The 112,418-nt window shown below is 42.9% G+C and overlaps 1 protein-coding gene across 1 annotated transcript; it reads left to right on the top strand.

Annotated features, from left to right (window-relative positions):
* Positions 1 to 3,004: 3,004 nt before the first annotated feature.
* On the top strand, positions 3,005 to 108,085 carry LOC130476260 (E3 ubiquitin-protein ligase UHRF2-like). The gene is made up of 16 exons (XM_056848170.1): positions 3,005 to 3,199; positions 26,338 to 26,580; positions 33,293 to 33,555; positions 51,009 to 51,227; positions 76,702 to 76,811; positions 78,627 to 78,813; positions 79,711 to 79,834; positions 88,347 to 88,454; positions 89,040 to 89,144; positions 94,746 to 94,852; positions 96,058 to 96,220; positions 100,376 to 100,513; positions 101,018 to 101,141; positions 101,522 to 101,685; positions 102,950 to 103,048; positions 107,018 to 108,085. Exons 1-16 carry the CDS (start codon positions 3,047 to 3,049, stop codon positions 107,162 to 107,164), a joined length of 2,454 nt encoding a protein of 817 aa, XP_056704148.1. The 5' UTR covers positions 3,005 to 3,046; the 3' UTR covers positions 107,165 to 108,085.
* The last annotated feature ends 4,333 nt before the right edge of the window (positions 108,086 to 112,418 follow it).

The raw sequence follows: 112,418 nt of genomic DNA, 5'->3' as shown, positions 1-112,418 counted from the left end.
AGATCCAGATTGTCTTCCCATTCCAGTGTAAAAGAATGAACCACGACCTGAGCATAGAGCACACCTCTCTTCTTACCTGGGATAATGATAGGATGCTGGCCTTCTGAGGCAGAGTGCAATGCCTGCTAGGAACTTTGGGGTAAGATTGCAAACTCAGGACATGCCTCCATCCTGAGCAATAATTATGCAGTTATACTTCTTGGCATGACATGTTAATAAAAAATGACTAATAAAAGTTAATAATTAGGGATTTGCTAGGAATACAGTACTTGGATGTTGGTTGTCTGTTAGTGATTCCTTCTATTTAAAAGGATAACTGAACTTCCTGTTCCTACCCCATCCTAACATAGCAACATGGGTAACTATGTAGCATGATATTTTAACTTAGCCACTTCCTCTCAGGCTCAAGTGCACTTTCTCCTTCTCTCCTGTTGATGGTATATGATGGGGAAGAACACCTCTCTTGGAAGATGCTCATATTCCTAATTCCCTAATGGGCCTGATCAGCAAATACACCTAGTGCACATATGCAAGAGACCCAAAATATCCAGGATTATAGGAAATAAACATGCATAAGATAGGGCTGCACAGCAATTAAAGAGCCTTGTGATGGTTCCCAGGATTAAGGAAAGTTTTCAGGTCTCTAGGTATCCATACCTGGAGTGTTGTCAAGAAAGCTGTGGAGGCACAGTACATTTATACTCATGGAGCAATTCTAATTTCTAAGAAAAAGTGGAGACATTTAGAAATGTATTAGTAGAGTCACTGATAAGAATGGATGAGGTTTCTGTGTGTGTTCAGGGTGTCTCCCCATTAACGAACTTATTGATAGCCAGTGTGAAGTAGTGGCTAGGATCTCGGAAACCCACTAAGGAATTCCCACTCAGCTCTGGAAGCATACTGGGTGACCTCGAGCCCTTCAAAGAGTTGTTGTGAGGATAATAATAATAATAATATTTATTACGGTCAATTGACCAGTCTCACATAAAATTCCAAGGTCTAAAATAGTCACACTACCATCAACCAAGAAGTACAAACCCGGGAACGCGTACTAATAGTTAAAATTCAATCATATACATGAATAGACAAATACAAGTAATATAATTATTACCCTATTTAGTAAAATCATGAGTCCCCATTGAAAGCTGGAATAACAGTATGAATCGGTTCGGCCTTCCTTACATTGCACACCAGTCTACAGAACCTGGCCACCTGTTATGTTGTGAGGATAAAATGGAGAAGAACAATGTAAGTTGCTTTGGGTCCCCACTGGGCAGAAAGAATACAAATAAAGTAAATAAATAAATTAGGACTATGGCAAGGATGGGAGAAGCATGTAGGGTCCTTGTGGCAGGTTCCTTGAGGATATTTATTCAACTATATTGCTGTTTAGTTTATGATCACAAGAAGGGGCATGGCCATTTCACCCACTCCTGTGTTCACAAGCTTTGGAGTCAATAGGGTTTGAGACTAGCTAGGACTGAAAACTGATACCGGAGATAAGTGCTGTCAGGCCCAGGCCAAATGCCAGGCCTGCACAATTTTTGACTTTCCAGTCGACTACAAGCACTGTATGGTGATAGCAAGGAACTTGTAAACCTGATTTTGTTGCTTGCCTGGAAAGGCCAAAGCAGGGGTTTTGATAAGCATCTGGTAGGCCACACTACATGACTGGTGGGCTACATTCTGTTTGGCAGGTCACAATTTGGATGACTTACCAGAGACTCACTGTTCCTATATTTAAGTTTCTGAAAGGAGCCTGAAGTGACATAACAGGGAAGGTTAAAGTATGGGAGTTTTTAGCTGCTGCCATTCATAAACCTTTTTGCTGTAAAAAATAGTTCCCCTCCCCAACTCCCACTTTATACCTAAACAGTACATATAAATTAATAAGCAAGCATGACCGGCTTTATGAAGTCTAATGTGGTCGCTGTGATATTTCCTGCATTTTACAGGGGGTTGGACTAGATGACCCTGTTGGTTCCTTCCAACTGTATGCTTCTGTATGCAACCCAGCCATATGTACTGTTCCCGGTAAGTCAAATCCACTGAATGGGACTGTCTCTCAAGTAATGGATCACATCTTTAGCCCACGATTAGGATGAAAGGGAATCCTCCTGTTATCAGGTATAGTCTTATGTTTATTTGGAAATTAGTTCCACTCTGGCACATCGTCCCAGATAAACGTTAACCGAACCGCAGCATAGAACTGCAATCGCCTATAAACCTCATTGAATCCCATGGAATCGGCTTCCGAGAAAAGATGCAAGAATCGCACTGTTGCTGGAATGTAGGCTCCCCTGAAGCCAGTGGGGCTTTGTAAGCACGGCCTACAAAATCAGCATCCCGGGCCCACGAAGACATTTGAACACGCGCAGATCAAAGGGCCGAAGGGTTTCATTCTGTCCGCACCACCCTCCAGAGACGCGCTGCCTGCGGCGGCGGCGACGTAAGAGGGCGTAGCCACGGCTCCCAAAAAGCCGGAGAGAAGCGCCTGCGAGCCGATCTGCTTGAAGCCCCGCCTTCGTCTTTCGGCTCTCCGTTGTCTCTTTAAGGCCGGGGCGGGGGCGCGCGGGGCGGCCCGCCTGTCTCGCGAGAACAGCATTGGCGCCGTGACCTCCATGTGAGAGCAGCGGCGCCTGGTAAACAGTCCTGGGGGTGAGGACATGGCTCCCGCAGCCGCCCGTTAGCTTAGCCCGACCCGGTTCTCCGGCAGAGGCTCGCGGCGATTCGGAACGGCTTCCCTGGAGCCGTTCGCCACGGGCGTGAGGAGGAAGGGGAAGGGCAGGACGGGAGGGACCGAGGTTTCCTGGCGGGGCACCGAAGGAGAGAGGGGGGAAGGAAGGAAGGAAGGAAGGCCGGCCGGGGGACGGGGGGGGGTTAAGGAGCCTCGCGGAGGTCCCTGGGCTGAAGTGAAGCCTTTCTCGCTCTCTCTCCCCATCGCCCGCGTTTCTCTGCCTTGTTGCCCGCGAAACAAAGAAGCGGGAAAGGCCTTTCCCTCGCCTGGGGCCCGGGCGCCTTTTCCCATCCCAAGCGGGAGCCCGCCATGTGGATCCAGGTCCGCACCATCGACGGCGCCCAGACTCAGACCATCGAAGACCTGAGCCGCCTCACCAAGATCGAGAGTCTCCGCGAGAAGATCCGGGAAAGCTTTCGCGTGAGCCCCGACCGACAGCGCCTTTTCTACCGGGGCAAGCAGGTGAGGCGGCCGCACGGCCCCCCTAACCCCCCCCCTTGAGCTTTGCCTCTCAGCTCCTGCTGCACTTTTTTTCCTCCACCCCCCGTCCCGCTTTTGTGTACCTTATACCTGAGCGGGGAAGGTGGCAGCCCCAGAAGGCCTTTGTGTTAAGGGACTGACGAGGAGGGGGGAGTTTCACTGTCCTGTCCTCCCCTCCCATTTCCAGTGTTGTTGCTCGCGAGGCTCGGCCTCGACGTGGGCTTTCCGCCTCTCTGCTCCGGGGACGGCCTTCGCCCTGGAGGCGAGGCGGGATGGCCGGGCACCGCGGCTTGATTTGGAAAAAGGCGCGGGGAGGGCAGGAGGGCAGGTCAGGCGGGCCGCCCAGCCTGTGCCTCGCGGCACTTCCGGCGGTTCAACGGTCTCCAGAAACTGTTGATACGCTCCGCCTCCAATCCGAGGAAAGTTCTATTCGGGGTCGTCTGCGCTCTCTCCTCCCCCCGCCCCCAAGTATCTACCTTGCAGGAACCGGCTATATCTCGCTTAGTATTGCACCACGCGCAGAATCATGGCTTTGTATTGTCTGGGTGTGATCTCAGCTAACTCTGGGCGAAAAGGCACGGTCGCTTTATCCTCCTTTAATCCTTGTTTTAGCCAGCATCGAGCGCACATTAGGCGAAACGCATGCGTTCGATCCTGGCTGAAACAGGGATTAAAGGAGGATAAAGCGACCGTGCGTTTTCGCCCTCTGTCTCACAGACTGGCCCCCAATCTGATATTATGAATGCATTCTGACCCTTCTTTGGTGCCCGTAAACATTGTGAATCTTCGATCAAGACAGAATTCACTGCATTGTTTTATATTGTAGCTGCTGTAGGATTTGGCATTACAGCTGTTTGAAATGCAGATAGGGATGTAAGCATGTTGTGGATCTGCATGGGGCGAACCTAGTGTTCTGCCATCTCTACCAAACTAACAGAGAGGTAGATGGTGTTCTGGATACTTAAGCCACACAAAGGGATGGCTCTTATATCATGTAGTGGCTTTCGTCTTGATGACTGCTTGCTGTGCCCACATGTAGCCTTTTGTGTGTTGTACTTTTGACACATGGTTTAGTCACCGTGCTTTTCCAGTCACACACCACTTCTGTCATTGAGATGTGTTATGGGTATTGTCTTAGATTGTGTATGTAGCCACTTGAATCTGGTACATCAAAGGTTGTACAGAATGGGCAGACTATACCCTGATGGCCCAGGAACTTGAAATGGCCAGATTACTTGCATGAGGGTCTAAGGATGAGACCAGGGATACAATCTATGCTTCATCAGAGGAATGGTCAGAATGTATACCTTCCATGGTAAATATGAAATTGACTATAATAATCCTATGTATCTCTGGTCTTGGTGGCAAAAGGAATTAAGGGAGTGGTAGAGTGTTGTAGATGGTTAAAGTGTTCCTGGGATCTGGGAAACCCAGGTTTGAATCCCCACTCTGCTGTGGCAAGTTTGCTGGGTGACCTTGGGCCAGTCACACACTGTCAGCTACAATCTTGGGTATTATTTGGATGGGAGACCTCCAAGGAATACCAGGGGCGTGATGTGGAGAGAGGCAATGGCAAACCACCTCCCAATGTCTCTTGCCTTGAAAACCTTATGGGATTGCTGAGAGTCAGCTGTGACTTGACAGCAAAAAAAGAATGTTGTTGATACTTGAGCAAGACAGGAAATACCTCAAGAGGCTGGTCACTCAAGAGTCTCCTGTCCTTACAGACACAACCATAATGTTTTTTTAAAAGACTCTTGGATATCTTCAATTAATGTATCAGAGCCAGTAGCCACTGCAGATAATACCTACAAGACATGATACAGTAGGGCATGGGCTAGAGTAAGGTATTTATTTAGCACATCTTTATGTTTCCATCTTCTCCTTCCATTTTATCCTCACAACCTTGTGAGGTAGGTTAGGATGAGAGAGATTGGCCCAAGATCACAGAACAAGCTTCATGGGATGGAGATCTGAATATGTGTCTCACAGGTCTCCCCATAGCATACACCTTGTGAGGTAGGTGAGGCTGAGAGAGCTCTAAGAGAACTGTGACTACCCCAAGGTCACTCAGCTGGCTTCATGTGTAGGAGTGGGAAACCAACCTGGTTCACCAGATTAAAATCCGCTGCTCATGTGGAGGAGTGGGGAATCAAGCTTGGTGCTTTCACTGCCCGGCTCCATCTTGAGAGGTGGGTTTCTGGACTGGGGCTGGATAGAACCAGCCCTATCTCTTCTACCTCCCTTGGTCTCTTTGCTGGCTGTGACGAGGCTGGTGGTTTGGCCCCCAGTGAAAGTTGGGTGCCACCTCTGGGAATTCAATCCCTCACAAATGTGCCCTATGGGTGGCAGCCGACTGGATGCTTTTGCCTGGCTGGCTGCAGGTTGGAAGAGAATGGCTGTCAACGGGCTCAGCGGCTCTGAAGGACTTGGTGGCAGAACAAGCCTGGACCGACATGGTTTCTGAAATGGTTCTTGGCCCTGAATGTGACTGAGTCTGGATATAAGCCAGCGGGCCTGGCTTGACTGCCCTGGCGGCTCTCCTCCAGGCTGGTTGAATGCAGACTGCCATCACCGCCATTACACCATCACTGCCTGCTGCAAAGGGGCTCAGGAAGGCGCTGGAGTCGCTTCTGATTCTGTCGGAGGACCCAGGGAACCCCACAGATGGCTCGATGACCTTTGGACAGTTCCAGAGAACTTCAGGTTGGGCGAATCTGTGGGAGCTGTGGAAACTTTCAATCTGGGCACTGTCTGTGGACTCTTGAGGCTGTCACTTGTAGGCAGCACTCGAATGCCAGGAAGATCTCACCGGCTGAGATGTTTGGTTCCTTTTACCAGAGTTCATCTTTTCTTGAACTGGGCTTTATTGTTAACATCTTGTTTTTGAGACTTTGGGTGTCTGTGCCTGCCACCCGGACTCATAGGGGGTTGGTACTGTTATCCCAATTGGAGTTTGGGCTTATAGCTCGTTTAAAGGATCATTGTTTGGCTCAATATCCCTAAAGGGTTTTATAGTTTTAATAGGGGTAGTTGGGGGTTGGGATTGACTTGAGAAATTGTTATGGTAGTTTACTGCTTGTAGATTATAATTGTAATTGTCAAATAGGTTGTGGGTTTAGGTTTACAGTTAGGAGCCACTAACTGGATTATGTATATGATTCAGCCAGAAAGAGTTTGATCTGGGGAGGCCAGCCATGGGCTGGGGATTCCAGTTATTGGGGGGCATGGAAGATATGGCAATGGGAGCAGGCATTATAAGGGAAGGAGCCGGAGATATGGGTATGCTTGGACTCCTTCCAACCTGCTTCCCATCCTAAAATATGATGGTAAGGGGTCGAGGAATAACCTGTTTCTGACAATGCTGTTGTGTAATGCCAGGTCAATTAATAATAAGACTGCCATCCTGCAGAATTATTTTATATTGTAAGGTGTGGACCTGGCTTGCATGACTGAGACCTGGGTGCAAGAGGGCACAGTTGTCGCCCTGAAAGACCTGCCTCCCTCAGGTTTCTTGGTCCTTCACCAGTCTCGGAAGTCGGGCTGGGGTGGGTGGCGAGGGCCCTACCCAATCCGGAGATACCAGGCACTGAATGTGTGGGCCTGGTGTGGGAAGCCAAGGAGAGCCTGGCTATCTGGCTTGTGTACCGGCTGCCTAACACTCCAGGAGGTACCCTGTCAAGCTTGCTAGAGGTGGCGGCAGACTGGGCCTTGGAGTTCCCTAGATGATAGTTCTGGGGGACTTCAGTGTCCATGCTACCGTGTTTCCCCGAAAATAAGACACTGTCTTGTATTTATTTTTCCTCAACAAGACACACTATGCCTTATTTTCGGGGGATGTCTTATTTTTTATTACCATAAGTACGGTATGTGTCTCGAGTCCGCGACCTGGGGCGGACCCTCGGGACTGCGCCTCACCCCCACCGCCACACCGGGGGACCCTCCAGGAGAACCCCAATGCCTGGGGAGGCAACCCCACTTACCAGGCCGGGGGGAAGAGGAGGCGAGGGCGGCTGAGCCCGCCGGTGGCGCGGGTGGATGCAGAGCTGGAGGGGGAAACGGGGGAGGCCGAGCGCTGACCTTGCACCTCGGGGGGAAGTGGGCCGGCCCGAGGCAGACGGCACGGGTCCTGGGAGTGGGGGGACAACCCGGGGGACCCGACAGGCCAAAGCTCGGCCCCGCGTTCCAGCGGGGGAGCGGGAGTCCACCGCGAGTGGCGGCAGATCGCGGGGGGAGCCGTTGGTGGGAGAGGGGAGTGGGGAGAAGACGGGGAACGGGAGTGATCGGCCCTGGGAGGTCGGGGCCCGAGCGCGGGAACAGGGGAAGATTGAGCCCAACGGCCCACGGAGGCCGGGGCTCAGGGGAGTTTAGTCTCTAACTAGCCACGCCTATCACTATGTCTTATTTTCGGGGTATGGCTTATATTGTGCAAATGCTTGGAAATCCTGCTACGGCTTATTTTATGGGTATGTCTTTTCGGGGAAACACGGTAATGCCATGTCTTTTTTGCCTATCTCGGACCTTGTGTCATCCATGGTGGTACTGGGGGACTCCTAAGATGTTTCAGGACCCACACATCAAGCTGGATTTGATCTTCGGGTCAGAAATAAGTTTGGCTCTGATGCCTAGTTAGGAAGTTCCATGGTCAGATCACTTTGTTCTGAAGGCCCAGTTTGAATTTCTGCCTCCCTGTTTGGGTCCCTGGTTTATGCTCGCCCATGGAGGCTTATGGATCCTATTGGCTTCCAGAGGGCCCTGAAGGATCCTATGCCCCCTGGCGATTTCCTCAATGTGCTTGTGCAGGACTCACATGGCCAACTTTCTGCAGCCATCAATGAAATAATTCCCCAAGACCCTCTTCGCCCCCGCCGAAACTGGGCCCCTTGGTGTACTGAGGGGCTCTATAATAGGAAGTGGGAGCTTGGACGGCTAGAGCGAGTTTGGCAGAGGGCTCGTGACAAAGCTACAAGAGGATCTTATAGAACGTTTATGAAAGTCTATGAGATGGCAGTGAAGGCTGCTAAGAAGGAATATTATGGAGCCTCCATTGCATCTACTAGCTTTTGCCCAGCACAATTGTTTAGGATAATTCGGTCTCTTACGTCATTAGAAGGACAGTCAAACGTAGGTGCAAATTCAACCCATAGCTGTGAGGCATTTGCAAGCTTTTTTGTGGATAAAGTGTTTTTGCTCTGCTGTGACCTCCCTGACAACTTTGATACAGTAAGGGAACTAGAGTCCCCTTGCCCGTCTTCTGGTCCATTTTTGGACTGGTTCAGTCAGCTTTCGGAAACCGATGTTGAAAGGATCCTGCTAGCTGTGAGGCCTACCACTTGCCTCTTGGACCCATGCCTGTCCTGGTGGTTAAAGCCAGTCTGGATGTAGTGCGGGCTTCCCTGGGGGAGATTGTCAATCTATCCCTTAGTACAGGAGTCTTCCCAGGGAGTTTGAAAGAGGCAGTGGTATGACTGCTCTTAAAGAAACCATCTTTGGATCTGAGAGATCTTTCCAACTACCACTCAGTGTCAAATCTTTCATACCTGAGTAAGGTAGTTAAGAGAGCAGTCGTCGAGCAGCTGCAGGGTTTCCTGGATGAAACATAGGCTTTTGACCAGTTTCAGTCGGGCTTCTTCTCTGGCCATGGGATGGACACAGCTCTGGTCGCCTTCACAGACAATCTCCATCGCCAGGAGGGTCAGGGCTGTTTGTTTATTTATTTACTTATACCCCACCCTCTCCAGTAAAACTGGGCTCAGGGTGGCTTACACAATAAAATCAATAAAACATGATTAAAATCTGCCCCCCAAAATCAATAAATAGAAAACCCATATAAAGTATTAGATGGTGTGGAAAATTTGTGACATACTTGCCTCAGTAAGGCCTGCTATGTTGCAACCTCCACTAGGTAGTAAGTTTAGCAGAGGTCAGGCAGGGTAGGGAGTCCAGCAATTGATGGGAAAAGAATCGTAGCTGGCCTCAACCATAGGCCTGGTGAAATAGTGCTGACTTGCAAGCCCTGCAGAAAGCCATAAGGTCCCGCAGGGCCCTGGTCTCATTAGAGAGACTATTCCACCAGGCAGGGGCCAGGGCAGAAAAAGCCCTGGCCCTGGTTGAGGACAGCCGGACACTCTTTGGTCTGGGGACCACCAGTAAGTTAGCACTAGATGATCACAGAGTTCTCTAGGGAGCATACCAGGAGAGGTGGTCCCGAAGATACAAAGGTCCAAGACCGTGTAAGACTTTAAAGGTAATCACCAGCACCTTAAATCTGATCCTATACTCCAGCTGGAGCCAGTGCAGATAGTAGAGCACTAGCTTGATATGTTCCTGCAGCGGGGTCCCAATAAGGAGCCTTGCTGTGGCTTTCTGCACCAGCCAGAGCTTCCGGATCACTTTCAAGGGCAGCCCTATGTAGGGCGAGTTGCAGTAATCTAGTCTGGAAGTGACCGTCGCATGGATCACCGTTGCCACGTTGGGGCGGGAGAGGTAGGTCGCCAACTGCCGGGCCCGGTGAAGATGATAAAAAGCTGTCCAGGCCACGGCTATGACCTGAGCCTCTATTGATAAGGAGGCATCAAGGGTCACATCCAGGCTCCTCACTGCAGACATAGGTGTTAACCGCACCCATCCCAGAGCCTCCCCGGCTGACCCACAGGACCTTTGTCTTCGGTGGATTTAATTTCTGCTGGCTTTGCCTTAACCATTTAGTCACCAAGTCCAAGCACCTGGCCAGTATGTCCAGGGCGGAGTCCGGATGACCATCCATCAACAGATACTCCTGGGTGTTATCGGCATACTGATTACATCCCAGCCTGAAATTCCAGAGAAGCTGGGCGAGAGGGGCATATAGATGTTAAACAACATAGGAGAGAGGATTGCCCTTTGTGGAACACCACACACCGAAGGGCAGCACTGTGACATTTCCTTCCCCTGCGCCACTCTCTGTCCCTGACCCTGGAGAAAGGAGTGCAGCCACTGAAGGGCTGAACCCTGAATTCCAGTATCGGCGAGGTGGTGATCTAAAAGATCATGATCATGTTGAAAACTGCTAACAGATCTAAAAGTACCAGCGGCCCCGACCCAACTTGATCTAGCTGTAGTTTTAGATCTGTCATCAGTCTTTGAGATGGTCGACCATGATCTTTTAGACCACCGCCTCACCGACTTGCAACTATGGGGCATAGCCCTTCCATGGCTGTGCTCTTTTCTTCAAGGTCGGGGACAGAGGGTGGTGCTTGGGGAGATGATATTGTAGCAGCACGTTTTGGTGTATGGGGTGCTACAAAGTGTGATCCTCTCCCCTATGTTGTTTAACAACTTTATGCACCCCCTCGCTCATCTGGTTAAGAATTTCGGGCTGTGTTGTCATGAGTATGCTGATGGCACCCAGCTTTGTCTGTTGATGGCCACACACCTTCTTCATTGTAGCCCCCACAAACCATGCAAAACTGAATTATTCAAGAGGGTTTTTCTGCAGGGTAGCACTGTACAGAATCATTCACAAAGTTACTTGGATAATTTATTAGGGACTGTGGTCTGTACTACTGTGTAAGTAGGATTCTACTGTGTAATTTTGCATCAATTAATGTGTCATGTTAACAATTTGCTTCAGTTCTTTTTTTTAATTCTAGTTGGTTCTACAACTTAAACCCTATTTTATTGTTTGTTGAATGTCCCATCCTATTGATTGAATTGACTTACTCTGTGTAATCCATTTATACCTGGCATGAGAGCTTGGGACTTGCTCCATTTTACTCTGGAGTCTGATAGAAAGTTGAGCCTTTATCATGTAATAAAGATACTCCCTTCTAGCACTGATTAAAAAGTGGTTGTTGATAGAAAGCTAAGAATTTCTATCCCTCCTCTAGTGCAGTTGAAGCAAATGGAAATCCAACATTTAGTATCTGGTATTTGTCTGGTCTGGATATTCTCAAAGACAACTCCACCTCATTTCTAAGCTGCTCCTGATCTGTCTTAGTTCTCATTGCTGTAAGGCTGTATGCTTTTCTCTCTTTATGTTTTATCCCTTTCCTCACTACTCTGGAAGGTGAGGATACCCTGAAGAAAAAGACACTGCCCCTTATTTCCCTGGCCATTCAGTCCTTATATAAAAGAATTCCTACTCTACCCTTCGTTCTCTAGGCATCTTTGAACGTTGCTTGTACTTTCTGGGGGCTTTCATCTGTACACACATACTTCTCATGGATGGATGGGAAAGGATTTGCTCCTTATCCCTCCGTTGAACCTGCAGGATATATTTCTGGGGTTGGTGGTATAGCTGTATATAAGGGCTTGGTTTTGTTGCCTTTTGTTGCCGTGAGCTTTATGGTTGCCTTGAGCTTTATAAAGCTAGTAGGCTTTATGTACCTGTCAACGTCTGGGTAACTTTTCTGTGTGCAGATATAAAGGGCGAGGGTTGTACTTTGGTACAGTGTTTTATAGGGTCAACAGAAGCATTATTGGGAAACCAGTGTTGCACTATATTTTTGTTATTTTATACTGGAATCAGTCTTGATGTTTTGTAGCATGATTTAACAAAAGACTGGTTCTGCCCCAAGAAGTCTGCATTCTAATTTTAGTCTTAGAAAATGGTTTGGGGAGGGGGACCACAAGGGATGAATATGAGCAAATATAGTTTGATGCAATTTGTCTTCAGTTGGTGATTAAGACTTGGCATTTTGACAGTGTATATTACTTAAGAGCCAAGCTCTTTTCATGCATTACCTGTTCTTATTTTTGTGTTACCTGAGTAGTGTGGCTGGTGCAGATATTTTGGATTGTATGGGAAGCTGTTTAGTGCTGCTTCATATGTACATGTGCATGCCTGAGAATTAGAGTACAAGAAGCATGCTTGTCATACTTCCACACAGCAAAGGAGTCCAGATTTCCTGGCAGCCTGGTTTGATTGTATGTGGTGGTATATGCATGTTTTGTGCTGCATATTGCATGATACAGTTCTGACTTGAAGCAGCTGCATGTAGGTCTGGGTGGCTTTGTTTTTAGTGGAATTATGTGCTTTTGGGCTCTTTGAAAGAAATATTTCAATGTAGGTTATCTGTTAAACCCCACTCAAATGTGTGAAGACATGTTAGTGCTCCCCTTAGGGTGCAGCATGTTTTTCTATATTATTTTTGGCTTACAGATTGTAAGTATAAGCAAGATCTCGCTGGGCTGGGTTCATTGTATGGTCATTCAGCCTCTTTGCAGAACATTAGTATTTACATGCTTTTGGGTTTCTTGCTCAATTATTCTGGGCTCCCTGGGTATAAAAGTTAGACAAGGAAGTACCTTGAGGCAGGATCCAGGAGAATGTGGCTACCCAAGGCAAATCCTATTTCTGCCTAGCATATCACGTCTTTGCTGGAATGAGTTCTTATTGTTGCAGCAGGTTTGCTTTTCAAGCAGTTAGATAATGGCGGAAGCAGTAAAATGATTACACCAATCTGGAACTTTTCTTCTTGCATTTTAGGGTTGAATGTTTGGTTGTTTTAGAATTGTATGAAATATATGAAAAATGAATTAAAACAATAATACTAGAGCAAATTAATGAAACTAAATCATAAGCTGTTGTAATTATATTGTGTAAATATAAATGCTTTTGAATAACTGAACAATTATTTGGTTTGGAATTGAAGATATCACTATTTCTTCTTCCTTGCTGTCAACAAAGGTAGTTATGGCGTGATGGAAACAAAGACAGTAGTAGACTTTTGGTACATCAAGAGGGTAAGGGAAAATAAGGGCTTTCATGGATCTCTAATTCTCTCCAAATAATAAAAGGTGCTCCTCTTTTCCCACTCTAGAACATGGGGTATGGACATGATAGAGATTTATAAAATCAGGCAAAGTGGTTTGAAAGCTTTTTCTCCTTCTCCCATAATAGTAGAACTTGGGGGCACCCAGTGACATTGATGGGCAATAAATTCAGGACAGATAGAAGGCAATACTTCTCTACTTAATGGGTAACACTCTACAGTGATTTGTGAACACTCAATTGTGAAACACTCTACAGTGGACATAGCTTGGATGACTTTAGGAGGGAATTAGATTAATGGAGGATAGATCCATCAATGGCTACTAGCTATAGTGACTAAAAGAAACCTCCATATACAGAGGCAGCAAACCTTTATATAAATACCAAATGATGGGCTACCTTGACCTCTGTGTGCTATTTGTTGGCACTCTAGGATACCTGATTGGCTGTTGTGTGAAACAGGTTGGTGGACTAAATGTACCATTGATCTGATCCAGCAAGACTTTTTTAGCTTTCTCTAATAGGGAAGAAAAAGTTGGTTTTTATATGCCAACTTTCTCTCCCACTTAATGCAGAATCAAGCCAGCTTACAATCACCTTCCCTTACCCTCCCCACAACAGACACCCTGTGAGGTAGGTGAGGCTGAGAGAGCATGACTTGCCCAAGGTCACCCAGCTGGTTTTGTGTGTAGGAGTGGGGAAATGAATCCAGTTCACCAGATTAGCCTCCACCGCTCATGTGGAGGAGTCAAACCCGGTTCTCCAGATCATACTCCACCGCTCCAAACCACTGCTCTTAACCACTACACCATGATGGATATATGCAGTATCTTTCATCTAATATGAAAGCCAGTAGACCTGTTATAGTATTGGGGCTGACTTCCCCACCCTTGATCAACCTTGGGTAACTAGCATTGAACACTACTACCCAGTGGTGAATACTACTGCACGCTCACTGTCAGGGTGGATAAAAATCAATGATATTTTTAAACATTAAAAAAAAAAAAACATTGGATTTTAAAATTTAAATTGTATTTTTAAAATTTTAATCGCATTTTTAAAAATAAAATGCTTTTTGAGGAAAAATCCATCTAAAGATTGTTTTCTATTTAAGATACATTATAGTCCAAAGGTTATTCATAATGAAATAAGAATTAGTTTTTAGTTATGTAGCATGAGGTTGTATATTCATGCAATGTTAAAATTTTTTGGTAAGTGAATGCCATTAATCCATTCACGATGTCAGACACTTCCAGAGGTTTCTGTAAGGCTATTTTGGGTAATTTTTTAAATCTAGAAGATATTATCACAGATGTTTGGTTTTGCAGTTCTCAGAACTGAATTTGTGTCTGCAGAGATAACATACCTGTTCTTCACAGCAAAAAATATTGTAAAATAAACAAAATGTTAGGTCTGGGGTGTGGTGAGACAACGATAAAACATTTCTATAGATGGTTTATTTGGTTAGTGCGGTAACCACCAGGGAACGCTTTTGCAACATGGCAGAAGAAGCAGCAGAGAATGAGCAAACAATGTGTTCAGGATGCTGCAACTATCTTGAAAAGAAGTAGTACTTTCTCAGAATGTGTTTAGATTGGGGGCTTACCTGGTGCCTGTGTTGCTTTCTTTTAGGCACCTTTTTATTTGCCCAGGTTTTTAATCAAGAAGGTTGATCTTTTAATAACTGTGCATTCCTGAGAATTGGCGTAGGGGAACGGCGGGGAGAAGGCGCAGTCAAGTCGCCTCCTAAAACCGTTCCACCTATGCCGAGAAACAAAATAAGCCTTTTCATGGCTTTTTTTTTGTTAAATGGGGCCTTTTCGCCCCATAGAGAACAGCAAGGCTGCGCACGCTAAAAAGCAGGCGCAGCAACGCTGTTCTCAGCGCTGGCATTACAGGGTGAAAGGGGACAGGAAGCCACCTACCGGCGGCTCCTCTCCCCGCCCCGGGTACGCCCCCCATGCCGGCGCCACAAGTCTCCGCCGTGATCTGCGCCACAGGGAAGCTGCTCCGGCGGAGGAGTGGCTCACAGCTCCATGGTACTCAGGCACCGACAGAACTGCCCTCGCTGCCAGCGTAAGTGCTTCTAATCACGGCACAAGACACACGCTGGTGGCAGGTCACGCCTCCTCCTAAGGAGAATTGGCCCCCAGGCTCAGGAATGCACAGTAACTATTTTAGTCTAGAAACTTATTTTAAGCTGTATTTATGGCCTATATTTATGGTCTCTTTAAATACTGCACTGAGTTTTTGATGCTGGAGTTTAGTTGATAACTTTTAACATTTTGTTTTTGTTTTTAATTTGAAAGCTGCCTTGGGCAGGTTCCTGGAGAGGAAGCATAAACTTCTTCTAAATAAATAGTAAGTAAGTAGATATTTATTACGGTCCTAGACCAGAATGTTGTTATATACATAGAATTAAAAGTATAACATAGGTTATAAGTATAAATATCATATCATCAATCAGACTCCATATGATAATCATTCATCACCACTAAAATATAAGATAAAATATTTTTTTAATTAAAATGGGTAAAGGAAGATATAATAACTGCTTATGATCCTTTCTGTACCAGTGTAGCCCATGATTTCCTGATCTTTAAGACCAGCTAGCCAAATTTTGCTACCTTAAAAGTAAACTCCTGATCCCTGTCTAATAACATAGTATAAAGATAAAACATATTCTTCTCTGGCAAGCCCTTCATTATAGGAACAATCAAAGCCTCCCGAATATGTTTGTAGATTTTACAGTCAAAAACAACATGTTCTAAAGATTCAGCATGCCCCTCTTTACATAAACATTCACAATCCTGAAGAAGAATCCTTTTGTACCTACCCTCCAGAATAGCTAAGGGGAGATTCTAAATAAATATTCCCTACATTAAAAAGTCATCTAGTCACTATTTTTGTACAGTGAGGCCACAATCAGCCACTGTGTATATTTTGTGTCCAATCTGGAAAACTAGTCTTAGACTTGCATATTCCTTCTGTGCAGAGTTGGTCTCTTTCACTCTGCGGGGGGCGGGGGGGTGAAGATCTTCAGCTAAGGCAGTGGTCGGCGAACTCATTGGTCAACAGAGCCAAATATCAACAGTACAATGATTGAGATTTCTTTTGAGAGCCAAATTTCTTAAACTATATAGGTAGGTACACTGTTTAAGCGCCTCCTACAGAAGGTTTAATGGGTATTTTCAAGTGGGCACGCATACATACCCACACACGCTGGCTTGGATAATTCATCCCCCCCCCTTTCCTCAGCGCCTTTTAACAACCATTCATGCACGAGAGGTTTTGTCTTGGATTTGCTGCTCTCTAGGTGTACATTTTCCCCATCTGCATTCTCAAAACTCTGCAGGGGGGCTTATTGTTGAGTTTTGAGAATCTCTATGGGGAAAATGTGCATCTTGAGTGGCAAATCCAAGGCAAAACCTCCCATTCATAAATGGCCAATAACCCCCCATGCAGAGTTTTGAGAATCTGGATGGGGAAAATGTGCATGAAGAGAGTACAAATCCCAGGCAAAACCTCCCATGCATAAATGGCCGAGATCCAGAAGCCAAGTTTTGAAATCCATCCCTCTGCTCCGACTCCCCCTGTTGCACGCATTTAGGAAAGGCGGGGATTCATCAAGCATGTAAAGCGATGCTTTATAAATACATTTTAAAAAAAAGGATTTAAAAGGAATTAAAGTAGCATTTTTGGTCCTTGTGAACGGCTGCAACGTTTTAGCCCAGAGGGAGGCAGAAGGGGGGGGGGTTTGCCTTCCTATTATGAGAACCAACCGCCGGGGTCGAGTCCTAAGGTGAGGATGAGGGCCGGCTGCCTCTCCCCCCCCCCCTTCACGGGCACGGTGTGCACATGAGACGATGCCGGGCCGCGGTTTCTTCCTGCACCCCTTTTTTTGCAGGAAAACGGGGGCTCCCCCCCAATTTTGCAGGACCAGAAAGCAGCATAAATAAATAAATAAAAGCATCCTCCCCACCGGAGCTGGCGGAGAATGAATCAAACATGGCTTCCCCCCGGCCCCGTGGCCTCCCCCGACCTCCTCCTCGCTGCTGCCTGGGCTCCTTTCTTCCTTCCCTCCCCGGCCATCCTGTCGTCCGCCCCTCCTCAATGCCTCGGCCTTCTCCGCCAGCCAAAACCAGCGTGAAAAATCCCGCCCGCTGATTGGCTGCTGCCGCCCGCCTTGGTGCCGCCGGCCCTCGAGCGCCGCGTTCAAAACCCGGCCGCACTTTGAGGGGAGGGAAAGGAAGGAGGAGGAGAGCGCTTTACCTCACACACTGCTCCTCTCGTGGGGGGGGGGGGAAATAAACCCGAAATGGGGCGGTGAGGAGAGGTTTTGTGGTCAACTTTTGGTGTGGGGGGGCATGCGCCTCTTCCTCCTCCTCAGAAACGTTTGGGTTTCCAGAGCTGCACTCAAGGGGCCAAAGAGCCTCATGCAGCCCGCGAGCCGCGGTTTGCCGACCCCTGAGCTAAGGAAAAGAAAAGCAAGCCAGTGCTGGGATTTGCTTTGGGTGGAGGGAGCAGGAGAAACAGAATTGAGGCTTGATTAGTACTAAAAGCAAATTTAACTGTCTTGGTCTGTACAAGGTTTTGCTTAATTGAATAAGTGCTTCTTGCACCTACCTCTTCCTAGAAAAGTGTGGGAATTTGTAGAATTAGACCATGTGTTCTATAAAAGAGTTATTTCCATTGTTCTTACTGTGCCCAAGTGGCCTCCAAAGCAGTAGCCCTCTGGGAATGTTCTTGCTAATTAAGGGACAAGCATGCCCCTGACTCCTGCTGTACCCAGCTCAGAAGGACATGGAAAAAAGAAACTGGAAGGGAAGGCAGGCAGCTCAGTATGTACATCTATGTAAAGCCCTTAATTCTGGATGGTCTGGAGCATGCTGACACTTCATCCTATGTACAGTGGAGAATCAAGTCAAAACGTCTGCCTATCATGCTAAGTAAGAGTGTGGGAGGGAGATTAGCTTGGAATGCTGGTTTGAGAAACATGCTTTGTACTTAATTTGTGTCTCTCCTGCCACCACCACCCCAGCTATTTGTGTGTATAGTGCCATCAAGTCGCAGATGATTTTTGGCGACCCCAGCAAGGGGCTTTCAAGGAAAGTGTGAAGCAGAGGAGGTTTGCCATTGCCTTCCTCTGCAGAGTTTTCCTTGGAGGTCTCCCAAGTACTAACTCTGCTTAGCTTCTGAGATCTGATGAGACTTGGCGAGACTGAGCTATACCATGCTGCCTTCCCTCCCTCAAGCTGTTCTGGTAATTGGGGATTCCCTACTGAGAGGGGTAGAGTCTAAAGTGTGCTGACCAGACTTGTCATCTCGAGAGGTATACTGTCTACCAGGTGCACGCCTCCAGGATGTGACAGAAAGGGTAGGAAGACTGATCAAGCCCACAGATTATTACCCTTTCTTGCTCATTCATGTGGGAACAAATGATATTGCCCTACGCAGCCCAGAACGTATTAAAAGAGACTATGCGGCTCTGGGTAAGAACATGAAGGACCTGAGAGCACAAGTTGTATTTTCGTCAGTTCTTCCTGTCGAAGGTCGTGGCTTACGAAGGGAAAGAAGAAAGCTACAAAGTAATGACTGGATTGGTTCTCGTAGGTTATCTGGGCTGTGTAACCGTGGTCTTGGTATTTTCTTTCCTGACGTTTCGCCAGCAGCTGTGGCCGGCATCTTCAGAGGAGTAACACTGAAGGACAGTGTCTCTCAGTGTCAAGTGTGTAGGAAGAGTACTATATAGTCAGAAAGGGGTTGGGTTTGAGCTGAATCATTGTCCTGCAAAAAGTAACAAAGGTAATGTGCTAACCATTGTCCTGTAAGTATCAAGCTAATGTGCTAATGAGGATGTGGTATGCTGATATGGAACCATTGTATCCTGAAGTGATCTGTTAATGTGTGAAATCCAAAGCTAATCTGCATGGCTATTGTGGACTGTGGTCTTGGTTAGTCTGGAGGTTTTCAAGACAGGAAGCCAAGCCTTATTCATTCTTAAACTCTCTTCTTTACTGTTAAAGTTGTGCTGACAATGTTTTTGCAGGACAATGATTCAGCTCAAACCCAACCCCTTTCTGACTATATATTACTCTTCCTACACATTTGACACTGAGAGACACTGTCCTTCAGTGTTACTCCTCTGAAGATGCCGGCCACAGCTGCTGGCGAAACATCAGGAAAGAAAATACCAAGACCACGGTTACACAGCCCGGATAACCTACAAGAACCAATGAACTCTGACCGTGAAAGCCTTCGACAATATAATGACTGGATGCGTAGATGGTGTCGTCAAAAAAGGACCATGGCTTACTCTTTCGAGATGAAGCTCTTCTATCAGGAGATGGTTTGCACCTCACGATGGTAGGGAAAAATGTGTTTGGTGAGAGCCTTGCCAACCTGATAAGGAGAGCTTTAAACTAAATCCTATGGGGAAGCGAGACAAAAACGTAAAGCCTAGTATGTTGACAATAACTGGAGATGAGAACAATACAGATTTGGGGGGAGTGGCATGCATGTGAGTAAACATAAACTCGTGGGTAAGTACAGAAATGAAAACCTCGGGGCACATAAATCATGGATTCCGATGTCTGTACACTAATGCATAGAGTATGGGAAACAAGCAGGAAGAACTCAAAGCCATAATACAGGAAGGGGATTTTGACCTAATAGGCATTACTGAAACTTGGTGGGATACCACTTACGATTGGAATATTAAGATTGAGTAGTACAACTTGTTTAAATGGGATAAGGAAAGAAGGAGGAATAGCATTATATGTCAAAGATGTGTATACGTGAAGAAATACATTTATCTGAGAATGGAAGTTCAGTTGAGTTTGGGTAAAAATAAAAGGAGTAAGAAATAATAATAATAATATGGTGGGGGTCTGCTATTGACCACCAAATCAGGTAGAGGACTTGGATGAGATACTCCTAGACCAGATTACAAAGTTCTCAAAGAGACAGGACAATGAGACTGCCATCCTAGGGAGGCACAGGACCAGATGCTGTGTGTCCCGATGTGGCGGATGGGGAATGGCCTGGTTGTCCCGTCATCTCGCTGCGGCAAGCACTTGCCACTCCTGCAAGACCAGCCAACACATAGGTTGTGAAGATGGCCAGGGGGGCTGAGAGGCCCAGCAGAGGCCTCCACCCCCACTCAGGCCCCGGCCCCACCTTCCCAGTTGTCGTCCTCCTCCCCACAGCCCAGGGGCTCGTTTTCCTGGACTGACCAGGTGGTGCGGGATCTGGGCGAGGATGACTCGTTGTCAGTTGGGGCACTGAACACCGGATGGTCTGGCGAAAGAAAAAGCCATGGCGCTGGAGACTTTGGGGATATGGCTGCCCTGGGCGAGTTGCATGAGACCCAAGGCCATGCGAGTCTTCACCCTACGAAGATGAACATATCACTAAGCCCCCTCCCTCATCTGCTTCTCTGCCTGTGCAGCCCCTTCTCCACTGGCCTCCACCTGACGAGGTGGCTGCCGTGTGGCGCTGACACGGGCAACAGAAGAACTCACCATAGCCACCTCACCCTCTGCGGCCACTGGTGAGCCAGTGGTGACCTCCCAGAGGCTGTGGGTCAGACCCCTCTCCAACGAGGATGGGGGGCCCTCCCTCACCATCCACCACGGCCCATTGGCCCCTCCTGTCACCCGCTGCTCCTTCTCCACCACCACCGCTCTCTGGCCTTCCGCCTGCCACCTCATCCTGGCCGCTGTCTACCAGTGCTGGCCTGTTGTCCTGGCTGAGGGGCTGCTTCAGAGGGGCAGGGTGCCCAAATGACCACAGACCCTTTTGGGGAATGGCGGGGCTGAGTACCCGCCTCAACCATTGTCTTCTTTCACCTGTGAGTTTGCCAGGCCCATGACCTCCCCTAAGCATCAACAGGTGAGAGTGGGATGCTGTATTGATGAGAGATCCAGCAAAGGCTGCCGTTAATGTCATGGCCAACACCTGTGGCCTGCTGGGCCAAGATGGCACACCCTGCTTGGAGAGAGGCCAGGTGCTTCAATGTGTTTGACAAGGCAGTGGGAGTCCTCCCCGGGCACAGCGCTGTCCAGTGGCAGAGGAGCAGGGAGCAGCCGTGGCAGCACTTGCCGCAGCCACGCTACTGCTCGTGGCTGCAGGTTGACAAGCGTTCAGGAGGGGAGAGGCGCTTCACATCGGCTGGGCCTGGGAGAGAGGACGGGAGTGGCACCCCAGGTCTCCTTCCCTTGGGCCTGGAAGGGCCCCCCGCCATGTTGGCCGCCCAGAGAGCCAGCTAAACTGGCATGCAAATGAAGGGGTGGCTCCTGGCGGCTGGGCTTTGTGGGGGTTGATGAGCACAGCACCAGGGTCTCATTGGCGACCTTCCTCGGCCCTGCTATCCACCCTGCGATCCCATAAGAAGCACCCCCACCCAGGCCATACTCAGAGCTCCCCTGCAGCCCCAAGAGATGCCGCCTGAGTCCAGAGGGGGATCAGGGTGCCCCCTGCCCGAGGGTTGGCTCTGAGCCCTCCCTCGTCCAGGCCACTTGTAGAAAACCCATCCGTTCCCTTCCCAGGGGAAGAAGCAGGCTCCCTGTGTAAAAGTGAAATCTTTATTACAATATGCCATGGTGATCGGGAGGTGAGAGGGCATGGGCGGGGCGGGAGGTCTGAGCACAAAGGTTGTGGCCAGTGCCCTGGTGTGTGTGTGTTTTTTTTGGGGGGGAGAAGTTGCCACTGAGAATGTAGGCCGCGGGAGCTGCCCCTCGCAGATAGGCTCCTGTCGACTCCTGGGCAGCATCGTGACGGCTTGGGGGCAGCGTGGGTTATGGATGTGTGGCGGAGTGAGCCTGGCTTGGTGGGGGCATCCACTCTGAGCCGGGAGCAGGGCGCAGAAGCACGCGGTAACAGGCTCCACACACAGCTGCCATCCAGTGATGGGTGCAGTCGGGAGTCTTGATTCTGTGGGTGCCTCCCCAAGACATCAAGCTCTTTGACAGTGGTGGGGGGGGGGGGTCACACGGCACACCGGTCCTCAGAGATATCTGAAACGAAAGAAGTGTCAGGGAGAATGGCTGGAAGACCCCTGGCTGGCATGTGGGCTGGCCAGGGGTCTGCCAGCTGTGGCATGTTGGTGCTCCTGGGCCTTAGCTGGTCTCTGAAGGCGGCTGGGTCATCTTCAGGCTGTCTGTGGAGGCTGAAGAGGCCTGACGGCCACCACTGCATGAGTGGTGGCAGAACACCCCGAGGGCGGCTGTTGTTATGGACGGGCAGTGAGACGGCGGCAAGCCCCTGTCCTGGCCAGGTTAGGCTCCGCATCTGGAAAAAAGCAAAGAAAGGGATCAGAGGCGGCCTACCCGAGGGATTTAGTGGAGGCTCTTGCTAGAGCGAGGGCAGGTGTGCACTTCTACTGTTCCAGTGGAGAGGGTGGAGGCGGCAGGCTCCTGCCAGGCTGGAGAGCTTGCCTGCCCACAGTCAAAGTCCGCTGGGGAGATTCCAGCCCGAGAGCCAGCCGACCCTCTGTTTTGAGGGGTGGCCCAGGCAGAGTCCACTGACAGTGGGAACTGGAGGCGAGAATGCACAAAGTCCCCCAAGAGCTGGGAGTTGGAGGGGTAAATGTGCAAAGTCCCCTGAGAGTTGGGAGCTGGAGGGGGGAAATCACAAAGTCCCGACCCCCTGGCACTGACTGGTAGCATGCCGGCCCATGCGAGGCTTACCTATCAAGTGAGCACCGGCTTCGAAGTACAGCTTATGAGGGAAATTTCTGCCTTCGAGGGCCCTCCCCCAGTGGGCTGCTGCCACTTCCTGGGATGGCCCCATTAGTCGGCCTCCTAGTTGGGTTCCAGAGGTGCCAAGCCGAGATTTGGGGTCCTTTCAGGCAGCGCAGAGACGAGGGTCTGGAGCACTTGCATGGAGTTCAATGGGCTATGCCAGGTAAATACCTGGTGTAACTTTTCGGTGGCAAAAGTGAGTGTTCCTAGCATGAAAGGGCCTTAGGAGGCCTCCTAGTCAGTGGAACGCCCCTGGGAACATCCCTGCAGCCGCTTCTGTGCCTCTCTGGCGCTGGTGCGGCCCTTGCTGCAGCACTCCCCTGCCTTCCCCTGCCATCACCGGCCTAACTCTATTTACGCCTGCGTCCAGGCCTCTTGCGCCGGCATAAGTGTCTTTTGTGCCAGCAGAAGGCCCTGCGGGCCTCCTAAGCACTTTTAGCCCCAAACCTCAGGAATGCGCTGTTAATCCTAACTGTTGTTAGGATCTTAAAAAATAGATTTTAGATCATTAACCGATCATGTGGTAGTCGGATTTTTATTGTTGGTTTTAATGGGTTTTGCAGTGAAGGGGAGAAGAACCGAATTCATAGCAATGTACAAATATTTGTTTTTTTGCCATGAACCTCAGTGGTAAAAACTTTAAAAACATTAAAATGTTCTAGATCATAATAGACCTCTGTGTTCATTTAGTCGGTTTATACATCAATTCTGCTGTAATCAGATGTGTTATAGAGACTGATTTATAGAGGGCTAGATCCTATAACCATGAGCAGAAGGTGCTTGTGAGAGTGGTTCTTTCCCTTTCCCTTAGCAGGTTTATAAGACCCCTGAAAAGCCAAATCTGTGGTTACAAGGGTCTCATGGGTAGAATGGTATGAGACATGTAGGACAATAATCGTTCTTGCACCAACACAAAGCTTGCTCTGCTGTGCCTTCCTTGCCCAAAGAAGGTAAGGTTGATTTTGCAGTAAGAAAGAGGAATTGGGAAGCTCCCATCCAATGAGGTATTTTGTTCATGACTAGAGAGATAAAATTTCTGGAAGTTTTGAAGCCTTGGGAGAAAAAATTCAGGGTAGAAAAATGGGAATTTGGGGAAAACATGAAATATATATAGTATTTACTTTCTTATCAAGCCTAAGTGCATTTTATTGCTTAACATAAAATGCACCAGTTAACAGTAAAAATGGTGCTAAGTTATTTATTTATTGAATCTTTGACCCTCTTTTCCTCATTACTCAAAGTAGTTTACAATAAAAATGTTCAGTGCAATCCTCCTTTCCTGGGAGTTAGCCCCAGTTGAATAAAAAAGACCTCCTTAGGATTAATCCCTGAATGCCTTAAAGTGACATCCTCAGCAGAGTGGCACCCTTCAAAGCCCATTGATGTCATTGTAAGGCTGTAAGTTTTGTTTATAAAAGCATAGTTAGTTTTCTACAAACAAAATGGTAAAAACACCCAATACTAAAGGAGGGGGATGGGAGTGAGAGAGCACGGGAGTATGCATTGAGAACTGATGCACCCTAAGAAACCTTGGTATATGTATCTTACTTTGGCCATCTGAGAGGCAGGAGAAATAAAAATTGAAAACAAATTTTGTAATAAAATGTTATTCAGATAGAAGCAGTGTAATCTGTACTTTGGACTCAATGAACAGTTGCCCTTGAACAAGATGTATATCCTGTTGATATGTGACATATTGAAATAGTGTAGTTTAGAGGGACCAACCTGTATTTGTTAAATATATTGGCCCCTGTAAGTTATACTGTCCTGCCCCCCCCCCCCCCGGTCTAGGTTGAATACTCTTGTGTGTGTAAAGTGCCGTCAAGTCGCAGCTGACTTATGACGACCCCTTTTGGGGTTTTCATGGCAAGAGACTTAACAGAGGTGGTTTGCCAGTGCCTTCCTCTGCACAGCAACCCTGGTATTCCTTGGTGGTCTCCCATCCAAATACTAACCAGGGCTGACCCTGCTTATCCTTGCTTAATCCGAAGCAAGTCTCAGTGAGTTCAATGGGATTTCTTCTTTAGTAGTGTGCATGGGATTACAGCATTATTGCTGGAGTCTGTATGTGCGTGTCCACATGCTCGCCATCAAGTCACAGCTGATTTATGATGACCCTGTAAGGATTTCAAGGCAAGAGATGTTTGGAGGTTGTTTGCCAGTGCCTGCCCCCGTGTGGGCTGAGAGAGTTCTGAGAGAACTGTGTATGACCCAAGGTCACCCAGCAGGCTTCATATGGAGGAATGGAGAATCGAACTTGGTTCTCCAGATTAGAGTCTGCCGCTCTTAACCACTACGCCATGCTGGCTCTCCTGTAGTGTAAACGGTAAAGGCAAACACCAGGTCATTTCTGTCCCATTGAGTGACATCACATCATAACATTTTACTAGTCAGACTATGTTTACGGGGTGGTTTGCCATTGCTTTCCCCAGTTGTCTACACCTCCAGCAAGGTGGGTACTCATTTTACTGACCTTGGAAGGATGGAAGGTTGAGTCAGGGGCGGATCTAGGGGGGCAACGGGGGCAGTTGCCCCAGATAGCAGGCAGTGGGGGGTGCCGCTGTGGCAGCTAGAGGCTGTGGGCACGGCTGCCCAGCTGCTTCACGTGCCACCCTTCCTCATCAGGGAAGTCCCACTCCACAAAGTCCTTGTGTAGTTGGATTAACCCCAGGATTTTTTACACCAAAAAGGTTTTGACTTTTTTGTAGAAAACAACAAATCAACTTGGTATTTTAAAATCAAATGAATAAATTTGTAGTTGTGATTTGAAGCTAGTGTGATGTAAATGGTATGGTTTGCTTAGTTACATTTTTCTATATAGATTAATTTACCTTTGTATCCAAAGGTAAATTGTACTCTTGAGCACAAGGCATCTTATGTTAATGAAAGGATTGTTTTACACCTCACACTAGAACAGGGGTCCCCAACCTTTTTGAGCCTCAAGGCACCTTGGGAGCTATGATACGTAGTGGGTGCAACCACAAAATGGCCACTGTGGGAGGTGGAATCAACCACAAAAAGGCCACTGCAGGAGATAGAGAGACATACACACAAGAAACCCAGATGCACAGGACAAGAAGAAGAATTTTTAAAAATGCTCTGGAAAAAATGGGAGAGAGAATAAAACAAACACTATGGTGGCAGCTTGTGGTGAAACAGTGTTATTTTAATCTGAACAGCTAATCAGAAGCCCTGCTGGGCAGTAGCCCCACCTGGCCACACCCACTTTCTAAAAACACTTGGCGTGTGCCAAAAAAGGTGTTGGCAGGTACCATGGTACCCATACGTGCCATGTTGGGGACCCCTGATCTAGAACATTGTGCAAGAAAAGTGGAACTAAATCCAAAGACATATATTTCTGCTTGTGTAATGATGTACTCAAACTCTTGTACAAGTAACATAAGAGCTGCTATAGAACCTATCTGTTATTTATAGCACTGCATTAATTCTTTCACATGTGCTTCCAGAATAGCAGTAGTAACTGTTTTTCTTGTGCTCATGTTTCTTTTCCACTTTTGTGTGGAATTTTTTTTTTTAGTGGAATGCAGTGGTATAGTGATGCACTTCTTTCGGTTTGTAAGACAACGATTTTTGAAGTAACTTTTATTTTTATTTTTTGACAGCTTGAAGATGGACATACATTATTTGATTATAATGTTGGACTGAATGATATAGTTCAGCTTTTGATACGTTCAGAGTCTGATGCTCTTACTACTCCATTAACTAATAAAGATAGAAAGGCTGTTCCCTGTGCAGTTGCCAACTGTAAGAACAAAGTCAAGCAAAGAACAAACAGTGGATCATCCAATGAGCCTTCTACATCAGCCCGCTCATTTCTTATTGATCCTGGCATTGGACGATATAAGGTAAATGTATTTTCTTTTAATCTTGGACTGTGTGTGCAGGCTTATCACTGCTCAGGTACAGTTTATTCATGTGACCAATGTGAGGAAGGTGACTCTTCTTTACAAAAAAATGAGATTTATACTTTGAGTGAATGTCTAAAGTAAAAGCTCTGGGCCATAGAGAAAATATACTGTAGAGGCTTTAGGCTTTATTTGCAAGTTTAACTGGTTAGGTGAAACCAGTAAGTGGTCAGCTCTTCTCTCCCTGCATTCTCTGATGTGATCTAAGAGCTGGTACAGACAAACAGTTCTGATTGCTTAGCTTTGGCTATGCAATCAAAAGCAGAGTGTGGGATGGTGACATACCTCCCCCTATTCCAGGAGTGGGGAACCTTTTTTCTGCCAAGGGCCATTTGGATATTTATAACATCATTCACGGGCCATACACAATTATCAACTTAGAACTCACCCCATGCATTCTGGCCTTCCCCCTTTAACCCCTCCATTATTGCCACTTCCACCCCCAGCCCTCTTGTAGTACAGAAGGAATATGTTTCTCCATGGCCCGGGTGGGAAAGGGTTAACACAGTTTCTTGGGCGGTCCTAGCAGCTCCATAACTAATGAGTCTTCTGCAAGGGGGAAAGAAGGTTCCTTTTCTTGGCAAAACAAATTCACATCCACCTTGAATAGAGGCTATTCCTGTCTGTGGGAGGGGGCAGATCGCCAGTCTTAGATCCTTCTAAGCTTGAGATCTGCCATGACCCACAAAGGGCCAGACCAAATGATTTCGCGGGCCTTATATGGCCCCCGGGCTTGACGTTCCCCACCCCTGCCCTATTCCTTCAGTAGCATGAGATTCTTCTCTGGGTCCACCTGCAGATAAATATTATGCTGGGACAACATTGTTATCTGCATTAAGGACTGATCAGGGTTTCCACTTAAGCCAGAATTTGAAGCCATATTATGAATTCATATTCTGGGTTAAGATGAAGCACTGGTGATTTACCCCTAACATTGGTTAAGATTGCTTCCAACACAGGGGAAGAATTTCATTTTTGAACAGGGAACACACAAATTTTGGCCCACTCCCGATTCCAGTGCCATGGTGTTAATATAGCTGCACTTGTCCCAGCACCAAAGATATCAGTAAGTAAGAAATAATACTGACACCAGAAGTGTTGGGTATTTGTGGGAAGATCATAGTTGAGAGGATAGCTGTAGATTCAGAAAGACAAACACGGATTCTTAGTTTCAGAAGTTAATTATAGCGTAGTAGTTCTGTTTCTCAAAAAAAAGTCCAGACATCCATTGATATTGACACCAATTATTAGAGGGCATTAGGTTCCAGGAAATAGTAAAGGTGTATCAGCCCTTGGGTTTTCCTGTTCTATAGAAATGAAGGGTTGCTCCACCCTGCCTCTTTTTTAGAAGGCATAATAAAATCTATGGGTGACATAGATGTACCTATGATGCTTAAAATTCCAAACTTTATTCAGTTATGGAAGGTGATTAGGAGTGCCTTTATTTCTAGCTGGTGGTTATTTATCAACTTAGAGTAAAAATTGAGTAAGAACTTCCCTTGTGCTTGTGATGTTATCTTTTGTAAATTTGATATTGCTGTATTACTAGTCATTTTTATTAATTGGCTCATTTATTATAAAAACACAGAACTTTACTGGGCAGATCATTATCTGTTATGAAAAATGGATACCTAGTCATTGGGAACTACATGCTTGGTTTGTGTACATATTTTGTCAATTGTTAATGTTTTCCTGTTAAATGAATACTGTTACAGTAGAGAGCACGACACTGCTTTAGACTTGAAAGACATGGTCTGTAACATTTACAGTTTGTTTCCTTCTTTTGGTACTGTGTTACTAGAAAAAACAAGAAGTACTGTAGCAGCTGCTTTATAAAAGAATATATTTTCTTCTGTATTATGAGGCCAAATTATTTTTCATAATAGGTTATATTTTCTTTCACGTCAAGAGGCATACTAATCCAGATTTCTTGCATTATTTTATAGACTGTACTCCAAATTTGGCTGAAAATGTAGAAGCCTTTTCACATGCCTCATTTAATATTCAGTTACCATAGAAATTTGCTGATACTGAAGTACCTACTGCTGCAGCTGGAATTCAGGCATTGTTAATGGTTCAGTTCTTAGAAGCCTATTACCAGGGCTCAGGAGTTCAATGTGATAACTGAAGTGAAGTCATAACTCTCAGCTTACTTATGCCAGAACAGTCCCATTTACTTCTTTAAGGTTTTCAGTGTAATTATTTGTGATCTAGTGAGTAGGTTATGGGCTAGACCTAGCTGTTGGGAACCTTCTCTCTTGCTTACTCTTCTACCCATTCCTCTCTTCTCCTTAGAGTAGGGGCATTCACACAGAAATAGTTGCAACCAGGAGACAAACTGCAGTAGCATATAGCGTGGTGCTTGTAGTATTCTAGTAGGGATTTGAAGACACATTGATATAAATATAGTGTAACTGTATGCAGACAAATATTTGTCAGGGAAGTTCAAATTAATGTGAGCAGCCCCCATCCCTTTATGGTCTTCAAAAAGCTCTTACTAACACTTATTGCAAGATCTACTGTAGTTGACAGGCTCAGAATAAGACATATCTTATTGACTTGCAAAAGGATGGAAACTAAAAAAAGTTTCCAAATGATCAATACTGCAAAAACCATCAAACCCAATTTACAGCAGAAACATCCAGTCAACTTCCAACCTTTTCCTCCCCACTGTCCCCACTCCACAATAGACCAGACTAGGTTGCAAGTGCCAGTAGCAGGGAGATGCATGGGAGAAAAATGTTTTTAGGTCTAATGACCTATGCAAACCAGCAAATAACTTTCTGCAAGATAACAAATATCTAAGAATCTCAAACCAATGAGATCTGAGATAATTCACCCCCCAACAAATATAGTGATTGGTTTAATTCTCAGTATAGTCCTGCAGAGACATCTACAAATTTACTGGTTCACGAAACCTAGCTTGTCTATCTGTGCACATCTGTGGAAGATACTTGTGGCCCAAAAGAGGGAGAAACCCACCTTTTTGTTATACTGCTTCTTGGTTGCCTTGTAGAGATTCTTATTCATTACAAATGATTAGACAGGTGGCAATTTTTGTCTCTTCCTGAGGAGCAAACTGTACACTACATACAGAAAGATTTTTGTGAAGTTCCGTATTTTTCGCTCTATGAGACGCACTTTTTTCCTCCTCAAAAGTGAGGGGAAATGTCTGTGCGTCTTATGGAGCGAATGTGCGCACAGAGCCGGCTGGGTGCGCTGGAATGACGCGAGCCGGCTCTGTGCTCCCCGTTCCAGGGCGCCCAGCCGGCTCTGAGCTCCCTGCCCGCCTCCCAGCTGACCGTTGGGGCGGGGAAAGCCGGCTCGCATCGTTCCAGCGCGACGCGCACGTGCCCAGCCAGCATTCGCTCCATAAGACAAGTTTTTAGAGGAGGAAAACAAGATTTTTTCTTGTTTTCCTCCTCTAAAAACTAGGTGCGTCTTATGGAGCGGTGCGTCCTATGAAGCAAAAAATACGGTATTTCAGCTAAATACAGAACTACAAAATGCCAGCTTGAACAGTACCTGCTGTGGCAGGCTACCTTCTTTTTTTTGTAGATTTTGCAGAGTATGATCTTCCTGCTTCCATCTTCCACTGCAGCCCCCTCCCCAGTTTTGTTCCTGAGCCCTGAAATTGTTCTCGGTGGAATGGCACAGGGAGAAAAGTGGGTTTGACCTCTTACTTTCACAAACAGAAATGCCATTTGCTGGAGGAACTGTTTGGTTAGATACAGGCTCATGGTGGAAGTGTTCATGGAACAAATGTCTCCCCTTTCTCCCTTCCTTTTCCAGGCTTCTGTAAAGCTGCACTTGTGGGTTTGAGGACCACTGAGAACAGATGGGTGCAGCATCAGTAAGTGCTGCATCCTGAAGAGAAATCTGCAGAAATCATTTCCTCCCCTCTTGAGCTACTGCCAATGGAATAATTGCTTGTGCACAGGAAGGGGATGATTTCTGCTGATTTTTTCCCTTCTAACCTCAGTCCCGGCACCACATCCAACTCTGTTCCTGTGGCTCCTGAACCCATGGAGCAGTTTCTGGGAGCTGCATAGGCATTGGAAAGATCTATTCATTGATTTCTTTCCATTCATGGTTCAAAGAATCCAATCTTGTGTAATTAATTGATATGAATCCACTGTGTTCAGTATTCTGTATTTTAATGTTCAGAACAGAAGGAATAAGCATATTGTGTTTTTATTAGGATGGTTTTTGTTAGGAGACCTGTGTTGAATCAGATTTCAAAGAGGATGTTATTGTTTATAGTTAGAAGATATCAAGTAAAGCCACAAGAGCCGGCGTGGTGTAAAGGTTAAGGTGCCAGAATAGGACCTGGGAAAACTGGTTCATATACCCATTCGCGCCATGGAAGTTTACTTGGTGATCTTAGGCCAGTCACACACTCTCAGCCCTGACCCTGGCTTGTATTTGGATGGGAGACCTCCAAGGAATACCAGAATCATGACGCGGAGGCAGGCAATGGCAAACCACCTCCCAACATCTCTTGCCTTGAAAGCTCAACCCTACAGGGTCGCTATAAGTCAGCTGTGACTTGATGGGGAGGGGGGGAAGTAAAGCTGCATATGTGATCAGTTTTGAGCAGTTTTGTTTCTTAATGCTGCAGTCTTAAACACGTGAATGCTGTTGAAATGAGTAAAAATTTACTTCCAGGTAGTTCAGTTAGGGTAATTCTTATTTAGAATGTGAGTGTTATCTCTTAATAGAAATATTGAATTGTAACAATAACATAGCTGCAGTCAGCTATATGATTTTGGAATATCTAATATCTAATTTGTATTAGAAATCTAGTATCTAATTTGTATGAAGTTAAGATAGCTATAGAATAACATAAAAACTGTAATAGGGTTATTAATTAGCTTGGCCTGTAAAATGCAAAGATTCATGAAACAATGTTCAGCTTTGTTCTGTTTTCAAACCACTAACTAGGAATTGGCTCATTGCCTTGAATAAATATACAATTTAATTAAGACAACCTGATAAATTTTTCCAGCAACATTACATTCCATCTTATTCTCAGGGCTATGCCGGTGCTAATCCTATGCTGGTAGTCCCAATGTAGTCTTTCATGTGTTTTTTTTTAAGTTTTTACAGCTCTCAAAGAAGTAATTTTTGCTCAGTAGTAAAAAAAGGATTCATAAAGTCATGGAGTATTTGCAGCCATCCTGAGAAGTAGAGGAAACTGCTACAATTTGCCACTGTTTTTAAAGAGGCTTTATAAATGCTTCTGAGGTATAGTGTGAGAATACTCAGCCCCTAAAGAAACATATCTGCATATACATATATGCACAGTTTTTTTAAAAATCACATAGCAGCATGAGCATGGTAGAAGGGAATTGTTTTACTCATAGCCAGTTCTATCTGGCATTGGCCAGAAAACTATTTTTGGCCCTGTGACTTGTTGTCAACCAACCTGCCCCACCTGTCATTTTAGGTGTGTAGGGAGGGCAGTAAATCACACTTTCAAATTCCAAAGTGTAGTATGGTGTTTTGAGTGCTAGGAAGATGTAATTTCTGTTCTCTGGAAGTGCATCATTGTGGGAAACTTCTGAATTCATTCAAGAAATGTATAACAACCACTTTTTACACAATAAATGTAGTTACCTAGAAAGATATTATGTATTTTGTTAGGGATAGGAGATGCAAGAACGTTATTGGTTACTGCTAGCAATGCTAAGTTCTTTTCTTGGAAGATGTGTATATGGAAGGAAGGGGGAAGCGAACAGGTTTTTTCCCCCCATCTAGGGCTAGCAGTGTCAGGTGGATAAGGAAACATCTGTGGAGAGAATGTAATTATGGAGAAAACTAGTGAAATATTGGAAACCTCAAGGCTAAAATCTGGAGAACTCAAATGTACTTAGACAGTTTGTTTGTGTGAACAGCGTCATGGAGATGTGAAGAGTAAAGCAAAATAACACTTGGTTTTATTAAATCTGTAGATTCTTTTTGTTTAAAAAAATATCTGACACATTTTGTTAAGTCAAATCAGAGTGGTATTCTAATAATGCGATCCTAAGCAGAATCCTAGCTGATTCTACTGTCAAACAACTCTTACTTAAAAAATTTCCCCCTAATATCCAGCTGGTACCTTTCTGCCTGCAATTTAAACCCATTATTGTGAGTCCTTTCCTTTGCTGCCAACAGGAACAGTTCCCTGCCCCTCCTCTAAGTGACAGCCCTTCAGATACTTAAAGAGAGCAATCATGTCCCCCCTCAACCTCCTCTTCTCCAGACTAAACATCCTCAACTCCCCAGCCTTTATTCATAGGGCTTGGTCTCCAGACCATCCTCGTTGTGCTCTTCTGCACCCGCTCAATTCTGTCCACATCCTTTTTGAAGTGAGGCCTCCAGAACTGCACACAATACTCCAGGTGTGGCCTGACCAAAGCAGTGTACAGCGGAACTATAACATCTTGTGATTTGGATGTTATGCCTCTGTTGATGCACGTCAAATTCTGCTTCGGATTGCATTGTACATATGCAGGATTCTATTTAGAATGTGTAGGTAGAGAATTCCTACCTCCAGTTAAAGTGATGCATTGTATTATAACTGAGAACACAACTAGCTTGAAGTGTCCACATTGTTAAATTCATTTTTTTCAATATAGCAATCACTAATTGTCAAATTTAATTTTAGATAAATGAATTGGTGGATGCCCGAGATGACACTATTGGATCCTGGTTTGAAGCTCATATAGAAAATGTTACTCGAGCAACAAAAGGACATAAAAATGGAAAAGCTCAAGGAAAGAGTGGCAGTAATTACAAAAGGACTAATGGAAATTTAAGTCAAGATCACTCTAGAGAAAAGACAAATAATTTGGACAGTACACCTTCCACATCTTATTCAGATTATATGGACAATGATGAAGATATTATTTATCATATCAAGTATGATGAGTAAGTGCTGCTGATATTATTATGAGGACACATGTGAGTTTATATGGTTTGTATAAACAGAATTTTCCAAGAAGCTGGCATCCTTAAGAAAACAAGCTCAAATTTTAAGTTTCTAAGGAAGCAGAATTTTAAAGGACATAAAACATTTTGTTGATTATCCTGTTGATTGACTGCTATTTGGAAATCTGCTTAAGTATTCAGGAATGTTTGATGCTGGAATTTGAGAATTATCTTTTGGAGCCATGAGAGAAACCCTTAGATTGGGTTTCATAATTTCTCATGGGGTGCCTGTTTGCCTCACATTGGGCTGGTGTTTTATTCCATTTTTTCTTGTGGGAGACAGTTTAGGGTTCCTCCTGGTTGTATGAAAGATGGAGTCTCTCTTATGCCCATCAGGTACTTCTGCATCTGAGCTGATGTAGTATGCTTTCTCCTGTATCCTTTTTACATCACATGTCCCTTGGAGTCCTAGATGTTTTGGGGTATCAAACTGTTCCTGAGGGTCACATTTGGCCTTGGAGCTTTTAAGTTGCTGGTTCCTTTTAACTGATTTATGATATCTGCTTTGGGCCCCTGTTATGCTTCTGTCAATGTTCTAGGCAAAGCTTCAGAGGAGAATGATTCTCTTAATTTAATACTGATGTGATATAGTCCCCCCCCCCCAAATGCTAAGCAAACTTCATAGTCATGGGATAAGAGGACAAGTCCTCTTATGGATTGAGAGCTGGCTAAAAAATAGGAAGCAGAGAGTAGGAATCAATGGTCAGTTCTCACAATGGAGGGATGTGAGCAGTGGGGTCCCTCAGGGATCTGTGTTGGAACCGGTGCTTTTCAACCTGTTTATCAGTGACCTGGAGCTGGGGATGAACACCGAGGTGGCCAAGTTTGCAAATGACACCAAATTATTTAGGGTGGTTAAAACAAAATCAGATTGTGAAGAGCTCCAAAAGATCTCTCCAAACTGGAGGGAATGGGCATTAAAATGGCAAATGAGATTCAATGTGAGCAAGTGTAAAGTGATGCATATTGGAGCAAAAAACAAAACAAAACCCAGCTTCACATATACACTGATGGGATCTGTGATGGCAGCGAAAGCCCAAGAAAGGGATCTTGGGGTGTAAATGTTTATTGATATGGCACCAGCCAGACAATGGGATCTTGGGGTGGTAGTGGATAGCGTGATGAAAATGTCAACCCAATGTGCGGCTGCAGTGAAAACGCAAAATCCATGCTGGCTATAATTAGTCAAGGAACAGAGAAAACTGCCGCTATCATATCACCCTTGTACAAATCTATAGTGAGACCCCACTTGGAATACTGTGTACAGTTCTGGTCCCCACACCTAAAAAAGGATATTGCAGAGCTTGAAAAGGTGCAGAAAAGAGCAACCAAAATGGTCAGGTGGCTAGAGCAACTGTCCTATGAGGAGTGGTCAAAACTCTTAGGGCTGTTTAGCTGAGAAAAAAGGCAGGTAAGGGGAGACATAATAGAGGTCTATAAAATTATGCATGGTGTGGAGAGAATGAACAGGGAGAAGCTTTTCTCCCTCTCTCACAATACTAGAATGCGGGGTCATGTGCTGAAGCAGAGTTTGAGAGACTCAGAACAGACAAACAGAAGTATTTCTTCACATAGCTCATAGTTAAATTGTGGAACTCCTTGCGCCAGGATGTGATGATGGCTGCCAACTTGGAAGGTTTTAAGAGGGGAGTGGACATGTTCATGGAGGATAGAGCTATCCATGGCTACTAATCAAAATGGATACTAGTCATGATACATACCTGTTCTCTCCAGTATCAAAGGAGCATGCATATTATATTTGGTGCTTTGGGTGACGATTCCGGGCCCCAAAGGTAATTTAGTACTGGGGACGTTATATCGGCCCCCTGACCAAAAGGCCCAGGATGCTCTTGAGATGGAGAATGAAATCTGGGAAGCATGTAAAGGTGATGAAGTAGTAATAATGGGAGACTTTAACTACCTTATTATAGACTGGATAAATGTATGCTCCAGTCAAGCCAAGGAGACTGTGAAGAGCTCCAAAAGGATCGCTACAAATTGGAAGAATGGGCATTAAAATGGCAAATGAGATTCAATGTGAGCAAGTGGAAACAGGGAGAAGCTTTTCTCCTTCTCATAATACTGGAAAGCGGGGTCATCTGCTGAAGCTGGAGGGTGAGAGATTCAAAACTGATAAAATGAAATATTTCTTTACATAATGTATAGTTACATTTTGGAACTCCCTGCCCCAGGATGTGGTGATGGCTGCCAACTTGGAAGGCTTTCAGAGGGGAGCGGACATGTTCATGTAAGAGAGGAGTATTCATGGCTATTAGTAAAAATGGATACTAGTCATGATGCGTACCTATTCTCTGCAGGATCAGAGGAGCATGCGAAATATATTAGGTGCTGTGAAACACAGGCAGGATGGTGCTGCTGCAATTGTCTTGTTTGTGGGCTTCCTAGAGGCACCTGGTTGGCCACTGTGTGAATAGACTGCTGGACTTGATGGACATTGGTCTGATCCAGCATGGCTTCTCTTATGTTCTAACACAGGCAGGATAATGCTGCTGCAATTGTCTTGCTTGTGGGCTTTCTAGAGGCACTTGGTTGGCCACTGTGTAAACAGACTGCTGGACTTGATGGACCCTGGTCTGATCCAGCATGGCTTTTCTTATGTTCTTAAGTAAAATATTTAATGTCAATATGTGACTCTGCTAATATTGTAAAGCCACAACCACAGAACAGACTCTAGTTCTTGCAGTAGATAGGGAGTGTCCAGTGTTGACATCTGAGGGTGTAGGGGTCTGTTCTTGTTGATCTACTTACCGGAACAATGATCTGGTCTTTAAAAGTTTAACTACATAAATGTGAGATGTTAATACAGTGTTATTATTTAGGGAACCCTGACAAATCACAAATTTAGATGTCCATGATTGACAGTAATATATATACCGTATATACTTGGGTATAAGCCGACCCGAGTATAAGCCGACCCCCCCCAAATTTGAGGCCAGAAAAGGGAATTTCTTATTGACCCACGTATAAGCCAAGGGTCAATAAGAAATTCCCTTTACCGGTAATGCTGCGCTCTAAAATGGCAGCCGCCATTTTAGAGCGCAGGGATGATCTCGTCCCCGCCGGCCTCCCGGGCCCTCCTGACCCACCCTGACCCCAGTGCCATCCAAGGGGGGGAGGGGGAAGAGCCCCTGAACCCCCTACTCACCGGGAGAGGCGGCGAATCGGCGGCGGTGCGGCCTTCTTGCGCCTGCAGGAGGTTCCCCCAGGCCGCTGCTGGCCGGAGGAAGCCGCGCGGGCCAGGCGGCGGCGCGGCCTTCCTGCGCCTGCAGGAGGCCCCCCCAAGCCGCTGCCGGCCGGGGAAAGGTGCGCGGGCCTGGTGGCGATGGCAACGGTGACAGCGGTAAGTTCCCCCCTCCCTCCTTTCTCCCTCCTCTACCGTATTGACCCGCGTATAAGCCGAGTTCGGCTTTTTCAGCCCTTTTTTTGGGCTGAAAAACTCGGCTTATACGCGAGTATATACGGTAATAGGCCTCTTTCAAAAGGTCTATTAATAGAGTAAAGCAGTAGTGCAATTACACTGTTCTGGAACAGTATTTCTTTTTAAAAAATATGTAATTATTTGGCAATAAACAAGCCATCTCTCTCATTACAAGGAAGAGTGAGAATCATGACTAGGTAGAAATTTAAACCCAGATCTGACATATCTTCAAAAACGCTCCTGGAATATTGTACAGGAATGGTTGCATTGTAACAGTCATTCTGTTTAAATTGCACCATAGTTTTATCCTGAACCAATTTTTTGGAAAGTTTTATTTGTGGCTATAATGTGGGACTAGGAGAGGAGGGATTTACAAACATCTAAAGGGTAGTTCACCAATATAATCTGGAGAGAAGGGGGCGTTCCATTTCACTCAAACACAGTTTCTGGTTCAAATACAATATACAGTGTGGTGATAGATTTTAACAGGTTTAAAATAAAACGTATTTTGTTTGTTGGCTTTTTATTTTTGAAGGAGTGAACTGTTCTCGATTGGTACATAAATACAAGACAATATCCTGTGGATACAGGACAAAAAGCTGCGTGAGTCAGGAGGCTGAAACAGAAAATCCTTGGTGTGAAATCAGCCTGTCTGATTCTCTTTTAAAGCTATCAATGCCAGTGGTCATCACAACATCCACAGGCAGTTAGTCCCACACTTTAATTCCTCATTGAGGAAAGAAATACTTTCTCTCTTCATCCTGAATCTATTGCCCATCAACTTAATTGGATGCCCAGTTAAGTTCTAGTGTTGTGGGAGAGGGATAAATAGTTCTCTCTGTCTACTTTCTCTACAGTATGCATAATTTAATAAACCTCTATCATGTCTACTTCTAGCTGCCTTTTTTCTAAACTGAAAAGGCCTTTCCTCATAAGAAAGGTGGTCCAACCAAGTAATCATTTTGGTTGTCCTCTTCTGTACTTTTTCCAGCTCAACAATATCTTTTTAAAGATATGGTTACCTGCTACATACAGCTATTCAGGGACAGTGCAACATTGGCTGTTTGATTTGCAGCACCTTTCCTAATAATCTGCAACATGAATTTGGCCTTTTTTTGCTGCTGCTGCACATTGAGGTAACAAATCAGCCATTTTTCTTTGGGAGATGCTCTCTACTAGTGCAAGGCATTGTTCTTTGACCTACTTGCCACCCTAAATGTCTTCACCAAATCCCTGAAAGTGGTTTGCATTATGTATTTGATCACGGATAACCATCTTTTCATGCATAGATAATAGGCTTTGTCTCATTTCCCCTTTGTCCAAAATGTCTAAACTGTTGGTTGCCTTCTGTGTTCCTTGGATCTGCATGTCAACTAGAAGTGCCATTCTTACCTAGTAAAAACAGGATGCCAGTTTCTATTCCTCTCATCCCCAAAGTCATCCGGGAGGTAGGGAATTTATGAATTACATCCTGATAATTTCTTGCTGGTGTAGGAAACCTTGGTTTACCATAACTGTCCAAATGCAGATTCTGTACTCATGATTCTGGATCTCCTGTCCCACAACACAGCAGGATCCTTCACCCAAACTCTGATGGACCAGACTTAATGGCCTGGATGATACTTCCGGACCATTTCATTCGATGCCCTGAGGGGAGATACTTCTGAATGCTAGGAGACAATTTGCTAGTTTGGTTCTGTTAGAGGCAGTGCTTTCAAATCCATGCTTCAACACCAAGATGGGATCCATATCACTCCCAACTGTAGATTACATTCTTTAAGCTTGGCACACTCAACAGTCCATCTAGCTTGCCAGTTCAGCTTGCCAGTTCAGTTTACCACCCTTTCATCCAGAGACACTTGCTGTTGACCCAATCTTTTGGGAAGCAGTTCTTCAAAGACCTCATTAGGCTCCATCCCTCAGTGACAAGCAGATTAATTGGTCAGCATTTCCCTCCCTGCCCTGGGTAAACTGGTCTTGGACATGGCATCCTATGATGCCCTCTTTATCAGAGTGAGAAAGGAACATTGGAGTTACTGTGCTAGTGCATTCTATTCTGAGTTGATGAGGTCATTTTACTCCACCCAGACTTAAAGTCGGAATGAAATTATCTTTTTTCTCACTGTTGGTCCTATTCATTCTGTGTGTATTTGCACTTAAAATTTCAGTGTAGTCAGGCTGGGCTTTAGAAAAGGCAATTTTAACAAACTTAAACTTATCAAAAGTTCTAGCCCGGGGGAGGGCGGAGTAGAAGTACGAAAAAATAAATAAATATGCTGGGTAGAATCCCATGGTCAGAAATGCTTGAGAAGGGAGTTCAAGAAGGGTGGGAGTTTCTTAAAAGCAAGATATTGAAGGCGCAATCACAAACGATTCCAATGAAAAGGGAAAATGGGAGGAGCCTAAAGAGGCCAAGGTGGCTCCATGTATAGCTGTTTAAATATTTGAGAAATAAAAAAGATTAATTTAGGAAGCGGAAAAAGGGCCTTATAACCAAGGATGAATAACCTACAAATAACCAGTGCTTGTAGGGAGAGTGCTAGAAAAGCTAAAGATGCTAAACACAACAAGTTTAAATTTGTTTAAACAAGTTTAAATTTAACAAAATTTAAATTTAAACAAGTTTAAATTTAACAAAAGCTAAAGCTAAAGATGCTAAACACTTCTTTGTTCTTTTTCTTTAAACACAAGTAAGAAAAAGAACAAGGAAGTGGGAGGCCCATTGCGGGGAGAGGAAAGTGGATTTTTAACAAGTGATGAAGAGAGGGCAGATCTCAATTCCTATTTTTCCTCAGTCTTCTCTTGGAAGGAAAATGGTGCTGAACCTGGCAAAATGAGAACACATGATGAGGGAAGGGAGTTGCAGCCTAGGATAGGCAAAGGGGTGGTACATAAGCACCTAATTTCTTTAAATTAAATTAAGTCCTCATTTGCAGATGAATTGCATCCAAGGATACTAAAGGAACTTGCTGATGTAATTTCAGAGCCTCTGTCCATTATTTTTGAGAATTCTTGTAGAACAGGTGAGGTGCAAGAAGATGGGAGTCAGACAAATGTCCCCATCTTTAAAAAGAGGGAAAGGGAGGATTCTGGTAACTACTGATGCATCAGCTTTATATTTATACCTGGAAAGGTTTTTGAACAAATAATCAACAGTCAGTCCTTGAGCATTGAGAAAGGATGGCTGTGATTACTAAGAGCCAGCAGGGTTTCTCAAGAGCAAGTCATGTCAGAATGACCTTATCTCCTTTTTTGAGAGAGTTACTACCTTGGTGGATCAGGGAAATGCTGTGGACCTAGTTTATCATGACTTTAGTAAGGCTTCTGATAAGGTTTTACATGATATTCTTGTACATGATGGGAAAATATAGTATGGATTCTCTTACTGTTCGGTGGATCTGTAACTGGTTGACAGATCACACTCAAAGTGTGCTTGTTAATGGTTCCTCATCCTCTTGGAAAGGAGTGATAAGAAGTGCCTCAGGGATCCGTGCTGGGCCCTGTATTGTTCAACATCTTTATAAGTGATTAGGATGAAGGAATAGAGGGGATGCTTATTAAATTTGCAGATGATACTAAATTGAGTGGGGTAGCAAATACAGTAGAAGACAGAGTCAAGATGCAGGATGATCTTGACAGGCTGGAAAACGGCTAAAACTAATAAAATGCACTTCAGCAAAGATAAATGTAAAGTTCTACATTTAGGTAGGAAAAATCAAATGCTTAAATATAGGATGGGGAAGACTTGTCTCAGCAGTAATATGTGCGAAAAGGAACTTGGGGTCTTAGTAGACCAAACATGGACCATGTGTCAGCAGTGTGATGCTGTAGCTAAAAAGGCAAATGCGATTTTGGGCTGTATCAACAGAAGTATAGTGTCCAGATCATGCGAAGTGATGGTATCACTTTACTCTGCTCTAGTTAGACCTCACCTAGAGTATTGTGTTCAGTTTTGGGCACTGCAATTTAAGCAAGATGTAGACAAGCTGGAGTGTTTCCAGAGGAGGGCAACAAAGATGGTGAGGGATCTGGAGACCAAGTCCTATGAGGAAAGGTTGAAGGAGCTGGGTATGTTTAGCCTAAAGAGGAAAAGACTGAGCGGGGATATGATAACCATCTTCAAGTACTTGAAGGGCTGTCATATAGAGGATGGTGCTGAATTGTTTTCTGTTGCCCCAGAAGGTCGTACCAGAACCAACGGGTTGAAATTAAATCAAAAGAGTTTCCGTCTAGACATTAGGAAGAATTTTCTAACAGTTAGAGTGGTTCCTCAGTGGAACAGGCTTCCTTAGGAGGTGGTAAGCTCTCCTTCCCTGGAGGTTTTTAAGCAGAGGCTAGATGGCCATCTGTCAGCAATGCTGATTCTACGGCCTTAGGAAGATCATGAGAGGGAGGACATTTTGGCCATCTTCTGGGCATGGAGTATGGGTCACTGGGGCGTGTGTGTGGGGGAGGTAATTGTGAATTTCCTGCATTGTGCAGAGGGTTGGACTAGATGACCCTGGTAGTCCCTTCCAACTCTATGGTTCTATGATTCTGGAACAGTTATTATGTACTACCAGTTTCTGTTTTAGATCCAGTAAATGGATAAAAATGGTCTTATCTTTAGTTTCTAATTAGAAGAGGGTGGGAATAAATGGAAGTATTTTCTAAAAATACTTAATTTCAGGATAGATTTGTTGCAAGCTTATGTAGGGTTAACATTTTTTGTTTGCATCATATTCTAGGAATGTTCAAATAGAGTCTGTGGTCAAGGAAAACTGGAGTCTTTCTTGATGGGTAACCAGTTGCTAAGAAAGGTTTCTATAGAGATGGAAGATCACATGAGAGTTCTGCTGTTAGCATTAATATTTAAAATTAGCAGGTTTAGCAGGATTAAGTTTTTACAGAACCTCTATGGTGTAGTATTTTTTTTTAATTTTGCTGTTTTAGTTTCATCTACATATATTAAGACTTCATTCTTTCATTAGGTACACTTTTCTAATAAAATAATCTTGGTACCTTGTAACACATTTTTCTAGAAACTTAGTTACAGTTTCAAATGTAATATAATCAGCAGTAATCACAAACTGTTAAAGTCAGTGAGAAATTTGTCATAGTTTTCAATGTCATTTGAATTGCATCCATTATTCGGTCAGATTAATCAGGTAGGATAATTAAACTTGGTATTCATATCCATGTAACTATTTCTTTAATGTTTTGCTAGGTTTATAATGCTTCACAAGGACAATATACGAATAGAATAGGAATCATCGAGTTGGAAGGCACCACCAGGGTCATCTAGTCCAAGATGGCAAAAAACAAACAAACAAACAAACAACCTCCAGGATCCCTGGCCAATCTGGCCTGGACGAAAATTGCTTCCTGACCTCAAATGGCGATCAGCACTATCCTGGGCATGCAAGAAAGGGCCACAAGAGACAAACACTGATACAAACCTTCCCTCGCAAGAGAAGACTGAGGGAAAGTAGGAAATGAGCAGTTCTGCCCTCTCTTCATCACATGTTAAAAATTCACTTTCCTCTCCCCGTAATGGACTTATCATAGCCATTAATGCATGGCCACTTTGTCGCTCTATTCTCCAGGGAAAGTAGCGAATCAGTGAGGTCAAAATGCACGTGCTTCGCCCACACACATGTTCAACCCTCCCCCTTTCGCTACATTCCCGGGTTTTCCTGTTCCTCTGTTGTTGCAGTCTAAATAGAAGGCGCACAACAGAGAAAGGAGTTTGCCCGTGAGTTCTCAGCACCTGGGTCGACTCCCGACCGGGAGACTTCCAGGCCCCGACAGCAGCAGTGGCGGCTCATTCCCCCACCCTCTTACTCATACTGAACTTTAGCTTTCCTAACACTCTCCCTATAAGCACTGGTTATTTGTTTATATTCATCCTTGGTTATAAGGCCCTCTTTCCACTTCCTAAATTAATCTTTTTTCTTTCTCAGATCCTTAAACAGCTGTTTCGGGAGCCACCCTGGCCTCTTTAGGCTCTTCCCATTTTTCCTTCTCATAGGAATCGTTTGTGATTGCGCCTTCAGTATTTCATTTTTAAGAAACTCCCACCCTTCTTGAATTCCCTTCTCCTTAAGTATTTCTGACCATGGGATTCTACCCAGCATAAGTTTGTTTGTTAAAATTATCTTTTCTAAAGTCCAACCCGACTACACTGAAATCTTAAGTGCAAATACACATAGAATGAATAGGATCGACAGTGAGAAAAAACAATAGTTTGTGATTGTGCCTTCAGTATTTCGTTTTTAAGAAACTCCCTCCCCTCTTGAACTCCTTCTCCTTAAGTATTTCTGACCATGGGATTCTACCCAGCGTAAGTTTCAGTTTGTTAAAATTTGCTTTCCTAAAGTCCAACCTATATGTCTGACTACATATAGCTTTTCCTTTCCCCAAGACTAAATTGCAAAATTGCATGGTCACTACCAACCAGTATGTCCACTACTTTAAACTCATCAACCAGGTCTTCCCTGTTGCTGAGAATCAAGTCCAAGATAGCAAACCTTGTTTCCCTGTCCACTTTCTGGAATAGGAAGTTGTCAGTAAGACAAGTCAGGAATTTATTGGACCTTGCATTTTTAGCAGAGTTGGACTTCCAACAGATATCCGGGTAGTTGAAATCTTCCATGACCACAATGTCCTGTCTCTTTGAGAACTTTGTAATCTGGTCTAGGAGAGTCTCATCCAAGTCCTCTGCATGGTTTGGTGGTCGATAACAGATCCCCACCATAATATCACTATTATTTCTTACTCCTTTTATTTTTACCCATAGACTCTCGACTGAACTTCCATGCTCAGATTCATTTATTTCTTCACAAGTATTCACATCCTTGACATATAATGCTACTCCTCCCCCTTCCTTATCTGTCAATCCTTTTTAAACAAGTTGTACCCTTCAATCTTAATATTCCAATCGTGTGTGTCATCCCGCCAAGTTTCAGTAATGCCAATTAGGTCAAAATCCCCTTCCTGTATTAGGGCTTCGAGTTCCTCCTGTTTGTTTCCCATACTCTGCGCATTAGTGTAGAGACATCGAAGTCCATGGTTTATGTGCCCCGAGGTTTTTGTTTCTGTACTTGCGAGTTATTTTCCCCCTCGCTTACTTGCCACTCCCTGCAAATCTTTATTGTTCTCATCTCCAGTTATTGTCATCATACTAGGCTTTAAATTTGTCTCTTTATAATGCCTAATAGGCATTACTGAAACTTGTTGGGATGACACTCACAACTGGAATATTAGGATTGAGAAGATAATGTGTGGGCTTCATTGTTGGTGCTCAGGTTTTGGTGAAAATGGTTTGTCTTTGGTGCAGATGGAATGAGAATCGCCTTTGTTCTTATCTTTGCATTGTTTAATTTACTGCAGTGCTTAATTTTGAGTGCTGTAGTGCACTGCTATGGTTCAAGGTTTAAATCCTGTATTTAGAAGAGGAGTATTAAACAATTCCAAGAGGTAGGCAGAAACACTGAAAACTATATGTAGATATTTTGAAAATCTTCATAACTACAAACTTGTATTGCAGTATGGGTTTGTAATGAATATTCAGTGATATCCAAGCCTTCAGATTGAACAATTCATGGGAAATATACAAGATTTGTTTCTAAAAGGAACAGTAAGGAGGATATGACGGAAATTAGTGTGGCTACACATAAGAGCCCCTTGGCGCAGAGTGGTAAGCTGCAGTACTGCAGTCCAAGCTCTGCTCACGACCTGAGTTCAATCCCAACAGAAATTGGTTTCAGGTAGCCGCTCAAGGTTGACTCAGCCTTCCATCCTTCCGAGGTCAGTAAAATGAGTACCCAGCTAGCTGGGGGTAAATGGAAGATGACTGGGGAAGGCACTGGCAAACCACCCCATAAACAAAGTCTGCCTAGTAAACATCGGGATGTGATGTTACCCCATGGGTCAGGAATGACCCAGTGTTCGCACAGGGGACCTTTACCTTTTACACTCTGTAAAATCCATTGGCCCTCCTCATTGCTTGTGACTCTTGACCTGTTACTATATAACTGGGTATCCTTTCTCTCTACCCACCAGTCCCTGACTAAATATTTCAAATTGTACAAAAATGTCTACATGTGTTCATATAACTTAGTTTAATAGTAAATACCTGCCCTCTTATGTGATTTATTTTATAGTACTACTACTAGACTTCAAACACAGAATTTCAAATTTCCTGTAAGTTTCTTCTTGTGTTCAGTAGTGCTGAGGTCAGTTTATCAATTGATAGCCTTGCTTTTAAACAAACAGAATATTCTCCCTGGACTTCCAAGGCTTCGACAAAGTACAGAGCAATAGCCAAGAAGCAGCTAGAAAAGAGTAGCAGAAGAGAAAAATGGTAGTGGTAATAGCAGCAATAAATCTGAGAACTAGATTATAATCTTGGCTGTCTCTAGGGCAACCATATCATCCAGACCCACATATCTTCAGGTCCACCATATTCCAGCTCTGGCAAACTCCGTGTGAGCCCCTAATCCTCACCAACTATGCTTTGTTCCAGATAATCAGTTTCATTTTCTCTTAGCCTAACCTGCCTCACAGAGTTGTTGTATAGATAAAATGGAGGAGAGGAGAATAACATAACCTGCCTTAGGTCCCCATTGGGGAGAAAGGCGGGATGTAAATTAAGTAAATATACCTAGCATCTTTTCTCCTTATGTTGCTTCAACTTGTCATGCATCCTGTTGTACAGTCTTAAATATACGCTACTTGAATCTTCCACTGTTGAGTCACCAAGCATGTTATTTTCACTGGGAAGGTAAAAATTCCTTTTAAATTCCTAAAATTGTTTAATTTGTGTGAAACCCTTCTTTTTCTGAAAAGCCTTTTATTCTCTCAGTTATTCTGCTGTATTGTCTTCCACAAACTTACCTGCTGCACTAACATCAATTTTATTAGTTCCTGAAGTACCACCTGTCACTATATAAAACTGGGTGCAAACTACAAGGTCTCTTTTCAGAGATGTCTTGATGATGGTTGCTTATTCTAGAGCAGGGGTATCAAACATGTGGCCCGTGGGCTGAAAGCGGCCCCCGGAGGGCTTCCCTCCGGCCCGCAAGGCAGCCAGCCCCCTCCCCCTCCCTCCTTTCTGGGCTTTCTGGGGCTAATCTGGCCCGCGAGCCCAACCAGCTACCTTCTGCCATCCCTTTCTAGGCTTCCCAGAAACGGAAGATTGTGCTTGTCTCCCCGCTGGGAGGCAGCGCGATCTTCGTTCCTTCCCCGCCCCAGCCGAGCTCCATGTGGAGCTTGACTGGAGTGGGGGTGGGAACTGAAGATTGTGCTGTCTCATGGCCGGGCAGTGCAATATTCATTCCCTCCCCGCCCCAGCCGAGCCCTACGTAGAGCTTGCCTGGGGTGGGGGTGATGGAACTGAAGACTGTGCTGTCTCCTGTCCAGGAGGAAGCGCGATCTTCATTCCCTCCCTGCCCTAACCAAGCCCCACATGGAGCTTGACTGGGGGAGGGGGTAACTGAAGTTCTTCCCTCCTTCCCCACTCCAGCCCAGAGGGACGTGTGTGTGTGTTTGTGTGAAGTGCCGTGAAGTCGCTTCCAACTCATGGCAACCCTATGAATCAATGTCCCCCAAAACGTCCTATCCTTAACATCCTTGCTCAGGTCTTGCAAACTGAGAACAGGGGCTTCCTTGATTGAGTCAATCCATCTCTTGTGGGGTCTTCCTCTTTTCCTGCTGCCTTCAACTTTTCCTAGCATGATTGTCTTTTCCAGTGACTCTTGTCTTCTCATAATGTGTCCAAAGTACGACAGCCTCAGTTTAGTAATTTTAGCTTCTAGGGTCAGTTCCGGCTTGATTTGATCTATAACCCGCTGATTTGTTTTTTGACAGTCCACTGTATCCGTAACACTCTCCTCCAACACCCTAAATATGTATTTCCTAAATATGTATTTCCCTCCCTACACTGCACTGCTCAAATTATACAGCAAGATGAGCAGCTTCCTGCTCACAAGGTGTAAACCTCAGCAGCTGGAGCTCTAGGGCAACTTCTGAGGGTCTGGACTAAGTGAGCAAGATGCTGATCTAAAACAAACAAGGGGATGTACTAAAAGGAATGACAGCATTGCCCACTGGAAACAATGGGATACAATTTCAGGCCCACTGGAGATAATGGGATCCTGGAATGCCAGTTGACTTGCATGGGCTCCATTGAAATACATTACACCACAAAAAAGTTGCAAAGAAAATGCGGAATGGATTTTCCATTAAAGTCTCTGGGCCCAAATAGACTACTCTGGGACTGGAATGAAGGTCGCAGAGTGGAATGACAACCTCTGGGTAGCACAGAAGTGTTCTGGGACTGAAATGACATCCCCCAAGTGGAATGACAGCATCTAGGAGTAGCAGAAGTGACCTGTGACTAGAATGACAGACCAGGAGTGGAATGACTACCACTGGGAGTAGCAGAACTGTTTGGGAATGGAATGACAGCCCCCAAGTGGAATAACAGCCCCTGGGAGTAGCAGAAGTGTTTTGGGACTGGAATGACAGGTTGCAGAGTGGAATGACAGCCCCTGGGAGTAGCAGAAGTGTTCAGGAATGAAATGACAGCCCCCAATTGGAATGACAGCCCCTCGGAGTAGCAGAAGTGTTCTGGGATTGGAATGACAGTCCAAGAATGCTTCTGCTACTCCCAGGGGTTGTCATTCCACTCTGCGACATGTCATTCCAGTCCCAGAGCACAAATTCTGTTCCCAGGCAGCCACCCCTCCCCCCCCAGTCCAGATCAAATTTAATGCCAAGGACCAGAGATATAAACTGTACAGAAGATACAGGCAAAGCCAATTAATGATATTATTTTTACTTAAAATACAAACATGCTTGCCCTCTTCTTGTTCTAATGCCCTCTGCTTGTTCTAAGTTCCCTTTGGATCCAACCCTAAATTTCTTATGGTGTCATACTGATATGTGTTTATGAGCTTTAGCCAAATCTCATGATGATGCTGTAAGGTAATTTCACACAGACTGTTCTTCCTAAATGTTTTACAGAAAAAAGTTCAATGGGTAGAAGTAGTTCAAATGCCCTTTTTGTATCCCCTGTACTCTTGGCATGTATATATACACAATCACAGCACAGTGACAGAGTTTTCATTCATCAGGGTATTTATTTTTACATGTTTTTTCTTTCAACCGTGTACAACAAAATGCCATCTCTTCGTTTGTTCCCTTAGTCAGGCTCTCCCAAAGCCCTTTTTTGTTTGATTGAAGCATAATAAAGAATCAAGTTGATTAATGATTGACCCTTTGAAATCCCAACTGGCATCTGTTTATGTGCTCCAGGTTGACTGAACTGTACTATTTCCCCTTAATTTCTTCAAATCTGTAAATTGCCTAGGGCTCAGTTGAGATGATACTCTTTCACAAAACATAGTGGGGAAGCAATACCACTCTGTGCCTTACTAGCCATCTGGCATGCCCATCTCATCTGTCATCCACCTTGAGTCCCAGTGAGAAAGGTGAACTAGAAATGAAAATAAACAAAAGAAAATAAATCTCCAGGACATGAGTGGAATATTTGCATAAAGTGGATGGGCATAAAATTTAATACACAAGTATAAATATTGTAATCAGTATTCCAAATAAAATCCTGGAGCTGATGTATACGTTCTGTTAAAATATTTTATCCACACATAGATGGCCTGTGGCCTGAGAAGAAGGGCAGGTGTCCTAGGTAGGTGGGGAGTAAAGTCACATTATTGCTCCCTAATCAGGCATAGGTGAAGATTATTTTCTGAGTCAGGCCTATATCTTCCTCTGCATCAAACCATTTGTGGTCTCTAAATCAGTTTGGTTTGTTGAGTTACTGATACGGTCTTCTGTACTTTGTAGCCATACTTCACTTTTAAACACTGAATGTTTAGTTTTAAGTATTTTGTACATTTCACTGTTTTAGTAGTGCAAAGAAAGTGAAATACTTCTTTGCTGAAATATCCTTATTTTTGCCTCTCTTTGCTCTTGATTAATTTTAATATGAATCTTTAAACAGTAACACATAATATTGTAACAGATGTAGAACTCCCTTATGCCTTCAATAATATGCTTCTTTCATAATTTTTTTTTTAAAGTCCAAGCATTAATAATGTAAATACTTGAATTCTAGGCTGTCCTCAAAACATTTATGATACTGTACTTAAATTATTTTAGCATCTATACTCTTGTATGATGCATGCCTCTGAGGCTTCTACCATGCACACTGTAGACTAGAAGTCTTCAAAACTTAAGAACTCTGACTGTCAATGTCATACTTTGATTGGAGCCGCATTTTGATTTTACATTTTGTCCTCAGAGGTTATCAACACTCTTAACTTTTCAGTTTGTTCTGAGCTGTTTGCTGTTCCCTAGGGTGCATCCAGGAGCCTGCATGGAGTAGTGGTTAAGAGCAGCAAACTCTAATCTGGAGAACTAGGTTCAGTTCCCCACTCCTTCACATGAAACTTGCTGGGTGACATTGGGCCAGTCACAGTTCTGTCAGAACTGTCTCAGCCCATGCAGAGGCAGGCTATGGCAAACCACCTCTGAATGTCTCTTGCCTTGAAAACCCTATGGGGTTGCCATAAGTCAGCTGTGACTTGATAGTACTTTACAAACACACAGGGTGCATCCAGACATAAAAAAGCAAACTCAAAGCTTTTTATGGAACAATGTGGCTTAGTGGTAGAGCATCTGCTTGGCATGCAGAAGGTCCCAGGTTCAATCCCCGGTATCTCCAGCTAAAGGGACTAGGCATGTAGGTGATGTGAAAGACCCCTGTCTGAGACCCTGGAGAGCCGCTGCTAGTCTGAGCAGACAATACTGACTTTGATGGACCAAGGGTCTGAGTCAGTATAAGGCAGCTTCATGTATTCATGTGTTTTTATGACTTACCTTCAGATGTCACAAGCAAACCATGGTTGATTGTGAGGAGAATGATCCAGGAAGTCCTCAGGCTCATGTACTCATTCCTCCCATCATATTTCAAACCAGGATTGAAGACTTTTGGTTAGCACTAACCAAAATTTGTCATAACATCCAAAGCAGATAGTTCATTTCATAGCTACGGCAGGATTCTACTGGAGTTTGGTATCCTGGTTTTAGGCAAGAAAGAAACCACTATTTTCCCGTTCATTTAATCTGAAGGAGTTTGGGTGTTCTATCTTTTTTGATACCATAGCTGCTTGACCCATAACAGTAATCTTTATTGTCCCTTGAATCCTCCCATGGGCATTACTCCAGTGAATGTCAGTGTCATTAAGATTCAAATGTGGACTTGAATTGAGATCCTTTGATTTATAACCCTAAACACATTTCCTTGGAAATGATTAAAATTGTTGGGATTCATTCCCAAGTAAATATATTTAGAATTTGAGTGATCCCAGTCTTTCAAACCAAAATTAAATTATAATTTCAAGCTCATGGTCTGAAATAAGGGGGGGGGAGATAGGTAATGAATTATATTTGTGCCAGAGATATCCAGTCATCTCAGACCAGTGGTCTAACTCAATATAAGACATCTTTGTATGTGAATTCCATGATTTATCTGTGAGTGTATGGTCACAATGCAGATAGTTCCTTGTTATCTTGCCCACATTTCCCCCTTAAACCTCTCCACAATTCCACATAGCAAAATGCCCTTGGAAATGGCCTGTGTTTCAAAATTTGCAGGGAGTTCCACAGATTCAACAGGCTTAAATTGCAGTCCTAGTAAACCTAAGCAGTATTTATTTTTAATAAAATATATTTAGGATTGTACTTTTAGTTTTATAGTACTCTTGATCATGCCATACTTGAAAATAAATACATAGAAGTCCAGAAATGATAATGGCTGGATATAATCAGGTTTGCATTAAAAATGCTTGTTGTAATTTTCAAGGATAATCATGCTCACAGTCAAAATGCAAAAGTCTGTTTTGTGATGTAGATGCTCTTATAACCTTTGCTTTGCATGTTTTTTCCCCAGATATCCAGAAAGTGGCATTGTAAATATGACTGTCCATAATCTACGACCACGAGCAAGAACTATTTTGAAATGGAATGAATTACGTGTGGGTGATATGGTAATGGTTAACTACAATGTAGAGAGTCCTGAAGAAAGAGGATTCTGGTTTGATGCAGAAATTACCTCTTTAAGGGAAATTTCAAGGACTAACAAAGAAATTTATGCCAAAATTATGTTGGGGTAAGATTTTATTGATATATTTTAGAAATCTGTTTACCAAAAAGATGACTTCAGTTTTAAATGAAATAACTCTACAGATTAAAAAACAGTGGGTTTTCTCATTTCTACTTAGCTCTGGAAATGAGAAAAAATGTTTTAAAAATATATTCAGTTTATACTGATTGGTTTACAGCTGATTGTTGGAGTGAAGCTCTGTACCTAGGAGGACTGAGTTTTCCTCTAGAATCCACTGAAGATCTTGGAAAAGAGCAGAAGAGTATCTGATCCAGGTTTTCCTTGCCCTTCCTCAAGCACTTGGATGGGAGGGAGATTCTTCCAGATTCCCACATAAACTAGATGAAGTTCAGAAAGGAGGTGGGAAAATCTGTTGAATTTATCTTGGATAAAAGCAGCATAGGGGAGGAAGGAAGAGAACCCAGAGTAGAATGAGGTGGTTTCAGACTGCAGTTCACTGTGTCTTGGGAATAGCTGGCAAGAAGACGTCTGGTTTCTTCTCTGTTGCTCTGTGCTGGATCTTTTCCTTTGAGTGAAAAGTTGGCATCTCATGTAGGGCTCTGAGAATTCCCTGCCTTAGATTCCCAGCAGTCAAACCTTGGTGGTAATTGGGATATCCTTTTTTCCAATGGTATATGGATTCCCCCCCCCCCACAATACATGCAGTAGAATTCTGATGATCTAACAATTTTTACAACCTGTGTTCTTAGAGCAGTAAAAGTAAGAGTCCAGATTTTAAAAAAACAAAACAAAACTAGGTATCTATAAAATTTCCACACGGACTTGTTTTTCATTCACCTTTCTTTGTGTGAAGAGCTGGAGAATGTATGTTCAAAAGGTAAGAAATGAGATTGATTACCTTTATCTGAATTTTTATTAGTTAAGGTTTTTTAAATGATTGATTCTGCTCCAGTATATTCAATAGCAGCCTAACATATAAAAATTAAGCAGATAAAGACTTTTTACATCACTTTTCTTTTTACTATTTTGTAACATACAAGTTGGTCACTTGCTGTATTTCCCTGAGTAATGCATCATCAAATAGGCATAATTCTAGGTATGTCTATGAGAATTTTGTTTTGCTTTAGCATGATCCCTACATGCATTGTGTCTATCCATTTCAGATGATGATTTTGGATTTTCCCATCTAGCTATTTTCAGGACCACTAATGTATCACAGCTGTCATTACATGTGGTAAAAAACAACAACTTCCAAATGCAGCTGCATTTCTCAGTTGAATGTCAGAATCAGATGACAAGTGACAAGGAGAGCTAAAGAATAATAGCTGGACAGCGATGATATCAATAAGAATTGGGTAACATTATTGGTTCTCTGTGGGTTTCTTCAAGACAGGATTTTTAGGTGTAATTCTAAGCATTCTTAATTTGCAGTAAATTCCTCTGCTATTTATTTTGACTTATTTCTGACTTATATTTTGTGCGTATGATTCATGGGTTAGCTGCAGGGTGGATAAAAATCAATGAAGTTTTTTAAAATCAAAAGACTTATTTTTAAAATATTTAAATTGAGGTTTGTTTAAATTTAAATTGGATTTTATTTGATAAAATGCTGTTTAAGGAAATATCTATCTAAAGATAGTTTTCTGTTTAAGATACATTATGGCCCAAAGGTTTTTCATCATGAAGTAAGGATTACTTTTTAATTATGTAGCATGATGTTGTATATTCATGCAATATTTAAATGTTTTTGTAAATGAAATCCATTAATTCATTCATTAGGGTCCCAATATCATGTTCTCCTTGAGGTTTCTCTAAGATTATTTTGGGTAATTTTTCTATCTAAAAGATACCATCGCAGATGCTTGTTTTTTGCAGTAGAAAAGAGCAAGAGTCCAGTAGCACTTTAAAGACTAACAAAATTTCTGCCAGGGTATGAGTTTTTGTAAGTCACAGTTCACTTCTTCAGATACTAGGTTTTGCAAGAAAGCCAGTGTGGTGTAGTGGTTAAGAGCTGTGAACTCTAATCTGGAGAACCGGGTTTGATTCCCCACTCCTCCACATGAGCAGTGGATTCTGAATTGGTGAACTAGGTTGGTTTGCTCAGTCCTGCACATGAAGCCAGCTGGGTTACCTTGGTCTAGTCACAGTTCTCTCCGAACTCTGTCAGCCTTACCTATCTCACAAGGTTTCTGTTGTGGGGAGAGAGAAAATCGGCATATAAAAACCAGTTCTTCTTCTTCAGTTCTCAGAACAGGGAATTTGTGTCTGCAGAGACATTCTTGTTCTTAACAGTAAAAATATTTTCAACAGAGTTGAGAAAGAGACCTCAATCATATTGTTCCTCTGCAAATCTGTGTACACAGAATCAACCCCTTACCTCTTAAAAACTAAGTTTCAATAAATTAAATGACTAGAAGATTGTTTGGGGTGGAATAGACCTGGATAAGGAGGAGATGTTAAGGAATAAGTGTGAGGAGGGAGCAGCAAGCAGTGAAATTAAAGTGAATCTTTTGAGCAGAATACTCCAAAAGTCTTGAGATCTTTGTGAGTATAGTCTGAGATTTGTGATATTATTTTCTTCCTTGATGAAAAAAACCTATAATGGCAGCAGGCCATAAAAGAGACCCAGTTTGGGAATATTTTAATGAAATTCCTCTACCTATGGGCAAGGTAGGCATGTGTGCAAAATGCAAATAGTGCAGCAAAGAAATGCAAGGCCTGGTGAACCAAATGAAGCAACATCATGAGAAGTGTTCCTTCATAGGAGAAAGTTGTGATGAAGATGACAAAAGGAACATTTTTGAGCATGCAGGATCTTCAGGTTGGTAAACATTTGGTTTCATCATATTTCAAAGACCATCTTGAGGAATTGTCACGTTTGAGCAAAATTATATTTGCTAGTGTTACTGCATGGCACTGTCACTTTTGTTACAGTTGTTATAAAGAAATAAATAGTTGAAACAGGTAGTTCTTCCTTTTTCAGGCAGGACTGAGTGGCAGTGAATACAATGAGTAATACTAAATAAGCAGAAATGGTATAAATAATGAAATAACAGCATTGACTTTTTTGGTTTAGGGGAATCCATCATCAGCATACAGGATTCTGGAAACTAACCACCTTCGTTCTCGCTCTGAGGAGGAGGGCATCTTGAAACTTGGGTGATTCCCACTGGTTAATCAGGGAGGCAAGAACCAATTTTCAACTTCCTGTCTCCTGGGTGGGAATTGCCCACTTCTCAGTTCATTTTCTACCTAGCAAAGGGAGAGCAGCAGCAAAATAGCTCTCTGCTGCAACTAGTTTCATTTTAGGGTTGCCAACCTCCAGGTGGTGGACAAAACTGACAGTAAAGGGCTCAAAGGTATAACAATCAGTTCAAACAAAACATGCTAATGTGTTACAAAGTAGTTTACTGCGAAACAACAACCAACTCAAATGTGTAATGTGAAACACGTACTTATCTGTGTTTAAACAAATCAACATACAGACATACATAAACAGAATCTTCTTAAAGGTCAGTATTTACGAAAAACAATTTACAAAATGTTAGCATTTCAGCCTTGTTGGCTAATGTTCTAATCATATATTTTCTTCGCAGGTATCTTCATATGTCAAATAATATTGATGGAATATAACAGCATGGAATCTCATCCAATAAATTATGACAGCATGGGAGCGTTTTCTGGATTAACAATCACGCTTTCACCACAATAGTGGCTTCTTCAGCCAATACTTGGTGGTTATTTTCCTAAGTGAATTTATTAAGTATCTTTACACGCTGAAGGTATTCAATCATTGGAAGGTCTCTAAGGAGAGAGCAGCTGTTGCAACGAGTAAAGATCCTTAAGAAATTCACTTAGGAAAATACCACCAAGTATTGGCTGAAGAGGCCACTATTGTGGTGAAAGCGTGATTTGCCCGGAAAATGCTCCCATGCTGTCATAATTTATTGGATGAGATTCCATGCTGTTATATTCCATCAATATTATTTGATATATGAAGACACCTGTGAAGAAAATATATGATTAGAACATTAGCCAACAAGGCTGAAATGCTAAAATTTTGTAATTTTTTTTCATAAATACTGACCTTTAAGAAGATTCTGTTTATGTATGTCTGTATGTTGATTTGTTTAAACACAGATAAGTACGTGTTTCACATTACACATTTGTTGAGTTGGTTGTTGTTTCGCAGTAATGTAACACTAATGTAACACATTAGCACGTTTTGTTTAAACTGATCGTTATAGTACCTTTGAGCCCTTTACTGTCAGTTTTGTTCAGTATTCATTGTACGGTATTGGTGAATTTTTTGCTTGTTAACCTCCAGGTGGTAGCTGGGTTATCTCGCGCTATTACAGCTGATCTCCAGCTGATAGAGATAAGTCCGCCTGGAGAAAATGGCCGCTTTGGCAGTTGGACTTTATGGCATTGAAGTCCCTCCACTCATCAGGCTTCGCCCCCAAAACCTCCCGCTGGTGGCGAAGAGGAACTTGGCAACCCTATTTCATTTTCACTTTAGAAAACCCACCTTTATTCTTTCTAGATTTCTTACCATCGTCTCTAATCTTGTCTACTGAGCTGGCTTTCACCCTCTCTCCTCTTAGCTTTTGTCCTCCTCTGTCATTCTTTTCCCCCTCTATCTATTCCTCCCATCAAAACAAAATGGTTAATTGGTGACATGGCCGCGATGGATTTATCTATCCATCCTGCAGCCGTTTCAACAGCAAAACAGATGAGAGCAGGGGTGAGCCTATCATGGCTCAAAGAAAGGTGACAGACGCAGCACCTAGGAAAGACACAAAAAAGGGCCTCCTTTGAGTTGATTGACCCCTCCCAGGCTACCGGCTTGGTCCTATGTGACCTCGAGAGTATGCCTAACTCTCCTGAGGTCACCCCATCAGCGCAGATGGCTCTGGTTGAGTTTACATTGAGGGGTAATGTACACCCCTGGCTGCAGCTATGGTGGGGGGTGGGGCAAACCAGCCTTACATGCTGAGATTGCAGAGATTGTGAAAAATGCCTTAAGGAGGGTGGCACTTTCTTCAAATGCCCTCCCCATATATTAGGGGATCACAGGATTCTCCTCCAGGCTATCCTAAGCAAAGACCTCTACCCAGGAAAACCTAGGGATGGGACCACAAGTCTAGCAAATAGAGTCCCATAGACAATGGTCTATTCAGGCAGGTAGGAAGGTTCCCCTCACACCTTTGAAAACAAGGAAAGGGAGGAAGGAGAATTGTAACTACTGTAACAACAGCTGTAACAATACAATCTTTTGACTTACTATCAGAAAATATTTTGGGTTCAATCAAGGAAAGGAATGACAAGGAAAGGGAGGAAGGAGAGTTTTCTTCTGAAGAGGAGGAACCGACAGTTGGGGCACAACAAAACCTGCTGGACAAGGCCATTATGGCTTTGGGCTTTCAGAGGAATCTGGCTCAGTAGAGGAGCCACAGAACAACAAGATCTTGGCCAATGGGCTCTAAGGATTTGTTCCCAGACGAACAGCCTCCATTAAAAACAGTGCTGTTCCCAGAATTTTTGGGTTACTGGTCAAGGCCTCATTGGGGGAAAAAAAACCTAGGCAAAAAGACAGTCTTCTACTTCCACCAAAAGGTTTTTATAACTTGGCCCCTCACACTATAGCTAGGTTGCAGGTACCTTGGGTAGATACCCCTGTAATGCTGTAACAACACTCCAATCTTCTGACTTCCTATCAGCAAATATTTTGGGCTGAACCAAGATCCCTTGGATAGAAAGACAGACTTAGGTTCAAGGGAGGGACATGAGGCATCAGCCCTCACCATCAGAACAGCAGTGACCCCAGCTCTCATCTCTAGAGCTGCGATTGGCCAGGCCCACAAGCTAAATCGATTAATCCCAGCGGGCAGCCGCAGGGCCTCTTACTGGTCACCTTGCCAAAGCATCCCTTGACATCATGACCTTGGTGACCCGCTATATGGCAGCAGGATCCATCTCCTGATGGGCACCATGGCTCAGGGCTTGGCAGGCCATAGTTATGACCTACCCCTTCCAGGACGATAGACAAATCAGATAAGATCCTGGTTGAAACCAAGGAGAGAAAGAGGGCCTTGCCCAGGCACGTGAATAAGGAGGCCAAGTCAAGGTCCACCTAGTTCATGGCCCTGACTTGTCTTCAAGGGCTCATGATTTCACTCCTAGGGTCTGTGCCCTGGGCTTGATTGCACTGCAGTGTTTTTCTCCGTCCCTATCAACAGGAGATCCTGATGGAGGACAAGAGGCTGTATTTACCACTTTCAGTCAAGTAGAGCAGATTATGAACAAAGAAGAAAATGAAGATGAACAGAGTAAACTGCAGAAAACAGTATTTTAGTTGTTTCTGGCTGATGAAGTCAGTCTTACTTAAAAAAAATTTTTTTTGTTTAATCATGTTAACTAACAAACATGGATGTTTAAGCAAATACAAGAATACATATGCTATATAATATTATTTTTTTAGTTAAATAAAACAATTTGAGTGGTCATTGTTATGGTTAATGATTTTTCTCCTTCCGATAAAGTACAGCAGAAAAGTTGTCCAAATATTAATTAGTAGCCGATTAAAATGGAGATAGTTTACCTCACAGTGATTTCTTCAGTCTAGCATTGTGGTGAAATTCTTCTGTAATAGTAAGGTTCAGGGTGAGCAGGAATCATCCTTTTATCTCTAAAACTATGGAAGAACATGGGAAGGGAGGTATTTTTACCTCCCTCTCCCTCTACTATATGGAAGAATTTTGGGCCCAGAAATGGGGCAGGATATTATACACTGAAGAACATGGGAAGGGAGGTATTTTTTTACCTCTCTCTCCTTCTACTATTTGGAAGAAGTTTGGGCCCAGAAATGAGGCAGGCTATTATACACTGTTAGGGGTTTGAGCAGGCCATTTAATCCTTCCCTCTTGGTCTATCAATAAACAAGAACCACAAGTTCATTATTAGAAGAGTGATTCTAGATATTTTATGTATATGTTTATCCTCTAAGGAACTGAATGGTACTTTTTGTTTTAACTAGTGGTCTACTATATGTAGTGATTGCCTAGTCTTAATGTTGCCAGTAACAGCAGTTCATCATCGGTCCTGATGCAGCCCCACATTGGGACTGTGCCTGCTCGCAGGCCTTCCACCGGAAGGTTTTTTCTAGCTGTTAGCCTATCAGGGGGCACCCATCCCAGGAGCGAGCGGGAATGGGTTCCCCCCGACACTGTCACATGATTCCCAGGGGGCACCCCCTTCCCCTCAGTTCCTTCTCTGCCACCGCCAAGAAAAGAAGCAAACTAGCGTTCCAGCCTTTTTTGACAACGTTTTTGTTTAGTCCCAACCCTAGGCTTCCACATCACAAACTATCAAACCATTATGGGGGATACAATCTGTTTCTGTGGGAGAAGCTTACCCTTTACTTTGAAACCATGACTGAGGAAGCCAGAGCATCGGTGAACCTCCTGCAATCGGAGGCTTTCAAACTCTCAAAGCAAGAAACCACAGCGGGGAAGCATGCTGCGGAAACAGCTGCAAGAACCATGGCTTCAGCTATCACCATCAGGAGACATGCGTGGCTTAGAAACACAGCCCTCCCTGTCAACACGAGAGTCCAAGTGGAAGACCTCCCCTTCGAGGAATCCATCTTATTTGCTGCAAGCAAAACAGAATTCCTTACAAACATCAAAAAGGATTGACAGACGGCAAAATCCCTCGGCGTGCTGCCAGTTGGGCAACAAGGAAGGGATAGATTCCATTACCGCCAACAGGGATTCCCCTCATTCTACAATTAGCGTTATGAGAGACAATACCAACAGCAGTATCCTCATAATCGCTATCAGCAGTCGCAATTCCATCCTCCCCAATCAAACAGGAGATGGGGAAACAACAGATCCAGATTTGCTCCTGCCCCTCACCAGGCTAAGGAGCACAACCACAGCAAAAATTTTGACTAGGCCGCAATGCCACCCCTGAAGCCTTCCCTTTTAGGGATAGACTGGATCATTTTTACCTCCCGTTGGAGAGAAATCTGTTCGGATGGTTGGGTTATGAAAGTTATTTTGGAGGGTTACCTCCTTGCGTTTAAAAGTCTTCCTCCTTGCTCCCATCCCTCAACAGCAAGGGATAATCCGTTTCCTCAGTTCGTTGAGCAACTTAAGGAGCTTATCTCCAAGGGAGCTGTGCAGTTGGTTACACTGTGCAGTTGGCTGGAGCCCCAACCACACACTAACCACTGATGCCTCGTTGGTGGGCTGGGGGGCTCACTGCAGAGGCATGTCCATACAAGGAGTATGGGAACCTGAGTTATCCACAGCTCACATCAACTTACTCGAGCTCAGAGCTGTTCGTTATGCCCTTACCTCTTTTTCAGATATGCTCAGAGGCTGCAACATTTTAATACAGTTCGACAATATGACATCAGTCTTCTACATCAACAAGTAAGGGGCACAGGTTCTCTGTCCCTTTGCAAGGTGTCGTTGAGAGTTTTGAAGATGGCTGTTTCCAACAAGATTTCCCTAAGGGTCATCCATATAGCGGGAGTGCGAAATACTCTTGCAGACCACCTCAGCAGGGTCCTTCAGACAAATCATGAATGGTCCATACAGTACAGATACCTCTGCCCCATTTTCCGGGAATGGGGTGCACCCAAGGTGGACCTATTCGCTACTCGCCTCAACAAGAAAGCAGTAGAGTTTTGCTCCCTAGCGGGAAACGACAGTATATCACTGGGGGACGCCTTCCCGCTGCGGTGGGAAGTTTGCCTGTTTTACGCTTTCCCCCCTATCCCACTAATATCTCGGGTACTATGCAAAATAAGGGTGGAAGGTACGAGGTGCATACCATACCCAGACAGGACCTGTCCTTGCTCTTCTGGCTCTATTGATTCATTAGCTTATGCTCTCTTGGAATGCCTCTTTTATGAGGAACTTCAATCACATTATATCTCTCCCCTTTTAATATATAAATCTAATGCCTCTGTCTCTGACATAATGCCTTTTTTATTAAGTGGCAGGGATCCCAAGGCTACATTGTCAGTGGCAAGATTTATTTCAGTCCTTATATCCCTCAAACACTAGATTTACATTGCTCAAGATAAATGGATCAAGGAGCTTCTAAGGAAGAAAGGAAAGGAAAAGATAGGGTCCCTGAGGCCCTGTCTCATTCCAGAAAGCCATCAACAAGATATTCATAAGCCAGGAAATGGGAGTTGTTTGATGAATGGGTTAGAGAGAAGGGTTCTACACCCTTTTCATGCCCATGCCATTGATACTAGACTATTTGGTCTCCCTAGTGCACAGGGGTTTATCAGTGGCATCAGGGAGAGTTCATCGTTCAGCCATCTCGGCCTATCATGAACCAATAGATGGTCTCACAGTGTTCTCCCACCCGCTGTCTAAGAGACTTCTGAAGGGGTTGTTAAACTTATTCCCTCAATGGTCCCTTTCACTGGTTCTATGTCAGATGATGGGTCCCCACTTTGAGCCACTGGCCTCATGCCTGCTGGATGTCTTGTCCATGAAGGTCTCCTTTTTGGTGGTGGTAATATCAGCTAGGAGAGTAGGGGAGTTAAGGATAGATGCTCCCTTTCTCAGAGTGTTCAATGAACGGGTAGTATTGCATCCTAGTTTAAGTTTTCGCCCAAAGATAGTGTCGAAGTTTCACCTGGCACCGAATATTATTTTGCCAGTGTTTTTTCCCACCCCACAATCGGAAGCAGAAAAGAAACTGCATTCTTTGGACATGCGTAGAACCTGACTCTATTATCTAGAAAGAACAAGACACTTTTGGATGGTAAAATCCCTTTTTATTTGCCACTCTGGCCAGAAGAAGGATAGGTTAGCTTCTTCTCAGATGATTTTCAGGTGGGTGATATCAACTACTCTTACAACGTATGAAATGACAAAGATGCCGTGTCCCTTGGGCATAAAGGCACACTCTGTTAGAGTACAGGTTTCCTCGGCAGCTTTCCACAAAAAGGTCCCGCTGCAGGAAATATGCAGAGCAGCTACGTGGTCTTCGGAGGATACCTTTGCCAACACTACACGATGGACCTACAAACAAGGAAAGAAGCAGAGGTCAGCAAAGCGGAGCTACAGACGATGTTTCAGTAAGATCGCTATCCGCCACCTTGTACATGTGAGTAAGCTTGCTAAAATCCCAATGCGGGGCTGCACCGGGACTGAAGATAAAAACTAAGTTGCACTTACCTGTAACTGGTGTTCATCGAGGTGCCTGGTGTTCATCGAGGTGCCCTCCTGTCCTCCTCCTAGCTCTCTTACTGCCATCTCTAGCCTATCCTATTGGGCTGGCGGCGGCAGGCAGGAACTGAGGGGAAGGGGATGCGCCTCCTGGGAGTCATGTGACGGTTTTGGTGGGAAGCCATTCCCGCTCACTCCTGGGATGGGTGCCCCCTGATAGGCTAACAGCTAGAAAAAACCTTCTGGCGGCAGGCCTGTGCACAGGCGCAGTCCCAATGTGTGTCTGCACCGGGTACCTCGATGAACACCAGTTACAGGTAAGTGCAACTGAGTTTTACTCAAGTGTTGCTATGAATGGGAAGTATAAAGGTATCGTTTTGGGAAAGATCAATCTTTGCTAAACAAATGGCTTTATGAATTTTAACATGTTCTGACTAATATGGTCAATCAGACCTTTTAAATAACACCATGACTGTTGCCAGCAAAGCCAGAAATAGCTTACTCGCTGGATATCCTGTCTTAAGTTCATTTCGCCGAGTGAAGGAAGCAGTGTTGAAGTGGCAACTCTAACTGCACCATTTTTACTAGCAGGGTTGTCTAAAATACTGGCGCAGAGGCTTCCTCTGCATAAAAGCTCTTTCATGCCTTTTCTTTCCTCCCCAACCATTCCCTGCCTAACTACTCTCCAGCCTTTCCAGTGAGGCTTCCAGTGCTTTGCACACATGCTTGGGAATGGAGCCCCTTTCCTTAAGAAAGCTAACCTTTTGCCCCTAATACAGGCAAACAGCATTGGATGGTGGAAGAGAAAGAAGACAAGGAAGAACTTTTGTAGAGAGGGGTGGCTGAGACTGACTTGTTCCTGCCACTGGCAGAAAAGGGCATGCATTTTAAGTATATACGAACCTACCTTTTGCCTGACATTTTAAGTTCACTTTTCATAGAATCATAGATCATAGAGTTGGAAGGGTCCATAAAGGCCATCTAGTCCAACCCCCCTACTCAACGCAGGATCAGCCTAGAGCATCCCTGACACGTGTTTGTCCAGCCTCTACTTAAAGACTGCTAGTGAGGGGGAGCTTACCACTTGCCTAGGAATCTGATTCCACTGTCGAACAACCCTTATGGTAAAAAATGTTTTCCTAATATCCAGCCAGTACCTCTCTACCTGCAATTTAAACCCATTATTATGAGTCCTATCCTTTGCTGCCAACAGGAACAGCTCCCCTGCTCTCCTCTAAGTGACAGCCCTTCAAATAATTAAAGAGAGCAATCATGTCCCCCCTCAATCTCCTCCAGACTAAACTTTCCCCTCAGCCTTTCTTCATAGGTCTTGGTCTCCAGGCTCCTGATAATCCTCGTCTTCTCTGCACCCGCTCGATTCTGTCCACATCCTTTTTGAAGTGAGGCCTCCAGAACTGCACACAATACTCCAGGTGCATCCTGACCAAAGCAGAACTATGACATCTTGTGATTTGGATCTTATGCCTCTGCTGATGCACCCCAAGATGGCATTAGCTTATTTTTGTTGCTGTGTCATACTGGCTGCTCATATTTAACTTATGGTCCACCCGTACCCCAAGATCTTGTTCACGCACACTGCTACCCAGAAGTGTATCCTCCATCTAGTATGCATGTCCCTCATTTTTATCCCAATGTTGTTCCTCTGCCACTGTGACTCTTTATGAGGTTTATAGTTGAGCTCATCTTTACCCCAGAATAGTTTTTTGCACCATCACAACTCTTGACAATGCTAACCTTTCAGGATTAGTAATATAGGACCTTTCCTGCTGTTTTCCATTTTCTTCTCCTTTCCCTCTTTTCCTCTTGCTCTGCTATTCTGATCTTCAGCCTGGTTCCTCCATGTTCCTGACTTGGGTCTTTTGCTCATATTTCCCTCCCATCCTCCTCCTTTCTTGTGGCAAGAAGTGCCCAGTGCTCTATTATTACCTATGGTGGAGGAAATAAAGATCCTAGCAAGGAAAGTGTTGCAGCCATCTGGTTTTGGCATGGTCCTTCCCCTTCTGCACAGTCAACATGGAAAAGCTCCCAGCTTGCTGCAGCTAGCAGTCCTGACTCCTGGTGTGCCCACAGGAAGTGGGCTGGCAGCGGTACTGATGTCAGCAGGACAGTCATAATTGGTGACATAGCATGCATCTTCGGATGAACTCTGTTTGGACTAGTCATGGGCAGGCACATGTAGCTCAGTGTGACTGCTTCCACTAGGAACTTCTTAACTGCATTCCCTAATTTTATGTGTTTGAATTGCTGTTCCATTGCATTCCCTGATTTTGTGTACTGTATTGTGTTGCTTTCCTTTCTGCCTTTCTTTTTCATTTGTGTTCAATAAAGATTAATTTATTCAAATGTAAATCTTTTCCCCCCCTCATATTTTCCTAAATATTACCTCAATTACATGGTAGTGGTATACACAGAATCCCACACCTGGGCTGGGAGATGTGTGTGAAGGCTGTACTTGTGTCCAGTGTACACTCAAGCGTACCTTTGTGGTAACATATTGATGAAGTCGTACTCTGCCTCCTCTATGGCCAGTGTGGAAATGATGTTTGAATCTCTATATAATTTGTCAGCTATGTGGATAAACAATGGTATTCATTTGTTTGTATCAGAGAATGAGTCTATATATGTCTGTTTTCCTGAAGATTTTCTCTAGGCATATCACACATAAATACACTTGCACCATTAATGTTTTGTAAAAAAAACGAACACACTACAGACTGTTATTGTGATGAAAGATGAAATCCACATTGCTTACGGCTCTTGCAGACTTTGTTTATAGCAGCAAAAATTATTAGGATCTATCATAATTTTTAGCTTGACTCCACCATGCAGATCAAAAAAATCCACACGATGTGGTACATAGGGATAATGGAAATATCTACCCAGGATTGCAGAAAAACTTGAATAGTGAAGGGGGGAAAACAGTGTTTTGGGTGGCATTTGGGGTTGCTGTAGTAACCCAAAATGGAACCTAACATTCTGTGGCTCCAAAAAGAGATAAGAGGGCCAGAAGTGTGTGTGTGTGGGGGAGAGAAGGTGCATGGGCCTGAGGGGGAGTAGATGTTGGGGTAGCAAAGGGAATGAGTGGCTTAATGGAAAGCAGCAGCCAAAGGGAGGGAATTGAATAAGATAGATGGGAAAGAAGAAGGGACAGTGAAAACACTGTGGGGAGGAAGAAACCAGCAGTGGGAGATGACACCCCACTAACAGTACTTGGGTGACCCTGCTTGTTTCTTCATTGTGCTGTTCTATTAAGTCTGTTCTGGAAGATACTATTCTGAATATTTACCATGTTTAGAAGGGGGAGAACATTACTTCATATTTTTTTCTGGAGTGATAGTGCAAAGTGCCATCAAGTCGCAGCTGATTTATGGCAACCCCATAGGGTTTAAAGGCAAAAGACAGGTGGTTTGCCATTGCCTGCCTCTGTGTAGCAACCCTGGATTTCTTGGTGGTCTCCCATCCATGTACTAACCAGGGCCGACCCCACTTAGCTTCCAAGATCTGGTGAGATCAGGCTCACCTTGGCCATTCAGGTCAGGGTGTACTACTCTTGTGGTGTGTCCTTTGTTCTAAAGAATATGAAAAAAATGCATTTGATTCCTGAAACATAACCGTATTCTAGTCAGTTTCCTGACCAAGTGCCATCTGGAAAAATAAGTTTGAGTTCACAAACATGCTTTCAGTTTACATTTGATTAACTCTGTTGAAGAGTTCAAAAGAACCATGATCATGAATATTTAGCAAAATTGGGATAAAATAGCCATGAAGTACTGAACTCTTTGGTGTTTCAGTCATTATTTTATTGAATTAGCATCACAGTAGGTTTGTCTCACTTAAGTGATTTTGGTGTAAAGGTTATTAGCTTTTACTGTGAAAAAATATAAATAAAATTATTATTACGTATGTTATGATTGTGCCAATAAGATACTTTCCACTGGGTTTAATTATTTTACCTTGAGTTCAGCCTTGTAGCTTTCAGTGACTCTTTGCTGATCTTAAGGAGGCTCTTTGAAAGTAACAATGGAAACTGCCAGATTACTTAATTGGTTGTAGCAAGTGTTGGTCTAAATATGGATCTCTTGCTGGGGTCTAAAACTGTGATCCTGTTGGCTTTCTGGGACACTACTTCTTTTCCTTTCTACCTGCTGTTTCAAGATTCCACTGTCTTCTCATTGGTTTGAGTTAGTGGCACTTGCTACACTTTTGATTCAGTAGTTTAATGTTGGGTGAATGTATGTAGAAACTAACCTTCTCTTTAGATCTGTTTTCAGAATTAAAAGATCATGAAGGAAAGGATGGAAATATCCAAGAAATAGGTGGTTGCTGTATATTAAATCTTTTATGACCATCCAGGTTTCATGGAGCAAAGCCTCTACTGTGTTGTATTAGTGAACCTTCTTTGGAGATACAAATAAAGTGTGTAGAAAGGAGACAATCTTTAGTCTTGTAAATTTCCCCCCATCCTGAAGAATTTTGTCCTTGTTTAGCATGTCTGCCTTCCAATAGGAATCATGTGTGGGCTTCTAAATCGATTTAAGAAATGTTGCGCCAAGAAAGAGACATTTTTGGGTTTTGTGATACAGTTTGCTATTGGAATGTCAACCAAGGACCCCTGGGGCTGTGCTGCCAATCCCATACTTTAGCCCTTTAAAGCAAAAGTCTTCTAATACCATTTTTAAGAATGACCAAAACTGTACAATGTAGTTTGCAAGCTTTTGGGTTCTCTAGAACTCTTTATCAATGTGGATGCTAATTAAAAAGGAAAGAAGCAGGAGGAAGATCTCGTAGGTCTTTGTCAGCCTCTTGTGTGAATCCTGACTTTAATGGGTTTCGGATGCATGTGATATCTATCATGTTACATCCTTTCTTACCTCCACGAAGGAATCTGAGTATAGATGGTAACATGGGTTTGGAGACCAAGTCCTATGAGGAAAGGCTGAAGGAGCTTGGTATGTTTAGTTGGGAGAGGAGGTGACTGGGAGTACCATGTTCAAGTACTTGAAGGTCTGTCATATAGAGGATGGTGTGGAATTGTTTTCTGTTGCCCCAGAAGGTCGGACTAGAACCAATGGGTTGAAATAAAATCAAAAGAGTTTCCAACTAAACATTAGGAAGAACTTTCTGACAGAGCGGTTTCTCAGTGGAACAGGCTTCCTCAGGAGGTGTTGGGCTCTCCTTCTCTGGAGGTTTTTAAGCAGAGGATAAATAGCCATCTGCCAGCAATGCTGATTCTGTGAACATAGGAAGATCATGAGAGGGAGGGCAGGAAGGGTTGCATCAGTGTTTGGCTCCCGTGGCCCTTTCTTACATTTCCAGGGAAATACCTATTGGCACTTTGTTGTCAGGAAGCAATTTTCCTCCAGGCCATATAGTCAGGGATCCTGGAGGGGTTTTTTTGGCCATCTTCTGGGCATGGAGTAGGGGTCACTGTGGGTGTTGGGGGGAGGTAGTTGTGAATTTCCTGCATTGTGCAGGGGGGTTGGACTAGATGACCCTGATGGTCCCTTCCAACTCTATGATCATCCTCCCCACCAACCTTCCAGTGACCCGTGCTTTGGCAGCACATATACTAAAATTGGAGTTTCCTGCATTGTGCAGGAGGTTAGACTAGATGACCCTGGGGTCCCTTCCAATTCTATGATTCTAGGTTACAAAAGAAAACCCAAGTTCAATGGCAGCTTAAAGACCAACAAAATTTATTGCATTATGAGCTTTGATGAGTTAAAGCTCCCTTCCTCTGATACAAGGGGAAGAAATAAAATATTTTCCTTCACATGTATCCAGAAGATTACAGAAGAGAAGTGGAAAAAAGGGAGGAGTTATCAGGTGAGATTCTCTGTGAGGAGATTTGAACTGCTTGGGTAGTTTAATGGCTGATGAGAGAAGTACCTTGGCAAGCTGGGAACAAGAAGTAAAAAAAAGAATGCACCCAGTCATCTTCATATAATTCTAATAACCAAATGTGGCTCCATCAGGGGATACTTAAATCCATGTATCAGGCCATTTAGACAGAAGGAAGATTTTCCTGCAAACTTGGGGGAACCCCCCTCCCCAGCTTGTAGAAAAAATTGTAAGTTAAAAGAGGGGGGTGCCACAAAACTTCAAAATACTGAACATTTGTCTGTGCTTTCACAGAATGGCCAGTCTTGCAATTTTGTGTTCTGGAGAGCCAGCAGAGGCTCTGTGTGAGTGTGTGTGCATGGGGGTGAGGAGCAACCACTGCCACTAGCCCTTTCATCACTGCTGAAGTAGCAGCACTGCAAGTCTGTGGAGGGAGAGAGGAACCGTTTCCTGTTGCTTCCTCCCAAGAGAGAAAGTGTGTATGACAGAGAGTCTGAAAGTGAGCGAAGAGGAGGAGAGAGGGAAAGAAGCAAAGGTGGGGGAATGGGATGGCCACTCCTGCAGATTTCTTCAGTGTTCCCTATTGTTGACAATATGCATACCTTTAGTTGAATAGCCTTAGGACTGCCTCTTTCAAGATTGCGGGAATTGCTCCTAACTGTTATCTCACAGAGACCTTTCTTGCATCCAAGATGGATTAGGCTAATTTTCCCATAGACTGATAGAATTAGGACAAGCTAGGATTAAGAGTATTAGTGGTATGGCTTGCCTTTCCACGAATGTTGTCTCCATCCTTAGTGCAAACTGATGTTTGCAGCAAAATAGGAGAAGCCAAGAGGCATTATGAACCCTGTCTCATTAATGTGACAACACTGAAAGCCTGGTATAATATAATCATACCAGGCTTACAATAATCATATTATATTATTGTAAACTGCATTGAACCAAAAGGAAAGGTGGGGTATAAATGTTTTAATAAATTATAAAATTATAAATTGCAAAATTAGTAATAAAACAGGCTGGTATGGCTTCTTCCAACTTGCTCTATAGGCTTAGTTATGAAAGGTCCCTGACCATTTAGAATAGCTGTGTTGAATGGCTCTGTGTGGAAGCGGTGGTGGTTAGTTTTTTTTCTTGCCCTCACTGCCACAAAATAGGCTGTAAGAAAAGCTTCAGCTTGTGTTCAGATCTATTGTTGGCAGTGTTCTTCAACCAACATTCATACTGTTTTAGGCACAGCTTCTAGTAAACCAAAGGACTGGCTGGGGTTGACCCAGTGGAAAAGGGCACCAAAGTACAATCTTGTCATCTGCTTAGGCCACTGCTCCATTCCTGGGATTAATGTGGACTATCAAAGGATCACCTGCCACAACAGTAGTAAAATTCCCCAGAGCCATCAGGAAACATCCTAACTGATATCCCACTGCTATGGCATTGCTGTGTATCTGTATGGCTTAAGTAATGATGTATGACACAAAGTTATATTAAGGTTCCCCGGTCCTAGATCATATTCCTGAGGAGTTTGGCTCTGCTATTTGAATGGCACCAGAATTAACAGGACATGCCACAGAGACCATGAAGTTCCAAGTTGCATCTAACAAAATGGTCTTAGTGTGAATGTTTGTCCCGGGACGAGCCTCCAGGCCGGCTCCCGGGCCGCTGTCTCCCCGCTTCTGACCCCCCGGGCCCCGGGGTACTCACGGGGTAGGCAGGGGGGGGTGCGCTGAATCACCCGGCTCCCTCAGGGAGAGTCGGGGGGGCCTCAACGCCGGTTCCTTTCTTTTCCCAGGCAGCCGGCTGGACGGGGCGCGGCCGCCCCGGAAAGAAGCAACCCGGCCAGGAGCTGCTGGCCCCGACGCAGCCGGAGTGACGCGGCCTGGCGGACCCCACCCCTCTCGCCAGCTGATGGTCGGGAGGGCGCGGGCGGGTCGAGGGAGGGCCGCCGCAGCTGCCGGCGAACCCGATAGAGCCGCACGAGCGGCCATCAGGCACGGGGGGATGTGGGAAAAGGCGGTAGCGGGGAAGGGGCGGGGCCTTTCTGGCCGGGGAGGGTTAAAAAGCGAGAGGGGAGCCGAGGCCGGGGAGGAAGCCGGAAAGGGGTTGCGTGTAGGCTGAAGGAGGTTTTTGGCCAGCAACCTGGCAACGTCCGAGGGGGGAGAAAGTTCTGACTCCCTCTCGGACTGGTCTGAGGCCGAGGAGGCTCCCCCGCCCCCACCCCTCTCCAGGGCAGAGACCCCGGGGGCCGCCGGAGGCCAGGCGCGGCGCTACAATGTTCAAATCTTCCAGGATAATCAGCCTGTGGTCTTCAATACCAGCTGTGGCAGTACAGACAGACAGAAGGTGGGGGAGGGGCATTACACCCACAATCCTTATTCTGTTTTCAGTGCCCACTACCAGATATACTCTTGAAGTCAGAGGACTACTATTCTTATCAGGTAGTCCCCTAACTTCAAGTCCCTGTCACGATAACTAATGCAGGAAATGACTTTCTGACATACCAGAATGACTCCTCTCTTCACTTAACACACATTAACACAATCTGCTGTATCTTCCCTGGTCTTAGATCAGTGGTGGCGAACCTATGGCATGCGTGCCAGAGGGGGCACTCAGAGCCCTCTCTGTGGGCACACGCGCCGTCGCCCCAGCACAGAGTTCACCTGAGTTCGTTACTAGAAAGCCAGGCTCACATGTGGCGTGAGGGTGTGGCATGGACGGCAGCCTGTTGAGTCTGTGGCGAAGGTGATTCCCGTGGTGGTGTTGGAGAGGAGCTAGGTTGGAGGGGAGCATAGTTCACAGCGTGGCATAGCTGGAGGGGAGCAGAGCGCTCGGGCCACAGCATGGGCTTTGCGGCGCCTCCTACCTTTCAGTGAAATCCCCTACTAAAAGAGGCACACCCATTTACCCAGCATGTAATTAACCTGTGGAACTCCTTGCCAGAGGATGTGGTGCTGGCATCTAGCCTAGATGCTTTTAAGAGGGGATTGGACAAATTTCTGGAGGAAAAGTCCATCACAGGTTACTAGGCCTGATGGGTATGTGCTACCTCCTTATTATAGATGTGGGTCACTGTGAGATACAGGAGCTGGACTAGATAGGTCCAACGCACGTACAGTGGAGGTGAATCAAAGGTAGGAAATGCACTCAGATGCCTTTTTCAGAGCAGGCCAAAAGGTCTGCAAATTCAAAAGGAATCCCAACTGAGAATCACTGCCGTAGATTGTTGATTCAGTGTTCTTTAGTGTTAACTAATAGTGTTAGCTATTTGGTATAGGGATAGATTGGTATTGGGTGCTTCATTTTTTTTTTAATTTTGTGTTTTTGTAGACTACAAGTCTTGAACACCCAAAAATGAGTACAGCAAAAAAAAAAAAAAAAGCAAAAACAGATAGTGGAAGATCATTCCAAATTGCCGTGCTTGCACTTTGCGATAAATAAGTGGGTTTGGGGTTGCAGTTTGGGCACTCGGTCTCTAAAAGGTTCACCATCACTGTCTTAGATGATCCAGCCAAACTGGTATATATAAGATTAAATCCTGGATGGAAGCATCTTCCCATTCTCTGAGTTTGCATTAAGCAGCAGTTTAAGACTTGATAAGTTGATGGAATTGGCAACCCAGCACTTCAGGCTAAGAAATACATTGGAAGGGGGAATAGCATGAATATGTCTAGCTTGTTAGTAGAGTTTGTTTTCCACTCACATCTGTATCTCTTCTAAATCATATAATCCCAGCATTGGCTGGTCTGTTCCCCAAACACAACAATACGTAAAACACGCCTGCATACATAAATTAGCTAGCAGCTGTCACCTAGAACCCCCATGACCAATCCCTTCTCACATAGAGGCTCAGATCTCCAATATCTTGCCCACAAATCCACAAAAAAGAAAAAGCCTTCATGTTTTCCCTAAAGGAATATCTCAAAGAGAAATTGGCAGTTATTTCAGGGGTAGTGTTCCATTCTTAGATTCCCAACCCAGAGAAGTATGAGATAGCAATTTTGGGGTGCAGGGATCTCAGTAGCCCCAACAGTTACTAAATTCCCTTTCCAGCTCTGGTTACTGTGGCAGCAGCAATAAGAATACTGGCGGGTTGCTGGAATGAAAGTGGAATTAAATCCCAGTTCTGACATCATAGTTTTGTTAAAATAGAGTGCATTCCTTTAGCAATTATAGTACATTATTACTGGTTTGCTTACAACTGTCTAAGAAAACTAGATCTCTTTTCAGATGCTGAACCTGTAACATGCATGGTGGAAGCATGGAAGTGTGCTTCGCCTCTCCATTATTTCCATAATGTAGCACTTGATAATAGGTGCTTTCCTCAAAGGCCTATGCATGCAGAGGCTCATGTTGTGTGAGATCCTTGGCTTTTGAGCAGGAACAATTGCAAAAATGGGGTGCATATGTACGTTTATCATGTTATGCTGAAAAGTGGGTACAGAAATATGAGCTCTACAAGGCAGTCCAGCAGTTGTCTGAATTAAGTGCTGGAAATAATCGTGCTGGAGCTGCTGTTTTCAGGAAGGGTGTTCAGTGAATGTACTTTAATAGGTATGATGAGAGAAAAGTTTGGGGACTAATGGACAAATTAAAAATGAGCATGTCCTGTCCAAATGGCATATACTTGAGGGTCCTTAATTCAGATTAGAAATGTTGATCTAATCAGTATATGTAACTTGTTACTAAAATCAGTCTTCCTACCAAAGGACTGGAATGTGGTGAATGTAGTACCAAATTTTAAAAAGAGGTCCAGAGGAGATCCAGGAAATTATAGGCCATTTAGTCTAATGTCTGTTCTGGGTAAATTAGTAGTACCGTATTTTTCGCTCCATAGGACGCACCTGACCATAAGACGCACCTAGTTTTTAGAGGAGGAAAACAAGAACAAATCTTGTTTTCCGCCTCTAAAAACTTGTGTTATGGAGTGAATGCCGGCTGGGCGCGTGTGCGTCTGGACGGCGCAAGCCGGCGTTCCCCGCCCCGACAGCCAGCTGGGAGGCGGGCGGGGCCGCACAGAGCTGGCGTGTGCGTCGGGACGGCGCGAGACGGCGTTCCCCGCCCACGTTCCCCGTCCCGATGGCCAGCTGGGAGGCGGGCCGCACAGAGCCGGCTGGGCGCGTGTGCGTCAGGACGGCGTGAGCCGGCTCTGTGTGCCCCGCCCGCCTCACAGCTGGTCGTCAGGGCGGGGAACGCCGGCTAGCGCCGTCCCGACGCGCACACGCGGCTCTGTGCGGCCCCACCCGCCTTTCAGCTGGCCGTCGAGGCGGGGAATGCCGGCTCGCGCCATCCCGACGCGCACGTGCCCAGCCGGCATTCACTCCATAAGACGCACAGTCATTTCCCCTCACTTTTGAGGAGGAAAAAAGTGCGTCTTATGGAGCGAAAAATACGGTAATTGTTCTTGATGATAGTCTTAGTAAGTACATGTATGGCTTCTTCAAAGGGAAATTCCGCCTCATCTCCTTTTGGGATTATTTGAAATGTTTGACAAGCATGTGAATAAGGGTGATCCTGTAGACATAATTATATACTTGAGCTTCCAGAGGGCTTTTCACAAGGTCCCTCACCAAAGATTGGAGAATCCAAGTAAATTAAAAATACTTGCAATGGAGGGGGGTCCCATAAGGATCGGTATTGAAACTAGTCCTATTTAATATGTTCATAAGTGAACTGCGATTTGGGCAAGCAGTGTAGCAGCCAAGGTTGCAAATGATTCCAATTTATCCAGGACAATGAAAACCAAAGGGGATTGTGAAGATCTCCAAGAGGACCTCTTCAGATTGGTTCATTGTAGGTATGTGCAAGGTGATGCACAATGGAGGGGGGGAAATCTCATCTTTAAATACATGGTGATGGGGTTTAAACTGGTGGGGACTGAGAGGAAAAGAAATCTTGGTGTTGTAGATAGCTTAGTGAAAATGTCAACTCAGTTTGTGGCAGTAGTGAAAAAGGCAAACCTAAATTAGGGATTTAAAATAAAATAGCTAATATTGTAATGTTCTTATATAAGTGGATGGCGTAACCGAAGTACTATAGCCTATTCAGTCATTTTAGCTTCTAGGGAGAGTTCAGGCTTGATTTGATCTACAACTCACTGATTTGTCTTTTTTGATGGTTCACCGTATCTGTAATTCCCCAGCACCACATTTCAAATGAATCAACTTTCTTCCAGTCAGCTTTCTTCATTGTCTGGCTTTCACACCCATACATAGTAATGGGGAATCCTATGGCATGAATTATTTGGATCTTGGTTGCCGGTGATACATCTTTACACTTGTGGATCTTTTCTAGCTCCTTACTTAGTGGCTGCCCTTGCAAGTCCCAATCTCCTGATTTCTTGGTTTGTAGTCTCCCTTTTGGTTGATGATGGAGCCAAGGAATAGAAAATCTGTAACCATTTCAGTTTCTTCATTGTCAACCTTAAAGTTGTGTAATTCCACAGTAGTCATTACTTTTGTCTTCTTGATGTTCAGCTGTAGTCCTGCCTTGGCACTTCCTGCTTGAACCTTCATCAGTAGTCGTTTAAAGTCCTCACTATTTTCTGCCAGTAAGGTGTCATCTGCTTATCTCAAATTGCTAATGTTCTTTCCACCAATTTTCATTTCGTGTTCATCTAAATCTAATCCAGCTTTATTATGATATGTTCTGCATGTAGGTTGAAGAGGTAGGGAGATAAAATAATCCTTGTCTGGCACCTTTGCCAATTGGAAATTGTTCTAATTCTCCATATTCTATCCTAGCCTCTTGTCCAGAGTACAGGTTGTGCATTAAAACATTTGAATGCTGTGGCACACCCATTTCTTTTAAACACCCATGGCTTTTCATGGTTTTAAATTTTTTATTAATTTTTAAATATGGGATACAGAAATTAAAGAAGGGATTTTAGGGGGAAGAACAAAAAGGAAAAAATCATAAATATAAACAAGGTAAAACAACCACCTGAAGCATTATTATTGGAATCCCTGCTGTTTTTACTACCAGGATATTTTCTATCAATGTTAAAAATTATTACTAAACAAAAATATAAATTACACCTTTTTATACCAGTTACTGTATTAGTTTGAACTTTAGATACAATATGTTGTTGTTATTTTTTAAAACAGTTCTACCTTTCAGCATGTGTATTTATACCTAACTATAACAAGAAGCTACTTTGGCTACCTCTCATACGTTATTTCAATTCAATTCAATATCTTTGCTTACTTCATATATCCCCTTTACCACTTGATAAATTCTCATTTTCATAATATGATATTCATGTTATATCAGTATGTTTCCTTGTTTCACCTCTATATATCACTAATGTCATAATTCTTAATATTAGTGTTCTCATATTAATTATCTTAAGCAAATTCAATCATTCTATTCAATCAGTCTATTCAATCATTCAACTATAAGTATAGAGAAACAAGACTCCTGACTCTGATCTCCTTATCTAATAGATCACTAAACACATTATTCTAAGTCTAAGTAATTATTTGGGATTCTATCAGTTAACATAAGCATAATAATAACTCTTGAAATTCTTCTGCAGGTCTTTGATTTATTGAGTTAGTCAGTTTAACCATCGATGCATATTCAGCTAACTTGTCTTCCCAATCTTTTACTGTTGGGATCTCTTGCTGTTTCCATCTCGATGCCAGGCAAATTCTAGCCACAGTAGTAGCATATTTTAAAAGTTCTGTCGCCTGAACTTTTATTCTGAAATTCTCTCATATGCTCCAGTAACCAAGGTAAATTTGCAATATGATCTCTAGTGCCTCTTCCTTTCCTGAATCCAGCTTGAACATCTGGCATTTCTTGTTCCATATAAGGTAATCGTCTTTGTTGTAAGATTTTGAGCATCACTTTACTTGTGTTTATTTATTATTCTTTCTATTTATATCCCGCCCTCTCCCACTGCCACAGTGGGGCTCAGGGCAGCTAACCACATATGAAACATACAACAATTTAAAACCATCCGTCCTCAAATAGTGTAAAACTTAAAAACCAAATAAAACCATCTAATTACTCCAGTAGAAAGAGGTAGCAGTAGTGTAAATATATGCGAGAGAGAGAGAGAGAGTAAATATATGCAATCTCTTAGTGTGGGAAATTAATGCAGTAGTCCAATAGTTGCGCTAGTCTTTGACATCTTTTTTTTTGAATCGGAATGTAAATTTTCAGTCTGTGGGCCGTCGTTTTGTTTTCCATATTTGTTGGCATGTTCTTGTTAAGACTTTGATGGACTCTGCTTCTGTGGCTTGGAATAGCTCTATTGATATCCCATCTACTCCTGGTGATTTGTGTGTCCCAATTAGTCTCAGTGCAGTTTTTGCTTCTCAAAAGTAGGTTCTTCAAAAGTTTGTTCTTTGAAGAAATCTGTCATCCTTTAATCTCTTCTGTATAATTCTTCAGTGTCACATTTGGAATACTGTAAAGTTTTGGTCACCATACCTGAAAAAACAATTATAGAGCTGAAAAAGGGCAGAATAGGGCAGCCAAGATGAATAAGGGTTTGGTTTGGAACACTTTCCTGTGGAGAGATTCTAAAGAGAGTGGGGCTTTTTTAGGTGAGAGAAAATATGTGTGGGGGGATAGAGGCTTATAAATTATGTATGAGGTGGCTTAAGGGGATACAGAAAAAGTCTTTCATAATACTAGAACTCAGAAGTACCTGATGAAGTTGATGGGCAGTAGAACCTCCAAGTCCAGAGGAAGTAAGCCTCTGAATATTAGTGCTAGGATATAACATCAAGAGGCAGCTTTGGGTTCATGTCCTGTTAGTTTACCCTCCAAGACAAGTGGCTGGCCATTATGTGAAACAGGATAGTGGACTGGATGGACCACTGATCTGATCCAGCAGGGCACCTCATGTTCACTTGTAAGTCCTATTGATTTCAATGTGTATATCTGAGAGATGCTTAACTCTCCCACTGAACTCAGTGAGACATAGAAGTACTTAATGTTCTCTGACTTATTTTTATGTTATATTTTTACATGTTAAATATTATTGTTAAACTTCGGCTTAAATTGTTCTTGATCCCTTTTTGCTGCTGCTTATATCAGGTTATTTATATATTTTTGTCATACTGCTTATTTTATTGTTAATATTGTTAATTTCATTGTGGACCACCTTGGTCACCATGTCTCAAATAGCAATATAGAAAAGGAAGTAAATACTTTACAACCAGCCTATCTGGAGTGTATGTTTCAGGTGAATTTAGAGTTTGTTTCACTGTACTGGAAATCTTAAAATTTGAAGCAGAACTACTTGCAAGCTAATAAATAATTCCAGAATTACTGCCTAAAGAGAACTGCTTGTTCAGTTTTGATTGCAGACTATGATCACTTCATGATTAATCTTTTTATGAAATGCAATTCATACAGCCAACTCTAGTGTTTGAGATCGCATTTGTCTAATTATTATAATCAGAGTTGGAGATACATTGAGCTAAAATATTATCTGTTTTACTTTTCAGAGGCCCAGAAAATATAATAAATGATTGCAAACTACTTTTTACTGAGGAAATATACAAGATTGAAAAGCCAGGAGCATATCCTCTGACGTTTGCAGATGGAGAGTTCAAAAGTAGGCATTATTATTATTATTATTATTGTTGTTGTTGTTGTTGTTGTTATTATTATTATTATTAGGAATGTGTTGACACTTAAGGTATTCCTCTCTTCTTCCCACTGGGGGCTGAAGGTGGCTTTTAAAAAGCAGAAATGTAATTTAGATATACAAAACAAAGGCTCAGTTCCAACTCCTGGGCCAGTACTAGATCCATTGGGCCCTCTCACTCAGCTGTGCGGGCTGTGAGCCAAGAGCAAGGGCCCTTTAGTTTATGCCTTTGGCCACATCCAGGCTAACCACCTGCAATAGAGGAGAAACAAGCTATTTGTGTTGTGGTAAACTACATTTTGTTTAAATTACATTTATTTTAAAATTGTTTGTGTGAAAAGTTGGAGAACTATTTGTCTGCTCTCTTCACATTTTTACTTTAAATGTTCTTAAGTCTTTAATTTCCTCCCTTGTTTGTGGCTTCCTAGAGGCACCTGGTTGGCTACTGTGTGAACAGACTGCTGGACTTGATGGGCCTTGGTTTGATCCAGCAGGGCCTTTCTTATGTTCTTACGTTCTCCCAACTACTTGTCTGTGTTTATTCTCCTCCTTATCACAAGAAGCATTATTTTATGTGGGTACCATTACAGTACTCTCCCACTGCTATGTATCTCTTTTGCTGATTCTGTTCCACTGTATTTGTTTTGCTTTTATGTTTTCACAGCTTTCTAAAAATATGGGTTGATGCATTATACGTGATACTTACAGTATAGTTTCAGTATATTTACAGTGCAATCCTAAACAGAGTTATGCCATTCTAAGTCCATTAAAGACAGTTTGCTTACAAGGGTGTTGCTCTGCTTAATGCACTATTAAAAATGGAAAATCCCAACTATCAGTATTGTATATTACCCTTTGCTTTCTAAAGAAGGAAATAATCTATATCCCATCTAGTATCTCATTTTATTGTTATACTAATGTAATGTTGATTGTGCTGTTTAATTTACAGCAATACATTTTTGGATAGTTTCTGCCTAATTTGTTTCAAGTTGAAATATGTGCAACTGCTCACCCGCAGTTGACTTTGATGGCAAATCCTATGTAAATCTGGATTCACTTCTTCCATTTCTATTTACTTAAATCTATAATTCGCTTATCAAAAACAGTTACTGCCATGAACTACATTAAAATAACAGAAAAACCATATTTAAAAATCACACAGCTTACCAAAATTCCAGTCAGACCAGCAGCAGAAATAAGACAATCTCTATCTCTCAAGATATCTAAAGGTAATTTTTCCTCAAAGAGAAAGGTTTAAACTGTACATATAAATGGATCAAAATCCTGGACCTGGTGCATCTCTGGTGGCAGGGAGTGCAATGCCTATAGAGCCACTGCTGAAAAAATCTATTAAGAATGGTAAACAAGTATTTGACTACCTATATAATGCTAGAGAACACTGTAAACAGTGTAAATAGTCACCCCACGTAGGGCAGCCTCATGTAGAATGCCTCCTTAGCATTGTCATTGTCATTCTACTAAATCTACATTTAAGGTTTTACAGAAAAGCTATGAGTAAACAGACCTTTACTGAATTAAACATATAGGAGAAACTAAAACCAAATTTGTTTTTAAGTCTTTGCTTTTGTAGTAACTATTCCTAAACAAATTCTTAGTGTTTTCCAGGTGTAGTGAGTTTTGATATTTCCATCCTTGGGGTAATCTTCCAAATAAAATCTTCCAAGCAACCTGGCTTGAAAACAACTCTTGATTAGTTAGTCATGCACAAGTGTGGGTAAGATCTCTCAGCAATAGATAAGATCATCTCACTTTGCTTTGCAGGAAAGAGTGGCCCTGAATGCAAGCATTGCCGAGCTGATCCAGATAAAGAATGTCGATTTTGCTCGTGTTATTTGTGTGGAGGGAAACAGGATGCTCACATGCAACTTCTCTGTGATGAGTGTAACATGGCCTACCACATATACTGCCTGAATCCACCTTTAAGCAAGATACCCGAAGATGAGGACTGGTAAATAATGCAAGACATATTTATTTCATTTAAAATGGTTTGCTAGATATGGTTGCAGAGAGTGTCCTTTTTTTGTTTTTTTGTTTATGGAGTTTCTGATTGATCCTTAAAGTGATGGGCCTGTCTGTCCCCCCACCCCCCCAAAAAAAGAATGTTGCTTTAATGGAGCATAGTGCCCTTTTGGCTACAGTGGAAAAAGAATGTGGCGGTTAATTACTCTGCTCAGGCTTAATTAACACAGGTGAAGTATATATGTCTGAATGGAGAAATGTTGCCTCTGTTCATATCTGCTACTGAAGTACAGAACGAAGTGAGTGTCTGCAGATAGATTTACCTATGGAAAAGTACTACAGTTGTTTGAATGCTGGGCTGATGGGTATACCTGTGAGTAAATCTGCTTGCAAATAGGTGCATCACCACGTCATGTCACGCAGCAGGTTCATTGTCTTATTCCCTCATTATTCCTGTCTAAGAAACTGCAGTTCTTTGTCAAGAGAATCAGAATTGCACAGATGTCACAAATTATACAAATATAGTAATTTTGCACATATTTCCTCTGCTAGTCATGGGGAGATGATCAGTGGAGCTGAGCACTGAAGCCCCTCCTTTGATCACTGGAAATATTTGTCTGCAATGCTTGATTAAAATAGCATACCACAGACAATCCTGAGTATTTTTGAAGAAGAATGTATTATTTGTTGAAGATGTACAAAAAGTCAGCAGCGTGAGAACAAAAAGGGGCAGTGGAGAACTTGGAAGTGACAAAGAAGGAGAAGCCAAAATACAACAATGATGGAAATGAGTAGTGTTGAAGAAATTATTCCAGACATTTAATCAGTGTTTTTTGAGCTCAGTTCTGGTGCAGGAGTAGATAATGTAAAATTTGTTGTTTTTTAGGTATTGTCCTTCCTGTAAAAATGATTCCAATGAAGTTGTAAAAGCTGGGGAAAAACTCAAGCAGAGTAAAAAGAAAGCAAAGATGCCATCTGCCTGCACTGACAGCCAGAGGGACTGGGGCAAGGTAACCAATAGAAACCAGCTGTACACTGTGTATGTTTATGTTGTCTACTAGCACACATACTAAAACGCTTTACACAAACTAGGAACACATACTATAGGGATATTTAAGTATTGTGTATAACCATATAAGAGTATACAAATAGTATTTAGGAATCTAAGTTTTCACATGAGTAAAAAGAATTTTCGGAATCAAAGGGCTCAGTTCAGATGACGTGCCAAACCATGATTTGCATTTACCATAGTTTTGAATTGAGAGTGGTTTGGTTTCTAAATGTACATGTTTATTTATGTATTTAGAACATTTTAATGCCACCTGACCAGGAAACTTGCCCAAGGCCATGCTTTTCCTATCTTGTATCTATCAAGTCTCCTCAAATGAACCTGGCTGTACTGGTGTACCTTGCCCTACTAGTGATGTTGTGGGTGGTGCCATAATATCACTGTTGTCTGTTACCTGAAGGGAGTAGGCTATTTATTTATTCATTTATAGTCCACCTTTCTCACAGGGACTCAAGGTGGATTACACATAATGAGTCGATACAGTCAACAAAATGGGACATTCTATAAACAATGCATTAGGATTGTAGAACTTTGAAACAACCAGAATTCTGAAAGACAGAGATGAAGTATACAATAAGTATTAACATAACACATTAAGTGGTGCAAAAATTACACCATAGGGTCTTACTTACAGCAAGCTATACACAGCAGTATAGACTTCAGTCCCTAATCATTTATCCAAGGAAGTTAATGAACCATTTTGTTCAGTGCAACTCTATTTTCTGTGCCCTCTTGAATAATTCAGTTTTACATAGTTTATAGAAAGCAAGGAGAGTGGAGGCCTTCGTGACCTCCTTGGGCAGGCCATTCTATAAAGTGGGAGCCACACAGGTTGGCACCCACAGAAGCCCCTGCTGACATGAGCAAAATTGTTGTGGTGGAGCATAGGAAGAGAGACAGTCCCACAGAGAAGAGGGACCAAGGCCATGAAGGGTTTTGTATATGATAGCCAGTACCTTAAATTGAGCCTGGTAACCAATGAGCAGCCAATGGAGTGTCTGCAGAATGGGAATAATATGCATGCTCTGTTTAGCTCCCAATAATAGCTGATCCACCGCATTTGCACCTGCTGGAGTTTCCAAATTGATTTGAGGGGAGACCAATGTACAGTGCATTATGGTAGTCTAGTCCTGATGTTACTTTGGTGCGGATCCAGGGGGCCAGATTAGCCTTATCAAGGTAAGGGGCCATTTTATGGGCTAGGGTGAGGACTTGCCTGATTGGAAACATTTAACTATTTTCAGTTTGCAGAGTGCACGGTGCATTCCTGACTTTGCTAGCACTTGTCTCTCTTTCTGAACTTATTTTATGGTCCTCTGTTAATTTTGAGGGTTCCTTTTTTTTCTTCACTAGTATTACTCTTCACCAAAAACTTTGGCATAAAGTATCATTTGTTTCCTAGCAATGTTTCCATTTAATCTCCCCAATTGTCTCGGTGCACTGCTGCATCAATTATGACTAAAATTCACCTGGTGTAACTGTAAAATAGTCCTTACATCGGCTGATCCTATTATATGTTCCATCTGGTTGATTTACATAGTTCATCTTCGTGGCTTCTGTGCAGTCCCGCATGGGACTGCGCTTGCGCAGGCCAGCTGCGGCGAACTGACTAGAAAGCTTTTAGGAGCTTCAGAGCGCCAGGAGCGCTCCCCCTCCCCTCCGTCCCAGGCCGAGAGCAAGCCGGTTTCCCGCCCAACGAAAATGTGACGGAGGAGGGAGGAGCGCTCTTCCCTCAGTTCTCTCTTCGCTGCCATGGAGAGAGCACTAGCTTTGTTTCAGTGCGTCTTTTCTTTTACCTCAGATAAAATTTCTCTTCAGGATTTTATTTCTTTTTTGCCAATATGATCTTATTTAACAACTGTGCCAAATGTGGAAATAGTGTAGCACAAAATAATGACTGTTGTTACGTTTGAGAGATTTGTGCTTTTTCTTTTATTTCAGAAAAGTTTTTCTCTTCAGGATTTTATTTCCTTTTTGCCAATATGGTATTAAGTAACAAAAGTGCCAAATATGAAAGGATTATAGCACAAAATAACGATGATTGTTGTTCTGTTAAAGAGACTTATGTCTTTTCTTTCACTTTTGAAAAGTCTTCTCTTCAGGATTTTATTTCTTTTGTCAATGTGGCTTTATTTAACAAATGTGCCAAATGTACAATAGTATGGTACAAATTAATAATGCTTGTTCTGTTTGAGAGACTTGTGTCTTTTCTTCTACCTCAGAAAAAAAATTCTGTCAGCATTTGATATCTGTTTGGCCAGTATGGCTTTCTTTAACAATTCTGCCAAATGCAGAATGAGTATGCCACAAATTAATGGTCTGTTCTGTTTCAGATACTTGTTTTAATCTTGTCTCTTTCTCATTTTTACAAGTCATTCGGGCTATGTTGCTCCAGTTCGAACGTCTGTGACGAAATCTAGCTTTACTAATTCATTAGGGGCTTAGGTTCCCCCATGCCACACATGGAAACAGGTCTCAAACCCAAAGACTGTGATAAGGACTGGATATGCTGCAGCACTAGGGGTTCTGTCCCCCATGACGTGTATGGATGACACCTCGAAGTCGACTGGCTCTGAGAAAAGCCATTGTACGGTTGCACTAGGGGTTCGGTGCTCCATCCCCCATGACGTGCATGTATGAGACCTCAAAGTAGGCTGCGTAGAAAGCCGTTTTACTGTGGCACTAGGGGCTCTGGCCCCCATGACGTGCATGGATGATGCCTCGACGTCGACAGGCTCCATGGAAAGCCTGCTAGTCTACAGCACTAAGGGATCAGTCCCCCATGACGTGCAGAGAGGAGGTCTCGAGGTCGAACAATTCCAAGGTGGTGGGAACACCTACTCCTCCCGGTGTTAAAGCCTCAACGTTGGCTCGCCTCTGACACACCAATACAACAGCCACCTGGCTCTTGTCGATGTCATACACCGATTCCTACTCGGTGCTGAGACGAGTGGGTTCGAGTTTGCCTCCATGCTGACCGTCTATTGCTTCCGAGGTGGCATCTGTTCAGAGAAGGGGAGGAGTCTTGGCATTGCAGGCCCCCCCCTTCCCTCGACGTCAGGCATCGCCGTCGCTGGTGGGGTAAGCAAGCTTGGGCTGAAATATTGTCCAGCATGTGGGGAAGGCTTCTCAGCCATGTTCCGTTACCCCCCCCCCCCCTTATGTTCCCAGAGCCTCTTCTTGGGGCTCCTGCTGGAATGCATATACCCCCATGGGTGTATAGACACTCATCCTCTCTGTGACAAGTGTCTTCCCACCAACCTCGAAGTCGATTTACATGGCCACCTCAGCATCAAGGAGGGAGGGCTCATGGGACATTTCATCTCATATGCAACCCATGAGAGTTCCTGCCTGTCTCACCCACGGGGTTGTTCAACTGTATTTAAAACAGTTAATCTGGATGGCATAGGCTTGGAAGATTTGATATTCTCCCCTCAGATTCGAACTCGGATCTGACATGGAGTTGTGTTATGTGAAACCTATGTGGTATACATTTGGCTTACTTCTTTTTATAGCCAAGCTTTCACCTAGAAGGTGGAAAATCTATATAAAGCTGAAAGGAGGATGCTGGATTCCTCTTACAGTATCCCTCACCTAGTTGATGGTTGCTGAGACGCGTCTATCTCACTATGGGTCAGGTTCCCATTTTTTTCCTGGGTTTGCTGGGGCTACCCCTTTGACTCTGGGCAGGAGCACTGAATCTCCCATTAAGGGAAGAATACTTTTCAGTGTTAGGGCTGTAATTAGCCTAAGCAAACTATGTACATTTTCTGATAAGTCCTATGCATTCTGCGTTTACCCTGTGCATACTGCATTTACCCAACATCAGGGGGAAATTTCATCAACTCACAGGTTGTTTGACTTCCCAAGGACTTTTCAATTGGCATTACTACAGGTTAATAAATGCTAACTCCTGGGTATGTTAGCATTAGGTGCTGAATGGGGCTCTTAACCATCCAAGGCACCAGGTTCCCTCCATATTGAGTTAATTGCTGCTGAGGTCTCTATATTGCACTGCAAATGAACCTGTTTATTTAAGAACACACAAGTTTTACTCTAAGTATTTTTCTCTTTGATAAGGGAAAATGCTGATAAGGGACCCTGACATGGCCTCAGGCTCCTTAATATGGATCCACAGCAGCCCAATTTTCAGGAAACTTCCATTTTCGAAAGTCCTTCCTCTATTGCCTCGGAGGCCTTTTTGGTTGTAGTCCTGTACCTAAGGACAATTATGTTAACTGGCTCTAGTATGTTACAGGCTTGTTGCACTTGCTCTCCTGCCATCAGCAGGTGGTGCTGTAGATCCGTAATTGAATTATTGGCTATTGGACAATTAATTTTACCAGTCCTGCAGTTTTGCCTGTAATCCCTGTGGGTCATTGGGTTTGCTAGTTGTTCTTCTGTAATCCCAATTGCTACCTACTCAAAGAATAGCATTCTTGGCAGCTACTTTGAATGATTTTTCTTCAAGCTTTTAGTGACTCAATGGCCCGTGGCCTTTCGGTCTCTGGTAGCTGCACGATTTATCTGCAAGTGTAGATTAGTTCTTAAAAAGAATCTTTTTGATCACCATAGTTACTGGACTGAATCCTAGGGTATCTACTTAGTGGCTTCAAAATAAAATGAAATAATATTAAAATTAAAAAAAAAAACACAAATAAACAAACTAATGGGTTTCAGCTTGGTTCTGAGACTGGTGAATATACCCCTCTGTGTGTATAATGGATCATCAGCCTAAGACCATTAGACCTCTGGTAGCTGAATTTACAAAACAAGGGTTTTCAGGAGGACATTAAAAACCATACTCCCCCAAATGTTTCCAGTTGTCGTCCCCTAGTACAATTGGGATTATTGCATATTCCTTTGGTTCCTGCTCCCTCCCAGACTAGTGGTACAGATCCTGTCTGACATGGCTGTTATACCACCTGAAGACATAGTCTTCCTATATCCAGCGCTGTGCTGTATTCACTCCATTACTAAGGTTCTCACAGGCACTTGTTCGAAGGTGTTTACCTAAATATTTCCCTTCATGAGATCACATTCTTCTTCTGGAAGTCAGGACGATCCAGTACCATTTTGTACCTTTTTTCAGCTGCTGCTGTGAGTGCATACAGCACGGTAACGTCAATATCTATAGCATGAAGGAGGGTTCCCTGGCCTGTTGTCCCAGGTTCTTCCAGTTGCGGCAAAGGACCAAACAACACATTTCCTTCCCGGCAGTCCAGGTGGTGGGAGAAGTCTACTCTTACAGATTTCCTGAGCAGACAGGGTTCATCAACCCACAAGTAGTCCCTCACTCTATGTTTCCTGCTTTCCCTTTTTAGGAAATACGGTTTTTCCCTGGTTGGTAGAGTCCTATTATCTCAAGTGCTGATGCAAAATGTCCCTACTTTCTCCGGGACACTGGCTGACATGAGGCCTTCAGGGAGATTTTCCAGTTCCACTGGCCATGTTTCTTTTGATACTGCGTTTTTGTTCCCTGGCTCCACAGACCCAGGACACCAGTGATTATCTTAGGTCTCTATTGGCCACAATATTTTCTGTTTCCCAATATGTAGATTACTTCTGATGGGGTATTGGGGTACTTTCTCAAGGAGACTATCTGATCAGGGTATAGCCCCTACTGTGCCACAATGTCCCTTCACTACATTGGGTGGCGTGGTCATCTCAACCATCAATCAGGACCTACCTAGAGTTACAATGTTGTGAATAGCATTATGCATACTGCACATATGATCATCTTATGCTGCCAAGTGGGCTTAGTTTTTTGGATGATCGAGGTCAGACAGTTTGCAACCTCTTACTTCACCATTATGTGGGGTGTCATTATTTAGGCTCATTAAATGATACTGCCCTGGCTGTTATTCCCGTCAAGCACATCTGATGGTCATCTCAGCCCTCTGTTCCTGATTAATTGTTATTCAATATTTGTAGCACCAGTTTACTAATGGTTTTGAGGGGCTTGGCTAGTCTATTTTTTTCCATACGCTAATACCCCTATTATTCTTTGCAGTTTATATAGTATAGTGTCAGTTATACATAAAACGTTTGGTATAATGGCAATGTCTGTTTTTCTTTTATCCACTAAGGTGGCGTTTCTGGTTGCTATCATTTTAACCAAAATGAGGGGCGACTTATTGGTCTGTTTTCACTTTCCATCTGGTTAAGGTAGTATTACCTAGCCTGGAGTTCGACCTAGGGTAAGGTCCCATTGCCTAACCTGTTTTCTTCCAAATCCTCAGTCGCTCTGGGCAATCTCTTCATGCAATCAGTGCCAGAAGACCATGTCTTTCAGGTTCATTAGAGCACATAAACAACCTATTGGTTTGGTACATGGAAGGCTGAAGCAGCAGCTTCTTTGGAAACCGCTTCCGAGTGGGTGGACGCTGCAAGACTTTGTGTTTATAGCAATGCTGAATTATGCTGTCCACTCCATATAGATAATTCACTCCATATAGAGACCTTTTGCAACAGGGCTCTTTCGCTGCTTTCCTTGCCACGACAGATTTCTGTGACTTCTCTAAAGTGGCAACCTGGTCCTTCGATCCAAATTCCTCTGGCATTGCCCTGTAGATGTGGACTCCAGGGAGGAAACAGCTGTTTGGCAGAATTGTCTTTTAATTTGGTGACAAGCCCACACCCGCCTCCATGGTAGGTGAGCTTGCTATACTCCCATGCGGGACTGCACAGAAGCCACAAAGATGAAAAACAGAGTTGCACTTACTTGTAACTGTTGTTCATTGAGTGGTCTTCTGTGCAAGTACGCATCCCTCCCTCCTTTCCCCGCTGTGGGCTACTGCTTAGTCAATATGGTAGTTTTCCACGGCGGCGAAGGGAGAACTGAGGGAGGAGTGCTCCTCCCCCCTCCGTCACGTGACCGTTGGGCGGGAAGCCGGCTTGCTCTCGGCCTGGGACAGAGGGGAGGGGGAGCACTCCTGGCGCTCTGAAGCTCCTAAAAGCTTTCTAGTCAGTTCTCTGTGGCTGGCCTGCGCAAGCACAGTCCCATGCGTGCCTGCACAGAAGACCACTCGATGAACAACAGTTACGCTTGAACAACCAACATGCAGTTGCTGCTTAGTATGTTATCTACCCTCATATGTTACCTATTCCAGCATCAAATGTGAAGTAACTCAAAGCACCAATTGGCTTTAAATGTTGGGGGAGCTCAGCAAATACAGAGCACCCTTGAAGGTACAAATAGAAACATGGGTTTAGATAACATCAGGGAGTTAGGGATGAGAAAAGCACAAGAAACATGGGGATAGTTATTCCATATAAACTTGCTGCTTGGTGTTTGAATCTCCTTCCTCTTGTGGGAAATGTCTGATAGTGTTAAGGGGGTCATATATAATCAGCAATTCTCAGAAATGAATGAAGGTTCACTTAGGTACAGTCTATGTTGCATCCATCTACACAGGTTATAACGGAGGCAGGATATGTCCCTCCACTAACAAAATCTCCTTTTATTTGGCATATGTTGTACAAAATGCATAATTTCATTTTTGCATCTGCAACAGTGTCCTGTGTGATGTCAAGGAGAATGGTCAGGGACCCTCATCTTACCTCTAGTTATCCAGACTCCACAGGCACTCTGGAATGGCTGAGGTCTTTCTTGAAGTCGTTTTCTGTGGAGGTGTGACAAACACTTTAATCTGACTTATCAGAAGAGAACTTGGCTTCTGGGAGATTTGATAGAGTGGGGATCTGAACCCGAGTCCCCCAGATCCTAGCCTAGGACTCTAATCATTACACCATTCTGACTCTGTTTCGATCTTTCATTGGGAATTGCTCTGAGTGGGGAGAGACACAGGGGAAGCCAAAAGGACAAGAAGATCTGGGCTGTGGGCTTGCTTGAGCTGGGAGGAGAGCATTCTTAGAACCATGAACAAGAACTGCTTGTGTGCATTCATTTTCCGTCTACTCTGGAATCCTATATTCAGAAAGAATGTTAATGGCCATAACCATGTTTTGTCAGTACAGGTGCCATGCCTTGCTATATGGTTAAGCTTTGAAGCCTCTTCGGTTTTTGATAACCTCTGTTATCAAAAAGAGCACAGATTAGTTGATCAGTTTGTCTTTTATTAAATATAACTTATTGACCAGATATGGGAGAAAAAAGCAACTGCTAATTTTTTTAGACCTCAGTTTATTAGCAATGCAAAATATTCAACATAACTCACATCTTTCTATATTCAGTGAAATTTACTGGTCAAATTACTAGGAAATGTCTTCGTTATATATAGAATTCCCTAAGAATGCAACTCTTAAAGCACCCTGTTTTCCACAAAGAGAGTAAAGGCTGTTGTCTATAGCCCAACTGGCTTTATGTGTATCTACCTGTGTGTTGAAATGCGTTCTATACATAAACTAGTGATACAAGTTGGTTGTGTGTCTCTTCATTAAACTTCACAACTATTACTGATAAAAGTAACTTACTGTCTTCGTGTTTGTAGGGTATGGCCTGTGTTGGGCGTACTAAGGAATGTACTATTGTTCCTTCCAACCACTATGGACCTATTCCTGGAGTTCCTGTAGGAACAACCTGGAAATTCAGAGTACAGGTACATATGCTTTCTCTACATTTGTAAACTCAACGCACACATTTTTTCTTGTAACTTGCATCATTTGCACTAGTGGGCAAGTTACTAAACATACTCCAGTTGTATTTTCAGTGCTTAAAATAAAGTGGAGCTGTTAATATCATCATGACCCCAAGATTGCTGTATACAGTGAGGCTCCCTGATTGTTGTTGTTTTTCTTCTTGGCAGCCCCTCTTCATGGTGCATTGGAGGCCATTTTTTAATTTCCCACAGATGCTAGGCTTGTCTTGTCTGGTGGCTGACCCATTAACAGACTACTATGATTGCACCTTCTGTTTATAGCCCTGTGCTGAGGAGTCAGTGTTGTTGCTTAGGTATTGCTTCTTACATTTGAATGAAGATCTAGTTACTACTATAGGTCCAATTTGGGCTTGGAGTTCTGGAATTGCAGCCCCCTGGATGCATGATAGAAGGCTTGAAATTGAGATGAAATTTGTAATAAAGAAGTTTGCTATCCAAAGCAAGATGGTGAATGCAAATTTAGATTGTTGCTGTCAGAGCCTGTAAACTCCTTTTTAAACAAGGCTGTTAATTTTTATCTTGAAGGTGAGTGAAGCAGGTGTCCACAGACCACATGTTGGTGGAATTCATGGTCGTAGTAATGATGGAGCTTACTCACTTGTGCTGGCTGGAGGATTTGAAGATGAAGTGGTAAGTTTTATATTCAGAATATTTTGTATGTGTTGAGAATTAACTTGATTGCTTGTTTTCGCATTGTCAGTGATATCATACTTAAAACCAAGTATTATTTGCAAAAGATAAATTTTTCAAAATAGACTACTGTTGTGCATAGTAATAAAATTGGGTCCCAGCATGCCGATGCACTGGAAGCCTGAATGGAAGGGGAAGAGAACAGAGACCTCCTAAAACTGCAGGAAAAATAATCCTTACATTCACTGCCATACCTTTCTGCCCAAAAGAGAAAGATTAATCCTTTTGCTTCCTCACTCCCCACACCTTTGTAGAAACTGCATGACAAGCCATGAATGTCCTACAGGTCTTCCTAAATTCTCATGAGATTCTTTCATTTCATGAGAGTTAAGTCACTGCTTTTGATTGCAAGCAAAATTATAGCCAAGGTCTTGAACGGGGAAGAAAATTTGTAAGGCTTTGGAAGGAATCATCCAGGTTGTCTCACTATTCTTCAAGAGGCATTGGGGAGTGAGAAAGAAAGGAGGATTAGCTGTTTTGGCTGCTGTATAGTGAGGTGGCAAGGCAGAGGAGACTATTGCTGAGGATATGGTTAGGATGGGAGGCTGGTGATTAGTAGGTGGAATGTTGCCTCACCCATTCTCTTTCTGAGGAGATCACCTCAGCTAACTTCATTGTAGAGTGAACTCTACCACTCTTCCTCAAGCATGGGTGCTTCTGAAATTTGTATAACATATTTCTAAAGAAGAGAGTACCTTAAAAATAACCAACGATTTTAATTTTTCTGTGCATTCTCAGAAGTTGGAGGTAAGACATCAACACCTTCTGGAAAGTCCATTGATTTCTTGATGTCTGAAGACTGAAATGGCCTGTACTGGCCCAGCACTCTTCCCACAGGGCAGAATACAAAAACTTTTTAAAAATTTAATCTTTATAAGAGGGATCACTTTGCTTTAGTGTGTGGCACCGAGATTCTCAGCACAGTTTCAGGCAGACCTTTTTGAAATTAATGGTACTTATTTCCTAAGAAATATCTATTCAAGTTTTATGTATTATTGTGAGTATTGCATAGGGTTTCATAATGTTCAAATTGAATTTCTTAACTTAGTCATAGCAAATTCTGATTTTGCCAGATTCTATCTGGGGATAATACAGAATAAGCACTTAGAATGAAAGAAGGTGGCTGAGGTGAATGGAGTGAATGAAACACATTTCAAGAGAAGGCTAAGCCAAACCCTTCTTCCTGACACACTAGTTTTCTTCATGAAAGGTTTTTTTTTTAATGGAGGAGCAATCACTGCATGATTGTATGTGTTACTGGAGGAATATATTAATATCCCTAACAATTTAAATATTTTTTTAAAATACTGAATACTCATTTCATGGTTTGCAGTGCCATCCTAAGCAGAGGTACACCCTTGTAAGCCCATTGACTTCAGTGGGTTTAGCATTATGTGACTCTGCTTAGGATGGTAGTTAGAAACTTCCAACCATGATTTTTGAAAAATATTTAGCATGTCATCATTCTAATACAGTTATTGTTTCTTTGCATATTAAAATTTTAGTTTCACAGTGTCCTCAATGCAGCATGCATCTTGCAGTGATACATGAAACCAAGTTGCACCTACATTTATAGGATTGTGATAAACCTCCTGATGTTTATGCCTGTTTGGGAAGTACTAGGAATGAGTGTGATGTGTCAGAAGCAAAGGTTGTAGTGCAGTCTTCTCCCTCATCTGCTACATATCTGTATAGAGGGAGGAGTATTCAGTCCAGTGACTCCCCATGTACACTCTGAAATGGTATGGCCCAAGCACATATTTACCACTTCAGTAAGAATTGAAGCCTTGAGATCTGATGCTGTGAAGTACTGAGGTGGATTTTGGAAGATTGTCTGACTAATCTCAGCATCTACCACCTGGAAGCAAATGTTGGGGAAATATTTACAACGCATAAATAGAGCAGAAATCTGTTCCACTATGTGATGAATCTATCTTGTGTGTCTTTTTTCATTTCATGAAGCTAGACATGATTATGTGTGTAGACATAAGCTGTTTTCTACAAACAGAGTAATGTTTACACCCTCGTCTCCAGCTCTGTACTGTCAGGAGGAATTTTGAAGCATGCTTCAGATGAAGTCTGTTGCTGGCTTTTTAAAAATGGTGCTGGCATGTATATGAGGATAGTAAGGAAGCATTTATGTAGTGTCAGCCACCTGGATTAAGATTAGGGACCTTATTCTGTGTTCACTAACAACTGACATTTTTTTCTTGCTGTTTAATGTTTCTTGTTTTATCACTTTCGTATATTGTTTGTCATGTATACTAATTTTAAGTACATACTATGATTTAGAAAATTATGTTCCAGCGCTATAGTCTTTTTGCCCTCTAGCATGGCTTGAAGAATATTTTTCACAGGGCACTGGAAAATCGCTATAATGAATTATTACAGAATAACTTGCTGATAAGGAAAGTTGCTGTTGACCCTATTGTCACCATTTGATCAGAATGTTATATTTTCCAATAACTAGAATTAAGGGACTGTAGAATTGTACATTCTGTCTGGTCCAACTTCTCCTCCCTTATTCACTGATTTTTCCATCCCCACCCTTAGGACCTTAAAACAAACTTTGGAAAACCAACAGGTTTATGCTAACTATAAATACTTGCAATTAGCTGTATTTGTGAACCAAGGCAAATGGAAGTCAGAAAATTTGCACATGAGAGGGGAGGGTGTGATCAGTTGATCCTTACCCCAATGAAGTATGTTTTAAATCTTCTCAGTCATACCTCTGAAATATTATGACTGAGCATTATGGGTCAATTTTGTAATATTTTTGTAATATTTGTTTTGTCACCTTGAAAATCATTGATCTTTGCATGCATGTAATTTTCACTTTCTCCTTGAATTAAGATTTAAGGATTTTTTGTTCCAATTATTATTAATTGGAACAATTAATTAAAACAATTGTTATTAATTGGAATAAACTGCTATCTTTGGTTAATAGCCACCCATCCATATATGTGGTTGGGGGGGGAGGGTTGGAGTGAAGAGGGTCGGACCAGAACCAATGGGTTGAAATTAAATCAAAAGAGTTTCCGTCTAGACATTAGGAAGAATTTTCTAACTGTTAGAGCAGTTCCTCAGTGGAACAGGCTTCCTCGGGAGGTGGTGAGCTAGGAAAAGTTGAGGGCAGCAGGAAAAGAGGAAGACCCAACAAGAGATGGATTGACTCAATAAAGGAAGTTACAGCCCTCAATTTGCAAGACCTGAGCAAGGCTGTCAAAGATAGGACATTTTGGAGGACATTGATTCATAGGGTCGCCATGAGTCGGAAGCGACTTGATCTCACTTAACACACACACACAGATGGCCATCTGTCAGCAATGCTGATTCTGTGACCTTAGGCAGATGAAGGGGTCTTTTATATGTTTTCAAGATCAGTTTTTAACTGATCTTGATCTGTGAGATGCACTCTGAGATGCACACAACGGCATGCTCCTTCAGCCGCAAACTCCCTGGATAGTACCATATAAGGAGTTCCTCTTCCAGTAGGTCACCTGCTGGTCATAGCCACATATACTAAACTGTCTGTTTGTAGCTTTGTTCTACATCTATAATGTGGCCAAAATCTTTATCTCCTAAAGAACACGATAAAAATGAATATATTTTCAACATTCTACTAAAACTCTTTCATGTTTAAATCTTAAACCCAGTATATATTTATACAACACCATTAGGTAATGTTATTTGCAATGTTTCACCATGAAGTTCTCTTGTAGCTAATTTGGTCTCTCACAGCCCATCAAGGTTAATACTCTAAGGTTACTAAACTTCAAGGTATGCTTTGAAGTCACTATAGGCCACAAGCTATACACTATGTAGTAGACACAGAACACTTCCTTTAACAACCACTTTGTTTACATTTCATTCATCGCAAAGACAGTGGTCACTGCTTCTGTGCAAGAGTCTCTTGCCCAGGCTTGTCCAGCTTAAAGGAAATCAAGCCTCTAAATGTCTTTACAAAGAACTTTAAATAGGAAAATTCTACAAATTCATCTGTTCCATATCTTCTTATATTATTCTGTATGGCCTATAAGTACAGGCCTGTGACAGACCCTCTTTGCTCAGGTCCCCCCCAGACCCACATGGCTGTTCCTCTACACAGGTCCCATGACCCCAGAAATAATCTTTCCAGGGGTTGGAATGGGCTGTAGGAAAAGAGAGGAAAGCCAGCAGTCTCTGTGGTCTGTGCATGGTTGGTTCAGTACAGGCCATCGTGTTTATTGTCGAAAATAGGGGAAACACTGTGTTCAGCTTTTCTAAAAGTATTCTGTTCCTCAGTAACAGTGCGATCTTAAGCAGCGTGTTACACGCCTGTAAGTCCAATGAACTCCATGGGCTTAGAAGGGTTAGGATTGCACTGTGTATTTCTCACTCAGCTCTAGAGAACTATTTTTCTTTCATGATGTTTTCATTAGGAGGTGGCGAATAGTGCCAAGAGGAATATTTATGGTTCAGCTGTAAAATCAATTAATATAACAGCAGTTAATGCTTTCATAAATTGCTTATAAAGTGTTAGAAATCATTAATCAAGTTTCGTTTGTCAAACAGGTCAAAAGGTTGCTATGTTGTACTAATTTTCTTACTGCTGCCCATAAAATGTGAAATTGTATTTGTTGACATACGTTAACATTTTTAAAACAACTTTTTTATTTGTAGCTATTTTCCAGTCTAATATTTTGATAGCTAAGAAAAATATAAGTAATGCATAGCATTCTCCTTTCCTTTTCTTGATTTATATTATAAAGAAAATCTGTTTTTTGACCTGTAACAACCAATTTTGTGATGGAGTATACTGGCAATTCTGTTGCAACAAGTTTGTTTCAGTCCATTTGTGTTACCAGTTATTGAATTGTGTTTTTTAAAAGTACCTAATTCTAGCATATGTCATCAGTGTAAGTTCAATTGTTACTGAAAGTCTGTGGGAGTTCGCAGTGCATTTTTTAAATTGTTGATACCAAATTCATTAAGCCCAGTTATGGTGGTTCTCATACTTCTGTAAAAGTTGCTTAGTGCATTTTCTTCATCTTCTAAATATTTGGAAGTTATTTTAGGTAGTTCCAATTCTGAGAGAGGCTGGTATTTCTTTTGAGGGGGAAATGTTGTGCAGGGGAATTAAAAATATATTTGACTAGCACAGAGCTAACAGATGTGTATTCCATTCTGTTTATTTTTGTTGTGATGAGAAGATGATATAAGGTGTTATGTGTGCTATACTAAAAGAATTTCATCAAAGTTCAGTTAATCCTTTTAGAATTTCAGTGTTCATCATCATCATCATCACCTTTATTAGGAATTTACATCAGCATACAATAAACAGAGTTGTGAAAACAGTTAGAATTTCAGTGTTCTATATAAAACATGTACAGAATGCCAGGAAAGCAATCTATCCTTCTATGTTCAACTTCCATTACAGACAGATTCTCGTCCTCGTTCATAGCAGACCTGGTGCTGGCTTCTTTTGATTATATGCAAAACCATGACAGGTAATTTTAACTGTTACATTCATTTTAATCACTGACTGATCTTCTCATATAGGACCGAGGTGATGAATTCACTTATACTGGGAGTGGTGGGAGAGATCTTTCTGGCAATAAAAGGATTGGAGAACATTCATTTGATCAAACTTTAACACATATGAACAGGTAGGTTTTGATGGTCTTCACCAATTTGTATTATCCAAAGGAGGAGAAATTAAGTTGAGCCAAAGTTATTTGCAAACATGAGGCATGATCCATCTCCCTTATGCACAGTTTAAAAATTCCCAGAGGATATAATACAGCCCATCCTTCTGGTCCTCAGTGAGGCACAGTGTTCTATTTCTATTTTGCAGTTCTTTCCAAATTATTTCAGGCTAGAATTTTGAATTAGTAATGTCTGTCTCAGCTACCTGATTTGAACAATTAGAGCTAAAACATTTGTAATTTTTGCTTCACTTAGAGTGGCAGGGTTTCTGAAATCATTAGAAAATTAGCAGTGGACTTGGATCCTAGCTCTATTTATCTGCTCACTTTCACCACCCATCAGCAAAAGGGGTGTGTGTGATTTTTGCCAGTTTCCCTACTCTTGCTGCAGACCCTCACTTTGCACCCATGCTCCCACCACACACTGGTCTGAGGGTCCACCAACTTCCAAAGGCAGAATATTGGGGCATGAAAGGCTAAGAATCATCATGCTAATAATTATTAGGAAAGAGAGAGATAATAAAACAACCAGTATTGTAGAACCCATATGCTGATCTTTGGTGCAGGTTCATCTGGAATACTGTCTACAATTCTGGTCACTCCATCTCTAAAAGGATATTATTGACCTGGGAAAAGTGCAGAAATGGGCAACCAAAATGATCAAACTGTCAGATTACCTTCTCTGAGGAAATGTAAAAAAACCAAGTTTAGAAAATGCAAAACTCAGAAAAACTAAGGCGAGAGGGCACACACCAACAATATAGAAGCCCATAGAATTATGCATGCTGTGGAAAAACTATAGAGTTCTGTCTCTCTCACACATATATAATGTTGGAACTTAGGAGTGCCCAATGAGGTTGATGGGCAGTAGATTTAGAACAGATAAAACAAAGGGCTTCATGATACAACGCATATTTAACTTGGGGGACCAACTGCCACCATACAATGGCTTTAAAGGATTAGACAATATCACAGAGGATGTCCATTAGTGGCAACAAGCCATGATGCTAACATAGCTTGTATGCTTTCTTGGAGTATCTATTGGCCACTGTAGAATTATGGACTAGATGGACCATTGATTGATCTATTAGGGTGATGTTTATGTTTTTAAAGCTTTAGGGAGCATTGTATCATATGAAGACTTCCAAATGCCTTCTTTTTTTCAGGGCACTGGCCCTAAATTGTGATGCCCCACTGGATGATAAAAATGGAGCAGAGTCTAAAAACTGGAGAGCTGGTAAACCAGTTCGAGTGGTTCGCAGCTCAAAAGGGCGAAGGATTAGCAAATATGCTCCAGAAGAAGGCAATAGATATGACGGCATTTATAAGGTGTATATTTTTCTTCTACTTTCTCCATTTAAAAATGAAAATAGCGTCATTGCATTTCCTATTTTTTTAATTGTGAAAGTTATTATTGTTAGACATTCCTTTGGGGTGTTTGGTGATCTTCTCTCATATTCTAATATAGAATCGTCTTACAATGTTTTCTGGTAACTAAATTAGTAGTTTGTATTCTGTGTTTCTCTGAAAACAGAGAAATGGGCCACCAGTCTCTACTTGCCACAGCAGTTTATTTGTTTGTTTGATTAATCAATCTACTGTCTCTCTCTGTCCAAAGGCTCCTGGTAGTTTCCAAACATCCTATTAAAATATCAGAACAATGAAAATACTTGCATTAATGTATTAAAGCTTAGAATCATAAAGTTGGAAGGGATCACCAGGGTCATCTAGTCCAACCCCCTGCACAATGCAGGAAATACACAACTACCTCATCCCCACATCCCCAGTGACCCCTACTCCATGCCCAGAATATGGCCAAGATGCCCTTCTCATGATCTGCTGAAGGTCATTGAATCAGCATTGCACCGATGGCCATGTAGCCTCTGCTTAAAATCCTCCAGGGAAGGAGAGCTTACTGCCTCCCGAGGAAGCCTGTTCCTCCAAGAAACCGCTGTAACTGTTAGAAAAAAATTCCTAATGTCTAGATGGAAACTCTTTTGATTTAATTTCAACCCACTGGTTCTGGTCCGACCTTCTGGGGCAACAGAAAACAACTCGGCACCATCCTCTATCTGACTTCCCTTCAAGTACTTGAAGATGGTTATCATATCACCTCTCAGTCTTCTCCTCTTCAGGCTAAACATACCCAGCTCCTTCAACCTTTCCTCATAGGACTCGGTCTCCAGACCCCTCACAGTCTTTGTTGCTCTCCTCTGGACACGTTCCAGCTTGTCTACATCTTTCTTAAATTGTGGTGCCCAAAACTGAACACAATACTTTAGGTGAGGTCTAATCAGAGCAGAGTAAAGCTATACCATCACTTTGTGTGATCTGGACACTATACTTCTGTTGATACAGCCCAAGATTGCATTTGCCTTTTTAGCTACCGCATCACACTGCTGACTCAAATTCAGTGTTTGGTCTACTAAGACCCCAAGATCCTTTCCGCCCACACTACTGCTAAAACAAGTCTCCCCCATACTATAATTATGCATTTGATTTTTCCTACCTAAATGCAGAACTTTAATAAAATGCATTTCAACAGAGATAAATGTAGTTTTAGCCCAATTCTCCAGCCTGTCAAGATAATCTTGTATCCTACCTCTGTCTTCTACCATATTTGCTACCCATCCCACTTTAGTATCACCTGCAAATTTAATAAGCATCCCCTTTATTCCTTCATCCAAATCATTTATAAAGATGTTGAACAACACAGGGCCCAGGACAGATCCCTGAGGCACTCCACCAGTCACTCCTCTCCAAGTGGATGAGGAACCATTAACAAGTACTCTTTGGGTCCGATCTGTCAACCAATTACAGATCCACCTAACAGTAATAGGATCACATTGTCCCAATTTGTCAACAAGAATATTGTGTGGAACCTTATCAAAAGCTTACTGAAATCAAGATAAACTATATCTACTGCATCCCCCTGATCCAGCAAGGTATTAACGTTCTCAAAAAAGGAGATAAGATTACCCGTGCTGGCTCTTAGTAATCAGATTGATCCTTTCCAAATGCTCAAGAGCTGACTGAAACTTTTCCTGGTATAGACGTCAAGCTGATGGGTCGGTAGTTACCCGGATCCTCCTTTTTCCCCTTGAAGATGGGGACAACTTCAAAAAAGTCAAGTAATAGTCAATAAAAAACTTTAAAAAGTCAAGCAATAGCCAATAAAGGGTTAACAAATCAATTAAAAGCCCATGTAAATAGGAAAGTCTGGCACTAATAACAGACTTGGTTCCAGCGACACTGTGGTAGGGAGGGTATTACACCATCTGGTTGCCACCACAGGAAAGGCCTTGTCTTCCCTGGCCACTAATCTTACATTGGAAAACAGAGACACCCAGAGCAGGTCTCCCAAAGTCCCCAATTAAGTAAGTGGCAAAGGGAAAGTTGTACAATGTAGGTCTAATGTCAGCCAGTGAGGTCTAACAACAACAAAAAGGCAGAACACTGTAAACTATGCTAGAAATATAAGTCACAGCAAGTATGGCTAAACTTAATAAGAACACAAAAGGTTGGTGTCTTGTGCGTGTTTACTAAAAGGACTAACTAGCAATAGTAAACTGCTAATATCAGGATCAGGTTGCACGTAACAAGGCACTGGAAATACCACAACATCTGCAGGAAGCATACATTTTGCCAAGGCTAGCGTACAAATTGCTGCTAATAAACACAGTTCAAAAGAACATACAATTTTGAACCACAGTATAATACAGCTTAAATACACTACAACTGTAGATAAAATAAACATAGAATGACAAAAAATAAATATGCAACCAGTCCAGCAGTCAGAGATACTGTAGACCAAAATTCAAAAAAGCAGTTAGTCCAGAATATTGTAGTGCTGTATAGTGAACATTAATTATCTTGTCGAAGGCTTTCACAGTCAGAGTTCATTGGTTCTTGTAACCTACAAGAACCAATTAATTATCTTGTTGCACAAAGATGTGTGAGAACTCTAATCAGAGAATGATGTGTGCAAATTGCCCAAATGCTGGTCCGGTACAGCAGATGTTTCGGACATTCCTTCTTCAGTGGAAAGGCTATACTAAAAACAAAAATGCTCTTACACAAATATAGAAAGACAACTGACATTTGTAGAAATCAGCATAGATAAGCATGTAAACATACCTTACAGGGGAGACATAATAGCACACTTCCCAAATACTATGCAAACATCAGGTACAATGATTAATACAAAGACGAGGACTGAGAGATTAAAGTCTAACACAAGTGAACTCATTTAACAGCAGCCCAGTTAGAGTTGGTATCATAGAATATTGTTCGAGAATACGTAACAAAATAGTTGAGACCCCTTTAGTTAATAATTTTATTGAAAAAAACCATTCAGATACTGACTTGCAGTTTTTTATTATTTGGAAATTACATAAAACACCTTATAATCAGATTAATGTTGACAAAATATTGTTGCAAAAGAAGCCAAATTCATTTTCTTGTTGAATATATTAACTCCCTATGGGCTCAATACCTCTCAAGAGTATACATGTTTTTTGTAATGTCTTTTGGCTCCTTTAACAATACCTCCAAAGAGCACTGTTGTGATTTATATTTCTAGCCAATGAGGCCTAGCATTGGGAAACTAGATGCTGAGCTCCATGATCACTAGGGCTGTTTTTGTGTTCTGAACTGTACCACAGTCTTGTCTTCAGTTCATTAGCCCACAACTGCACTTGAAAACTTGTTCAGAGCATCCACCATTTCACCTGATGCTTTTGAGAATAAGCAGTAGAACTGTTATCAACATGTAGTTTAATATGCCAGACAATGTCATGTTTTGTGTGAAATATGTAACCTGATAAGCGAGAGAGTAGAACATTGTAGTGGCACAAATGTCTTGGGCAGTACAAATCAGCTAGAATAGGTTCACTGGATTGTTGTGTTCCTGATACCCATCTTTACTAGCTAATCCAGAAGGATACTATTCTTGATGGTATTCAAAGCCTCTGAGAGGTCCAGAAAAATCAGAAGGGACACTCTTCCCCTGCCTCTTGACTGATGAAGATAATTTATCTTGGTCAGTGTGGCCTGAAGCCACATTGAAAAGGTTCAGGTAATCCAAGAAATCCTGGAATTAACCAGCTACAACTCAAGTATCTTGTTCAAAAAGTGGTATCTGTTATTGGATAATGGTTGGTTGGTAATACTTGTGTGGATTCAAGGAAAGCATCTTTAAGCGGGATTTCCCGACTACAACCAAAACCATCCCAATCACCTTAAATTTACCACTTATCATGACCTTGGATGCAACTGAAGAATTCTTCAAGGTAGATTCCTCAAACCAGCTATGAATGTTTTAGAATTTAAAAGGTATACATTACTTACACCTTGAAGTGAAATTTATTGTTTTTTACAATTTAAAAATAAATGTGTAGAATTATTTAATCACGTATAAATTTGTGGGAATTTTCAGACTGTAGAAGGTAAAGTGTAACAACTAAATGAACTTCTGTAATGTAGGTGGTAAAATATTGGCCAGAAATTGGAAAGTGCGGATTCTTAGTTTGGCGCTATCTTTTGAGAAGGGATGATGCTGAACCTGCACCTTGGACTTCAGAAGGAACTGAACGGACAAAGAAACTGGGCCTGAGTTTACAGGTTAGAACTGGCCAAAATTATACTGAAAAAATATCCATTCTAACATCTACAATAAAAGAAAATGGATCACAGTTTCTTCTTTAATCTTCAATCTTCTCGGAAATCTTTAGAATCCAAAATACACTCTCGTTACTTACATCAAGTAGTGATTGTTGAAGTGGGTGGGCTGCTGCTCATTTCATTTGTTATCCTTTATAAACCTATTTGGAAATTAAAACATCCCTCAGTCTCATAGATAATTCTGTAGAGCTGGCTGCAATTCCCAGGTCTGCAGGTCTTCTCACTGTTTCAGAGTAGTAAGCACAGAAGAACAAGATACAGCCGTGTCTCAGGCATTGGTCTTTGTTGAGTCAGTTGTGTAGATGAATGCTCTTTAGCTCCCCTCCCACCCACAAGGATTCAGGTCTTTTCAAGTATGATAATTTAAAAAAATCAAGACAGTCTTGTTTTTAATGTTAATTTTGTTTAGAATATTTCTCAAATGTGATGCTTTTTTGCTTCTAGTATCCAGAAGGCTATTTGGAAGCCATGGCTAGTAAAGAAAAGAAGGATAAAGTCAAAAAACAAATTGTGAAACTGGAGCCAACAGAACGGAGTAATGGAAATCAAAAAAGGCCAGTTGATGATGGTATGGCTGCTGGAAGTCATTTGCTGTTGTAGACAGTAAAAGTGTATAAAAGAGTGTAAGAAAAGGGTAGGGTGGGGGAGGCAGTTTGGAACAGGATTATGAAAATGAGGAAAATTTAAACCATTTAGCTTTAACTAAGACTTAAATGAGAATAGCAGTCTCTTGCAGCATCATGTGAATATTTTATAGTCAAAACTCTTCTGCTGTACCTCTTTTTAAAATGTAGGTTTTATAGTTATTTAGCAGTGCAGGGATAAGGTGAATGGGAATCTCTATCACTAGTTGTATCAGTAACCTTGCCAGGATGGAGTATCCAAATACTCTTACCCTAAGAATCCTTTGCAAGGCAATACCAGTAGTTTGGTGATAATATTTTCCAGAAGCTGTAGAAGAACCTCCAAAAACAGCCAAAGCCAGGCGGATGGGAGATGGAGGGAAAGGTGAAGCTTTCCAGCTGACTCAGCAACAACAGTGGTTGATTCAGGAAGACTCTCCAAACCAGAAGCTGTGGGATGAAGTTCTTGCTTCTCTTAAGGAAGGACCAGTACGTTTCTAGATTAACTTACATTCTGCATTTTTAATCTTCCTTAGAACAGCTGTAGATGATTCACATGTAAAACAGGAGACATAGGGTTTGTTCGGATGTAATGCAAAACCATGGTTTATTTTTAACTGTGGTTCATTTGTGAAACCAGAAATGGGCCTGCCGATAGTTATTGAAACCTGGCTTGTCATGCAAATTCTTGGTTTCAGTGGTGTTCTTTTCTCTGCCTCCTGTCCAGATACCCAACTAGTTTCTCAGGCTGCTCCATGGCACCTGACTCAGAGCAAAGCCTTACTGTGGTATCAGCTCACTTACCCGTTAGCCACCAGCAATGCAAGAGCGAGGAGGCCATACTCATGAATCCTCAACTGCTTTTGGAACAGCAAGCACCCACCCAGCCATGCCCCCCTTTGCAAAGACTACTGACGAAGCTTTGAGGTTTCACATTAACCCTTTGCTCACAGAAAACAAAAACAACCAGGAATAAAACGTGTTGCTGATTTCAGTGCTGATTTCCCTGCATATGCAAATTCCACCAAATACTCACCCAAGCCTTCCGTCTGTGATCCCTGTCATACAAGATGCTTGCAGCACATACTGTATGTGCACACAGACCCCAGCCTTACTCATGCCCCCAACAGGATGTTGTCTTCCAGCAAACACCACCTGCTTACCACATACCCAAAGTGTTTGTACAGAGTCCCAAGCTGCACCAAAGCCCCTTCAAAGGGGCAAATTTCCTTATGAGCTTTACTAAACAAAGAAAGCAAGTATGAACAAGTATGAACAACTGTAATTGATAACTTGGATAGGTTGGATATAAAATGGAAGATCTTATCTCCAAGGAGAAGGCAGAGGGGCTGTGTGTGGAAAAATAGCTCTGTTAGTTCTCCCTCCATCCAGCACTCCTCCCTCCCAAGTCCATTGCCTCAGCGTGGTAAATGTAAATAAGTTGCTTGTTAATGTAGCTCAGGCACTGAAGAAAAGCAAAGATGGATAAACTGGTATAGCCTTCCACCACCATAGGTATGCATGGAAGGAGCATATGTGCTTGCGACTAGTTTAAGAGGGCAAGGATGGGGGTGAAGAGAGGAGTCTGTTGCCTAGCAGACATAGAGCTAAGGGCATGGAGAGGTATTCTGCTCCCTATTGTGGAAGTGCCCTTTGTTTTAAAAAAAATAACATTTTTGCTGCTGTTTTGGTATTTCTGGACATGCCCATCCTAGGATTTCATTGTTAGAATTGTTTTGCACTTCTATACTAGAATTTTTTGAAGAAACTGGAACAATCCTTTATGTGTGTCTGCTGCCAGGAGCTGGTTTACCAACCGGTGACCACAGAGTGCCTCCACAATGTCTGTAAAGTAAGTACTCTTGAATCTGGTTCTTCTGGAGGATTTGGGAAATATAATCTTACATCCTAGACTCATACTGTCTGTTTCCATGGAAATAACTTGAACAACCATTCCAACTGAAGGCTAAAACAATCCCTCTGTGCTATTTATAGTGGATTTACATTGATCATTTAATCATTTAATTGCTGTCATTTCATGAAAATAGTAAAAGTACTATGTAATCAATAGATATATATGTGGTGGTCTACTATAGGATACTGAGATGTTACCAGAGATCTCCTGAAAGAGAGAGGAGTACTGGCAAGATTGTAGATGGCCATTAAAAAGAGATAAGGATTATTTTATGATTGAAAGAATAAATTAAAGGATGTCTACTTGCAGGGCCTAGCTAGCTACACAAATTTCAAATACCTTTATTGGCATAGTACAATCTGCAGTATATGAAAGGATAAAAGTTAGAGTAAAATAAAATTAATATAAATTATTTCTTAATGTTGTGATTCTACTTTCGACTAGATTCCCATTGGTTGACTACTATTGTCAGAAATTTTGCCACATTTTCGGTTATCTACACAATTTAAAGGCCCAGTGTGAGATTACATGAGCACATTCTTAACTCTCCCATTGAAACCAACTGATAGGACCATGTCCTGTAATTATTATTCAAATATATACGCTTACAAGATTCATCTGTCCTTTGAATACACTTGGAAGCAGCAAATGAATTTTTAAAAACAATGGATTTTAAAACCTATGAAACAAAAATAAAACTAATCATAGCACAGCAGAACAGAAACTTCAACAACTCATTTAGCAAAGGCAAAGTGAAAAAGAAAGAGGGGCAAGTAAGCAAACAGGCGTATGTATTTCCCACAGGAAGGTATCCCAAAAATCTGGATTTGTGACAGAAACAGTCCGGTTTGTAGGCTTACCAGGTCGGTCCTCTGCTCCGGTGGGATGTTTTTCGGGTGGAGGTGAGATCGCGCTCGCGCACGGCTGCACCGACGCAATTGCAGCACTTCCGGTTTACACCTGGAAGTACTGCATCGCAACAAGGCCTGCATCGTAAAAGGTCCATTACCTGGCACTTGGCAACCCTACCTGTTTGGTGTCCAGCCTCTACCTAAGATAGAACTTACAGCAGGGCTCCTGGAGTAGATCTTAAATGTCCTGGGCCTCGTACAACATGTGCAGAATACTGGATTAGCTTGCTGTGAGTATGTAAACTGTTCTTACTCTGTAACAGATATAAAACTTAGAATCTGATTGGTGGACTATATGAAGGAGTAAAGGGGCTGCTGAGCATATGCACAATGCATTTCTTTCATCTTGGGAGTGCTATTATGAGAAGATGTGCTCATCTGAAATGAAGGCTTTCACCAAACAGTCTCGGTTCACACTTAATATTGAAGCAGAATTTAGCAAGTGAGCCAGTGGGATTGCATGTATCAGTCTTTGACCATCCTTTCTCATAGGCTAATGTTCCACACTCGCCTCTGTTCAGGTGTGCTACTAAATATCTAAATACACAGTATATAAGCAGTATTCCAAAAGTGCATTTAGGGTTGCTTCCACACTATGTAACTGGTACTGCTTAAATCCTAATGGGAAGCAGGTTTTTTCCCCGCTTTCACCCAGCATGGTGGTGCCTTCATGCACTTTACAGCTTCCCTGTCATCTTAAACTTGTTTTATTTTTATTTTTTTTGAAAAATCACAGGCAAGTCAGGATGGCTGCTGTGTGAACAGAAAATGGGGGGCAGGCTTTTAAATGTGTAATTAACAAATCATTATAGCTTTATACAGCTATAGAAATTTGTTGATTGACATTTAAAAAATTTAAAGCCCCCACAGGGGGTTGCAGCGGGGCGGGGGAGAGATGTCGGCTTCAGGGAAAATGCGGGGCAACTCACCGTAAAAACATAAGAGCCTTGCTGTATTGGACTGCTAGTCCATCAAATCTAGTATTCACACAGTGGCTGAAACAGTTGCCCTGGAGGGCCAGCAAGCAAGGCATAGAGGCCAGGGCCTTACCCTCAATCCTCCTTCCACTGGTAATTTAGAGACAGTAAACCTCTCAATATGGAGGTTCTCTTTAGTCACCATGGCCATGTGGAAGCCCATCACTACTGGACTGAAGAGAGAGTACTTCCAAGAATCATTACCATGTGGAATACACCTGGGAGACTGTTTTAGTTCATTTTAACTCTGCTGTTGATGGTTATGCAACACTGGACCTGGGTTGAGGGGACAAAATGGAGTTCATGCCCAAGAGGATGCCCATTAGTACCTGGTATTGTATACTGAGAGGTACTGGAGTCATTTTACCCCCAATTGTATTAAAAGTGATACAGACTAGTACAGGAGTCCCCAACCCTTTTGAGCCTGCAGGCACCTTTGGAATTCTGACACAGCATGGCAGGCACAGCCACAAAATGGCTGCCACAGCTCACCACAGTGAAGGTTGTTGTGCTGTGGTTGCAGCTGCTGCCAAAACAGTTTTCTCAAATACCTGCACAGCCAGTCAGAAACCTTGCTGGGCTAAAGCCCCACTCACTTTCTAAATCACTTCTAAATCAGGCACCAGGAAAAGTGTTGGTGTGCACTCGAACCAGTGTACAGGATGAAAATGATTATTCCCCCCCCCCCCCATTGCTGCCATTCTGTTGCTTTACTGCCAAAGGAAATTACTTAAAGGGCTGGTGGCATGCCCAGCACAACCCCAAGTGTTTTTTTTTCCTTTCTATGATTTACTTTGACAAACACATCAGATCAGTAAACTTTGTTAATACATGTTAAGCTTTGCTGAGTTTTTTTTTAAAGGAATATAAAATAGCTACATGTTTTCTGTTTTTCTGGAAAGAAGCTATTACATATTTCCTTGTGATTTAATTTCAACAAATGGAGCTGCCTTATTATTGAATCAGAACATTGATTCATCAAGGTCAATGTTGCCTACTGTGACGGATCGAAGGGAGACTTGAATTTTTCAGGGAAATTAGGTCTGTTAGAAATTTGATGGCATGCAGAGGCTTGTGGTAAAAGTTCAGAACACCAGGAATTTATTTATAACAGAAAGGTAGGATGAGGGTTTAGGCAGGTAAACTTGGATTTCAGAAAGGCGTTAGGATATTCCAAGAACATACTGAGAGTAGGCACTTCACAATAATATATTATTTGCACAAGAGAGGTTTGGTTCTTCTAGATGGTATGGCTAAATTCACATCAGGATGCTAGATATTTGTTTTTGTTTGTCAGTTTCTTGTTTAGATTTCACTTGAGTTGACTTTAAAACACACTCCAGTTCCAGGAGTAAGGAACTACATAACACTCTTCACCAGTTTAACCCCTAAACTGGACTGGGATTGTTCAGGACTCTAGAGACTAATTCTCCTCAACCTTACTTAGGGATCACTCAATACACCTGAGATGACTTCCCTCTCCCTGGTTTTTGAGAACTCTTTTTCCTCAGAGCTAACTCCCAAGGTCAAAACCCAGACGTACTCTATTCACTCAGAGTTAACATCCTTATGACCCAGTTGCTGATTCTGTATTAATTAAACAACTTAAAATCATGTTTCTTTATGTTCACTCCTGAGGACTAATCCTCACACAGCACACAGCTGCCACTAGCTTCTTAGAGCTCTGTTCATCCTGAACTCTGGAGCTGAACTGAACTATTCACTGACTGAGAGTTGAATGTAACACTTTCACTGGCCACTCACAGGACTCCCTTTAGCTGTCAATCAACTGCCTCTAAGGCAAGACCAGTTTCCTGGTTTCTATTGACTTCTTCACATCTACTCATACTGGTAGCAATTCACCAGGGTCTCAGGTAGAGGACTTCCATGTCACCTACTGCTTGGTCCTTTTAGCTACAGATGCCAGGGATTGAACCTGAGTCTTTAGGCATGCCAAGCAGATGCTCATAGAGCCCCAGCCCCTTCATAAACATGTGTCTTATCATTCTGTGTCCTAGAGCTGCTTACAGCGCTCTTTCAGAGCTGAAGTCTTCACCTGCCCCGCCTGTCGACATGACCTTGGAAAGAGCTACATCATGGTTCCCAACAAGATCCTGCAGACACTACTTGACCAGTTCTTCCCTGGTTACAGCAAAGGACGATGATACGTGATTGGTCCTACATTCTTCTTCTAATGACTTATGGACTGTAAAAAGAGAAGAAACCAGGAAAGCTCAACAGTGGACCAGATGGCAAGGGAAATTCACTTTATGGCCGCATTGTGAAACAGCTAATCCAATTCTCTTTCCCATTTAGCAGTCTTTTGGTGTAGCAAGAACTTTGAATTCTCAGCTGTCTTTCAAACACTGAAGGTAGTTTTGGACAGATGACAACTAGTTTGTACACAGGAAAAATAGAGGATTCAGCTCTGACTGGCTACGGTAGCTGAAGTTTCAAATTACAATTTCAATTTTTGTAACTACCTCAGATGGAGGGAAACAATTTGTGGGGAATTTTAAGAGCTTGTTGAATGAGTTTAGCTACACACCGCCTCCTGAATAATTAATTTTGCCTCGTACATGCAGTTTGATTTTTACCAACACAATACAGCACTTAATCCATCTTTGATTACAGAATATCAGCCTCTGTGGTGTGCATAATCCTTGTTTGTGTTTCCTCCCGTTATGCTGTATTTCTTTCTTTTGCAAGAACAGGCTTTTAGTCTATTTTGGTGAGCGTCCTTGTGCTCTCGTATCTTATGCAAGTTGACTACTAATGACTGAGAACAATATGAATGCATCGTTGCTGTTAATGTAAAGTGATTTGTGTTTTTTGCACTTAAGAGGTATTCCAGACACTCGACTTGTGTAAAAACTATTTCATATGAACCAAGCTACTTTTTGTATTGGGTAATACTGTATGCTTTTAGTAGGTCTTGTTATCAGTGGCAATACATCTTAACACAGCATTGAGAGCAGTGCTAGCTTGGACAGGGCTCAAATTGCTTCATATTGTGATCTGAAATTTTATATACAGTATATTCTGCCTCCCCGTATACCTTATTAAATATTTTATGATTCAGAAAATATTGTTAATTGCTTATATTTTATAGCATGAAACCAAGATGGTATGTATAAAAAGAAGGACTTTTTATAAGTATGTGAAATTCAGTTTGAAATTTTTGATAATCTGAGCCAATGTGTTTGATAGAGCTGGGGTTTAGCTTAGTCTATTGGAAAGTGATACATTAAACAAAAACTAGTTTGAAAAGCCTTAGCTACAAGAGTTTTCATATATAGCTTTGATTACAGTTCAGTGGTTGACTTGCTACAGTTACAACAGATAGCAACACTCTAGAGCAGATTGTTCAGAGCACTTCAGTAACTTTAACCAGTCCTTAAGGTAAGCCACTGTTATTTTCTTCATTACAGAGTGGGGACAGAATTCCTTAAAGCCACCTAGAGAATTTTTGGCCTTAACTGAAAACAGAGAAATCTGTGAAGATACGATTTTTCTCCTCTGGTGTACCAGATCCTCTTCCTATCTTCTTGAATCTCTATAATTGCAGAGCTACCCATCAACAATATTACTGCATCTTTGTTTAACTTATAGTTTTATCAAAGTGCCAAAATGGGGACTAAGTTGTATGGGAAAGTCTGTATAGTTTTAATAACAAACTCTAACAATGTAAGTAATTAAGTCACCTTTCAATCCTCATGTATAGGCTATTCAAAACTAAAAGCTTTGCAGGCCTTCCTTTAAAAAGATTATTGATTTGTCCCACATGGGATCTGCACATGCGTAGGCCAGCCGCGGAGAAAAATTTAGGGTAGAACTCTTCTGGAAGGATTGATTCCCCTCCCCCATGCATAACGCCCCAGCCAATGGCTCTTCCCGCCAAAACGGTCATGTGACGGGAGGGTTCAATCTTCCCTCAGTTATCTCTTCGCCACCGTGGAGAGAGGATGTGTAGGATTGCTTCCAGCATTTCTACAAGTTCGGATAATTCTGTTTTTTCCCTCATGGCACTCTTTAAATGTGCGTCTCTTGCGGCACGGAAATGGCCAAGATTGACGGACATAAAGAGTGTTTGTATTGTCTGGGAGAAGGTCACAACCCGGCTTCATGCCGGGCTTGTGGTCAATTAACCCAAACATCCTGCCAGGAGAGAGAGTCCCACCTGAAGGCATTCTTATACAAACAATTGTTAGCCCTTCAAGGTAAAAAGCCTTTTCTCCTTCCTCTGTGGCAGGTTCGAGCTCCAAAAAATTGAAGGGCTCAAAGAATACTAAACGTTCGACTTCTGTAGCCATGGATAAGCCCTCCAAAAAACATTCTACAACCCCATCTCAGGGAAGTAGAAAACAGCTTGATGCTAGGAGTCGGAGCAGATCTCCTCGATGTCATACTCCCAACACCGAGCGTCAAAGCTGATCCCCTCGGCACCATACATCAGTTGATGCTGAAAGGTCCAGCCAATCACCTCAACATCGTGTGTTTCTAAAACTTCGGATTCAAAAGGATCATGAAGAAGAGCTTTCCAAGCGGTCTCCGTCTCCGAAGCCTGGCATTTCGACCTCAAAGACCCGTTCATCCAGGGGATCTCACAGGGCTTCCCGGTCACCAGCTGAATCTAAGAAAATTGCCTCTCCTGAGAAGGCACAATCCCATTCGCAGCATAGGTCCCCTCCTGACAGGGACTTGCGAACAGGGAAACCACACTCTTCCACCCCATTGAGAGAGGAGATATGTTTTTCGCCTTTGGACCAGAAGGTCATTGAAATTCCAGATTTCCCATCTGATTCACGTTCGGAGGGCTCAGCTAACTCTTGACGGAACTGGAGAGATCTAGATGTAGATGGAGTCCATATTATGATTCTCCGCCATACCTCTCTCCTCGACGTCATGGTAGATCCCCACCACTGAAACAAAGTTGTGAGGATCAATATTTGACTCAGCGCTGTGAGTGCTCTTCGGACGTGGAGCCCTACAAATCTCCGCACTCTTATCATCATTCGAGAGACTCATCACCTCGATGCCAAGACACTTCTCAACGCTGAGACAGCAGAGATTTGACCCCAAGGCATTAGAGAGGAACGTTCAATGTCGGAACGTTCAACTTCAACATGACAGGAGTCAACCAAGCCTTGATCGGGTTAAGGACCCGTCATCAAACAAGACCAGGAGGTCCCGGTTCTTGACCCTGATTCTGAATCGGACAAGGGGAACTCAGACAGGGACTCAGACATGACCTCATTACCTTCTCCTGATGATATGGTAGGGGACCCCTCACCAGTTTCCCCTACCAAGGACATTAAAGTCTACAACCAGCAATTGGTCCGTATGTCTATAGCTATAGGGATGGTAGTGTCTCCTTCTAAACCAGAGGTGGAGGATCCTGTAATGGACATACTTCATTCTTCTGAAGCTGTGCCTGTCCATATCCCCATGGTAAAGGATATTAAGTCTATTAACTGAATTAACTGGGGAAAACCTTCCTCTCACTCACAAGTTCCTAAAAAGGTCGACAATTTGTACAGGGTACAAGATGAGGACTCTGACTGTTTATACCAGCATCCTCAGAACAACTCTCTCATAGCCTAAACTCTTCCAGCGAAGGGTAAACCTGGACCCCACTCTGCTCCTCTTGATAAAGAGAGACGTAAGTTAGAACTGTTGGACAGGAAGTTGTATTCATCTGGGGCTCTGGGTGTGCGGATCGCAAGCCACGGTGCTCTAATGGCACGTTACTAGATACTTATTTGGGACCAGGTGACGCAACTCATAGATCATTTACCTGAAGACAAAAAATATTAGGAAAAGCAATGCAATTGGAGGGGTATCGCCTGGGTTCACATCAGCTTTACACTGCAAGACATACAGCGGATGTCACTAGTAAGATGATGGCCTCCAGCATTCTACTTCGGAGGCATTCCTGGTTAAGATCCTCAAATCTACCTCAGGATGCCAAGGCCAGGTTGGAGGATAGGCCATTTGATGGCAAGGCCATGTTCAACGAAGCCAGTGATTATTACCTCCATAAATTTAAGAAAGACAGAACCATGGCCAAATCCTTAGTGGTGGTATCTCAGACATCTTCTTCTACAGGGAGGCAATGATACCAACCTAGGCGAGGAACCTCTTTCTATCAAAGAGGGTACAGGTATCAAAGCAGCTGAAGCGGCCTGTGCTCTTGTAGAATGTGCCTTAACTTGGTGGGGGCAAGGGAGTCCTGCATGTTCATAGCACAATCTGAAAGCAGAGATGATCAATCTAGACAACCTCTGTGATAAGATATCCTTCCCCTTTAAGGGAACCGAAAAAACAAACAAATAGTTGTGGAACTTTCCTAAACTGATTTGTCCTCCTTCAATAAAATAGTAAAGCTCTTTTCACATTTAAAGTGTGCAAGGCTCTTTCAGCCCTAGAGGAGGGAATAGGGGGGAAATACAGGAAGTGAAATATCCTGTACCAGGTGAAACCTTGACACTACCTTGCAGAGGAAGTGTACACTGGGTCTTAAGAACACCTTGTGTTCATGGAACTTGATGACAGGTTGGTCAGCCCTGAGAGCCGCAAGCTCCCCTACCCATCTGGTTGAGGTAATGGCTACTAAAACGTCCACCTAGGATATCTAAGGGGCATGTAGCCAAAGGCTCAAAGGGGCCCTGCATTAGGTAGGTCAACACTACCAACAGAGATCACTGGGGGATAATGGGAGTCTTAGGAGGGTAGAGATTGTTTAAACCCTTCAGAAAAAATGAGGAGTGGTGTGAAAAAAGTATCCACCATGTGAACCATTCATGGGTAGGGGCTCCTAGTCTGTTGAGTAAGTCTGCCTTGGTATTGTCTGACTCAGCTATGTGAATCACAAGTAAAGACACCTGGTGTAGTATGGCCCATTCCCAAACTGTAGTAGCCTCTGCACAAAGAGGGAGGGATGTTGTACTGCCCTGGTCATGGTTGTATTGTTTGTTTGTACCTGGACCCCTTTAACATGGAAGATAGATGCAAAATAATTAAGGGCATAATGATGGCTCTTAGTTCCAAAAGACTGATGTGCAATTAATTTTTGTTATGGAGCCAGATATCTCCCACAATGATATCACTACAGTGAGTCCTCCAACCCTGTAAACATACATCTGTGGTGACCATAATCTCAGGGGAAGGGGAACCAAAAGGAATGCCCCTGAATAAATTACTATTCAGGGTCCACCAGGATAAGAAGCTGATTACCTGTCTGGGTACCGAAAGCTGCTGGTTTTGAGAATGACATAAGGAATTGAATACTTGGATAAACCAGTTCTGTAATGGTTTCATCTTAAGTCATGCAAAAAGGATAGTGGAGGTTATAGAAGCCATTAGGCCCAACAACCTTTGTATAGAAATAGCCATTTGAAAATGGTTGGTGATAAACCG

The sequence above is a fragment of the Euleptes europaea genome, chromosome 4, assembly GCF_029931775.1.
Source record: "Euleptes europaea isolate rEulEur1 chromosome 4, rEulEur1.hap1, whole genome shotgun sequence".
Lineage (NCBI taxonomy): Eukaryota > Metazoa > Chordata > Lepidosauria > Squamata > Sphaerodactylidae > Euleptes > Euleptes europaea.
Note: the sequence above shows the minus strand (reverse complement) of the source record. Positions and strands in the feature narration are given on the sequence as shown.

Coding starts and splice junctions, on each gene's coding strand:
- LOC130476260 (XM_056848170.1), top strand. CDS start 3,047: ATGTGGATCCAGGTCCGCACCATCGACGGCGCCCAGACTCAGACCATC. Junction 51,228..76,701: donor TATGCCAAAATTATGTTGGG/GTAAGATTTTAT, acceptor TTTACTTTTCAG/AGGCCCAGAAAATATAATAA. Junction 79,835..88,346: donor GCCAGAGGGACTGGGGCAAG/GTAACCAATAGA, acceptor TCGTGTTTGTAG/GGTATGGCCTGTGTTGGGCG.